This window comes from Melanaphis sacchari, unplaced genomic scaffold, assembly GCF_002803265.2.
Source record: "Melanaphis sacchari strain LSU unplaced genomic scaffold, SCAv2.0 Contig0_pilon_pilon, whole genome shotgun sequence".
Lineage (NCBI taxonomy): Eukaryota > Metazoa > Arthropoda > Insecta > Hemiptera > Aphididae > Melanaphis > Melanaphis sacchari.
In genome coordinates this window covers 20,708,550-20,852,728 of record NW_020270366.1, presented here as the reverse complement: position 1 = coordinate 20,852,728, position 144,179 = coordinate 20,708,550, and the positions used below count along the sequence as shown (strand labels likewise).

The following is a 144,179-nucleotide window of genomic DNA, read 5'->3' as shown; positions in this document are numbered from 1 at the left end:
TGGCAATGAGCGAATTAATTGGTCCATCAAGAAAGTTATGGAGTTCAATGCCGAACATTCACGTCATGCTTGATGCAATCGAAACAACCAAGTTGGAATATACTCCGTTGCAAGTTTTGGCTGAAATTGAAAACGGAACAACAGTGGATTGTGTGAACACTTGTATAGATACTGCAATAACCTGCAGCTACAGTGTTGAAATAGAGCCTGCGATAACAATGGTCAAAATTTAAAAAACGATATTCGTTGTGGAAAAAGACAAAATAATTTGTCCATTTCATGTTTTGATGCGAAAAAAAATAGTATAATTTATAATGTCCGAACTTATGATTGCGTGTAGGTACTTATTTAATATATTAAGATAGTTATTGGAAATTGTATGATTTACACAAATAAATGTTTTGTTATATTATTTGATGCAGTTGATGTACCTATTATTATTAAATAAGGCCAACACGCATTTGTGAAAATTTTGACTCTATATTATTCCATAGGTAGGTACCTACTTTCAGTATTTTTATAACTGCCGTAAAAAAACCCTGCAAGGAATCCTTTGTATTGATTATTTTTAACCTTTTTTACAAGTTACTTCTATTACATTAATATGCTTAAATTATAAACATTTATACTAAATACCTATACTTATGATTTTTGAACATTGCCAATCAAGTACTTAAAATGACGATAAAAAAATATGGTGACCCGTCATTTGATCCGGTAAATAATATCCGGTGACAAATGATCTGCGACATTTGGTCCGGTGAAAAAATATCCTGTATCAAAAATATCCGGGTCAAAAATGTCCAATAATTTTTCATTATTAACAAATTTGTTTAAAATAGTTACTTAAATAAATGTTTTGTACTATAAAAAATGAGATTGCTTAAAATAAATTAAAATAAAGTTTGTTTAAAATAAAGTTAGTATGATACCGTTAAGTCGTACGAAAATAAAATTGTATGGCGTTGCTCGGATTATAAAAAATTTGCATACAAAAGCCAATGTCACACTACTTCAGAAGATGAATCAGGTAATTTAAATTAAAAAAAAAAAAAGGTATTAAAACTGCTGCAATTTGCTTGAAAATAATTTTCTTGAAATTTTTATTGAATATAATTTTTTTTTAATGTTGGAAAAAAAGTTGAGATTTGTTTGAAATTTTTTCGATATTTTGACTATTTTCTTATATTTTCTCTAAACTATTTGTTTATTCACTTTATTCATAGGCGAGGTTCTAAAACACACGGATCATTCACATGCTTCAAATGTAGCAAAATCGGAGGCTAAGGCCAAGGGACTTATAGTTAATGAAATAAAGAAAATTGCGGAAAATGGACAATTTTTAACTAGAAATATCCATAATTTGCATAACAATAAAAAAAAGTTATCGGACATTTTTGATACAAGATATTTTTTCACCGGACCAAATGTCGCGGATCATTTATCGCTGGATATTATTTACCGGATCAAATGACGCGGAACCAAAAAATATACCAATACATATAATTATATAAACCCTATAAAATTATTATTTTGTGTTTTGATTGATTCTACAATCTATTTATAAGTAGGTATAATAATTAATAACTGGTATAAGTACAACAAAATTGAAATTATTTCAATTTTTTAAATTTTATTTATTAAATTAAAAACTTTTTGTAGTTCTTGCATAAATATGTAAATGATTATCAACAAACACAATTTTATTTTGAACTAATAAGTAGGTAATAAGTAATAACATTTACCTATAAGTTTAGTAATTAACCAAAATAATCTAACCTATACTTATTTTATAAGTAGGTACGTAGATATAGTCATTAATAATAACTAATGAAGTAGTGGAAAAAAATTAACTACGAATAAATTATAATTGTTAAGTCAAACAAATTACACTGGTTTCTGTTATATTATAATAGTTTGACGCGATTATTTTTACGTTTATATTAATCTTTACAGTTCATTTTTTTGTGTTTTTGGTTGTTTATTTATTTCATTATTAAAACAGTTAAAAATCATTATACAGTGATATAGGTAGTGTAAGTATTGTGTAAATATGATTTATATAATTCCAATATATATTATATATTATATGGTCAATGAGTCACTAAATAAATCATGCGATTTCTGCTTATGCTGTATTATGAAGAGTCATACTTCTAGAGTTCTATACATGAATCAAATTTAATTATGTAATGAGTATAATAATCAATAATTTAACAACTATAATTTTGAATTTTTAAGTACTAAATACTAATTATTATTATTTTATATTTTTTTCTAATAGGTATATTAATATTGCTGATGCTGAATCTTCTTTTTGACTTTGAAGCATATAATTTATTTTGTGCAGGATCTGCGCAATTCGTAAAAGGATTTTCTAACAAATTATACAATTTTAATTTAAAAACAAAAATTTTTTTAGCCATAGTGATTTAATAGTTAATAATATGTGTCATGCCTACTGCCCAACAATCCAATTAGGTTAAATATTATGAACTACCTAATAAAAACATCAAACAATCACTGGTCATACTATTAAAAATGTATAAATGTAATTATAATTCACCAACAAGGGACTGGTTAGTGGGCTACTATTCTAAAGTTTAGTTTAAAAGGTAACTCTACAATGTAGCTACGTCATATAGGCGCGAGTAAACTTAGTCGAAGGGTATGCGACTGGCCGTTACACATTTGGATACAAAACGATATTTTTACGATATCGAGATTCGGTATACACATTCAGGTATACTTTTTTTTCAGATCCCAAAAATCAATACAATGTTTGGGTAACAAAATATTTTTTAAATAATACTACATTTGGGTAAGTACCAACGTTTGGGTGCAAATTTTTTACTTTTATACTCTTAACTTTATTTTTAGAATCTATTAGAGTTACCTAGGAGACTTCGCGAGGACGTTGGCTCTTAATAGTCTCCCAAAAATGTTTATTTTATTTTATATATGATACATATTATGTATAAGTTCGTAGTCGCATATACTACGATAATACTCATAAAATACCTAATCAAAATAATATAAGTAATTGATATTAATTGGTTTGGAAATAAAGTACCTATATCACTATTGTAGATCATATGTTTATAAAGTGTACCCAGACGTTCTCTGTTTTAACAGATAAAATTATAAAATACCTTTTATTTTATGTATCCAAGCGCCGTGTCTATTTGTACCCAAACGTGTTAGCTTTTCGATCAATGTGTTCAAAAGTTCAGCGGCCATGCGACTGTCAAACATTTTGTGAAAAATTGAAGTATCTGCTGTAAGTTTATTTTTGAAATACAATAAAATATCAAAAATGTTAGAAGAGAAATAATTATTTTATGAGAATTTAATATCGTAAAAAAATTGAACTTCAAATGTTTATAAAAAAATTAATGATCTTATATTAAATTTTCAAGCATTTCTACCCAGTAAATAATTTTTAATTGACATTTATAGAAAAAACTAAGGAAAATTGAAAATATTAAATACCTATATTTTGAAAATGTTATCATAAATATAAATATTTGGTAAAAATTTAAAGTATCTATCTAATTGATAATTAATTTTTGAGCTCCACTAAAAATCAAAAACGATTTTCCTGAATATTGTATTTGCGTTAACATTTCCGTTTTATCTGATAATAAAAAAATATATTGGGATTATTTTTGTTTGACTCCCCTAAGTACCAATTATTAATTAAATATAATTTTCAATCAGATACCACCTCCATTAGGTACTATAAATCAAAGCATTTTATCAACTACTTATCGTGTTTAGAAATAAAAAAAAATTTTAAATTAACACTTCAAAATAAAATCAATAAATTTATCGCATCATTCAGAATTTAAAATAGGTAAGGAGAAAAAGTTGATCACTATAGTACATGTATTACAGTTGAATTTAATGATGTAATATCATATTTAAAACGAAACATATTTTGGAGCATGATCAGTGGAGGATATTATATAGATATTATTACTTATATTTATATGGTCATTATTCATTAATATATAATTTATTTTACTAGTATTATAAGTTATGAGTCTATGACATTGTAGGTTGTTTAAATTTTTACTGAAAACATTGCATTTATTCTTTATCAATATGTAATCATTATAATTAATAAGGGTATACAGAATGGCACTAAATATGCACATTCCGTTATTTTCTTTAGTAACGTATTTCTTTGATGACATTTATTTTATTATATAAAATATATATCTGTACAATTAAGTGCAATAAGTTTACGAGATAAAAACAATATTGAGGTTACGTGATGAAGAAGCCACCCATCGCTAACACAAGATCAAATTCTTGAGATTTTTTTTGTACTAGATACAAGGAATGTCCTGTGGTGATAAAATTATGTTTTTCAAAAAGAACCTGATTTTTTTACTGTTAATTATTTAGTTAAGTGGGTACCTAACAATTTTTTTGAAAATTTTTAATGTAGGTAGTAGGTATCTAATTCAAAATTCAAATGAGTGCTTCTCAGTTATTTAAATATGATTTTACTGTTTGGTAGTCCTTAAAAATGATTTTGCAAATAAATAAAATAGATGTAATATTCGATTTATGTACTTAAGACTATTTTTAGAAGTTACAAGTGCTGAAGAATTAATATATTGATTACAATAATTTTAAAATCATTGAAGTTTCAATATCATTCAAACCTATATTCCTAGACTTATTACTTGTCTTTAATACTATCCATTAAGTTCTCTTAGCAAACATTAACATTAAAAAAAACAAAATATAAAAACGGAAGTCCAAAAATTATGTTAAAAGTATATATTATAATACTACTGTTCATCTTAGTAAAAACTAAAAATATAGTTTTTAGACCAGTTATTTTTTATATACATTAATCTTAATGTATTTTTTTAACAACGAAAATGTAATACATACTCAACTTAATACTGTAATCTGATTTTGTTCAGTCAAAGATGATTTGATATTTTAATTTTCAAAGTTTATGAGTATACCTATAAATTATAATAGCCATTTAAAATTTAAAGATTTATTATTTGCATTTAAATACTATTTATTATCATACCTATAAGTGTAAATAATAAAACCAGTTTCTCTAAATGCGTAAGGTATTATGTTTACCACAATTCCATGAACACTTAGCTATAAAATAGGTACTATTTTTGTTTATAAAAATATGCCTTAACTACAATAAAATATAAATCAACAGCTATAAGTCAAAACAAAGTTCAACGTTTGGATTATGCTGCAACAAGTACACAAGTATATAATATATAATTTTGTTTTTAGAATAACAAAGCAGGGTTTAAATATTTAAATAACCAATTTTTATTACCTAAAAACACTGTAACGAGTTATCTAATAACATCTAACAAATATAATCGCAGAGCGCACTTATCATAACGTAAAGTATTTTATTATAACATAATATTATAATAATTATAGTTCATTCTTTTTTGATCAAAAAATTAAATAATAATAATAATTTAATATATGCAATTAATACAAAATTTAATAGTTATTAGTTGTAAAAGTTAACTTGTTTTTAAAAATGATCTCTTTTACATGCTCCAACCAAAGTACTAAATTAATGTAATGCATAAATATACAATATATTATTATTATTATATAATAGTTTGTCTGACAGATAAACTTTTAAAGTACTACAATGTATACATAACATGTTATCTATAAATTATAAAGAAATGTAACACTTTAATAACATATTATAATGTAATAAGATAATCAATATATAAATTATTAATGTGTTTTTGTGTGTATATGTATTTAGATTGAAAACTTTTGACTAAATATAATATTTTAATGTTTAATATTCAAGATATATATATTTTACATTTTTTATTTTCACAGAAATTTGAACAAATTTAGACTTTTAAACGATCAACAACAATTTTTAATAATATATTTAATGAACTACAGTCCTAGAGAAAATAGTCATAGAATGATTTTTTATTTTCAAATTTATTATCAATAAAATGTTTCATAACTTATAAGCAACTCACATTTCATTAATGGCTATTTACATTTATAATTTTATAATTTAAGACATACAGTTACTTTGCAAGAAAAACAAAATGTATTATATGTAAACTTCACGTCTATCAAAATTGTGAATACACAGACATATAAATGCAACTTAAATGGTAATATTACAATACAGAGAAACTATTATGAATAATAAAATTATACAATGTACAACTGAAATTTACTTGTAATACATTTTGGTAATACCTGGTGAAATAAATAACGTGTCAAAATAATGTATTACGAGTACTTTCAGATAAAAAATTTAACAATTAAAAAATTGATTCAAACTATTTAGTTTTTTTTTTTACATTTCACTAGTCTACATTACACTATTGTTAAGTTAATTTTCAACTGAGGAAAAAGCTATTCATTTAATACTATAGCCAACAAGTAGTAAAATACACACAAATCCAGTTTGCACTATTGAAAAAAATCAGTACACTCTACATTACTGCAATTTGAACTTAAATGACATGGAAATTCACTAGTCTAATGTTCAACAATTATAATTTAATACATTTTCAAATAATTAATGCATTTATGTAATGCTATTATTGTCAAATTTTAAATTGTCAACTTTACTAAACATTTTAGTGAATTAACTATTAATATTGAAAATTATTAAAATTGAAATGGGTATTACAATATTGTTTGTACACAGACATGTGTATTGCTTAAATATATTTTTTAATATGGTAACCATAAAATTAAAAATCAATTAAATTTTAAATCACCGAATTTTGCAATACTTTTTTTTTTGTTTAACAAATGTATTAGTTAAGATAATTAATAATCATTTTGACAACTAAAAATAGAATTTGACTATGTTTACTTGTATACAATCACCATGAATTAACCATGAATATTCACAATCACTGTGAATCCATAAACCAATTATTAAGTAAAAACATAAGAGGAAGAACGGATAAGAAAATAAATAGAAAGTGGAATGACTTGGCTTTCTATAAAACAATAAATTATCAAAAAGTAATAATTATTTTTAAAAATAAATGTTGGTAAGTACCTATAACCGTAATATTTTTAAAAAGAGCTAATTTCCCTAAGAAATATAGTGACAATTTGGAGTATATTTGAAGTAAGAATGTTATTTTAGAATAAAATGTATAATATAATTTATAAATTTTTAGTTAAAATTAGACTAAGAGATAAAAATTACTAGATGTGGTATCATGTTGTTTTTATTCAACTTGGTTGGTGTTAGAATAAATATGGTTTAATTTTCAAAACGATTTCAGGCATTTGGATAGGTTTGTAAAGCTTTCAAAAATGTTTTAATCAGCATCTGCTTTCATTCCTCTAACAGTTCCTTCATTTCGTTGCTGCAATTAAAATGATCAATTAATAATGTTGTCAACTATTTATTTATAAGCAAACATACTTTGTCTAATACTTCTCGAGTTTTTTCTTCAATTTCACGAATATCTTCTAACGTAAGTCCATGCCAACGATCCATCCAACAAAATACTTGTCTATAAAAATTTTTTTTTAATTAATTTACATCATTAATTAAAATTACATTATAATATATAACACTATTAATTAACTTAATACAAATAATATACCTATGGAAATTAGTGAATAGACGTCGTTCTGACTTATGAATTAAGTTTTCTACTCGATTTTGCAGCCCAAACCATTTGAAGTCTGCAGATACCAATTTATAACAAGTCATAACTGGATTTGCCTAGAACAGTAGACAACAGTAATCCTTGATGTACATGGTATTCAAGTTTGGTAATAACAAAAGTGCGTATGTGTTAAAATAATATGAAATAAACATACTGTTTCAATCCAATTTCCTTGGAGAAGACCTCTTCCAGTCTTTTGACTTTTAAATTTTTTAGGATCTTCATCTTCTTTGTAATCTGAAGATGAAATAGGATCATTACCAATATCAATTATTTGTACATCTCGCTGTTTTAGTTTTTCAGGAGGTAATTCATGAACCTATTTTCAATAATAAATATGTATTAGAAATAATAATTATAATAGCAATAGAATAAAGCAAAATATTACCTAAAAAGCTGAATGATATATACATAGCATGAACACTAAAGTTATATTATATTTAGAATGTAAATTATGCACATAATAGTGTTAATGTATTTATATTATCTAATACACCTTTAGGATTAGATAATAATGAATAACTTAATACTCGAGTAATATGCAATTTGAAAGCTTTTACTTAAACAAAAATTGCTCATAATATTTATGAGGTAAAATAATTTCAAGATTTATTAGAAGAAAATGTGTTTAGTAAAACAATAAATAAGCAAAATATTGTTTGTGTACATTACATATATATAAATATATGATATTAATGATTTTAAAATAGAAACTTAAGCCAAATTTTGTTAAATTAAGCATTATAATACAATTTAAAACATAAAAAATAAATAAATTCTATGTTAGACAAAGCTATAAATAAATTATATATAAGCGAGATGATAAATAATAATACAAAATCCAATTTCAAATTCAAATAACAAAACAGTGTTAAAGCATTTTACAACAGTGTAGATTTTTGAGGTAGTAAATACAAAAATGTTTTGAATTATATGCTAATACATTTTAAGGACCACATCACTTACGTTTTCTTGTGTACCTCTATCAGCAATATGATATGATTCAATGACTATACTGAAATTTTCTTTCATATAATTTGGATTCTGTATGTACAAGCAAAACCACCAAACAAAAAGCAATTATAAGTTTAATTTTAAAATATATATTAAGGCACATGTTATGTATATTAATTAGATTATTATAAAACAGTGGGAAATTATAATGGACTGTTTTGTTTAGTTATGTTTCCAAGCATGAATAAATGACATTAACACCCAATAGTTCACACATAAAACAAAAATCCCTTTGCATAGATTATAGCGAGCATAATAGTCATAATCTTAACAACCTCATTTCTTTCACTTACATTATTTTGGGTTCCTCGATCAGCATAGTGAAATGATTCTATAGTTATCATAAATTTTTCTTTCATATAGTTTGGGTTCTATAAAAATAATAGACTTTTAAATTAAAATCCAATGTGCAAAACATTGAATATTAAACAGATGCTAAAACTGGTGATTAAATCATAAATCTCAAAAAGATATAAAAACCCATAAATACAAAGAGAAAATCAATGATGAAATTTTTACTGTAAGTTATAATAAATTTTACAAAAACAATAATTTTAAAATTCTTATGATAAAAGACAACAGTTCTATAAAACGACTAGCCTCAATCGTCTGATCAAATAAAACTAATATAGACATAATGTAAAATACTTTAATTTATTATATCTAATATTAATATAAAATATTATTTTTCAACTGTGTAAGTCTTGAGAAATCTTGTATAAACAAGTTATATTACAAAAAAAGTATCATTAAAAATTATTTCTTGTTAATAACTTCACATAACACAATAAAAAAAGAATATATATATATATTAGTATTGAATGAATGTTGCTTCCCATATAATCATAATTTCTTTCTTGGCTATTTTTAGCGAAAAAGACATCAGTGTAATTAGACAACAATTATAAATGCAAATTTTTATTTACTACTTTTTTGAAAACAGTATTTAATTATCCAATTTATATTGTATACATTTTTAAATTTATTGATAAAATAATTAAGATGTTGTATATGTAAGTTACAGTTATAAAAATAACTTACTGTAATCACGGTTCGGCAGTAAGGGTAAGCATTCCATGCTTCTTCATGAACTTCTAATGCTCCTTTAGGTGCCAAAAGTTTTATCATTCCAGGTACTTTGCTAAAATATAATAAAATACTTAGTTAATCTAAATATTCTACATTTAACAACATTAAATAGCGAGTAAAATTAGAAATATCTTGATAATAATTTGTTTGGTTTTAAATTAAAAAATTAAATATTATTATTATGTAAAATATAATTTGAACTATATCTAATAAATCAAAATTGAATTTATTTTTAATAATTCAAAACATCAATACACTAAACTTAAATTCAAAATATTTTTTTTTAACAAAAATCTACATTAAGCTTTAGGTTGTTTTTTTTATATTTATCATCTTATTTCAAAATTTAAATACTCATTAATTTAAAAAAAAAAATGTATATTTTAGATAATCTGGTCCAAAAATAAGCTATTTTATAACAATACATTTTAAGTTATTGAACATAAAAATTATAAAAAATATAGCCTATATATATAAAAAAAAAATGACTATTTTAATGGATAGTGGTGTTATATGATATAATACTTATTAAATTATTAGTCAAGTATAATGATTATTTGTGTGAAATATTTTTTTTTTAGATTTTAAAACAAAATTATATTTTGGAACCAGGAAGAAAGTTTTCTATAACTTATAACCATCAATAATATAGTTATTTGCATAAAATGACCTTCTTTAAAACCTGTTAGACATGTTAATTGATAGTAAATAGTAACTGCTCCAAAATTGCACAAATAAATGAATTTAATATAATTTCATGACAAGACAATAATACATCAAATACATTTTTTGATTACTAATAACATGAATAAATTAAAAAAAATTAGAAATGTTTTAAAAATATAAATATTCAGTATTAATTTGTTATCACTAATTCATTGTGATAATTGTTCATTAATGATTAGAGTATTACCATGAAATTACACATAGACAAATAATAAAAAAAACTGTATGGCTAAATTATTTTTGGTAAAGATAAGGATACAATATTTTTCCTTTGAGGATTGACTTCCATACATAAAAATTATTAATTCAACTAAATAGATACATAACTTTATTTATTACTTTCTATTAAATATATAAAAATAAGTTCTAATAGAAAGAGAGATTTTTGACCGGTCGATTTGGTATAATGATATGTAATATATAATGTCCAATTTGTATTTATTTGCTGTTATGGAAAAGCTGTAAATGTTTTGTATTTAAAAAATAATAATAAACTTAGAATAAAAATACAAATATTACTTCAAACTAATAAAAAACACTGTGTCAATGTTTGATATTATCTTATGATAAGAGGCCAATATTTTTTATTCAATTTTTAATGTTTTGTTTAAACCAACAGCTTTTTTATATTAATAAAGAGAAGTTATGCTTAAATGGTTCCTCTTTATGCAACAGTTCAAAGCTGGAGGGGGGGAGTATTTATGCTCAAAAATGTAAATTAAATAATATTTTAAATCTATTCTACAAATAATATTTTTGATTCAATTCTTAAAAATTTATTATAAAAACAAAAACAAATTTAATCATGTAAAAGGGTTATTTTAGAAATTAAATTTAGAATTTTGTTTTTAAGTAATATAGCAGATAAATAGGGCAAGGTTAATTTTTTTTAAGGAGTAGTTTAAAAAAAATGTCAACAAACATGATTTTAATGGCATTAAAAATTATTTTTCAAATATTATGCTTCTCATTCATTGTTACATCCTCCTTCATACTAACTATCACAAAATATAAATGACTTAAAACCCAGTCATAAATTCTTTCTGACTTTAAAAATTAAATAGCACAATGCTTAAAAAGTTAAACCTAACTAAAGATTGCAGTGTTATGGCTAATTTTTTTTGTTTTATATCAATTAAATTTTGTATTAGGTAAATCAATTAAGACCTATAGATCTACAATAAATAAATATGCTGGATAATTGTAATTATTAATTTTATTTATTAATTCAAACAGTATTAACATGAAGCTGAAACATTGTAGACACCAAGGCTGGAATAAAATGAAATATTTTAATATATTTTCACTCGATACTAGTTTAATGGCCTTGAAAAACATGTCATTCAATGTCATATTACATCCAATGTTAAACAAAAGCTTGATATGCTAAGTTAATAAACCAGATGTACAATACTTGTTTCATTTTTGAAAACATTCAAAAACTAGATTGAGCTTATATATATATATATATATATATATATATATTAATAAGGTAATCTGTAAAATCCTGAATCACTTATACAGGTTTTTAAAGTAAATTTGTAAAACAAACTACAAATGATATTACATAAGAATACAGGAACATCTAGTTTTATCAACATTTGAACTTATCCATACTTTATGTAAATATCGGGAAAATATAAATTGACTACGCATATAAATTATGATAATTAATATAAAGCAGCGTATTAATTACCTGGCCAAGTGATAAATTTTGTAAGTATACTGCCCTTCTGAATATTTTCCACCCAAAAGGGGATAATTGGTAAATGGTTCATTTTTCAACACTTCAATACCTTCTCCACCACCAGTTTCATTTTTACTGGCTTCGGCTACAGAGTACAGTTGAGCAATTTGATACTAAAAATATATATATATGTATAATATTAAAATAAAATATAAGGTATAAAGGGAAATAACAATTTATAACTATGATAGTTCATAATTTTCTAAAATAAAAATATTTCATTGGAAAATATATAATGAATACAAACCTCTTCAACTGTTAAGGGTAGTACCACACGGCTGCAACAAATAACATTTATTTTTATTAATAGGCATAAGTAAAAGTCAATATATCAAGTACTTATTAAGTTATTTAACTAATAGACATTAAATAAGTACTTAAATTATAATTTTTTATAGGAATAGATAGTATAAAAAGTGAATTAAGTTGAATTAATATGATTTTAGGTAATACAGATGACATAAAAGTAGTTTCTTGAAAAAAATTAATTTCTAAATTAAAACAATTAAAAAAACAGAAATTACTTAACCTTTCTAAAACATTTTAATTCTTAAAAATAAATATAAGAAGTACCTATTGAAATTGATAAAGATTTTACATTAATTAATTTGAATACAATTACAAAAGAATTTTACCAAAGATAAATTAAATGATTCAAATAGCAATAAAAAAAACTATGCAATTTGTCAAGTCATGATATTCATAAAAAAGCTTTTATGAATAATCAATTTATCATGGATTAATAATAAATTAAAGATTAATTGTAATTATTGAAACAAAACATTTATATTTATGATAATATGTAAATATATTGAATAAAAACTTATGGAGCATAAACTTTTACTCATTTTCAGTTTTGTTTGTATGGTAGAACAATATACTTATGTATATTGTATAGAATAATGAAAAATAATTCATAATTCAACTTTTATGATTAATCTAGGATTATTGATAAGGGTTGACACATTAATTTCTTAAGTACCTAGACAATTCAAAACTAAGAGACACGTTATTTCTTTGTACAATCATACATGTAAATAATATTTTAAAATATTTAAATTAAAAAATAAATAAATAAATGGCATAAAAACGTTATGGGTCACGATTTTTAGAACAAAAAATAATTTAACTAAGTCAACAGTCTACATAATAATGTTGAGATATATAATATTCATTGTGAAAATGTGTTGGATATTATATTATAATAGTAGGTAGTATGTACTATAAGTAAACGAAAGTAAATATAAAGTATAGAATTTAGGTAAAACATGACAATTTAAAGAATGGTTACTTATCGCTTAATTTGCGATCAAATAATATAATAAATAGTGATAACAATTGATAATTTTTTTTTATCTACCTCTACCGTGCACACTGCACAATCGGAGTAATAATAGTGGCGTGTCTAAGTAACGGCGTGGAAGGCGGTAATGTTTGGGGCAAGTGTCCAAACGCCCTGCCCGAAAGGGTTGTTAAAATCGCGAAAACCCAGCGGGTACACGGGGTAATCTCGTTACAAAAACGATTACATTATTATCAATCCTACGACGTCTACGATACGGGTTAGCGATCGGTTAAACCGTGAACCCAAAACGCGAAAGCGTGTGCGTTTGTATAACGCTAAAATAGAGATAACGATCGATCCGTAACCGTGTGCCCTAGAAATTTTGACCATTCAAACAAAAGCGGGTCGTGGCGATAAGTTTTTTTTAATACTCACAACTCTTTGATGAGCATCTTACGTCCGGCGACGGGGTCGGCACGATCAGGCGTTTACGAGCGAATACACCGACTGCAGCGGACAGACGGTTGTCGAGCAATCGGACTGTGTGTGGTGTACTGGTGTGTCGACTGTGTCGTGTTGTACTCGTGTAGTCGTGTGTGTTCGCACTTCGTCGCGTACTGTATCGCTGTACGTGCGTGCGTAAAGCGGAGAGGTGTGGGCGGTGTGATGCGCGCGCTCGTCGTCCCTCTGTTCCGTCGGAGAGAGACGATACTCAGTGTCGAGTGTGTCGACCGTTGCCCGTCGGTGGTCGGGGTGTCAGGTGCTCAAGACTTGGCGAAATGACTGAAAACGAAAATTCGTCACGACAACGATTTATGTAATAATATAAAATGAAAAATCACTACGAAGGATGTTGCCCGATGTATGCGTGTACCTACCGCGAGCTGCGTTAAGTCTCGGAAAACGTTATTAATATTATCGATTTTGAGCAGTTCTCGGCGGGGCGACTGGACGAAATAATATTATTATCACCGCCGATGATTATGAGCTGTAGCCTATAGCAAACAAGAATCAAGAAGCAAACCAGAGAGCCGATTGTAAATAATGCAAAAAGCAATACGTTGTAAAACTGGCGCCGCTGATAACCAGATTTTCAGGAGTACGTAGAAAATAAAAAAATTCGATCAGTCGGTGCGGGACGAGGTCTTGGCAGTACGCGAATTGATTGTCAGACCTGTTTTTCTGGCCGTACGCGAATCGATTGTCAGACCTGTTTCTTCGGCAGTCCAGCAGCTAGTATGATATCGGCGAGCGCACACCGCGACATCTGCCGGTGCGCTACACATTTAACACGGTGTCATTGATAATAATATATTATTATCGTGCGTGACGTGTGTGGCGAGTGCGTGTCCTAGGAATTTTTTTCAAATAGGCACTCACTACCCAAATACCCAATGGTAATAAAAAAAGCTAGATTTAAAAAAAAAAAAAGTCGACACAATCTACACGTCAAAAGTATTTATTAGTTACGTAGGTTCAGAGTACGATACGTATCGCTGGTATAATGTATATAAACTGATATAAATTTAGTTCAAGAAGTTCCACATCATTGACTTTCTTTAATGCTCGATTTTGAACCTACTCGTATCGATCCACTTTAAACTTTTTCCTTGAAAATCTTGAATGTATATTCCTAGAAACAGTAGAAGCTCTGTAGTCTGTACACCAAGTGACTTCTTGGACTTTGGAACGATAATGATAGCTAAAAATATTAAATGCAAACTTAGTCCTTGCCTTTGATAATAAATCAGGAGCGGGCTTACCTAGTCTAGCTTCACAAGCGGGGACAGTAGAGAGTGACCTAACCTATTGACCAGCAAGTTGTATTTGAAACCAAAAAGCTACAATTTTCATTCATAAAACATGATTTTTCAAGTTTAAAATATTTGTTTAAGAAATAAAAAAAAACATTTTAAAAAGTTACTCATAATAAAAAAAATTTACAAGCCATATTGCATATTTGTTTGTTACAATCGTATTACTAAGCACTTAAAAACACTTTTAGATAATGACCTATGTATTTACTACTTGTTCACATGGTAAAATTAAATAAATAATTTTATTTTTAATATATTTTATATTACAGCCCTAAATTTTTCCTTAATTATATACATACACATTTATCACCTAATAACAGTAATAAAACAAATACCGTCCATCTTCTAAACTCCATATCCAATTTAATTCTTTGATGATCGCAGATAGAGAATTATTTTGATTTTTGTTTTTTTATGTAAAATGAGTACCTACCTACTATACATTTAGAATATTGGTTATCAGCTTAAATTTATTTATCACAGATAATAAACTTTTGGGGTATAGGTATTAATTATATATAGAGGAGGTATATTATAAGATGGTCAGAAAAAATAATTAATAAATCTCTTTTTAATGGTTTAGAATGATGTAATTTATGACTTTCTAATTTCTAGCTCTGATCCTGCAGAAATATGTAGGTATTTTGGGTTGTTTCTTGAAATTTAGTGAAACAATATTTATAATAAACAATAATTTATTATAAATAACAAATAGTTTTAACTATAGAAATTAATAAATAAAAAATGACCACATTGAATAATATTGATGATACAATTTTTTGAATTCTAAAGATGATTATATTATGATCTCTGATTATATTATATTAGAGGTTACGCAGGTTTATTAAAATATGGTCGATACCTATTACTTGAATGCGCTATTAAAAACCTGATGGAAATTAAACTGCTATCTTTGATGTTTTTTTTTTTTTTTTTTGGCTATTTTTTATGATTTAATCGAAATTTTGAAAAGGATTATACCTTTCCAGAGTAAAATCAGTAGCATAACTGGTACTTAATTTCTAATCGATATAACTCTGTATAAAAAGTATGTCAAAGTGGCGCCTAAAGGTTTTCAAATCACTGCAAGCATAAAAATATTTGTAGATTTTCTTCAACTACCCCAAAAATGTTTACCATAACAAATTGTAATATTATGAAAATGAGGATATATTTACATAACTGTATAGCACATCGTATAACCACGTAAAGTACAATTACGTTATATGTACATAAAAGTGGGAACATTATAGGTAGAAAGGTAATTTTTTTCAAACGTTTTAACTTAAATACCTAATATGAGTTAAGTTTTTATTTAGTTTAGTAACTTTGTAACCATTATATCCATTCTAATAACTTAGTTTTTTCAGTTAAATTTAAAAATGATAGATGTCACACAAATATAAAAATCATTTATTTATACTTATTATGTAAACATTATGTCTTATTATTTAGTTATTTTATTGCAGAATTTAATGATTTTCAATAAAAATAAACAGTAAAAATTATAACTATATTTAATAATTAAGTTCTTAAAACTTGGGGCATACTTGAGCAACATTTTTGCCTAGAAAATCGATATGTTGATCGGCTTTCATCATTTATCGATCCATACATCTAAACAAATATACTTGAAAGTTTCATTCTCTATCATTTTTTTTTCAAAGAACAAATTTTAAGATTTTTGTATTTTAGTCTTATTTATAAATTTATAATAATACTAAATGCATTATCTAATTTGGTACAGATAAATTGTTACACTGCTGGGCATCAATCTTTCATCATTTTTTTTTTTTTTTTAATTATGTTGTTTGGTATTATAAAATGACGGTGAAATCTGAATTTGTCACTCAAACTTAGTTTCAAAGTTATATCCATTAAAGTTTGTCATTTTTATGACATTTTTACTACCTTCGCTTTTATCGTGAACAAATTGACGTGATGCAATGGAAACGAAGCTTAATCGATAATATTTATATTGTACAAAATTCCAAAACTATACGTCTATACGTATTTACTTTAATTTCGCACCTTTTTTTTATTTTAGACACTATACCTATGTATACTTGTAATACGTGAATATGTAAGTAAAGTGTTAGGTTATGTAAAGTTATATATAGAATTAGATTAAAACATTCAATGAATATCATAAATTTTAAATAATCACTTTTAAGAATTTTTTAGGTATACTTCGGATTACGCGAATGTACTGTTATCAGCTCTCTAATATAATAAATTAATAACATTAATAACCTATTTATGACATAATATTATACTATATAACAAATTATCAACAACAAGTCTATATATTATTATACAATTAGTAATTTACTTGTGAGTAGTAGATTAGATTTGGTTCCATTATTTTTTAAGTATAGAGTATAGTTTATTAATATTTTTTTTTATTTCATGTCCATTGACCATTGGTAATATATGCCAGAATATCCAGAATAAAAGATTTAAGTATAAAATAGCAATCGTTGACGAGGCCGGGTGAAATTATTTTATTTACTATTTATCAGCGAATAGAAACCTAACATTTATTTTTAAAAACCTTATTATATTATGTAAATGATTTTCCGCATTAACGTATCATTAATGTATAATATACAAGATATTTATATACCTATTATACCTATATACCAATATGGACGTAATTTGGAAAATTTTTGTAGGGAAGAAAAATGTATTTTATGTTAGTGTAATCACAGAGTTGATTTATTAAATCTATAGTTGAAATAAGTGTATAATGTACTTGATATTTAAAATAAATATTATATTAAAGAATTTATCTTCAAAGTTGAATATCGAAGAATTTTTACTGTTCCAAAAGGTAATGACAGAAAAAAACACACATCATTGTAAAATGTATATATCCATAATTCAGCTCAAAATCTTAAATTGTAAATTATTATTAAAAAAATGTTTAAGTTACTCAATCACAATTTGTTAATTGTGAGAATCAATAAACTTACTGAACTAACTTTTAACTGAGAATAAGTTAAAATTTTTCTTTTTAAAATATTTTACTTCAAGAGTATAGGATTTATTGTACATAAACAGCAAATTTATATATACCTATACTTTAATCTATTAATGTATTTTTAATGTTTAATTAACTTCATTAACTCAATGCAGGTAATTTTTCATCGTTGTTCATTTCTGTAACACAGTAACTGGTATATAATATTTTATATCGAGTTGACTTTTATTTGAACAGAATTTTATTAAAATACAATAGGTATTCTTATAGTGATTTACATCAGTCAATCGGCAATAATTATGCACATCGGAATCACAAACATATTATAAGAACAACCGATAATTTACTATTTAAATTTTATATACGTAATTTGATTTAACGTACAATAATAGTATTATAATATCCCATAAATATATATGGTAGCGGTTTCGCACGGGTGATTCTAGCTATAATTGCTGTGATTATTAGGCAAAACAAATATTTATTTTATATGTCTAAATAATATTATATCATATTAAAATGTGAAACAATATGTTTTTAATTTCGTGTAATTCCCATAAATTAAGTATAGCTTTTAGAAATTATAACAATTACCTCTAATAATATTATAAAATATGCACTATACACCGGGTGCATTCATATACACTTATCACTCAACATTTTTTTTTATTAATAATAAAATAATTAAATTATGATTTTTGGAGTATTTTAAACATACTTTAAAATTATATTTTTAAATTTTTTAAGATTTTTTGTGCTGGTTAGTATTAACTATTAAGTTATTGAGTCTTATAGCGATAGGATATTCTGTTTTTTTAAATTAGAATTTCCTTATTTTGCAATAAATTATTTTTTAGTGGATACTTTTTTTGAACATTTTAGTGTACCTAACACAATATTCAAGAGAATATAGTTTTAATTACTAAAAAGCTTATAATATAAATAACAGTCTTTAAAAATAGTTAAAAAAATTACAAAAATGCTTGTTAGCATGCACCTATTATTCTTAGTACGTGCAGTAAAATTGGTAAGTTAAAAATACGTTTTTAAATTTTGATTTTTAAATAAAATAAACATTATTTATCAGAAAAGTTATTTGCTTAATACTTTAAAATAGAAAATGGAATCTTAATTCGAAAAAACAAAACTTTGTACCTCCACAAGACACTCTTTAAAAGTAGTAGGTATGAAAAATTTAAAAAACTTTAAAAACATAATATTTAAGTATAATAAAAATACCAAAAATATAATTTTTAACAATTGTATTATTGGAAAAGAGAAATGAGCATACTTTGGTAAATCATCATACTGTATATTTTTCATCATCGTCGAGCAACCTTGAGCGGTGGTGATTGGTCATAGGTAGATTTATATGATATAATACACGACATACGCAAGTCGGTCTTTTCAAGGCAGGCTTGTAGAAGAGACATTATTATAATAATAAAGTTACGAACTAAATAAAATTACGCCCCTAATGAGTAGGAATCGCGAAAATGTATACTAAGCTTATCACTATATAGTAGGTAATAATGTATTATTGCCATTATATTGCTTAGACTATTTAGTTGTACAACATTTCTTACAAACGGGACGTTTAATATTATAATACATTTATAGCTGTAATGCCGGGTAATCATAAAACTCGTAACGATTTTGAAAAATTTTCTATTTCCGGAGCCTACAGATCCCAATCTGGTTATATATATCCTTAAGTAGAGTGGAATAAAATAACCCAAAAAGATGTTGGTAATTAAAAAACTTAGAAAATTAAACGATAAAAAGTAGTGTTTTGTAATAACTAAAAATTATAGAAAAGAAATATTTTCAAAAACAATATTTTCTGAAATATATAGTGTCCTATGTTAAATAGATCACCCTGTATATGAATTTATTTGATAAGCATACGTCATATCAATATATAAATATATATGTATTTACAAAATATAATGAATGTATACCTATGCAATTGAAACAGATCTCATCGTATAATGCCTATGATAATAATTACGCTCATATTGATTTTGTATTGAATTTAAAGATATATGTGTCTTTATATTGCATAATAACTAACATCATGTTTAAAAATTGATTTCTGGTAGAAAATGAAAATAGTTGGTACATATGGGAAAAAAAGAAGGTCAAAAGTAAAAATAATCGAAAAAAAATTATAGAAAACCGGAATTTTAATACAAAACCAGTTTTTGATAAAATTAATTTTTTTTTTGTTGTTATTCAAAAGTGAATAAAATAAGCCTATAGAAACTTGAAAATTAAAAGAAATATTAATAATATTATTTATTAAAGATGATATGAATAAAATATAAAAATATTTTATCTCTTTTTGTTTTATTTATAGATATTTAAATTTCATATTTTTTTTGTTGATTTTTTTCGATTTTATTTTTGTTAGTGAGTAAAATCCTTAGAGATATAATAATATATTCGAGTATATTTATTAACCTTAAAAGGTTCAATGTAATTTTTTTCAATAGAAAACAAAAAATATTAAATTTTTTTTTAATAAGTATTCAAAGGATAAATTTTTACAAAAGTCATTTTGTATATTAAAACAACAAATATTTTAAAATTACTTTTTTTTGTTTAATTTTTTTTTTTTTATACCAAATCTTTGAAAGTGTAATATAAGAGTCCAAGAATATTTAAACACTCATATATTTGATACCATTTAAAGTTAGATTAGAAGGTATCTACTATTTTATCTCAACGGAATAATTAATTGTACTGTAAAAGAATAATTTTTTAAATGAAAAGCACCGTTTTATTGTAAATTACTGTTAAGCAGATAATTTTTTAAACATTTTTATACATATAAATCTAACTCAAACAAACAATTTTTTAATTATTAAATTAAATGAAGTAAAAAAGGTACACAATAATACCTATAAATTTAAAAATATACATAACGATTTGAAAATTATAGTTATTAATTTTAATATTTAAATGTTTTAGTTTTTGTGATTATTTAAAATAATTATTTTTTCAGTGTAATAACTAATAATTACTTACTTACAAGACCATGAATATATTATATATTTTGCATAAATCATTATTTTGAACTTTAATTTAGATCTATAAACATTAAAAAAAAAAATTTCTTGGAGAAAGTAGTAGTCATCATATTTAAAAAAAAAGGTTTGTAGGTACACAAGGCACCAATCAATCAATGGTATAAAATATTTATAAATAGGTTATCTGTGAATAAAGATTTTAAATATACTAAATTTATAATTTAAATAAATGTTTTATTAAACAAGACAAATCAAAATTTCGGTGAGTATACTTAGCGAATTATTCAGTAAGTAGATAAAATATTTCAGTCGTTCATTATATGTAATACATAAAATACCTTCCTACAAGTCACGTCATTTTTCCAAAATACTCATTTTAAACCTACGTCACGTTGTTAAGTATTCTAATGTCAGTTGAAGACTCACATAATAATAAAATAATAAACATTATAACATATAAGTGTGGTATAAATAGTTTCTAATCACCACTATCATACGTACCAATTATTATTTTTATCTTTAATTTTTTAAGTTTTAAAGTATCTACCACAGAATAAATTATTTTGTTATAGTACTTCATTGGTTTTTGATAGTATTATTTATTTTATTTTAGTGGAATAGGTGAAAATAATTAATCTTAACAAACAACAATTATCTATTTAATATTATCCTATTACATTATGTATAAATATATTTGTATATACATGGCACATATTGATTGATTAAATTATAATTTATATCAAAAATTTTAATTTTAATTTTAAAACCAACCATAATGGGAAAGGAAAAAGTTTTGACTAAATAATTGAGATAATATTAAAATGTGAGGAGCACTAACAATTATATCAAAGACTAATAATTTTATAGCGATTGGATTTGTTAATTAAATATAATTATGTATTATTACATAGGTAGCTAGCCTGGCTAGGTGTTCCTATTAAAAAAGTGAAATATTAGTTGGTAACAGTATTATATTCGACCTTCAAAACAAGTGAAGTCTACATCATTTTATTTTGGTGGGGATTGTGCTAATTATAATTTCCCCGAATACTGTACCTATTGATACTAGTGGAAAGAGCCATTTTATAGAAATCATAGACGCTAAGTACTTGAGGGACCCGGGGATAGCGCTCTGAAGAAAAAATTAAGTGAGGGTTTAGACCTAAAGATTAATAAGTAACAAATAACTTGTTGTAAACAAGGTTCGATAGCATAAAGTTCAGTGTCCAAAAATATTTTAAAAACCTGACATAGTGACATTTATGGTAGAAATATATTTTAAGGAAGGACATTTTAATGAGGAAGGAGGTCTATCATCTTTTATCGCTAACAATTAATAAACGTATAATATTAAAATAATGTCAAAAGTATGACATCAAAATGTATTTAAAATTATATTATTAAGGTATCTAAAGGAAAATTAAAAACTCAGTCTAAAATGTAATTATATAGGAGTACATACCCTTAATTTTCTTTTCTCATTACAAAAAGTTTCCTTCCATAAAAGTATACCTAGAAATCTTAAAAAAGAATTATCGATTTTAGTGACTCAAATATAATTATATACACATTTCTTCACTATTAATTCATTAATATTGTAAATCTAGTAAAAAAGAAAACCGAAATTTTTTTTAAATAAATAAAAATATTATTTTATCTAAAATAAACAGTTAAGTACTTTGTATAGTTGTACTTACCCGTGTTTTTTCTGCATTTTGTTTATGATCTCTTACTAGTCTTACTTTTGGGTCAATAAAAAAAATCCTAGAATGATTTTATAAATGTATTTTTGCAGTTTACCTATCATATATTTATATTTATTGTCACGAAGTGATATAATATGGGTTCTTGATATGAAGTCTTAAAAATCAAGAAAAATTGATACAGGTATGTACTTCAGTAGATTAAAATGTTTATTTACAAATATTAATAGTATAGAAAAAATATATAGAGATAAAATGTATTATTCTAGTATATTGAGGGGCTACAACCATGCGGTAAACTTTTTAATCAAATTTTTTATTTCTCTCCATCAAATAATGTGTATTATTATTTATTAGTACTTTAAGGAAGAATGTTCACTTGCAATAGTGATTATTAATTTTCCAGTTCTAAATTCTAATTGATTAATCGCTTTAACATAACCAGCTGAGTTGTTATTATTAAGTATTGCATCGACATTACCTAATAAAATTGCATTTCTATGAATTTTACGCAACAAATATGCAAATAAAATCATTGAAAAATACTGTATGATGTATTATATTTACAATTTACTTCCTAAATGGAGTAGAATACCATGAGGTACTCTGTTCATTATATATATTATTACGTAGAACGAGTAAATAATAAAAACGTTTGGTGAAAATTACGTCACACAGAGAACATATATTTAAGTATATGTAGCTGGTTATTGTAGTCTATAGCTAGCTCATTGTTAAGTACTAATACTAGTTAATAACTAATAAATACATAGCTAGTATTTGATATTTAAACACTGAAAAGAATAAATAATTTTATTACCGTGCGTTGCTTAATTTTTATTCGTATTGAAATATTAAATTATAATAATACATTCGTCGTGACTTATTTATACTGAAGCAGATCAAAATCTGTAAAAAAAAAAAAAATTAAATAGGATATCATTAGAAAATAATTACAGTTATACCTATATCCTACTTTATACTTACATTTTTAACTGTTGACTTAGCTGTACAAATTTAACGGCGCTGCACGACTGGGAATTTTCACCTGATGGTATTCAATGTTAAAACAGCGTTTGAGCACTCGATATCCCTAAAAAGCAGCAGTGGTAATTTGGATAAGACTCATAATTTTTATCATAAAATTAATAATACATTTTGACAAATTTTTACCTACGTGATTGACATTAACTTTCGACCGAAATGGTTTATAACTATTCGACATTTGCTCAAAGAGATTACATTTTAAGTCCTAAACGGTCTCACCCTTAAAAAGATATAATGTATAGGGATTAAAATTATATTTAAAAATTTTAAATTTCTTCAATATTTTTGTATTTAAATTAGTATTAATTTATAAGAAATCATAAGTGAAGATTATGAGTAATAAAGGATTTAGTAATGCGCTTTGCGACATATCACACAATATTTCTAGAGTTTCACTATAATAACTATTGAGTTTAACTCTTTAAGTTCTATCTCTTGAAAATATTTAAACTAATTATTAAGTATATTACGTACACCTGTGTATTTTAATATTGTTATCAATAATTTATGATTAACACAATCAAAGGTTTTTCGTTTGTCTAAGAAAATACCCATCACTATTTTAACACTTTAATAGTTGTCAATCATTAAATTTTTAATAATTGTGCATAATTTCCTAATAATATACTACCTACCTATATTACATTTGGTAGGTACGTATCTGGGACTTCATATTGGGAGGGAGGGTGATTAATTTTTTTATGAATAGTCCAAATCCTCCATAATACCTTTTTATTATTCGACCGGTGTACTTTTGTATATATATATATAAAACACTATTTTTGTGCCTAATAAGTAATAATACATTTATTATACAACCGCCATTTAAATAATAAATCAATGTTTAATAATTTAATAATATAATATAGATCATAAATCATAAAACATTTATAACGATTGCCATTTTCTACAAAATTAGATTTGTATGTCTTTTTTTCATTTTAGCAAACCGTTGAATGATATCTTGAATGGATATTTCTATTTCTCCATGTATATTTAATAAAGCTAATCTTCACAAATGGTTTTGTCCCATTTTCGACCGTGACCAAATTTTCATTCTACAGAATAAAAGCATGTAGCAAAAAGTTAAATCAAACAAGCGTACATCATACACAAAGCTGAGGCAATTATAATAGAAAATTTGAAAATTTAAAAAATACCTTCTTAATGTTGTAAATGATCTTTTAGCAGAAGTAAAACTAATGGGCAAACATGCAATTATTAAAAGTATAACCTTTTAATATTAAGGTAAATAAACAAATTTCAACGGATTTAATAGCATCTAAACTTTTAATAGCATATTTCCTTGAAACAAAATCTACGTATATATTATTTTTTTTGGTTATACATACATATATTGCTGAAGGAAACTATAGTTGATAAACATTTTATTCACTTTTGTTTTTTTCCTTATCCACTTTGATTTCCTGAGAAATAGTTCTTATAATATTATAAAATAGACTATAATACGTGCATTGGGGGAGGGGAAGCGATCGCCCTCTTCACCCCCCCCCCTAAAATATGTGACTGAAAATCTTATCATATTCAGTGATTTGTGTGATTATGCTTAAATTGAATATTAATATGCATAATAAAACTACAGAAGGGTAGAAAGAATTAATTATATGTAACCGCGATAATAATACAGTGAGTGAAAAATTTAATTTTTTACTATTAGGAGCTCTAAAGCTTAGTAAGCACTTGAACTATCATTGATGTATATTACGGTGTTTCAAGACACTTAGATATACTGAGTAAAATTTATCGTACCTACTTAATACCTATTGTTTATAAACTACTGAGTCGCTTTTAATAAAAATTATATCAAAAGACTTTTTGAAACAAGGAAGGTATTTATAACATATATTTTCAACCCTCATAGGTTAGTACAGCTGTATAGGGTTACTCACACAGACACACAATTACACATAGATTTAGTTTTTGTTCACAAATAAAATACAAAGATTAAAGACTGAAGTTAACATTTGATTTACATTTTGCTTATTTTTGTCAAGCAAATTTGTATTCAGCGTAAAACAAATCATGTGTTTTTAGCTATAGTAAATTGAGCTATGGTTATACTTAAAGGTAAGAACATTATCAGATCTGTATTCTCTAGTTGATTATGTAAAATATTTAATTTTTTAAGGGAATTATGAGTATTTTATATTTTGATACTTTAAATACTCATAACTTGTTTTAAAATTAAAATATAATAAAAATCTACAAGAGTACACAAATAATGTTTTTTGCTTTAAAATTGATAATATAAATTATTTAGTCTTATATTTAAGTTATTACCTAATGACACAAAATTGGTTTAGTTAAAATGGCTAAACTTAAATTAAGTATGCTTTTAAATTTGTAAGACGGAGACATTATACGTGGAAGTAGCAACATATTAAAATTAGTAGGTACTTCATATTTTCTTGAGAAGGTTTAGTCTTAGTAAAAATCAAAATTTAATTGGACGTTGCATGGGTCTGAGCTTAATATATTATAATATTGTCATTTTTCATAAATCGTGGCACAAAATATTTTACTGTTTACTCTTTAGGACTATTCCTAAATTCTAAGTAATAATTATATATTAATACTTATAAAATAATAACAACTGTCATAAAATTTTTTTATTTGGGTGTACTATTGAAATTGAATTATTAAACACTTATTTTTGCCGTCAGAAGTTTTTGTACACTCCCCTCCAATGAAATTATGACTAAAAACGTTGATAATGTGAATAAATTCCCTAATCAAATATATTTAATATTTTTTAGCTATTTATAAATTATAATACATTAATACAAGAACTATCTATAGGTGTGTTGTATAGTAATAATTTTATTTGATTTTTTTTTTCGATGCTATTTTAATAATCAAGACGGTTTTTCGTCTTTGGTTCATTGGTTTATGTCATTTTTTACCCCGATTTTTATTGAGATACATCAATATAATGTACTAAAATATTATATATTATATTTTTTTGTCAATAAATATCAAATGTTACATCTATATTAATTAAATAAAACACCAATTCATAAAATTTTGTTCAAAAATATTTTAAGTATATCAATGTAGATATAATATTTTTTTGGAGAAAAATGGTCTTATGCAAAAAAAAAAAAAATGAGAACGTTGTCAATTTGAATCATTTAGAAATTATTCTTTAACTAATACAGTATATAAAAAAGGACTTCCTATATCAGGTACTTAACATAATCGTTTATATGAAAATTCCAATAAATCATAATAAATTATACAGAGTGATTTAGCAAGCATGCTCATCCCCATTTTCTTTAATAAATCAGTTATTCAAAATTTTATTTTGGAATTTTTAATCATACTTGAAGGCCATAATTGTATACTATACAAATATTTTTGTACTTGAGATAATAAGTCCATGGACCATAATAATAAGTATGGAAGATATTATGGGTGGTTAGTGATTTAAAAATTATAATAATTAACACTTAAATTAATATATTATAATTTGTAAAAATGGTGCAAGTATAAATAAAACCACTAGATCCTATATTACGTTTATTTTTTATTTTTATAAGACTATTTTTAAAGACTATTATCCTTAATATAAATATTTAAAAATCTGGAAAAACCATATGTTCAAATTTTGATTTAGGTATATCAAAATTTGCAAAAAAAATAAATAATAACTGTTAATTATTTACATAAAAATTTTAATAATTTAATAATGGTTGTTGTTTAAAAAAAAAATTAAACCACTAAAAAACATTCTTTAAATAGAACAAAAATTTTAAAATATGATCTTTGAGTAAATTATTTAAAGATTTTAAAAATTAGAATTTAAATAACTTTATTATTGAAGAAAAAATAAAAGAGGATGTGGATGCTTGATAAAATATTTAGTAGATATATACTGAGTATATTATACTTAATACTTGGGCTTAAAAGTGATGTAAACTGACGTGTTCTTATTGTATGGTGGTTGATATAATGTAGTACTTCGAAAATACGCTTGGAATTTATTTTAACCTATCTTTAGAGTATAAGTTAGGTATATAACAGCAATGTTCAAAAATTTCATGCAAAAGCATGAATATATAGGTTATAGGTTAAACGAGATTATATGATATGGTAATGGTAAATAATATGATTGTTATATAATATATTATAGATAATATAGGATTTTTTTTTAACTTTTTATTAATTTATTTTTTAGAAGCATTTTAAAAATGTAGTGAAATTATCGGAAGAAGAGAATAGAAAATGTAACACTTTGACCGCGAACAGTGTAGTGCTATGATATAGAACTTTTTTAACATTGTTAATCTGAGCTGGTTATTTTTTGTAAGGCTTTTTCTTTATTAACACCGATAATTTAAATTTTTTATGGTTCTACCTATATTTTTAATTATAGCGTTTCATTTAAAAGTGAAATTAAAAAATCTTTTTAATCTCAGTGGGTGCATTAGTACCCAATGGTAACCTCCTTCGATATGACTTGTAAACTAAATTGTTATTTATTTAAAAAATAATTTATTATGCTTATCATTTAGGAACAGCATTTGAATGCACACAAATACAGAAAAATAGGTTAAGTGTTAGAAAATGATATATTTGGATGTATTTACCTGTTTAGGTACTTACTCTTTTTATTGCGTCCAGACAAATTATTTTACAACTTTGTAGTATAAAGAAGAATAGGTAAAGGGTAAGTGTAAGTACCGCTGTTGCAGGTTTTACCAATTATTTGTTTTATAGGAAAACTTAAAACTTTGATGAACATTCTTTTTTATAAAAAAAAATGTTTGTTATATGTGTCTAGTGCTATAAAAACTGTGTAGGTTATTTCCGTTGTTCGCTCGTAAAATCTTCAGTATTGTGTCACTGTCGTTAAAGAAAACTTATAAGAATAATTTAGGAACCATCTTGACAATAAAAATATCCAACAACCCATTATAGCGTAAGCCGTAGATGCATTTAATAGTAGGATTTAGTTTAAATGTTCCGTAGATTATTGTACTTATATAATATATTATAAATTTATAAAGTTGTAGTTGTATAATTCAAACGTCGCATAAACTGTATAAAATGAAAATATAAGTAATGGTTTTATATGCTGATTATCGAAGTTCTATACCTTACAAACTTAGTATATTATACAAAATATATTTAATTAATATTATTATTACTTTTAAATTAAAATACAAATGGTGAATACATTTTTTTGCGGATAAATATGTACTGCCTAAAAATTTAAGTTGTAGAAGGTAAACAATTATTTATGTATTAAAGCGTTATTACACCTACGATTGAATAAGGAGTGATAAATAATATACAACAATTATGTTCAGAAAGCAATTAAACGCAGAGTTTAATTCTCGTAAAACAATAAAATTGCGCATGAATAAATATTTTTCAAGTGTAGTTTAATATTAATTATTTATATATAAATAATATATTAGTATTTTAGTATTAATGATATTATTATTATAACAATTCATGTAACCTCTTAGTTGTGTTAATAATGCACTTTTATATTGCTATTTTTTCGACATTGAACGCAATTGTTATAAACTTAAAAAAAAAAAAGGTGGCTTGGTGTGGCGCGATGGTTGGCCTCGGTCACTAATGTGTTCTGAGAGGTCAAGCATCGTCCAGCGTCACTAGTTCTCGGATGGGTGACCACCCCAGTTCTTAGTGACGAATCTATGGCGTACACACATAAACACATGTGTTTCAACCCTACTAACCAAACTTTACAAACAAAACATTTCACAAAAAAAAAACCTACTATTCCTACCCACAGCTAATGGCTTCAGTTGCCAGGCTTAAATAAGATCAATAAAAAAAAAAAAAAAACTTTAAAAAATATGTACAAGCGACATAAAATAGCAAATAAAATATTTAACGTTTTAAAACGTAGATAACCTTTTATTATAATACAAGTATTTATTTTTTGATACTACGATGAGATGCAAATTTAAATAAAATTTATCATTTGTAATTTGAAAATAGATCTTATATGTGTTGTAACAAATAAAAATTATTTTAATGGCTTAAGATAGTGTAAATTCATGTTAATTTTTTTATATTATTATTTATTTCTTATAATTTTAGGCTAGTGTGCTAGGTATGTTTAGTAATTTAATATATTGTATAATTAAATCCAAACAACGAAACAGTACACTATAATATGATATAATATACCAATTGTAAATGTAATATATATTTATTGTTAGATTATGTTTACAAGTAAATGCACGAAGAAATAGGTAGGTACATAGTATGTTATGTATTAAAAAACCTTAAGCCAATTCTGTATCAACATTTTTCAGGCTTTTAATGGTGTAACATTTTTAATTTTTACTGTAAAATAATTCATGTACATATACTATGAATGATAATTTAAAAACGGTTTATTTACGAATCATTATATCTAGTTAACTGATTTTTGATGATAGTATTATCGGCAATATTATCACAGGAAAAAATATTTGTACCCAATATATTGATTTTTCTATTTAAAAAAAGATGTTAAAAATATTTTATATTTTTTAAAAATTCAATTCGGGGACTTGAACTATGAAATTTTGACCACTCCTCCCTCTGACTACGACCTTGCGTATGTTTTGTTAATACAATCGTTTACAGATAATGGCTGTTTTAAAAATCGGAATAAATTTCTCATCTTATTTAAATAATTTTTAGACGAGGGGGCAAAATTATATTGCATAGAAAATTACACATATGATAATTATAGTATTGGTATTTACGTGTATTTGAGGTATTCATTTCAAATGAGATACTCATTACAACTATAAACATTACATCTATATTCTATAGGTATATAGCTGGATATCCCTTGTTCTATTAAATCTAACTACGAATAATCCGGATTAGGTATAATAAACTAACATAACAGTTAAGTGTTGACGACATTTTTTTATCTGTCGGAGAGTAATTTAATACATATTTGTTACTTCGTGTGACGTCGCGTGCGTCGGCGATAGATTCGGTGAATATGATGAATAGGCCGCTGAACTGCAGACGACCGATATAGCTGGCGCGCATGTCTACTGACCAAGTTATTTCCTGCAGCAGGGATGATAATATGAGACTGCATAATATTATATTCGTTTCAATAAAGGTCATCATAGCTTTTAAAATGGATTTTTATTGTACATTTTGGTAAGAGACATACAGACAGCGGTATGCCCAATATTTATAGGATTACAAAATGTAAAATATTTTACAATGAATTCTTTCTCGATCAAAAAGCTTGTATAATCATTATTAATCTTGGATATTTCACTTTTTTCCATAATTTTGCATAATCAAATTTTCAGTATATTTAGTTTTTACTTATATCTAGTATCACAAGCCTATTTATGGAACACCGATAAATTGATATTAACTTGTAAGTTATATAAGTTATCTAATAACAATATAATAACCTATATGTCGATTACTGGAATACACAAAATATATCACTTCGTGTATTTCAAATTCAATAAAAAATATATGCATTTGAAAAATACTGTAAAATATAAAATAATTTTCAATTTTGAGTTTGTTGAGAAATGTATAAAAAAAAATTATAGAAGTTATAATAAATATATTAGAATATACTCTAAAAAGTAATAATAAATATATATGGACATTCTTTATATAGTATAAAAATATCTAAATATGGATTTGAAAATATGATCATCAATTTTATTATTCTCAATAATTCCATAAACCAGAGTTTAAATAAATCAATTATTTAAGGAAAATGGTGGCGAGTCATGTCTTTGGAGAATCACATATCAAATCGTATATAAAATAAGCATACCAAACTATTGTACAATATAAGACCTTGTGGTGTATAGTATTTTACGTAAATTAATAAACTATTATTTTTGAATATTTATTATATATTTTTAATGACAATGATGTTATAATCATATAACCTACCATAATTATACACGTTTTTAATAATTGATTTTCTGCATCGAATTCTTCTCACGTACATTATTTTCAAATTAGTTTAATATTTTATTAAGCGGCAATAATAGGTTTATTTTTTTGAACATTACTACGAGGTTTCGTTTTTTCCCATAAATTGCATACAATTCTGATTATAGATTTCATATGAAAAAGATTAGGTATAGGTACATAATATTATTGCACTCCCGTAATATTATACGATATAATAATAATATGTAAGTAATAAAAATATTAAAACTATACCTTTAAAAATCTGTAAACTATATTACTCGTATACGAGCGTTATCAGCACAGTATAATCATATTTATTCGTTATTCAGAACTTACGATTTATTTTTCTATACAATAGTTATGAGCGTGTACCACCGTATATAGGTACCAAGTTATTATTTTTAAGTATCGATAACAAATTTAAGTAATTTTATATAGGTACCCACATTTTAGTTCTTTAAATATTATAGATTGAAAAAACCATTATTCCATTTAACGACAACATGACGAATACTTATTCATTAATACAACGGATAAAATTAGATTAGTACCTACCCAATTAAAGGTATTATAAATTATAATAATTATTTTTATACTTATCTAAAATCAAAGTGTTTGTATATAGATTCACCAATCATTTTACTTGTACTAAAATATAAAAACATATTAAAGTTTTGATAAAAATCATAATTTTTTTATATGTCTGATTAATCGACCATGTGGCTGATAAATTATCGATCAATTGAGATGACTAAATATCAAAATATGTAAAAGAATTTAATTTGTACAAGTGTATTTAGTTAAGTAACTTAATTTAAAAAATATATTTAATGTATTATTTAGTCAATCCGTATTTATTGTAGTTATATCGAAACTAAATGCTTTTATTGATTTTTGAATATCCTAATTTAATAATGTGTCATAAATTGCTCTTTTCCCGAAACGAATCATATCTTCGAATGCCATGTGTTTGAAGGTCATGTTTTCGTATGATAAGTATTAGAAAAGTTATTTGTTCCAAGAGTAGTGTCATTGAAAAATTATTTGTTCGAATAGACATATGTTCGAAAAGTCGTATAGATGAAAATAATTTATTTAAATTAAAAAAAGCTATTTAATATTTTAAAAATTAATAAAAATAAAATTAAAAACAATTTGTGAAAAATGTCGTCAACGGCCCTCACGGTGCAATGATATTCGCCTATATCGCCTATATCAAAAGTCGAAAGATTAGCCGAAGTTCAATTAGCCTTCTTCATCTGGTATAGAATTTATGTCCACAACGGTGCGATATTTGGCTAAATCGGAGTCACCAGATAAGACGTTGAACAATTTTACCCGTGAAATCTTAACTGGTAAACCGATAATATTTTTTATTTTTTAAAATTAATCTAATACATACCTTGACGTAATAAAAAAAACAATTTTTGCGAGATTTTCTAGTCAATATCCACGTGGTGTCTCCTGTGTAACGCAAATAGGCTAGTCCCAACTCATGTGCTCTCACAAAACAACTCATGATATTAATATATTATTTCGTTCATACGACTTTTTGAACAAATAACTTTTTTAATACTTGTCATTCGTAAACATGATATTCGAAGACATGTACCCCACCCCTCTTTTCCTATACCACATTCGGCATATTCTAACTTTGGTATTTAAATGATTTTATCCATATCTCCACTCGTAATAATCACAGCAAGTCTGTCAACAATATTTTGACTTGTTAGAGCTGGAAGAAGTAGTTTACCAATTACCATCCTAAGTATAAAATGGAAACATTTAAATTTGTTTCTTTAAATTTATTTTTAACAATACCAGCTCTTTCTTAACTTTTTATAATCAACTTATTTTATCACGTCCATTAGCAGGTAATTAAGATAAAACCATTGTACACTCATAATTTGTATTAAATCATATCTAATAAAAGAGTATATTTATTGATTTCCTAAAATGAATAAGTATTACAAAATAATAATTTTCTTCAATTATATTAAAATATATCATAATAATATGATATAACAATAAAATGGCTAACTAGATGAACTTTTTATATATAACTTTTTGTAATAAGAAATTTAGTTTGACACAATTTTTTAAAAACATTTTTTTTTTTTTTTTTATTTAACTCTATCATTATTCTTTTCAATAAATATATTTAAATAACTATAAATTATTAATTCGGGTGAAAAAATTAAATATGCATTTTATTAATTTTCTTTGAAAATAACAGACTTACAAAAAATAATATACTTATAGTTTTTATTAAAAAATTACTTTCCACGATTTAAGTTCTATATATTTTTTCGATAAGTATCATATTTTTTTTTTAGATAAGTCAAAAAATAAAAAATTTACCTTTATTAGCTATTTTTAAACTCCCAAGAAGCACAGGAAAGAGTGAGCAGTCAAGATCAAAATTAAGCAAAATTATTTTCTCATAATAATAAAAAATACCAATAGGTCCTACTTTAAAAATATAAAAATATATTTTTTTATTAACAAACACCACTATTATAATATGTGTATATACATATACAAAGTGTTTCGTATAAGCAAAATCTATATCAAAATTATTTTAATAATTTCAAATTTTTTAAAAATATTATTTTTACATAATTTGATGTCATTGATAAATTAATATTAAAAAAAAAATTTATCTTTTTTATTATTTTTAAGTTTAACAACATACATTTATTATTTCATAATCCGAAACAAAATATTTTAAAATTGTTATTTTGATACATAAAAATCGAATTTTAAACAAGTTGTAGATATTTATAAAGTTTAGGTGAAGAATGAACTAGTGCAAGACTAACATTTTTCAGGGTACACCTATCGAGGTGCGGCTGTGCCACTCTAATCGACTCATCTAAACTTTAAATAGGTACTCATTTATACTTATAAAGTTATAAACAAATAATTAGATACTTATTGAAATTCGATTTTCATGTATCGAACAACTCTAGAAATTATTTTGCTTAGGAAATTGAAAATTAATATGTATAGTCATTCAAATAAATAAAAAACAAAAATATAACAATGATAAATTTGAAAAATATAAAAATTATTTTCAAAAAGTTTATAAATTTTTAAAATAATGAATTTATAAATTGAAATAGATCATCTTGCATACATATGTTTACTAAAATAATACATACAAATTGCGATATTATGATTTTTTACAATCAGGAAATACGAAGAAATATGATATGTAGTATATGTACTACATAAATCAATGGAATCCATTTGTGTGAAAAGTAATAAAAATTAAATGCTTATCTATATTAATTGAAATAAAAGTGTATATTATACTATGTTAGTTTTCTAGATATTATTTGATAAATGTTTTTACTCGTTTTTTTTTTTTTTTAAATAAATTTTATTTGACATATAATAACTGTGACGTAACACAAACGCATTAAAGTATAAAACAATGATTTACCTACCTATAGTTAATTTTTTTCATAATTTTTTATAGTATTGAAACGTGTAATTTTTTAAATATATTTATAACATATTATTGTAGTAATCTAAATTAAGCGATGTAAAAATATATTGTCTATTAATTGTTTGATATAATATTATAGTTTTTAATTTTATTATTATTAAATGTATATTTTTTAAATTAAGCTTATATCTAATTATAACCTATGTAATTATTCAAGTATTGAAAGTAAAATATGATTAAGTAAATGGACGTGTACAATTATCAACTAACCATGTATAAAACTAAAATATATACCATTAAAAAAAAAAAAAATAATAATAATAATAATATATATATATATACAGTCAACTCGCGATATAATGAATTTCAAGGGACCGAGAAAAGAATTCGTTACATCGAAATTCGTTATATCAAGATAATAATATACCAATTGAATTCGTTATAACGAGATTTAAAACAAAAATTCAAAATTTTATTATTCGTATACATATATATATACGGTAAAACAGTACCGATATGTTACATAGTATGTTACGTACATTTTGCGTAGAGCCACTAATTTACATAAGTCTTACCTTAATTGCGATGCTGTACTTGAGTGTACTATCGCATGATAATCATCAGAAAAACTTCGTGATCTATTATGTGGTAATAGCAACATACTTATTTTTATATATTTTTTATAGAGTTATACACTAGAGACATGTATCTTATCTTAATTAAAATTAAAAATTCGTAATAGAAAGCTCCAAATTTAAAAAAATTCGTTACATTGCGAGAGTTTTGATCAAAAACGCTTCGTTACATCGAGGGGACCAAAATACATTACATTTGTTCGTTATACTGCGATATTTTCAAGGGAACGGTAGTTTTATTCGTTATATCGAGATTTTTGTTATATCGAATTTCGTTATTTCGCGAGTTGACTGTATATATATATATATATATATATATATATATATATATTGAAGATAATAATGTTTTAAAGTATAATAATAAATTAAAATAATCATTTTTTTGTTTGAAATAATAATAATTATATCTATGTAGACGTTTGTACACGAATAGTAGGTACTATTACTATAGTCTATATTAATACGTACTACCATATAGCAAAAAATGCACGTGTAAGATATGCTGTAAAATTGTTATACAATACCAAAACATGCATTGTTATATTATATATTTATTAATTAGACAACAGTAAAATGAAGCGTTTTTACTGTTCATATACATAGGGTATATAGTGTAATTATTCATAAAATATAATCATCCCCGTTTTCTCATTTAATTGTAAGTATTTGTTTAAATTCTATTATTTTTGGAATTTTTAAGTATATCTTCTCTGCAAAAATTATATTTCCAAGTACAACCATTTTTTATTACATTAAAGGGGTATGAAGTGGTGAAATTTATTTTTTTTCCAATTAAAACACCCTTTTTTATTGCAAATTGTGTACGTGATTTTGTGTAAGAATATAGGATATGAATAAAACTCTAATGAGTAGTTTATGAGTTATTTAACTTTGTGTATTAGAAATACAGATAATAGGTAGATAAAATGTTTAAAACTTATAGAAGATATATGAGGACCACAGTTATTTGAATTAATGATTTATTTTGGATAATCTGTTAACATTTTAGACTTTGTAAAACTGTATTAAGTAAAAAAGATACGTATATAATACATTACATATTAAAATTTATATCCATGTACTTAATATATTTTATTTAAGACTATTAGTAATAAGAGTAAGAATATTATTATTCTTTTAGTGCTTAATGATCGAAACTAATCCTTCGAATTTAGTTTTAGATGCATTGATGTTTTCAAAAAAAAAAAAACAATCCATTCAACAATTTACATTTAAAAAAATGTGATTCTTATTTGTATAATATAAGATTTTATCACCAAAAAATGTTTTTAAACAGTATATTATGATATCTAGTACAGTCCTCTGATGGATATTTAAAAAAAACGGACATTTTTTTAAGAAAAACTATACATTTTCTAAAACCTTCACCATTTGAATAGAAAACTCAATTTCATCAGCCGAGAGTATCGTGTATTTAAAGCTTCACTATATTTAAAAAATGCAGGTATATATATGTATGTGTGTGTGTGTGTGTGTGTGTGTGTGTGTGTTTAATTTATATACATTCAAAAATTCAAAATTCAAATAACAAATTATTTAAGGATATAATTGAGTTGAGTATTCATTGTAAAACATCCTATATTGTGTAAATAGAATATGTTATTATTATGTGGTATCCTAAAAAAATATATTTTTGTGCATTATTTTACACTTGGACAAAAACAAGCTATAAAACGTATTTATTTTTTTAATTTTTTTTTTTTTTTTACTTTGAAATGCTTTATTAATTTATTACATAATTTTAATAGACAACTTTAATTTTATATAATGCTACATCATATACACCTAAACGACTGCATTTGAAGCATAAAAATAATTACGAGTCTGCTGCTCACTAAAGTAAGTAGGTACCAACTTAAAACACATTCATAATTATAATGCCTAACAATGAATCTGTATAAGTGTTTCGCATTGGCCTATATACACTTAAAAACGTTTGATATTATTATTATTATTATTTTAAGCTCAGAAAAGGATAATGTCCCGCATTTAAGTTAACACTGCAAAGGCCATAAACGTAAAGCGGATTTTAAAGCCATTTCGTTTACACATATAATATTACATAGCATCAGGTGGTCAATTACCCCCGAGTTAAAACAATTACATTATTATATTTACGTATTTACGCAACAGGCGACCTTCAAGAAACGAGCAAGTTGATCTATTTCATCCCAAGACAGTCATCTGCATAATATTATTTAACGTCAGTGTGTATGCCTACATGATTTCTTAAAACCAAATAATAGTTATTATCATATCAGTGTCGAAGCCAACATTTTTAATATATCAGGAGGCGTAGAACTCGTCTCTCTATAACTATATTCAATAATAATTTACTGTTAAAATGTAATCTAATTCCAATAATAATTAATAACAACTAATTAGGTATAAAGTTAAAACTAAATTATATACTTATAATATAGTTACGTTTTTGAAAAAAATAATTTAAAACTGAAAATCTATCGTCTTTGATTGAACAATGGTTTTTAAATAAATTCTCAAAAATTTAATTTACACAATACTATAAAGATTCTTATACCCGGCAATATTTAAAAAATAAATGTTTTATTTTATAAATATCAAAAATTAATCATGTTTGATACGAAAAGTAACTAAACTTGGGATTATTGGAAAACTTCACATTTGGATTTTTATGAAATACTCAAAAATTTATGAATTTATGTAATCTTCGCCTAAGTATTTGTCATTATTTATTGTGTAAAACGTAAGTACCTAGATTTTATTTATGTATAGTTTAAATAATTAAAAAGACATATTGAATCAAACTTGAAGAAAAATTATTAAATTTTTCTTAAGCTATATGACCAAAACAGAACCGGTGAAATATGTTGTTGTCAATAATAGGACCTGCTAGAATCAGTACTGATGAAATAAAAAAGGTTCCAAAAGGGTGTACATACGATTGCGTATAATAAAATTTAAATACGCTGCACCTGCCTAAATTTAATGTAATGTTACTGTTTTTGTAATCGTGAAAAACTTATTTAAATATGAATATTATTGATAAAGTTTGAGAAACATTATTTTAGCTATTATTTCAAGTTAAATATTTTTCGATAAGAGTAAATATCAATTATTATATCAGATTATTCAGATTTCCTGATGTGTAGTACTTCAAAATGGTTACATTCAAATTTATAGTATACGATCGATTGTCACTAAGGAAGTTACTGGTATTAATATTGTATTTAATTCATTTTTTATTTAATCATAGAGAATTCATTAAAAATTATAATATCAGAACGTAAAAACTTCACGTATCTAGGTACTACGACCGGCTACAACGTGTTTGGGCACTATTTTTTTCTGATTAAACCTGTAACACGTTTGGACACTATATTATAGTGGCTACACAATAGTACATATAAAAACATATTTTATATAGGTACCCAAAGTGTAGACTTTTTTTTGATAATTGCATAAGTTAGAAATCATAGTATGTTACGAGTATAAATTAAAACTAAAAACCTGTAATAATGAAGCCGTAAGTGCATCATATCGACGGCGCGGCGCGTACAAACTTTAACATTGTACATCGAAAAACGCTTCGACGCTGCGTGCAACCATTGCATGGATGTGAAACGGAATTTAATACGATTATTAAAGTGGACGGTGATTAAGTGTCACAGACAATATCGAAAATACATCTGCAATTTCCAGACAAATTAATTTTTATTTTAACTTTTTAATTTATCTTAAGCCCTAATCAGACGTTTGTCGAGTTTGATACAGTGCACATTATGCAAAACTTTCATTAATTAATAATAATTTGACATAATACATTTTTCACTTATTTCAATAATTATAATATTTTCTATTATTGTGTACATATGACTAGCATAATATTATACTTCACATATTCCAATAAAATCATCATAAATATTATTAGTATCTATTACAGTATAACGTATTATGTTAAGTGTCATGTATGGCTTATGGGTGATTGTAAATTCTATCGGATTTTAGGGTTCAATTTATAACATGTAGTTTCAATTGGTACTTTTTTTTTACCGAAATTTCTTAAGTAGCGCTCTCCAAAATTATTAAATGGTGATTCCTGGCTTATACACTCGACACTCATACTTCTTAAAGAAGAGAATATACTTCTTTCATCTTAATGTCCAAAGGCGGCATCACGTTAAATATATATTGAGTGATCAAACACTAAGTGGATTTTGAGGTGTATTCGAGTTGGTTTGGTTTCTAAGTTGTTGAGAATACCATATCTAAATTGGTTTCCGAGTAGTTACGAAGGATATAATATCCTAATTTATTTTCTGCTTGTTATTTTTGTACACAAATCGTATTTATTTTATAGTTTTTTCAACGTTTTATTTTATTGAAGTAAAAATGTATAATTCATATTATCTATTTATAAATTGTAATCTACATATTTATTTATTTTTTAATTTGTTCATTTTTCTTTTTTTTATATCTCTTTGATTGCTGGTTCTATAATTTTTTCGTATTTTGAAATTTCACGTATATATTAAATTAGAACTTATTTTAAATGATAGGAAATATAATAAATTAAAATCAGATAAATAAATAAATTATTAGATGGCATTTTGCCTTTTATTAAAATCTTTATAAGAAAATAATTTGGGATTGTACATTTAGAATTTTGGAAATCAATTCGAATATTAATTTTTAAATATGAGAACTAATTTAAGTGTTTCAGATTTTGAATACTGTATGTCTCAACAGATAAAAATGCCTAAAAGTGATACACCGATTACGACTTATTAATAGTATTTGTTAAATTTATAATATTTGGAATTATAAAAATAATTAGATTTCAGTTAGTTAACTAACTTTTATTCGTTTTTGCTGTTTTTGCTTAATGCATTGTGAGCTACAATTACAATGACGGCTCTAATATCTACCAAGGGCATGTAGTAAAAAAAAAAAAATAACTGAATTAATTAAAATAATAATTTTTTACTAAGTACACGAGTTATATTAAAATATAGTATTACGTTAATCATATAGCTATATTATAAGGACAGTATTACTTAAAGTTAATGAAAATAAAAATAGTATCGTAGAGCTTTCATCAAATTTACAACGTATAGTTCCAATATAGATCTTATCCAAAATGTTTATTTGATAATCTTAGTTATAAAGTAATAAACTCAACAAGAAACTTGCATCGAAATACTATTAGAATTTACACGGTGTATAACTCTATCAGATGAACAACATTTAAATAAAACTATTCTCACATTATCAAAGTGTGATAGAAAATGTTGACAAAGTATTTGTTATATCCTACAGAGCTACAGCTTGTAGGTTGCTTCTTGTCTAAGCATAAATTTATAATTAATTAATTTTAAAACTTTTAAAACTTTAATGGTATCTATAACAATAAATCTATGATATATTATTAGAATAGACGTATGATTATAATAATAAATTTATGGTCGTTTCAACAATCAATTGTTGTATGTATGTAATCGTTTTTTACCGATATTTTTAAATAGGTTTATTTAACATTTTATCTATGTTAACATTTTTATTTAATATGACGGATATTAATAAACGCAATATATTTTAATAAAAAATATTAAAACTCACATGCATATTATATGTTTTAACAGCTGCAATAAAGAATTTACGGAAAAATATAATTATTATTATTCTCTCCTAATGTAGTGTACAGGATGATCAATTTAATAAAGAATACAAGACACTCATTGTTTTAAAAACTATTAAAATGTTTGAAAATATTTTTTACTTAATTTTATGTGATTAAAAATTAAAATTTTTCTAAAATATATAATATATTTATTTTTTTATCGTTACCATTTTTGATTTTCTATATTTTTTAATGACAACGTGTGTTTAAATTCCTTAATTTAAGTGTTTTTTTAAATAATAAAGAGTATCTTATTCATTAAATGAATACATTTCGTATACTTGTACCATATTACGTGTCCATGTTACGGTGCATCATGAAGCTAATTTGCTGTTGATATTTATTATTGAGAAATTAAAACATCAACCTCTAAACATGATGTATTATAACGGCGAATGAACAGCGAGGCATGGATATGACGTACTTATTCTCTGTATAAATAATTAAAATTTCAAATTTATGGTGGCACACATGTATATATATATTTAAGCCGGATAAGATGTTTTTTGACGGTAACAGCTGTTTGTGTGCTGTTTGTTGTATATATACATTATACATATTATACAAATTGAATCACTAAACTCACGCCCACCTCCAAATTTACCTTTAGTAATACATTTATTCGAATTCTAGTTTTTGGAATTTTTAGTACGCTCAAGGATCATATTAGTTTAAATATTTTAATTTTTGTGTATATGATATTAAGAAATGTGTTGTGGCAGTACAAACTTTTTTTTTCAAACAAGAGGTATTTTTTTTGTTTTTTTTTTTTTTTTTTAATGCTGATTCATTTATAATAATACATTTTGAAGAATAGATAATATCTATTAGTAGATATTATCTACTTTCTAAATGATTAAGTTTTTTAATTTACTCTGACAATTTTAAAATTCTAGTAAATAATATTAATCTGTATCAGTAACTTATAATTTCTAAAAATTGTTCTATAGTGACAGAGTTTAATAAGTTTAGTCTGTAAGTATAATAGATTACATATTATTATATCTATTATTTGTTTGTAGGGACCATTTTTTAAAACAATTTTCCATAGTAGATATACCAGGTACCTATATGTATACATTTTAATAGCTCAGAAACAATACTAGTTCATGGTATTTCAATGTCAATACATATTATTTTTTTTTTTTTAATCATCGCCTTACAAAATAAAGCATGCATATCACTAAAGAATACTATACTACTTAAAAGGTTTAATAAAACTCGAATATTTGAAAATATAGCCCTTACATAATATATAAAAATTAAGAATTTTAATAAATTACGAGAAATATAAGTAAACATACTTGAGGGAATCGCTCAATCTCGCCCTGTTGACAGACAAAATATAATATTTATATATTATAAGACTTGAGTTTACACGGCGTCATTTTCTTCGGTAATTTAAAAACTTTTACAATTATTATTGTCTCGTGTAATTTGAGTGTAAATAATATGACACTAAATCGACAATATTTCATAGTGCGCAGTACGCCTATTATCGTACTATATATAAATACATAAACACATACATATATTCGTACAGAGTGCCATGCAGTATTTTTCCACTGAATTTTAATTATGTGTCAAGTTGGACAGGAAAACTGATAAATTGTAGTACTGTTCACGGTGGGTTTCTAAAAACAATGAGTTATCTTATCGATGTTCTACTTATAAATACTATATTTTGTCAATCAACGAACTATACAGAGAAACTTTTCCAAATATTTAATTAAAATTTAAAATTTTTGTAAATTTTTATTTATTATGTAAGGTATATATTTTTAAATATTATTAAATAATCATTTATATATTTTAAGTAGTATTGTTTACTGTACTGAAAAACATGTTTCATGTTTTTGCAAAAGAAAATCGACCTTTTTTACTATGTATTAATTATGCATATTTTTTTGAAAACGTTAATTATAACGAGTAGTGTTTCTCAGTTATTAAAATGTTTATATTATAAATGATAATTCTTAAAATTTGTTTTATAAAAATATAAAATAGATGTAATATTTATTATTCTTAGTTAGGTTGTATTTTATTATTCTAATTAAAATTTTTAATTTGTCATAGTTCCCATATATTTCAGATAATATATCATCATGAACTTATTATCCTTGATACGAACATATAAATAATTAAAAATTTACTAGTTCGAATTTTGATTTTGATACTTTAATTTATAATACAAAAGAGGGCAGTTCCCATTTGCAAAACTGTAGTTTGTACATTGCTAGGAGGATAACTTTTTTGAAATATTGATTTATCTAAATCGAAATTCAAATGAGTAGTTTCTAAGTTATTTTACTTTAAAACTTAAGTATCTATTAAGAATAATACTCTTTGATAACTGTAGGTTTAGAAGATTATACGGGGACTGTGATAGTATTCTTATTGTATAATAATTAATATTAACTTTAAACAGTTTTATAATTTGTAAACGTTTTCCATGTATAATAAGGATTTAGTTAAATATATAACGTAGTATATTTTAAAATGTATGTACAATCCTTATTATAAGGGCTATTATCCTTAATACACATAAGGTTTAATAACTCAGAATTACTTGCTTTAATTTCTAAACAGGTGCATAAATACTTTCAAAAAAATAAATATATTTGCTTTGAAATTTACAATAAAAAAAAAAAAAAGTGGTTTTTATTTGAAAATAAAATAAATATTTATATTGCTAAAAAATATTTAATAAATGGTATAGAAACAAAATTCAAGTTATTTAAGAACATGGACTTAATAACTACTGTATATAAAAAAGGTAGACAAGTGATTACCGCTCCGTTAAATATTAGGGGTTCAGTATATCACTGAACGGATGTATTAAATTATAATTCAATGATATACCATTGTATACAAAAAACGAATCTAGGAAAAGACGACCTGTTAGTCCTTATCATTTAGTAAAAATAGTAAAATTTATGTTTCTTTATACTTCTATTAAAATTATTTATTTCAGTGTAATTTAGATTTAATTTTTTCCAAAAACTTTGTATTTATTATTTTAATGAAAATAAATACAATTTATACTATATTATATTATTCTTATCAACTTTTATCAATATCACCTTACAGTAAAACAAAGTGAATAAGTTCATAGTTTAAATAGGAAATATATTAAAATTAATGAGTATATGCATTTTAAAAATATTTTTTAAAGTAATATTTATAATATTTATAAGTTTTAGTTACCAACAATAATGTATTTACATTAGTCATAAAATGTTGTTTACGCATTACATGCTTACGATAATATTGCTATAACTTACATTAGAGTGGCTGGATAAACTTTTAAGAAATTTGGGATACTAAAATTATAAATTATTACATATAATAATAAAAATGTTAATGGCAAGTTGTACATAGTAGGTTTGAGTTTTTTTTTAATAAATGGTAAATCATTTTATAACTTCTCATTAAAATGACAATCTTTAAAGCAACATAGTAATTACGTAAAAATATGAACTAAATAAAATTACGACGCTACAAAGTATAAATATTAAATACGTACAAAACTGTTAGTAGTTTTCAAATTCACGTACGACTCATACTGTCGGCAAATAAATGCGTACTGAATACTGATGTATGAAATAATAAACGGGTATGATAGTAAATGAATATTTATATTATATTTCGTAATCGTGGTTCTCAAAATTCAAAAATCATAACACGATTTTTCTTGACTGTAAATTAATATAGTCCTAAGCAATAAGTTGGCTAAATTTAGAAAGTGATTTTAAATGTCATCGTCAGACGTTCCGGCGTTCGTTATCAAATATTGTTATTATAATAATTAATATTTAGGAATAGATTTTATTCAAAATAAATTCGATAATCTAGTAAGTAAAAGCATTATGAAAACAATTTTAAATTCCAGGACATAACTATATACATACATATCTAAAACCGGCACAAATCGGTGTCCCAAGAAACTTTGTTCGGGAAATCCGGGACGAATGGCCACCTTAGTAAGTTACCCTAATGTAAATCTTACATTATATAGTTACTTAAATCTGCGTATATCGATTATTTGTTATTATTAATTAATAGTGAATACATTTTTTTTTTTTTAATGTAAATGATTTTAAAACCTAATAAGTAGTTTCTACTTTCTTAGTTATTAAAATGTTTATAATAGGGATAATAATAGTACCTAATTAAAATGGTTTTAGTAAAATATAGATTAGATTTTATATTAAATTTAATGGTTATTATTCTAGGATAATTTTAAAAATAATTTTTAATAGATATTTAAATATTTTGGGAATATTGAATGTATAATCGAGTTATAATTAAATTATAAGCAACATCGTTAAATTCATGCCTCCTACATAAAAAGATTTTTATGTTAAATGAATGTAAAAATAATATCATATTTTCCCGGCCGGGAAATACCGAATCCATTTATCGTACTTTGTGCTATATGATCAAAAATATAATTTATTTTAATAAAATATAAATACAAAAAATTATGAAATACGATATGTTTATGAAAATAAAATAAAAATATTTTTATGAAGAATAGGTATGAATTTAACGGTGTTGCTTATAATTTAATTAAAACTCAATTATATATTTAATATTTTGAGTATATACCCCACTATCTGAGTTTAAAAAATTATATTTGTGAGTATTAAGTATTATAGAGTACGATAATGGAATCTGTATTTTCCGGCCGCCGCCGACAGCCATTGAAGTAAGATAACCGAAAATTACTATTATTTATTTAATCGATAAATAACGATATGTTAATTATTTTGTTATAATTTAAAAACATAATCATTCGTACTTCGTAGGAACCTAAACTTTTATTTATTTTTTATTATTATGAATTTATTGTACTTTATGAGATCATATTTTTGACTTATTTTTAAATATTATCTTTTTATAGATATTATGAATCTATTTTAATTGTTTTACAGTATTTACAAAAATATGTTATTAAATTTTGTGTTCTAAAAATTGATAAAATATAGTATGAATACATATAATAATAATAATAATAAAATAAATGCTATATTTTCGGAAAAAAATATATCAACCTACTATAATAACTACTAAAAGTAAAATAAATAACTATATAATAACAGCTACATCAAAAAAAAAAAATAAATATACCACTTGATGATATAAGCTGATATCCTCTTTCGCTCAGAATCGTTTTTCGTATACAATGATATATGAAAGAATTCAAATTTAACAGAAATATAATAGAGACTTAATCACTACCAAATGCACAGCAAAGCGATATCCAATTACTTACATTTTTTTAGTTATAAGACGAAGTATAAAAATGTAATTACATTTTATTTACATTTTATTGTATTTGAGGATTAAAATGTAAGGAATTGTTTGTTGCACTCGACTCAGAACCGGAAAACTCTGATGTTATGAAAAATAATTAAAGATGAGTCCATTTATGGCATCCAATTATAGACATTTTTTTCTTTTTATTTCGAGTGATTATGTCAAAAAGTTGAAGTAGTCCAGCTGTGGCGGTAAACACTTGAATTTAGTTCCTTTCATTCATTTAGACAAAAACATAATAGTATTATTTATTAACTTTTATGGAAATCGCTGAAACTCTCTAAAAATTATTTATCCATGATCGTCGAGTTGATAAGAATTATTTTGAATTTTTCCAATATTACGTCTATATTTGTGATATAGTGTAGGTATACAAATATTTAGTATAGAAGGAGTATACATGGTTGAACAAAAAAAAAAAAATTAAAATTTAATAATTGTTAACTGAATTTTAATTGTATACCTAGTTGTTCATTTTGTTGTTAAAATAATAATAAAAAAAAAACAAAAACAAAAAAACCTGATAAAATATTATATTGTGTATAAAGTTTAAATTTGACACACAAATCGATAGTGATAAAAAAATATTTGGATACATTTCTAAAAAGAAATACAAGAAAAAAATACATTCTTACAGTTAGAATATAATAATTATTATAATATAATACTAGTTGTTATCAAACTATTTAAATAAATAATTTTGTCGTACAACATTTTGTTAACCACTTCAAGGTAGGTATCACGTTTCTTATGGGTTCGTGATACACGCAGTGGCGGCTATGCAATGATCAAGGCAATACGTTGGATCAAAATAATATTTAGGTAATGCAAAACTTTCAATAACGGATAAATCCAAATAACAGACACAATTTCAGCGACCAAGAGTATTCGATATTTTGAAGTTTCATTGTATCGTGCAATAATATGACGAGCAAATATGGAGTTAGATATTTTTGTTTTTCGTATCGACCTGTGGCAATGAGTATATTATTCTGTCTGTATATTATCTAAAAACAACCATGCTGGTCGGCATTCGCATAACACAGCTGCGAGCGTAATATTTTTTAATTTCCTCAATTTTGAGACGTAGCCACCATTACGACTGATTCTCATATTGTATTCAGCTGATGATCGATTGACAATCAAAAACCAAGGCTTATGCAGCGGACTTGCTTCCACGATCAGCAGCATATTGTAATATAACATACATCATATAGGGCTAGGTACAGTGCTGATCAATAATTGGACGACAGAGAAGCAATAATTGGTTCGTAAAAAAGCCGATTTTTTTCAGGAGATACATTATCATAAGTAGAGCGAAAAATAGAAATGAATATAATACTAATATGACAGTACAAGTTAAAATAGTTATCACTAGATAATAGATACACACGTACCTAATATTTCTATCACACGTTGACGACCGACTGAAGTGGAATTATACTTTAAAGTTTATATCTATTATCTTTGAAAATAATGATAGCTTATAATTATTGCGATGTAAGGTATTGTGAGTAAGGTATTTTTCTAAAAATGTTAATATTGTATATCTCAAAATCACATTTTTTACTTATCAGGTATTGCTTCATTGTCAACTATTATTATACATTAACATAAAATATAGGTACATTTTTTTTTCAATTGGACGTGCGCGTGTATTATAACATATAATAATAATATATAGATACGATATTTCGTTTATAATATAAAAATATATATGATATATTGCGCGGAATGATGTGTACAATAATAATAATAATAATAATAATAATAGTGGTGATATGTACTACTTCTACTAATGATAATAATAACGATTATAATATTATAATAATTTGACGACAATGGTAAAATAAATTATTATTGGATTATTATTAAATAATATAATAACCAAAATTTGTAAGTTCGTGCGTTCCCATATACTCTTGCTACATATAGGTAAACATGCTAAGTGAGGTACACATCCGTTTCATAACAACAGTGATAAAAATATAAATGTTAATAGGTAGGTAGTGCATATTTTTGGCATATTTGCCATATTATAATAGATTTAATTTACAAGAGTTATTGGCGCACAACGTCAGGTGTTTCATATATAATGATTTCATTTAAATATTCGTTTAGATTTATTTCTATTCGTTATATGTGTGATGGGATTTAATAGTCCCTATTGCGGTAGTGCACCGGAAATACAATGTTATGCGATTGATATCGCGAGAATGACTCTCGCGAGAGTGGGCATATTTTCTCGTTGTTTGAAAATAACGCGAAAACTACCGAACGGCCGGCGAGCGCGGATCAGACGACTTTCGTGGTGCCGGCCGCGTCCAGTTTCTTCTTCATGGCCTCCAGTTCCTTGATGTCGGACACGGTGGACTTGCACTTGTACACGACCAGGTTCCGGTAGAAGTGGAACACGAAGAACACGAATATGACCAGCACCGGTATGACGATTATGGTGGCGGCCATGGCGGCCCGGACCGAGTGGTCCCAGAACTTGACCCAGCACAGTATGGCCACCTCGACCAGGAACAGGAACAGCCCGAGCACGGTGGAGAACGCCCAGGCCAGCTCGACGAAGCCGCGCATGCGCTCGTGCGGCGACTCCTGGATCAGCTTGGTGCTCTGCAGCTTGCTGATTGCGTCCACGTTGGGCAGCAGGTACGTGCTGATCATCAGCGCGAATATGTGCACGGCCACCAGCACGGTGGTGCACACCGCGAACATGATGAACAGCCATTCGGGCACCATGGTCGGCTCGTTGATCTGCAGCTCCACCATCGCAACCTGAAGCGCGCAAAGGGGGCGTATAGTTGAGGGCATAACAGTATCATTCGTTAGACGTTATGTTATGTTTAATGCATCGAATGCGTATAAATTATAATTTTTTTGTTTCAATGCATAATTTGTTTTTTTTTTTTTTTTCAAAAACCATCCGCTCAACAGTTTGCTGTTAAGTCGTCTCAAACAACAGTGATCTGCGATGATTTGAAATTCGTACAAACTAAAACTGTTTTAATTTCAAAAATTACAAAACCTATTTTTGCTTTATATAAAAGGTTTAACAATATGTATGCGTTTGAAAAGCACACCAGCGGACGCGTAAAAGTAAACATAATATCAAAATCGAATTACATTCAAAATGAACCTCGTCGGATTGTCAGAGAAAAATTATTGTTTCACTTAATTATACAAAAAATATAAATGTCATGTAAAATGTGTTGGTTTTAAATTATTATTCAACCTACATTTTCCCGACAACACTTCGCGGCACACCTACGCACGCATCCGAATGGGTTGTTTTCAAACCGATAATTATTTTGTTTATTTGATTCGAATTTATATATTATTACAGTATATTTAGTTGCAGCAGTTTTCGAGGGTTCAAACATATTATTATGTTATGCAATGGTTCAAAGTGAAAAATAAAATAAAATTATATGATATTTCACATTTATGACCAAATGAGAATTTCTAAAAAATTAACGAATAAAGGTGTGTTCTACATTTATTCGACTATAATACTCGAGTATCATTAAAAGAGACGCAAATAAAATCGAGTAGTGTGTGTTAGTTGGCATACGTAACAGGCGATACATCTACTTGAACTTGAAAATTCTTTCAAGTTAGATGTATATAATATATACATTATACATAATGTACAAACATGTACATAAATAATTTTCTAGTTTAGAGAGTTATGATAAAAAATAAATAAAATTTAATTCAATAATAATTTAAACTAGTATTTGTTTCTGTTTTAATTTTCGTTTTTATTATTTTTTTTTTTGCAAAGAACTATTAATTAAATTGTATCACAAAGCGCTATAGTATATTAATTATATCTATACAATTGTAAATTGTAATATAGGTTGATCAATTCAATGGAAATAATTGTATCTACTCAATTTTTCAATTATGATTTTTTTTATTTAAAAAAAATAAATAAATAGTTATTGTATATTTTAAAGTATTTGTTACATAGTACACAAATAATTATTTATAACAATATCTAATTGTTTTTAAAAATATCTGATCATCTATAAATTTAAATACTTAAAAATTAGGCAGTTAAATCGATCATAGGAAATACCTATTTTGTGTGTACCTATTGTATAATTATAATATAGTTAGCTAGGCTCGGATTCTATGTAATTTGCTAATTATTATTTAATGCGCATACAAATTTCAGAGTAATCTATACATTAATATTTTTGATCCATCAAGGATTCCAAATGTAAAATTTTGTATTGCATAATTTTAGATTTTAATTGCCATTTTCCTGATGTTATTACAATTTTACAATTGTGTATTAAGCTTAACTTAATTTGTCTTTTTGCAATATCGTAAAACGAATGAAAAATAGTATTGTAGTATAAATGTTACTGTGTTTAAAATTTAAACAAGTTAAAAACGTCATTTAAATATTATAAACCATGATTACCATCGCAAATCCAGATAATAGTTCAGATGTGGTAGCTGTAGCTTTGAGTTTTGCTCTGCTCATGTGCAACCTCCTCCACGTCAAGCCGTCACTATCTTCGTATGGTTCTCCATTTGAATTTTTTGGCCCAGAATTATTGCCCTGTGAAAAAATAAGAAATACATTAAGTCATATACCATTATAATTAAATAAGTAAATTGTATGTGTATATTATATAAATGAAAATTGAAAACCGTATATTAATTTATACGAATACAGTAAGGTAGCACAAACACATTATTCGTGACTATCACATATGAATATAATAATGATTAACTTTTTAATTTTATAGATTTACGTTTATTAATTTTCTGTGTAATTTATTTCAGAACTACGGTTCTAAGTAAATGTATAATTTGATTTGGATAATAAAAATACCGTTAAAATTCGATCACTAGGTAAAGCTAAAATGCAATAGTTAATGCTAGGATTTTTGTATTTAGTACTTGGTAAAAGCTGAAAAATCATAATTTTATCCACACTTTTACTAAAAAAATTGTTTACATTTTAAAATGCAGAATTGGTAAAAACTAGTTGATGCACTTAGAGAAATTTATTTCAATATCGTGTGTTTAAAATACAACAACAAGCATACGTCAAACTATTATATTCATTTTTCATTCAGATGGACAAAGATTTTTAAAATAAATTATTTATCTTTTGTATAAATTATGATTTAAATGACTGTCAGTAATTTGTTTTAATCATAATTTAAAAAATATGTATTTTAATAAATACATTTATAATTTAACTTTAATTACGTATAACTTACTCGCAGTTTAATTATTAGTATATTGAATTTGTATTTAAAATAACAATTATTAAATTAAAAACAACTTATTAAACAAATTATATTAGTTTCCTGTTGTGAATATCTGCAGCGGTTATTAACACAATTAGTATCCTAGGATGTACTCAATATTTTTAGTAAATGCTAGAGTAAAATGACGATTTTTAGCTTAATAGTAAACCTAAGCTTTATCAACAGTGATCGGGATTTGATGGTATCATAAACCTTTGCATCGATCTCCTAAATATATAATGTTGTAACGAAAAACCGAGTGAACACCGTTTTTCCAATAGCACGCCTTCTATTAATGCAACAGTGTTGGAATTAATGTAAGAAAAAATAAAAGTACAAGCGCGTGTAGTTCATTCCATGCCCACTAATTTATTGTCCATTTTTTTTCAAACCTTAACCGACATTTCGTGAATATTTAAATACGCGTTTCTATAATATTACGTATGTTTATGTATCTACATATGTAAATACCTTATTATATAAATTCTTACCCTATTGTGTTTGAACGAATTTTGTTGCCACATATTGTTGTTGTTTTCTATCATCATTTTGCAATTGTTGACCACATGCTGACAACAGCACGTGTTTTGAGTTGCCAAAGAAAATTGTGAACCACCTAATGGGCTGCAAGTGCCTGTCGGTTAAAAAAACGCAATCAATCGATTTTTAAATGGATGAGCGCGTTCGACTGTTGGGTTATTGTTTCAAATTTATTTCATTCTCATCGAGTATTTATTAAATGATCTTTTTTTTTTTTTTTATCCCAAAATGTTTATTATTTATTTAATCCTAAAAAATTAATTTGTTTCATATAGCTCCTCGTTAAAAATGGTGTTGAAGTGAAAGTGAACGAGTTTTTAATTTACACTCAATGAAAACCGCACGCAACAGTCTGTATAACAAGTGACAACAATCAACAATAATGATTAATAGTGCTTAAAATAAATGACAATAAAATATTATTTGATATTTGATTGATTTATTTTTAACCTATAATAAGAATTTCATAGAAATGTGCATGAGATAAAATATAGTAAAAAGAGAAAAAGAAATACATATAATTGTAAATATGAGTATAACATAATAGAAACTGTTATAGGTGATATTATTGTTAATATTTAAATTAATTACATTATATTATTGTATGTGTAATTAATTTGTATTAATAAAGATACAATACCTAGTTTGCAATAATTGATTAAATTTATTATTGTGAAAAAAATAATTATTATCGAAATTTAATTTACGAAGTACATTACATTTTTGTAACTAACATAATGTTTTACTCGATTCTTTGCATATAATTGCATACCAATTCATAGTTAATATTTTTAATTTTAATTTTAATATATTTATATTTTTCATAAATAGAATAGCCAATTTAATAATAAAAATAATAATGATAATAATATTCTTATCTTATATATTTTATATTTGTTGTAATTTAAGAGAACTTATTAAAGTGAGTTGTTTCACAAATGCATGAATCATATGACAGAAAATTTGTGTTCAGCAAATCCAATTTTGTGCAATAACTTTTAATAAAAGCAATTGATCTACGTATTATCAAACTTGAAAATAAAAACATCATCCTATATTTTATATGGGTTTTTACGATATTTTAGTTTTTAATCAAGTTATGATTATGTAACGTATTACAATAAAAAAAAAAAAATTGTCATAATTCACACACAAATTAGAATATCGTAAAAAACCCATGTTAAACATAGATAATATTTATGTCTTTAAGTTAAAATAGTTAAATAATAGGTTAATTTCCTTTATTACTAAATGTTACCATACTAAATTGGAACTGATGAACATAGATTTGCTATGTTGTATGTTTATAAAACAGATACAGCATTATGATGCCGTTGCGGCGTTTTCTTAAGATTAAGCTTAATTGTGGTAAAAACATGAATATTTATTTATAATCCTAAAAATTGATTTACATTGATTATAATCAATATATTTTTATTTATTACTTTTTTGGTATTTTTAATTTTATTTCTTTGTTTAGTACCTGTATGTAATTGCCATTTATTATTTAAAAAAAATTCTAATAACTTATATTTTTAATGGCAAAAAATATAAAAAAATAAACTGTAAAAAAACATTTTTAACCATACCTTTGGTCTAAATAAATCATAGACAGCCCTAAGTCTATTAAAATGGAAAGGAAAATGATATTATGTAGTACTCACCAAAAAAAAAAAAAAAAAAAATTAAGGACCCAACTAGTATAGTACCTATAAAAATCACGGACCTAACTAGTATAGCAATTTTTAATTCGGGACCCAACTCGGATGCAGCCAAAAATTTTATTTTTTATTTTTAAAAATTTTTGGGTGGCCAGACCCTCGAGATTTTTCCTCGGATACGTATATGTAAACAATGATTTTACATATTTAAATCTACACCACATATTGCAGTTATTATAATATTAAAAACTTAATACTGTGTTAAACAGAAAACAAACAAACTTGGGTACAAATTTTTAAAAACATTTTAAACGTCACTCACCTGTCCATAGTGAAGGAGATCCTTTTGGGTAGCTGCTAATGGTCGGCGACCTCTCTCTTCCGAGACTATGGTCGCTTCCCGACGATGAATACAATACCACGCCCTGTTGATTTTGTGGTCGATGTTTAGACGCCTGACCGGTGACCTCCTGTGTATGAAAAAAAGAACATAACTAAACGGCATACATTTTTATTTCAGTCATAGTATAACAACGACATGACATTTACCAAAGACAACGACCCGGGCATGTTGTTGGCTTATTCGTTAATTTGTATATTTTATAATTGTTATCTTTTTACATATCGTTGTCAAGCCGATATACGGGATCGCGAATAACGCTCAATGGCGGTAAGACGAGTGCAACACGGTGTGACGGGTATATTATATTACTTTAGTTTCCAACGTAAAGTTCACAAAGAAAATGAACTCTCGCGATCAGACTCGTAAAGTAACTCATGTACCATGGACAGTTCCATGCGGGTCTAAAGATGAATAAGTACTGTCCACTCTGGTCACACGTTTCGTTATAATAACATAGGACCACGTCGTAACCAAGACTTCCTGGATCGTAAAACGATCGGAAACATTTCTTACAGACGTAAGTTGAACTATACGTAGGTAGTACAAATGCGACCGTGAGTTGTGCGACAAAATCACATTTCGACGGAAATTCGCGACTAGTTCTCCTCGACTCGTCGTTCATCGCCGACGATTATTGGATTACGTCCATAGAATAATGTAATAACTGTTGTGTTATTTTTTTGCCATCTGTATAAAGGTAGGTGGTACTCGAAAATAATATATAATAAACATATTAACGATATTATTATAAAATAAAAGTTACCCATAAGCAGCTATTTTTATCATGTAAACGACGATTTAATATTGAAACAGTGATGTTATTAACAATATTAATATACACTCACTGATAGTGATAATAATATTAAATACTACATACTGCAGCGGGATGAGGAGGAGGATGAGAAGGACGACCTGCTATTGAACTGTCAAACCAAAATTGAATATGTCGGATATTTTATTGCATGTTTATTATCACGGTACCTGTGCCGGGATCAAAGACACGTATTTTTTACGACGTCGTCTTTAAACATAACACTCGTATTTTTGTTCGACTCTGTGTGCCAATAGCTGGGTACACCGACGTGCATATCATTTCTTACCACAAAGACGTTATGACACTCATAAAGTAAACGTTTTAATCGGTTTTTATAACATTTCATATAATACAACTACTAAATTAAATTATAAACGATGGACTACGGTGTAAATATAAATATTATTTTCAATAAAATTTCCGGTATATTATAATAGGATATTAAAACATTAATGTATATTATGCAACTTATTATAATTGTACTCGTAGTACCTAGTCTGCAATTCAATAAAACGTAAGGCTGCAATGACCAATGACAAACGAGAAGTACTTTGTTTAAAATAATATTATTGTTATTTATCACAAACGGCATGCAAACTCCAATTAACAACAACAACAACAAAAAGATTAAATAAAAAATATATCCTGTGTCAATACTACAGTGATGCGTGTTAATGTCTAATAGGTATGAACATGTTTTATTGTATTGTGAATATCGTTTGAATATAAATTGTATTTATTTCTCAGCAAGTGTCAAAAAACGCAGTATTAATATATTTTAATTTAAAAAACTGTATTATTCGAACAATTTTGTTTTGTTTTACGAATTTCTATAAAACCGTGTAAGTTATTATCATACATAGAAATATAGATAATATGTATGTATAATTTATATATATGTTCTAGACTATGAAGAGTTTTTACCTTTTTATTAACGAAATACATATTGACACTCTAATCGTAATTAACACGTAGTAAATAAGGATAAAAAAAAAAAACAATTATTATTATTTTTTTGTAATTGTCTGAAATAAATAATAATTCATAGTATATTTTTTTATTTTGTTATATAATAATTATATAGTTTGTTTGTTCTTTTGCGAAAAAATAATAAAAAATAATTATTTTCTATTTATGAAAAGCAATGGGTTGCTGTTGTTGTTTCCTGGTAAAACGTGGGAAATTCACGATAATTGTTTAAGTTAAAGAAAATTATGTGTTTTTATGCTTATCGAGACGGAAAGTTATAATATTCAATAAAAAAATTCATTATTATTATCAATTAAAATTTTATAAAAAGAGGTGTTTCACAACGTTCCTATATGTCATATTATAACATAATAATATTATCATTATACAAACAAGATTAGAAAATCGTGACACCTAAAAACAATAAAACTAAAAATCACAAACTTAAGTAATAACTTGTTTTAATTGTAAAATTGTAATTTCTGAGCGATTAAAATTATTATACCTACTAAGGATAATAGTTTTTAAATATTATTTTATGCAAGAATATAAAAAATATGAAATAATTGTAAGAAGTAATCTAGTACTTATTGTATTCGGATAATATTTAGAAATTAAAAAACGTTAATATATTGGTAGGTACCTATTGATTTGACCACCATATCTTTATCATTATCATAGACTACAGGTTATCCGCAGCACATAACATTTATAAGAACTCGGAAACTACTCGTTCAAATTTAAATTTAGATACATATAAAAATATGCAAATTTATCTTAAAATTATAAATATCATAAGAATTGAATCGCTGGCGCAAATCGCTCGTGTAGTTTTAAAATCGAGTGTTTTATTTCCTCACTGAAATTCTAAGCATGTATACAAAATACTGCTAAGTCGTAAAATTTTTTTGTACAAACGGCCAGCATACTAAATTAATCAAGAAAACGAGTCGTTGACGTATACCGAGTTGGCGTATTGATTTTAGGATGTATCAGAGCTGAAAATGCCAAACCACGATTAAATTATCATCATACGTGTTTGTGGGCGTTAAACCAATATATATATTTCCTTGTCGAGTTATACCTACGGTTAGATTACGTCGATTTTAAAACGAAATACACCTCGAAAAATGTAATTTAATTTCTCACATATTATTTTACAACATCTAACACCGTTTTACAACCTATTGCAGTGATGGAACGTATTAATTGCAACCCGGAATTCCCGAAAAACATTCGTCCATTGTACTTGCTATATATTATATACCAGGGGTGGCCAAACATTTTTCTATTAAATTCTACTGAGAATATATTTTTCTCTTGAGAATCGACTTGCATAAAAAGACTTATTTTTTTTCATTTTAAGAATTTATTAATTATTATAACTAATATTTATATTATATATACATAGATGTATACAAATAATAAAATTAAAATGTAAGGTTGTAAAAAAATTATTGTTTTACATTAACTTTAGAATATTGATACTTCAGTTTTTCTAAAAACTCGAGGAATGAAAATGTTTTATTTCTATGATATATTATGTTATATAAATAACCTTAAAATTTGAACACTATTAATTCCAAAAAACTATTTTTGATAATAGTATTACGATTAATTATATAATAATTGTGAAAAAGTTTTAAAAAAATTAAATATAACACATAATTGAGAAAATTGTTTAAGATTAAAAATAACTACTAAATGTTTTTAAATAGATTAGTTTATGGTGTATACTTGTTCAAAAAATATTTACGAAAAACCGAAGAAAAAAATAATATCAATTAATGTGAATCGTTTTATCAGTGTCAAAATTAAAAAAAAAAAACTTTTTAGCTCTTATATCCCAAAAAGGCATTTGATACTTTCTGTTGATCACTAGTCCTAAAGAGTAAAATATAAATATTGGATTATTTATATTACTTCAAGGAACACTAGCACTTGTACGTTTGAAAGCTTAAATTTAGTAGTTAAACTAAAAATGACTTTACAATTTAATTTCTACTCTCTCTCTCTTTATTTTTTGGCAGCTAATTTTGCAAGTTACGTGACGTTTCCAAAAATGAAAACGGCCAAGGAACTACTATGTATATATGTATATATATATACGCGTATTGTACCCGTGGCTAAACGAACACGACTGCTATTGGGTCTTAAAGCAGGAAGTTGCCACTACGGTAATCGTTTAAGCGACTTTCAAACGATCATAAGTTGGTCTTTTAGGTCTTAAACTCACTTTCACTAACCGGACAAATGGATAGTACTTCCGGAACCCGTATTCCTTCAATACACTGCAGTAATATGAAGATCGACTCGAAATCGTGTTTATATATACGTGCATATAAACGCGGGTTTAGGGATAATAAAAATTAAGAATGTAAGAGGATAAGGTTTTAAAAACGCTCATTGTTTTGAAAAGTGATTAACCATAATATATTCGTTTATAAAATATTGTATAAGTTCCTGATTAATATACCGTTAAAGACTAATACGTTACATTTTTTTATAAACTAACAGAAATAATAATAAGTGTAATGGAAAATTGTAAAATATATAATAATATTATATTAATTTATACTCCCATTCCAAAAATAATAATCCACGCTCATCTAACATCTTTTCTTCCTTGTTCAATTAAACGATATTGAAAAAAGCTTTGTAATAATAATAGATCGAGAAGTTCATTGAATATATTATTTTTAATGCACTCGCGTGAGTAGTATAGAACTACAATTGCATTAGTTACAGTAAATTTAATTTGTATGATAGTGTACATTTATACAATATGTCAATATGTCACATCCATTTAATGTCATCGAACTTTTCAAGAAACGAATATCCATTTCATGAATTTTGATCATAATGGTTAAGTCATTTTTAGGTTCAAGTAACGGATACGAATTATTTTTATTTCATGAAATGATAGCTATTATCTTACATTTGGAAAAAAAAAATGTTTAAGTTAAATTTTAGTAAAATAGTTATTAACAAATAAAAAAAACATTTTGTAATTGTTATAACAAAATAATAAATTAATATTAAGAAGTAAATATTATTTAATGTATAAAATAATATTACATACACGACATACTTAATTATTAAGTCGATTGTTATTTTATTTGTAATATTAATAAAATGCACATGTTGTTTTAATTTCATTGCGTAGGTATTTATAGTATATATTTGTTATTTATTTTATAAACTATAATTAATAAATATATATATATATATATTATTTTTAGTAAAAATTTTGACACATACCATGTGTTATAAATTTAAATTAAATTACACTAAATGTTAAATATGTTTTGTATTTCATGAATTCGATACAATTTGTGCGTCCATCACAATAAAATAAAAACGTTTTACACGTTATGATCGGAGTTTTTAAAATGGATATCTATTTCATGAAAAGTTCAATTACACTGTTTGTGAATTTAGAAATATATACAGTAAAACTATTACTAATCGATATCTCTTAAAAGTAGACGCAGAAGTTTTTAAATTCATTGGTAAAAATACACTTCAAATATTATAGAAATCGTAACTTCTTATAATAATGGACACTTTATTATAATAGTTGGACGTATATATTAAAAAGTGGTCCCAAATGTACAATAATTTAGGTTCCATTAAGGTCCATCAAACTATCAAAACTATCTAGGAACTTAATACAAAGTAACCATTAACTTAGACGGCTGCAGGATGGCTTCAATCAATTGATTCTCATAAAAATATTTGGTATTAGTTTTAAAAACTTTACATTATCATTAAAACATGTAAATAAAAAATAATTAATCTATTAATCACTTCAATAGTTTAATATCTATCTAACTGGGGTAACATTTTGAGCATTAATTAATTAATTTCTATATCGATTGTTCAAAAAACTTAATTTCTTAAGCTCACCAGTTTCTTTCATACCTCTTACATTACATGGTAGTAACTCGAATATGTCGATAAAAATTGCGTATACCTATGCGGATGATCAACATTTCCAGGCCCCAAACGTAATTTTATCGTACTTACCCGACCAGCAGCCCGTTGCGCCTGTATTGTCCTGGAACTGTCCTGGAGGTTGTGCAATCCAAGCATTTGGCTATTTTTTGCTAACGCGTCGATAGCCGATTGCTGTTGCCGGATCCTCTTGGCGGTTGACCTGAACGAGTTGCGCAATTTGCTCTTGAATCCCGCTCCGACACCACCATTACCACCACCGCCACTGACACGATGCACACCCCTTTCGGCCGTCGTCGCCACTGCCGTACTATTCGACCTGCCGTACTGCAGACGCTGCTGGTGCGCTGTTTGCTCCTTGCCAGACTTCGTGACAGCCGTCGTCGTTTCCTGCAAACGATGAGGTCGAGAATCTATGTGCGGCATGCTCACATGCCTTGTATTCCTGGAGACTTTTTCCGGTGGCGATCGACGATCGTTCGCTGGATCTACCAGAGCCGCGACGACCGCGACGGCCGGTACGGTATTCGCCGTTGTAGTGGCGACATCCACCGGAGTGGTGACCGCCGGTGTGGACATATCCGACCAAAACTGCAGCTTCTGCAGCCGAGATAAGTCGTTGTCGTTTCCAGACACGACCTCTGAACACGAATTTGTATGTATACACTATATGCAGCTATACACCGCCGACAATTGTATGTAAATAATATTATCCGCGATCAACAATGTAGGCGATCATCTGATAACAAACATATAAATATTATCATTAATATATTTTTATTTAAGTTTTGGCAACTGGAATTCATATCATTACATAATATATTATATGGGTGTAGAACCAAATCGTAGAGATCAAAAACTCTAAACTGTCATTTTAAATTTTGAGCACTAAGCTAAATGTTGAAAATTGAATTTACAATGATGTGTGTTTTTAATTTTTATACTTGTATACCACACAGTCCTCACATTGTTGGATTTATAAATAGTTCACAAACTGGATAGTGGATTTAGTTGGTAGTTTTGAAAGGTCAAAAATAATAATTATCAGTTCTTTAAAATTAGTGTAAAGGGAAAAATTTTACTAACCAGTATTCGACAAAATCAATTTTTTTTCATAGTAATTCAAAAATAAATTACTATATTAAAAAAACTTAAAAGTTTAACCAAATATTCTCATTAGTATTTACTAAATGACATAATTTTCAGTTTTTTTTTTTAAAATTAAATGTGATAAAATGTTTATTTTTCAATAAAAATTTGAAAATTTAATGCAAGGTTCTTCATAAGGTTGTTCTTGCCGTATTAAAAAATATATATATCGAAATTCTATAAGCACGATTTTTTTATAAAAACTTTTAAGTTCAAATTTTGAAAAAACTAAGTAGTACGTTTGACAATTACTGTACAGCTTAACAGTTATTTACTTGCCCGCTTTTTACGAGTTCAAATTTTTAGGTTAAGATTGTTAAAAAACATACGTAAAAATAGCCGTTAACGTCAAGTTTACTGCACAATGTCTTGGCGTGGATATTTAAGAGCAAGGCGCAATAGAGAGAAAGAGATAGAAGGATAAAGCAAATAAAAACGGAGGGAAAATAAACGTTACCAGACGGAGATCGATATTTGCAATTGGGTTAAGACCAAAAACGACTATAATGCATATTTATTATATTTGTATAATATTATAAAATAATAATCGTGTACCATCAGACAATCGCGTTGTGTGGCGCCGTTATAATATATCGACTTTACATTATGTAATATGAATATAATATACACATTTTACATTCCATGCTGTCGAGTAGTACATCTCAGCTAGCCAATTGCATAGCTGTAAACATGAAATGAGCACAACGATCACCGCTCATCGTCGTATTGTTTTCAAAATATTTTGAAGTTTTTACCCAAATCGAAATCCAAATTAATGTAGTTTTTACAGATTTAATCAACTTGTATATTAAGCCGAATGGTGAATAAATAGTCCATAATGTAGCATTTCTATAGTATAACATGGACATATACTTGTCAAAAATATTTCAAATTTAAGTATTTAAAAATATATTTAAAAAGTTTTTAGTTTTTTTTTTTTTACTTGCATACGTTAGTGGAAAACAATTACGGAGTTCTAATATATATATTATATTGCTTTTTACCTAACAGTAGATTCTTAATCGTTTGCCTTCGATTTATATTTTTCATTTTTTTTTTACCATGTATACCTATTAAACATACGATAACTAATACCTGTATAGTGATTATACAATAAATACAAGTATATAGTCAAATACTAATATTACTCGAACTTTTGTAAGATAATTTTTATTAACAAATTTAAAAACTTTAAATAATAAATATTGTTTTCTTTAATTTTTAAATTATCATAGCTCTTAAAACATTTAAATAAATTATTATGAACCACATTATACAATTTTACCTTTATAGATAAAGTTTGTATAAACTATAATATACATATTATATTCAGTTGAATATTGATTTAGACGTATTAATATTAAAAAAAAAAAAATTACTTGTTCAATATTTCACGGTAAGTAATAGAAATTTCCATTTAAAAAAGAGAAAAATTTTTAGCGACAAAACATTCTTTAAATTCCGTAAAAACCTCTGTGTTACTTTAAAATATGGTCTTTAATTAGAGGACGCCACACCAGCGTTTGTCGTATCCATATTATTAGTACACCTGATGATATGTCAAATTTTCGTTCAAAAAAATTTAGCTTGTGTTGTTAGCTTTAATATTAGACTGGATTGATCTATTATTAAATTTAAAGACACAAATATTATCTGTGTTGACATAATCTATATTTTGTTTTTTTTTCTTTTATCACAATATTCAACAGTTCTCAAATTAGTTATAAATAATCTATGTTTAAACATCGATGAAAACTTATACAAAAATAAGGATAATGTTCTCACATTTAATTACTTGTTAATAATTAAATTCACGCTTATGTTAATACTTACAAAGTTAAATGTGAACTGTCGAACGTACAATTGCTATATGTATTACGCACTTATAAGACAGTAGGTGTACCTACCTAAAAGTTCAAAATCGTTTATTTTTTTCTATGATTCAACAGTGTAAAATTTATTTACGCTTATATACCTTAGGAGTGGTATAAAATTACGAATATAAACTGCATTACCTGATACATATTGTGCCAGTTGCACTTTGTAAGTTAGAGTTTAAAATTTGACGCCCGTTACATATTTTAGTTCTCAAATATAATATAGATATTTTTTATTTCATAAACAATAGTGAACGAATTCATTTTAAATTTAGTTTTATTGAATCGTATTTTATCGTAATCAATTATGATAATTGTTAATAGTTAATACCTAATCATTTAAAATAACTTAACAACACAAACTTATACATATGTATAATGGACATTTTTATAACTATACAGAAATACCATTTTTTTTTTTTTTTTTGAAAATGTCAACAAATATCCGCCACATATCTGGACTGAGCCAGAGATATGGTCTAGTATTGTATTACTGTTACTTGAATATCAATTTTAAAATCTATACTCATCACACATTAATGTACAATTTTTTTTAAGTACTTAAAGAGTATCAAGCAAAAGTTAACGTAAAACTACAACCAAATGAACAATAAACCGCAAATTGCAAATCACAACTCTAAAATAAAATCCAATATTATAAAATGCATGGAACATATAAATAGACAAAAAAAAAATGTTTTAATTGGTCTACTAAAATCTGTAGACTTCAAATTTTAAATTTAATTTTAAAATACTCATTATAATATTACTGTAAAACTTCAAACAATAGTAACGATGATTTTTAATAAAGTAGTATGGTTTGTTAAATCACACTGTACATAATATACTAATATGTTTCCAGGTTTTCAAGTCCACAACGACGCGTACGATAAACGTATACTCGAAAAACGAAACGCTTGCGCGTTAGATGTTAGATCCCGCTAAATTATTAATAGCTCAGCTGTATAGATAAGTACCTACACATAATTGCACCCGGTTACCGGTTGATATACTATTATTATTACTATGCTGTAGTACGAAAACATAACAGTTTAAAATAATATATAATAATTAGGGCTGGGTATTAATGACCTAAAAAAAACGTGTTAAAAATCTTAAAATATTAACTTTAAAAATGTATTTCTAATTGTTTTTAAACAATATAACAAAAACGTGTCATGTAACAGTAAAATTTTTTTCAGATGACTCTTTAAAATCAGTAAAATATAAATATAGATATCACCTTTTCAATTATTTGTTTGTTTATGAAAACAGTGATGACGAGAGCTGCATATCTACTACTATACTTTTGATACTATATCTGACCACTATTATGTAACTCTGTAAATATGAAAGATTTATTATAAAAATGTATGTTCACTTAAAAATAATTTGTGAAAAATACTCTACAAATTGTAAATAACACTAAAAAATTGAATTTGTCAAAAAATGCAAGCACGTTTTTTCTGCAAAAAGAACTATACGCTATAACCCAGCAGAAAAAATTGACATTTCATAAAAATCTCAGCGTTAATAACAAAGCATAAATAGCTTTTGTATACTCACACAGCTGCTTAATCAGGAATTTTTAACAGATGGAAGGGACAACTTTTTATGTACACTTTTAAAAGAGAATGTGGAGGGGTAAAAATGATTAAAAGAAAATTGATAAATAACAAAAACTGAAAAAATATACGAATATTTTTTTTTAATTTAGAATATTATAATACATAAATATATAATATTATATTTAAGATTTAAAGTCATGTTACCGAAGATTTATATTATATATATTATATATATAGATCAATTGAGGGCGTTCAAACAAAGCTTAACGATTTACGACTGATGCGTGTTACCAGTGAATTATAATAAGTATTAAAATAATAATAATAATAATCATACACGTGTGTTTTATTAAACAAACGATTTGTACACGAGATAAAATTTAATTAAAGCAATTATAAACAGACATTTATGCGCCATATAATCATTTTTAATACAGAGTAATACCCTGTTCGCAGCATGATTGTATAAACTTACCCACACTACAAATAAATACAGTGAGGATTACGACTTACCGAGAATGCTTGTCCCTATTTTTTTCATTAAATGGTGATTTTATTCAAATCATGACGTTTTAAATTTTTTAAATTAGTTAAAATCCATATTTTCTAGTAAATTATTTATGAAATTTAAGAAATTTGTTGTGGCAATCTTCTTTTTTTCAATAAAAAACTAATCGTTGTTTTTAATTATAAATTGTTTAAGATAAGTTTTTTCAAAAAAATATTATGAATGTAAATCGAATTCGAACTTTATTATTTTCTGAATTACTAAATTTATAGTATTATTAATAAAAATATAATGTGATAACAGATTTAGCAAAAATGAGAGCTTATAAGATTTTAAAATTATAACGAAAATTAATATTTATTCACAACAATAACTAAATAATTTATCAAAATTGTCTTAATATAATAGATTGAATATATTGCTTACAAACATATGTAGATATTATATTTCATAAAAATTATTGGATGGAAGGATTATCATCCTTAATACATGATTTAGTTTAATAACAAAGAAGCTATTCGTTCGAATTTCGAATTTAATACATTTAATTTGTATTAACAAATTACAAAAAAATCATTAGACTACAAAGTAAATTTATAGTAGTTTTCCTTAAAAAAAAAAAAAGTAATGTGCATCACCAAGAAATGCTACTAATAAATTGTTAAAAAACCTAAATAGTTTAAAGCAATTTTTTATACTTAAACATTTTTAAAAATTAAAATTATATTATATATTATAAAGGATAAAGATTATATAGAATGCTTGGTGAATCATTATTCAGTATAAATATTGTCCTATACCCACCACCTGAAGTTTATAAACTTAAAAATCACTTTTAAAAAATACTAAAAGTCACTTGGTAAAAAATTATATTATTATTGACTAGCACAATCACCTAAGACAGATATCGCATATATATGTGTGTATATATTAAGATATTATATTATGACCACTTTTATAATAACATAGTTTTTTATAATATATAATATTTTGCGTAAATACTATGATCATATTTTATAGATTACAGAAAACTTAAAAAAATAACGAAAATTTTGTACGGCTAAAATTAACACACGATGGAACTGTAGATGTGTGATGACTGATGAAAAACAATATAGAACAATGTGTTATGTCATGCTTAAAACTTAAATTCGTCGGATTTACGGATTCGCATTTTTGGCACTGAATCATTAGTTTGTTTTTTCGAATCACACATATACAAAGTGCCTATGCAAAGTACTTATATACATAAATACAAGGTGATACATTTAAGTTTCTACACTCATTGATTCAAAATGTTTTAACTTATTTAAATTTTTTTTTTTCGTGATTTGATTTGATTTTAAAACTATACTTATACAATTTTTTTATCATAATAATTTTTTTTTAATTTTTACTTTTTAAAATGAAAACATGTATTTTTAATTTTATATTCTAAAGCAAAGTATTTCAGACGATAAAAACTATAATTTTTTTTTCAAAAATATTGTTTACAATGACATCAAATTATGTAAAAAATATTATTATCAAAAAAAGCATAACTTTTTGAAGTAATAAGTTGAATGGATTACCTTGTACTAGGCTTTTGGTATACACATCTATTTAGTGATAATTTTTCCAGAAGTACTTTTTTTAGATTTTAAAAGTGAATACAACGGGGCTACGTTGTTACAATATTTCTATAAAATGGAATTATAATATACCTATAACTATAGTGTACATTATCAAAACGTTTAAAAAATAATTAATTAATTGGTTGAACAGAAAGTATTTGAAATGAAAATAGAAAAACAAATAATATCATAACTTGGAAAAATTCTATATCATAAAATAATTTTATACAAACATCTGTAAATAATTTATACTATAATCTTACTATTAATAATGCAATTCTCCTATTTCATATTTTTATTATCGTACGAAGAGTGCGGCGCGTTATCACGTATGAACACACAACACTGTTATTAAGTGTAGTAATTTACTTATTTATACAACCTCAAAATTTTAACTATCTAAAACCAACAATAGAGTGAGTAATTATTTACTAATTAAAATAAATACTTAACTCATCAACTAATGGTAGATAATATATTGTATTATATTTTTAAAACATCAAACAGATGAAAAGTAAGCAAAAGAACATAAAAATTATTGTATAAAATATTAGTCTAAAAAAATTGTGAAATAAATTTGTACAATCAGTAATTTTATTAATTATTGAAAATTTTACTTTGCCATGCATATCCATAATACTAATTATCGATAAATGACAATTGTCTGCAATATATTTAAAATATGTCAGTGTATCAGTGCAACACAGTTCGAAATAACTGTTAAATTTAAAAATATATTTTTAGAAAATTATAATAATTTTAAACTTAATTCCGTTCACATTTAATTGTAAATTTTGTATTAAATAAAAATTTAAATTGATAGGCAATGTATTATACTTACACATTGAACATGTTCTACATAAAATACGTCTTACGTTAATATATTTACATCAAAACATTCATTGAACCATCTATTATTTTACAAGGAAAGGTGATGGGTATGATCTATATACTGTAATGTTAATCTTTTTGCAATATTATTTTATCTTAATGATATTTTGTATTTTGTCTTCTGTAACTTAAAACTCTTAAGATAAATCATACTAACCGTAAATATTTGCGTTTAATTTCGTGACAAAAATACCACAAAGACGTCTACAGGGAGTCTTACAACATGACTGAAAATCAATATTTTTTTTCGCGTCTGAGGTGACTTCTAAAGTTTTATCTTTAAGCTGAGCATTGCAAAATCACAGACGATGTCAAGATGACAAATCTCGTTTTAACGACAATAAAACATACGTAAAAGTGAAGATAAGTTATCCTTCTTTCAAAATTTAATTCCTCGGATACTATTATCAGATATGTTATAAAAGACGTAAGCAAAGCAAATAGCTACAATTATAATTACAAATTCAACTTTTATTTTTAACAAAATATGCTTGTAGATTAAAAATAGTTATATTTGTTTCAATAATAATATTCAAGGCAAACGTGTAGTTCTAAATTAAAATTTGCAAAACATAAAGCATGTTTAAAATTACATTTGTTAATTTTTTATTAATTAGGTACGAATATTTTTAATAGTATAGTTATGTTTTCTAAAATATTAGAAAGTGTAATTACAACAGTTATGCGATTGTTATTTTTTACAATCACTTTAAATATTCATGATTAGATGTAAATTAATAAAGTACTTAACCCGTTACAGATCATTATGTAAAATAAAATATGTCATGTATGATTTATAGTTGTTTAATTATAAAGATAAGAAATATTCCAAAATATAATGTATTTAAAAAAAAAAAAAAAAGTTTTTTATTTTAACTGAAAATTATTTAAAAAACGCAGTTGTGACACATTGAAATACTTCCATATCAATGATTACCAGCCAACAAGTTAAAATAGGTTATAACTTATAAAATAAATATACAAACTTAAAATAATAGGGTATTTAGGATAAGTATATTTTAATGTAAACATGGCGGTGTATTTTCTATACTAAATTGAAACGAATTAATTTATTATCATAAAAATAAACAGTGTTTATTATATATTTTTATATATTTTAATATAAAATTAATTTTTTTGTTATGATAATACATATATGTATAATTAAAATTTACTCAGAATTTTAATGCCATGTGCCCGTGAGCTCTTACTATGACAATGATAAGATTCTTCTTCAAATATTAAACTGTGTACAAAATCATAAGATTTTGCAAATAGAAATTCATTTTTATTTAACAAAATATGTATGTAGGTATTTTTAAATAAAATTAAAGTAACTTTTGAATTTAAGTATTACAATTATTTATGTCTAGGTTTTGACTAAGTTTAAGTAGTAAATTTTAAAAGAACATTTTTATTTGAAATTAAAAATGTATGTTGGGATTTAAAAAAGTAAAAAGCTTTATCAGGGGTGGGGCGTGAGTGGTTGCGTGGTGGCTGGGGAGACATTGAAAAAAAATGAAACTAATACGTCTGAACTTAATAATAGGCAATAATAACAATATAAATTACTTCTAACTTGACTACCAATAAACCTTTTATATCTTGAATACCATATGAATGGAAATTTTCGAATTGATTTTTCCTCAACTCACAGCTGCCGTTAAATTTATCAAGGAACATGGTATTTTATAGTTTTAATTCAAATTTTTTTTTCGTATGAGTAATTATAACTCCATTGTTCAAAGTGGCATTAATTAAATCATAGGCCATGAGGAAAAATTACAATATAAAAACAACAAAATTAGAAAACACGTATCTATCGGTTATGACGATATGCGGGGTATAATGACGATGTCGATAATTGAGGAAATACGAACGACGAGACAAGTCTCATAGCGTTTATAGTAAATCCCACTCACATTAAAATCCCTCCTGTACCCACGCACCCATAACTGAGAAACGTTGCAGTGCAACGTATCATTGGTAGAAAACCTTCCATAATATTTGAAATGGCCTATATGAACAGCCGTATTGCGCACAACTAATTTATTTTAAAAATTCTATAAAACTATAACCTCTAAAACATATACAAAGAAAAACCGATTTTAACAAATAATAAAACATACATCATATTTATAATATAAATGAAGTTCAAATTAGTAAATATTTTATAAAACAAAATTATTTTTCCTGTGTCATAATTTCTAAGTGGCGAGACAATGTTTCATTGTCTCCTATGACGCTTCGCCATTACATGTAAATATATATTACATAAAATAACAAAATATAACAATTATATTATATAGCAATATATTTGGTATAAAATTTAATTTTATATTGAGTTATCGAGTATCAAACACATTTACAAAATTTGTATTTGTATTTACAAAGTACACACGATATTTCGGCATAATCGAAAACTTCAAAACGATATAACAAACAGGTTTCGCAAAAATTAACCATGACATTGCTGAGCACCCCTTATAGGAAAACATATTTTATTTGCAAGTAAAGACTTATGTTTACAAATTCTAATTTTGCGACTACAAATTATTACAAATTGGTTAATTTTCATAATTATTTTGTTTGTGTAAGTATTTAATTAATTCACATGAAAAATAAGATACATTAAACTGATTAAACACATTGTTATAATAAAATTTGCATAATCATTCAGTAGCTACTAAAATGCATGTACCTATGTTATATAAATTGATGTATTTTTCAAGTCATTAAAAAACCTTAACCTTCATTATTTTACGCTAAAATAAGAAATCACATTAACATAGTACATAAAAATATCTATTTAAATCTTTAAAAATTCTACTAAAAAATAATATCATTGGTTTATTGTCTTTGGTAATAATTTTATATTATGATTCCAAAATAAATTAATAGCATCAAATATGGTGAAAATTTTATTATATTTGAATTTTTTTGGTGAATTAATTAGTTAATTAACTTTTCTAATAGGACTGATAGCGGAATTTTCTATAATTTTTCAACTAAAATAATATCTATAATTTATTAATGAATTAAACCACTAAAACTAAAAAATTTAAAAAAATGTTTAATAGTAATTTTATGGAATTGAATCAACTGATAAAAAACCAAGTTATTCTAATAATTAACTAAAGTATTTAAGTTTTTAATTTAATTAGAAAATTAACTATTTCACTTAACACAAACTTTTTAATTAGTTAATACCTAATGGTCATATTTGGAAATAATTATATACATGTATAAATAATAAATATAATATAACCTTTAATTTACTATTTTATAAAATAAATAAAAATAGGTTTATTAAAATATTTTAGTTTTCGGTTGAAAATCATAAGATCAATAATAGACAGGATTATAGATATATTATTATTTATATTTAAATAAGTATTGATGTTTATTTATTTATTATGTTTCTCATACCATTTAAAAAATGTATATCTACATCATAATTGCCTACACAGAGCGCCGTGTTACTTCCAAACTAATACTCATATAGATATTTTAGTATTATATTATTACATGACATTTACTAGAATACTAGATGAATATAATATTGCGCATACGTTATTTTGTATACATTAATTGTTGTTGTTATTATCATTATTTAATAACGACTGGACATCTATATAATTTTGTTTTAAACAAGAAGACCGTTGTATTTGTTACTTTGTTTTAATACGACTACACTCAGAGATTAAAATCGACTTTAAATATGGATATAAAATCGTTAAAAAACCAAATGTAATATATGTAATATAAATATTTTTAATATATTTGATGATACTCATTACTTATATTGAAATTGAAAAATAAGAGAACCCATAATTCAAATCAAAATAATAATTGTTTAATAATTTTTATACACAAAACATTTAAAATTATATAGAGAGGAATAGAATATGAAGTAATCCAAACACGTGTTAATTAAATTAACAAAAAAATTAATATATATAAATATATTGTAAAATAATAATATAACACACTAATAAACGTACGACGGCAACGGGTCGCGTAACTCGACTGCCTCTAATAAAAAATACATCATCAGTATAACACGAAAATGCCACACACAAATAAGAATGTGTCGTTTCAGCAATCCTACCTCCCTTAAAAATATATAACTATATAGCTAATCTACAGTATGAAAATACTACTTATTATTTACCGACTACGGGATAATAACTAAATTATAATTTAATATTTCAAAAAATTATAAATAAGTTTAATTAAAAATTAAAATTCAATAATATTCAATAGGTCTTCAATATTGTGCATCGACAGATACTAATTTATTAGTTTATTAGCCTTTTTTTCATATGCTGCAGCAACTACGTCGTAGGCCCAGCCTAAATTATAAGGCTTAGAATCGATTTAAAATATTGATAAAAATAGGATTTTTTTTTTTTTTTAATGATATTCAAAATTTAAAATTTGATTAAAAAAAATTAAAATTAATAATTTATACCAAAATAATAATAATTTTTAAAATTAATTATAAAAATCAATTTAATTTTTTTTTTTTTTTAATGTACTTCATTAAAATTTTAAATTAAACAATATAGCCATAATTTTTGTAATGACCGTATTTAAGGTTTTCGACTAAAAACTCATATTATAACAAAGCACTAGTGCTTTTTCAATCGATCAATTTTACAACAATAAATAGCTAAAACAAATTAAAATAATTCTCCTAACTCACACAAATCTTATAACTAAAGTATTTGCATCAATGAATATTATCAAGTGGTAATCCTTGATAAAAAAAAAAAAAATCTAAGTCTACTTACTTAATAGTACATTAATACCTATTATTGAATTATGATAAACAGTTACATAAGCTCAGTTGGTATACATATCAGCTCTTAATATTATTACTGTTATTATTGTAATTATGCTGAATAATTAATAAATACAAATTATATAAATATTTACTCAAATATTTATCTTATATTTCTAGTTTTTAATAATTATATTAAATTATATTGTCAAGTGCATGTCAAGAGTTAACCTGTAGATAAATTATTCATTCAGAGAAACACGTAGCTTCTATAGCTTCTATATGATACAGATATATCACATTCACTTATTGTCTGATATGATATATCATGCAACAGATTGTACAATAAGAAAAATAAAAAAAAATTCGAAAATATCAAATTATTAAAGGTAGTTATCAGTTCAGTTTGGCGTTGACACGCAACATGGACACACGTCTGTCCAATACCTCGCTCCGTTATCGCGGTTTTTCGATAACGAAATTCATTTTACGTAATATCACTGTAAATTAATTGCGTTCACTGTGCCTATCCAATATAAACACTAAAATTTATTATTGATGTAATAATAACAAATGCGCAGTGCGCCACTATTCGATACGATTACCCCGCGCACGTGGCACGTCGCATACAAGTACAAACTTTAAAACGTCGGTACGCTGCCGTCTTCTCCGAAGTCACAGTAATGGAAAGAAACCAAATAATTTTGTTCAGCTAATCGATTCATCGCGTTGGCGATTGATACATGAAGTAGTCGACACGTCGAGTCCCTAATGTGCATCCGTCAATCTTGAGCAATAACCTGTACTTAATGTAGGTAAGCCAATTGTCAACTCCCGGATCTGTTAAAATCGTATGTATTAGAAATACTAAAACTACATTGCATTCGAAAACACCCATTAGTGCAATTCACACAAACCTTGAGGGCATTCGTGGATTCGTGTAATCAAAGTCGTCGTCTTGGTCTTTGATTATGATTAATCCCCTCTCCTCGGCAACTACGTTTGTATTAGTGGCGCCATTTGATTTATTTTTTTAAATCATTAAGGTGCAAAAATTTAAGGAGAAATTTTTTTTTTTTTATCGTCAAACCACTTTTTATTTTTTATACATATGATAGTATCCTAATATTTACGTACTTGTAGCTTATTTGGGTAATAAAAATAGTGAATAATGTTATTTATTTTGCTTCATTTTATTTTTATTATTTAATTCGTTCTTACCTGTGTACAGTACTAGACAAAAGCAGCGGAGGTAGCACAACGGTCTGAAAAACCAAATGTTTGTCTCACACAAATAAATATAATACATTTTCCGGATGAATTTAGATGGATAATTTTATTTACGACTTGTGTCAATCGCGATAACGTTATACTGTGTAAATATAAATAAACATTTGTTTAATCGCGGTGTTCATTTAACAATATGTTAAAAACAATATTTAAGAGCATTTTTTTTAAGTTTAATATTATTATTACTGCGTGTATTATTATATCGTATTTTTTTTAAAGTATATTTCTTGTTTTTTAGCTTTTTAGGACATTCAAATTCGTACACTAATCATAATAATATATTTTTTATTAATTTATTGATAATAATATACGATGCGATAATAATGAAATAGGAACAGATATTCTCAATATCATTAACTTATATTTAATAATAAGCACTTTTAGACATTATTAATAAATTGTTATGGTTTGGGTTGTTCAGTCATTAGAATAATATAAACTATAGACACTATGTACTGTATAATATACAGTAGATTTCTACTATGCGAAATGTCAATATATCGAATTCAATTGAAATCATTTTGAAATAACTACTAAAAAACCATTACAATAAGACTAAATTTCTTGAATTTTTTTCTTTTTTCTTAACTTTTAACCTAATGAGAATTTACTGTATTTTAAATTTTTAACATAATATGTATACTATAAACTTATACTACAAAACTAAAGATTTTGTATGTTTGAATGTGTTGATCTCGGAAACTACAAATTAATTGATTACAATAAAAATATATCAACATATTCACTGAGATTTGTGGAAATTTTTGCAATTATAGATTGATATAGTATGACTCATACACAGCAATAATTTTATTTCAATTCTTAGAAATCGAATAATTTTCTTTGCTAAATACGGTTTCCATTGGTTACAAAAAAAAATTATACACATTAGCCATACGTTACTATTGGATTTTTTTTTTTTTTTTAATAATATTAAATCAATCGTTTGTAATTCAAATGTACAACAAAAAGCAATTTCCGTATATTTGAAGTTCATACACTCAAAAACTAATGAATCGATCTTAGTAAAATTTTCCAATATCATTCTTATACTAGAGATATCGTAGGAAAGTTTAGAGAATAATTAGAACTACGTCTGAAAATATACTAAGGGCTAATTCAAATCCACCACGATCTGACTACTCATCTCTATCGAATTAGTTTACAAAGCAAGGTACATAGGTACTGATTTATTCGTGAACTTAAAAACCGTGTAATTACATTAAAATCTAGGCACAACAATATAGCGAAATACTTCATATTGGCTAATTTTTATTTCGATCAAAATCTGTTGCTTATGTAATTATATATAGACCTAATAAAAAGCAAATAATTTTATTTGTATTGTACCTAACCATAATTTCAACCAAAGTTTTTGTACTATAATGTAGTTTAATTGCGCTTAAATACCAAACACAACAATACACACTAATATATAATAGGTGCAAGACGGCGAGGCAGAGATAATGTCACGGGAGCACCGCACGCACGCACACACAAGTGTAATATTTTATTAAAGTGAACAGGGTCAATCGACAAACCGTAAATATACGTGCAAAATATCCCGTCGCCATAGGTACCATCATGGTGTTATACAAGGTGATTCATCAAGCCACATTCGGATAAAATTGTTTTGCTGTTAATGGAAAACCCGTATTATTTGAAGCCTGTATATAAAATTCTTTCATATTAAGTAATGGACATAGAATCTTTTAAATTAATTAAATTGACTACCTTCATATTTTTTTTTGAAACAATTTGTTCATAAGACAATCATAAGCTACCTAAAATTTATGACATAACCTGCTATAATCTATTATATTATTTATATAGAAATCAATGATATTGTGAAATTAACTATAAGTTGCACAATGTATATTTATACTTTTTTTTTTAAATTAAATAACCAAATTATTTAATATAATTGACACAAAAATACAGTACCATTTTAATGAAATATTAGTCTTTTAATTGATGAAATCGTTTGATTAATCAAAAATGTAGTTTATACTCAATACTAATATTATTATGATGGACTACTAACATCATTTAAATAAAAAATTTTATTTATTAAAATTTTCATAATTTAATTAAATTGAAAATAATTTGATACACTTAATTCAAAATTATATAATTATATTAACAAGATTTATGGAAGGGAGAAATTAAATTGAAATTATAAATATACAGAAAAACAATAAGTATGAAAAAAAATTAGGTTTTTTTAAATCATAAAATAAAGTCAAATTAATATTTACATTGAAATAAAATAAAAATTACAACTAAAAGTCTATTAAATTAAAACAGTTTTTAATAATACGATGATTTAATCATTATCATACTTGAAGCATGCTTGCTCTAAATGCCCATAACTACGTTTTGGGGATACCGATACGAACAGTTATTAAGGTATGAAGAGTATAAGCTTTACTTAGCAAAAAAAAAAAAAAAATCATTTTCGTTTGAAAAAAAGTTTATATCTATCTATACGTATAAAAAAAAAAAATCAAACTATTCTAAAATATATTTTTCAAGTATATTTAAATATTCTTAAAATCAAAATTTCAATAAATTCATTTACAGGAGAAATTAAATTAATGAAGAAGAGGATGTCTGGCGAAATAACTTTTAAGTATAAATATATTGTTGTTGTTTGATATCTATTAAAGTGCCAAGATGCTGAGAATTTCACTTGTCCGTCAATTTTATGTATTTGAATATTACGCAGAGAAAGGTAATTAACGCTTACAATTACCTGCCTACACATTATATAAGCGATTTTTTGCGACCAGTATGTTCACTTATCATTTATCAACAGTCTTCTAGAGCAGTAGAGTATTTAAAATTTTAAATATACATACTTAAATGTGTTTATAACACTTAAAATACTTTTTAAATTAAGTAGGTACATATACACATTAAAAGTATTTTAAATACTATCTTGGACGTATTTTTATTTGAAGATATTTAAATATTTCAGAATTAAAATATATCACATTTGTATTTATTTATTTTTTCAGTACCATAATTAAGTAAATAATATAAAGTTTTAATGATACTTAAATACAAAATTTTGATAATGAATTAGTAAATTCTATATAATTTTATTTATTATTATATAATTAGAATAATTACTTATTTTAAATTAATTATTTTACCTACTTATACAATTAAATAAGTAAAATCAAAAAAGTATTTAAATACACTTAAATTAATTCTATATTATGTTCTTAAACATTTTTTCTCGAAACTATTTGAAATCCTATTTAATATTTTTCGAGCAAATATGTTTGTAGCTATGTTTAAAATGTTTAAATATTATTTTAAAAGACTATTGATCAATGTATCCCTATATACATAGGAACATTGGTATAAACGCGCGGCAGAATAATTTATATGACTAAAACATATTGAAACAAAATATTTAATTTCAATACTAAATTATATTATTATAATATATGTTTACAGTAAAGTTAGTTATTATCATGTTTATATTATTACGAATATCAACGTATCGAAGAAAATAAAAATCTTAAAATATCGATTTGGGAACTATAATATAGTATATTGTAATCGTGATGGTAATAAGTACATTCATTTAGAAAGTTTAAAAATAAAATTTATCTAATGACTAATGTAGGTACGCCGACTGTGCATATATATTATAATTTATATATTCATTTAGATAGGTATATCATAAATCGTACATATTTAGTCGCTTTACATATATATTAAATAAATGCATAAAATTTAATAATTTGTTATCAAAGACGTCGTATTTTTAAATGGTTAATTTTTCAAACAAATTCTTCATCATCTCTGTATCAAGGTAAGAAATTGCCATAAATAGGTAATTTTTCGTTAAAATTTTCTATCTTAAGAATAAACAAATATAATAGTGTAGTATGTTTAGTTGTCAGTGTTATTACCAAAACTATAGGAGACTTAATACTTTCAATAATTTGCAAGTCTGTAAAATCTGTTAAAATTTATGATATGCAATAATAAAAATTTGGGGTATTTAAATTACCGCAACTATATATAACATCAAAAAAATGTTAATAATTGTTGAATACTTGCTACCATATTCACGGGGAAATTATTACTAGAAAATTCTGAAGTAAATATAGGAGTGGAATGCGCTCTCTTTGATGAATCATCGACTCAAACAAATTTTACTTGGTACTCATCTATAATTATAATAAAATTCGATTCCCGACATGAAAAACTACAAAGTTTATTGAAGTAAATTATAATTTACAATATTATATCGTTGATAAATTAAAACAAATTCTTTGTAATTATTAAATATCATAAATATCGAAACATAAAGTAAGAGAATTATTGAATATTTACAAAAAAATATTCAATTAAATACACTAGAATTGAATATGGTATGATAGTAACCTCCAAGGCTCCAACTTTGAATTAAAATGTCAAGTGTAAATACTAAAAAATACAAATTATAAACATCAAAATAATAAATAACCCAACCATAAATAAATTATAAAATTAAATATCAAAACCATATGTCAACATAAATATACAGTGAATGAAAATAACTTTAACGTTAAAAAATATATGTAATCGAGATATTTAGAAAAACATATTTATTGGTATAGGTTATGTTGATATTTATAAATTTCAATATTAATATCGTGTAATTTTGAATTCGAAACTTGAATTATTGTTCATAAATCTTTAAATTTAAAATTAATATACTTCAATTTTATGTTATAGATTAAGGCACTATAATTATTTAAAATATAACTATAAAAATTAAACGATCCGATTAGAAATTTCAATACATTTCATACAATTTTTTAATTAGTGCATATCTATAATAATATGTTTATTATGTTTTTAAATATTATTAATCGTTATTTTTTTTTTTTTTACATTTTTTCAGCAAATTCTAAAGTTTTCTCTTTACAGAATTTCTGTGATAAATTTCCAGTCAATACAATAAATAGGTAACGACGTACTGTCATGGTCAAACACTCCTTCTATTCGAAAAATTGATAACAGACCAAACAAAAAGAACACTTATCCTTGTAAAACCAAATATAAATTCCTCGTGCCACCAATAGAATCTAAAATGAGTTAAATAAGCATAGTACGTATTTATTACACTTTAATTACCTGCTATACATACATCTATCTAACAACGTAGACGCTGTGAAAATTTCAATTTATGAACGACGAAAAAAAATCGCTATATTATACTATCTAAGTATAGAAAATGACGTAATTTTTCCATTAAATTGTTCTTGGTTAAAAAATTCAAATCAGCTCTTACTCTATTAATTATATATATACCGGGTGATCCGTTCAACGTAAGACACTCGTAATTTCAAAAATTATTAATGTTTTTAAAATCATATTTCATTTTATTTAAAGTTGTTACAAACATACTTTTCCAAAAAAATTATTATTTTTTAAATTTTTATAACTATTTGACACATAAAATAGAATTTTGGACGAATGGCTTATGAGTATTTATGTGTGTTTATAGTTTATATGAAAAAAGTGAAGTAGTACAAAGGTATCCCGAAAAATATTGTGCCACTGCTTTAAATATTTAGAACTTGAAAGCCAAAACTAATTAATGAATTATCTAAAATCTGCATCAAACACTCTGCTTCGGAATAATAAATTCAAAATTATATGTTACCATTCAAAATAGTAAAAATCTTGAAAAAAATACAATTTAAATAATAATGTATAATTTTTTTTTATAATTCACAAAATAAAGTTTTGTAACAACATAAATTATATTAAAGAATTTTTTTTCAAAAACATGAAAAATTTAGCATTTTCTAAGACAATAAATGTTGCATTAAATGGGTTACTCTGTACATTAAATATATGTGTATAAACACTACAACACTGAACTATAACAGACACTGATAATATTTTCCACGTTCTGTTACATTTAAAGAATAAAAAACAAAATTTGAATTATTAGGTTTTAATTATATACCGGGTAGTATTTAATGGTGAATGTTAGAATAAAATCGGCAATTATTTTAATTGATAAAATATACATCATGGCGAAAAAAGGCAATAATATATAAAATATATAGATTATGAAAATAACTCAAAGTTAAATTTATTTTATTTTTTTATAAAGTTAATATGTATTTTGAATACATGAATAAAGTTTAAAATTAATTTTATAAATATAATTTGCCTAGCTTAATTTTAATTAAGTTCATTTTCAAATTTCAAACAACAAAAAATGTTCATAAATAGTAAATTAAAATAAGCAGTGGTGGATTTAACGGCCATTAGTTAACAAATTCCGACGTGGCCATTGTTTTATTCTGAAGTCCATTTAAATTATAGCGAAAAAGTTTTTTAAACTTGTAAAATTTGTCACGACTCACGGATAAATCTAACACATGGCCCTTTTTATAGTTATACTGATTATCGTTTTAATCTTAAATCAACTACTTAAAATTTTAATAAATAATAACCATATAGAGAATAGTTCAATATAATGAAATTGGATAGAAACAATGATGAAAAATTAAATACTTTTCTAAAAACCACGAAAATTCAAAATTAAGTAAACTTATATATACGCAGCTATGTAATTTTTCTAATTAAGAACAATTATCTCAGGCCTTCATCTAACAAAAAATCACCATAAATTATAATTGGATTACATTTATAAAAGTTATAAATCCTTATGTGAATTTTAAAAAATAATATTGTACAGTTATAATAATAGGTACGCTATATCATTAGTAGTATGATATATTTGTCTTTATTGTTCTGTAACATTACTTACATAAAATATTAAAACCCATGATAAAAGTAAGTATAAATGCAATTTGGATCTCAAATAACTATACTAAGCTATTTATAAATACATTTAAGTTTTTTATCAGTTATCCTTATCTCACATTACCTATTACGTCAAACATTTCGTAGTTTTTCAATTGTTAATTAGAATAAGATATCTGAGTTATCTCAGTTTGGAAACACTTAAAAAGACATGTAATTTCATACCAAAAATTAATATGGTGATTATAGTTATCATTTCCACAGGTACTGTACTTAATAATTATATGATATTAAATATTTTTAGGTACTACTTACACCATTAAAACTTAGCCACCAAAATTGAATACCGTCGATAATAATTTTTTGTCATTTACGATGAGTGAAGAGGTACTTACATTCGTAATTACTTTTGTAATTCGTCGACTGAAAATAATGTGTTCTATACAATGATTATTCAATCAACTAATTGACGGTACTTAATATAAACAACATTTTAAATCTAAATGTAATTATCTAAATTAACTTAAATTTGTACATATTAAACAATATCCGTACAATAATGTATTGTATTATTTATTAATTGCATATTGGTGTGCGTATAATTGTATGCCACGCGGTCATAAAAGCTCACAAACTATCGTTGAGTAATATCATGGTTAAATCGGCCAAATCTTCAAATTAAATGATTATATTATAATATTATAATATTTATAAATGAATAATACTTATTTTATACAATATTAGTATATTACTATACTATATATTTTATGAAACACATATTTTATAAATTAAAATATAAATATAAATATAATGATAGTTGATTTTACCATGTTTCGACAAATATTATCTATTGCATGACGTACTATGCTTGCGTACTAAAATCATGTAATAAAGAAATTATTTCCGCGTGTGCGCGCACGAGTAACATTAATATTCCATAATTATCTACCAACAACTCAAATAGTGTGTAGATACCTTTATGCGCTATATGTTTTTCGGTTTACATTTTTCGTGATTTTTTTTCTACGTAATTTTAAGTCTTATTACTACAATACATCTGCAGTTTTGTAAAAAATGAAATCATATTCTCTCGTATACAATTTTTCTATTTTTTAAAATAACAATACATACATTTTTTATTTTTTATTCCTAAGAAAACATATTTATTTATTTTTTTTTTTTTTGAAAATTTTGACACAGAGAAATCAAATATCAAATAAGTAAATCATTATTTAAATTCAATAAAAATTTAATTGAGTAGAACAGTAAACCGTGCACAACTTTGGCGTACTACTCCTCACACTCACCTGTAAATTTAAATTTTTTATAACTCACAAATTACTTGCTGCTGGTTTGAAATTCAAATTTTTTACATTTAAATCTTCATAAAAATACTCTATTCCGAAATATATGAAATTTAAAATAATAGGTATAAGTTCTCATTTAAATAAATAAAGAACATAAAAGACGATCACCATAAAAAATGTTGTAATGACTTAAAATTATGTAAGAAAAAAATGGTTTTCAAAAACTTATAAATTAACCGAGAAAATTACTATTAAGTGTTAAAATATAATCTAACCTTGTGTTATTATTTTAAGCAACGGCTAATACGACTCTGACGCAGCCGCAGAAGATGTGTATAGATATACACTTTATGAGAACAATACGGTTAGAACAAAAAAAATTCTGCGTGCAAGTCATCCCAGTACAATATAAATACGTATCCGCCACTCTCGTGCGTGTTATCCTTTCTTGTATTATATCCTCATAAAATAATATAATTACATTGTTTCCCTCTTACTTTAACCTTCAGGTCGTTATCGTTCATTTATTAGAAAATTAATATTTTCGATATTATGCAACGGCAGCCTACTTATGTATGTAACATACAGGGTGATTCACCAAGCACATTAGCCCCTATTTTTTCATTTAATAATTAGATTATTTAAATTTTTAAATGTATTTAAAGACCATATCTTTAAGTTTTTGAAATTATTCGTAATATTTAAAAAGTTTCTTGTGATAACACGAATTTCAAACTTCAAAATGTAGAATTTTTTTTTTTCTATAAATTATTTAGGAGATACTTGTTTTTAAAATGTTAATGTCTGGTATACCTTATTCAAAAGTTTAACAAGTAATTATTAAAATGTTTTAGAATAATAGCTTTAAAAATGGTTTTTACAAAAATATAAAATAGATGTATTATTGAATCAAGTATTTATTATACTTGGATAATTTTTACAAATTTTAAATGTTCATAGATAAAAAAAATAAAAGATGTTAACATTTAAGTTTTTTTTAATAGTTTTATTTTTGCAAATAAAAATGAGACATAAGAGAGTTTAAGATCTTTTCCTGAAAAAAAGCTATACCAAGTTCCTTTATATTATCAAGTCTTTATGTGCTAATTTGAAAACTGGGAGGTCAACGCATACCCAAGCGCTCCATTCCTCTCAAATACTCCTATGCTTATTTTATTAGTTGAAAAAAACCTAAAATCTTAAACAAATTATTAAATGCAAAATTACTGCTATGTTGTTTTTAAAAAAAAATTACTGTTTCAGATTAGCTATAACTAGCATTATCCCAAATCATTTTTACCACAATTTAATTAACAACAGCTAAAACCAAAACTAAAAACAAATTTTTTGGAAAGACTAATTTTTTTTTTTAATATAGTTACTGGACACTCAAAATTTGATAGTTAATCATCAATATTAATTAACCTTAGCTACAATGTTATGAGCCACTTTCTCCAAATTTAAATATAATAGAGTAAATACTCGTACATTTTTACAAACCTACCGTAAATATTTCTTATTTAAATCCATTGTATCTTTTATAATTATCGCTCAAACGCATTGACATTTTTACACGAGTGAAATAACAATTCGTCTAAACAAACATATATGACATAATTTTAGAGTGAATTTTAATTTTCTATTTTATGTATGCATATATAGTTTGCGTAATTATTAACTTTGAAAATAAATTTAAGTCAAAAATAAAGATCAATATATTCGTATATCTATCTTTATATGTGTGTTATAAAAATTGCCTAAATCTATTAAATTATTTAAAATACTTATTATTTAAAAGCGTGTAAAAATAAGATATTTAACTATTGATTCTAAAAACAATATTTATTTTACACAGTTATCTAGTTTTAATAGTTAATAATATTCTTATTAATTATTAAAATTAGATTATAAATAATAATGAATTTATCTGTTTTATAGTTATTTTTATAATTACGTGATTTCATAATAACAACTTCTTTTGAATATTGCATTTTACTATAATTAAACCAATCTTCAGTTATCAAAGTCGGTTAACGTATTTTTCTTAAGTACTTGTATATTAAGTATACTCAATACACATAATAAAAATAATACAATCGAGAAATTAATAAACGTAAAGTTTCAAATTGTAGATATTGATAATATGAGTGTTTATTTAATAATAATTTTTACTTAGATTATTATACTATAAACTTACAGACACAGTTTAAAGAAAAAAGTTTAGCGTAGATACTTAAAAATGAATCAAAATATAAACAGCTGATATAACTTTCACAAGCAAAAATTAATCATTTATTATTTTGTAAACAAGAAATTGTGTAATGCAATATTAAAAAAAAATAATAATAATTGTATAGTGTATAAGTATTTACTCCGAAAATTTTGGTTTTTGATAATTGTGATATTTCAACCAAGGACATAAAATAAGTTTATCATTGTTCAAACAATAATAATAATAACGCTCAAAACCTTAAAAAAAATTATATGAAATAGTAAACACTTTGGAACACTTTTATTATAGTAGTATGTAAATAAAAAATTAAAATGACAAAAATTAAATTAAAATGTTCGTTATCATAATTACACATTATATCCTTATTTGCAGCTGGTATATAAGTATTTCTAGCTGTATACATAGAGTAAAACATTCAAAGCATAATATGATATTTTATAAATTACATATTGGCTATGTGTGTATTTTTAGACCTAGAAAATGATTATAAAATATAAACGATATTTAGATAAAAATAACATTTTCACCGGAAAGAAATCCATTATTTAATATTATATTTTTATTTATCTGCCCTGCAGGTTATTTGTAGCAACGACGATCAATACAATAATGTATATAAAATAATATAATATAATGTATATTAAATAGACATTTACATGAATGCTCCTAAATTACTTAATGGTTTTTTACACTGTTATTATTGATTATTGCATATGTATAACAACTGATAATAATATGTGATAATAAAATAATTTCCTTATGTAACGATGTAGGTCGTTTAGATGATTTTTTGTTTAAAGCAGATAGGAAGGTAAATAGGAGAACAATATAAACCACAGTGCCAAAACATAGAGGAAATGGATTGCTAAAGTTTAAGTGGTTACAATAGGTTAAAGTTCTTCTTTGCCATACATCGAAACGTAACATTTTATTTCGAACTTCACGTACAGACATACTCGGAAAATATTAGACAAAATAAACAATAAATACTGCGAATACATTCGGGATAGAAATAACTCCGGTAAACACGTAAATTTATTTAAAACTTATTATGAAATAACAATTACGCAAATGAGCGAATTACAGTCATGACCATTTAATAGTAATCAGATATAATTTTGATGGTATAATATTATAAATTGTATAGTTTATAACGAAAAGCTTCGATTTATAATAATTTATAAGGCATCGAATGCAGTTACAATGATAATTATCACTGTAATACAAATCATGTAACAATAATAATATTATATTTTTATTAATTATACTATAATGTCCTCCGAACGAATATGAATGTGATGAGTAAACGCTTCGTGTTCTTGGACTGAATTACTGTAAGACCTATCGCGCCGTGAACACAATATTATTATACAATGAGTTCCGAAAAAAAAACCTATCCTTGAAAAGGGTTTGATAAAAACCTACAAATCTCGATATTTACACATTACACCCAATGGCCAATTCACAGTATGATAATATTAAACAATACGCGTGGACAGAACAATTGCATTTTTGTCATTGATTAAAATACACGAGAACGGCAAGGATTGAAACCGCAATTTCGTTGTCAACGAAATAATGATAATATACCTATACATGTACTTTCTAAATATTTTTGAAAGCGGGAAAATTTATTTTTATTTTATCATATTTATAAAATTATATCTACTTAAATTAATGACTAATCTAATAATAAAAATACATTTATACAAAACTAAAATATTTAAATATCCATAAAAATATACGAAACCCTAAATATAATATGCGAAATACAATTTTTATGTGTCAAGTTATTGAAGGCAATGAGATTTATTTTTAGTATAAATAAGCTATTTTTTTTTTTTTTTATCAAACAAGAAAAGATGCATAAGCATATAAACATATAAACTATTAATTTAATCAGTAATGTTTATCTCGTACGTATATTATGCCATACAATTCTAACTTCAAAGATATTAAAAGCAAAATGGAATCCAATCACAGTTTAAGTAATGGAATAGGTAAAATGCAGTCTTTAATATTCAGTTATTTTTAAATAATTAGTATTTATTATTTATTTAAAATAATATACAATTTTTTTTTTTTTTTTGAGAAAATAAATAAATTTCTACATTTTTTGATAAACTGTGATTATTATTATCATTACATCGTTTTGCTTACAAAAAAAAAATGTAAAACTAGATAATTCTTCAACCGATCCACTTAATATAAATAGCACACGTAATCATTGATAAATTTAAACCTTAATTCCTGATCAAAGACGCATATGCTTTTAAAATCGATTTGCCTAATTTATTTAATTTTGAAGAAATAAATTTTAAAATTTGGAAAATTTGGGAAATTTATATTAATTGTTAACCCATTTGACCAAACTGACTTTTAAAATAAATTTACTGTCTTCTATTATATGGTTAGGGGCACACCTTAATCTAGCTCCACCAGTGGTATATACCTACATAATGCATATGTTACAATAACCACAATTTAGTATAATTTAGTCTCAAATCTCAAACCTTTGTTATGCAACCCAAGCTCACATTTTCCATTTAAACATCTATACATTATATTATACATCATATACTGCTATCATATAATGCTGTTATTGAATAGGTGTAATTTAAAGTATGCAAAAAGGCATGTGAATTAATATAATATTACTCTCCGGCTAATGATGGTCGGTCGCGCCTTCGTCGTCATCATACACCAGATAATGTTTAATATAGGGTGATTTGTCATGTATGCTCACGATCTTTTTATTTTTCAATAATATAGTTATTTGTTCAAAATCTAATTTTAAGAATTTTTTTTTTTTTTTTAATTATAAATGTAAATTATTATAATACATTAAAATTTAAAAAAAAAATTATCCGTTTAATAATTCACAATAAATAAAAAAGGTTTGTTATTTGAAAATAAGAAGTTTGTATTACTATAGAAAATTCTTTAAATAATATTAAAAATTTATTTTTAACTTTTAAGTATACCTATATGAAAATTCCAGAAATCATAATTGAAATAAATTCATATTAAACTAAAAAATGAGGGTGCAGCATACTTGGTGATCCACCCTGTATATATACGTACATAGACACGTTATATACACTCATGTATATACCATAATATAATAATATGTGCGATTGAACATATTAAGTATCGCATAATGGAACTTATGAAAGAATCCGGTTTTTGGCATGCACGCCAAGTATAGAGTGGCTCGCGCAAGCAGTCTTGAACGACTTATGGGTGGCAAAACGGCCTTCGATAATTCGACTATACACACTCAAACACGCGCGCGCGCATAATATATATTTAATACATACATATATAAATAGAGAGAGTGCGTGCATCCGTGTAAGCTTGTGTGTAAGTGCGTCAAGAGGACATAGAATAAGAGACAGACAGACGGACAGACAGACAAGCAGAGAGAGAGAGAGAGAGAGAGAGAGCGAGAGAGAGCAATGTTTATAAATAAAGAAAACAGAGTTCTTGATATGTTATTTGTCGACGGATCCTGGCGAACATTGAACCTGTCATAGATACCATAATATGCAGGTAATATAATACTATATACATAATATAGCGCTTATATTATGTTAAGGCACATGACTATAATACATCAGATGCATATAGAGACAATACAACCATGAATATGTTATTATTAATTATTGTTATTTTTTAACTGTATAGGTAATTGCTGTATGTTTATGAAATTCGTACGTTATTAATCTATCGTATGGATTTTTCCCGCATCAAACCTTTTGAACTCCAACTAACCGATAGAGAATGATTTTTTGTGCAATGTTGTCATTACGTTTGTTTGCTCTTATTACAATAAATTATAATATCATAACATTTGTATGTATTAAATTAATTTAAAAGTAAAGAGCACTAAAAGTCATGAGATCTAGTGTCGCATTTATTCATTATAATATTAAATATATAATTAAATAATAATTTGAAAAGAAGAAGTGTATTTCAAGTTATTAATTTTACTGAGACATTTGGTATTTTTCTATTTTTTAATTATTATTATTATGAAATAATAGGAAATTACTAAAAAATATTTTATTTATTTAATTTTTTTTTTTTTTTTACTAATAGAATACCTATAGTGTATAAAATCAAATTTATAAGATTTTGACTATAATAATAATAATAGTTAACAATGCTACTGTCATATAAAAAAACACAGTATTTTGATATGTATCAAATTAAAACATATAAAATTTCCTACAAAATATACTATAATTATAATAAATATACCTCTAATTATAAGGAAATAAACCATAAGTTCGAGTCAGAATATCAAATATAATAAGCCCAAACGAAAACGTTACATTTAAAACCTAGCGAAATCATATATAAAAAATTAAATTTTCCTAAGTCGTGAATGTATCTATATATATAAATGGTTGTTAAAATCTACATCTAACAAAGCTAACAATGAACTCATTTTCTGCGCTAATTATCGCGTCTTAATATTAATGTATATTGTGTAAATTATGAGTAGATAGTAGATACTATTACTACTATTATAGGTATAGGTTGGTGATTAACAAATTCTAGGTTCAGGAGTAACAACACTAATAAAACGTTAAAATATGCGCTTACATAGGCTATACTTTAAAAATGCATTGTATTATTTACAGTACATATTATATATTGTGCATTAAAAATAAAGAAATAAAAACAATAATTGTTTAAGACGCTCTTATTGTCAAAAATTTAGAAAATATTTGTAAAAATACAATTTAAACATCATACTAAGAAATCTGTATTATTTGGGTACCAAAATCTTTTATTTTCCCTAGAAACTAGTTGTAATAAGACGTTATAAAATAATAGTTTATTATAACTGAATTGAATAAAGTTTAAAAAAAATTCTTTTACAACATAAACTTAATTTGGCTAATTAGTATTTATAATATACTTACAAAAATTTAAGTAAGTCAATTTTTTAATTCCTCTTTTTTTAATATAACATTTTCAAGATTTTTCAGCATAAAATCAAAAATGTGGCAAAGTTCATCTCAAGTAAATTTGATACCAAATTTTTTTCGCTTGGTAATATAAATCGATACGTTAAAAATAGAACACATCTATAATAGTTCTATGTTGCGCGTGTATTAGACAAAAACAAAAAAATCATCGCTTCCAATTCGCTTAACGTAACAAATTCTTCAAGATATGCTAAAAAATTCAAAGTGCTGAATAAACTGTGTTCTTTAAACGTATTTATATAATCCGGTTTCACACAGATATGTTGTTGCATAAAGAAGAAGTGCTAAGATAGCTTTTTTGGCCAGAAATTGATATTTGTTAGTAATACTGCTACTGCATCAAAAATCTGTTAATGATGCTTTATCAAATAAAGTTTTTAAATATGAATCGGTGGTCATTTCAATAAATTCTTCATTCTCCATTATAGATAAATCTTCGGGCTTATCGTTGATTAAAAACGGATTTTTAACCCAATTATATCATTGGATAAATTCTATATCTTTACTTTCTGGAAAATATTTTTCTAATGACGATAGTATTTTATTTAAATGTTGATCAATTTCGCCATATATTTCATAAAATTCTTCAATATTACCATCAATTGATTCTGAATATTCCTTTAATAAAGGAAAACTATCAATTTTATGTTGAGAAAAACACAGCGCCAAAATTTAATTTTTTTTTTTAAAAGCTCGGATGTTGTCATTTTCCGTGAAAAATGTGGTCATTTTACCTTTTATTGATAAATTCACTTCATTTAATTTTGTGAAAATATCAGCCAAGTAACTAAGAAATATAATAATTTGAATTTAATTAATACAGATGCCCAGGGTGCCACGAAGCCCCTAGGACCTAGACTACTCTCGCGGAGTACAATTTGAGAACCGCTGGTGTTTACAATATAAGTTCAATAATAATTATTGCATAACACATTTAATTCTATATATCTTGGGATAATTAAAACTTACTAAAAGATCGGTAAACAAGTGAATCGTGTAATAAAATGGATGCAATTAAATTAAAAGTCAATAATAATCCGAACAAAGTATTAAATTAAGCTGCCATTCACAATAAAATTGAAATTGAAATACTTAGTGCCATCAAAAAGTATAAGTTTTATAAATGTATAAAAGAAAAAAGAATATGTATTATGTATTTATGTAATACAATTAATATTATAATATATACATTATATGAATAATGAATGGAATCTATTACAGCTAAATTTTTATTAATTATTATTGTCACGAAAAATACAATTTTTTACAATAGTTAATTAATTTAATTCTTATACCTTGCTTAGTTGTTTAATATTATAATCATAAAGCACAAGAATAAGTAGGTAAATAATGTAATAAATGTTATATTGCCCTTGCATTAAAACCACAAATATAACTACAACGCAAATTGAATTACCAATAATAAACTAAACCATCATTTTCATGTATGTACTTATACAAGATTTCTCATAAGTTTACCTACGCACAAAATAACTATAGTATTGAATAATATTATCATAATCAAACAATGGATTTTAATAACTAATAAAAAAAGTTACAACGGTAAACGTTTATTAAAAATAAAACATTAAATTAAAGTTATTTATTTATTTGATTAATGACTACATCGTGAAAACAACTTCAACATAATTAATATTAGTATAGTTATACGCATTCACTTGGATAAATTATGTAATAATTAATTAAAGAAGAATTAAAGGACTTAGATTTCTAAAAATATAATAAAGTTTAAAAAAATACCCATATAATCAAAATTGGTAAAAAAAAAGTATAATTTTACTTCTAAGAGAATAATACTATCTAGTTATTACGCGTAAACTTATACTTATTATTTATTGAACATATTATTTCAATTAGGAATAAAGTCTGGCATATTGTAACATGGTTTTATAATTCATTGTCAAATTAAATAATTAATTATGAAAATATAACTTTAACTGTATACACTGCTTTATTAGATTTAATTATGAAACCAAATTACAGTTTGTTAGTGTTTAAATAATACAATAATAAATTAATGTAAATTAATCACCTATATTAATGACTTACTATTGATCGTTGTTAAACACTTTACTTAGGGTTATATACGATAAAATACTCTTTAGCTTTTAATGATATTGCATATAACGTCTAACTAATAGGTACACATAACACATATACATAATACTAAAGTAGAAATTGATTTTACACTTATTGTGCATTTGTGTAAGAAAATATATAACTTTCCCCTAAATATAGCACAAACTATTAGATATAATATGGTTATTAAGAAAACAAATATTTATATAAGTAGTTTAGCAATATAAAGTATCACACACTCTTCGGTATAAAATTTAATGAGATTAAAAATGATATCGTCTGCAGGATGTTCTTGGTATATCGTGCTCATACAATTTGAATAAATCCAGAATAATCCATTTAACGCAAGACAATCATTATTTCAAAAAACACAAACGTTTTTTGAAAATATTTCTTTTTCATACTTTTAAGCCCGTTACAAAATAAGAATTCTTATCTCTATCATTTTTTTTAAATCTTTTGCTCATTTAATGATAACTATACATTTTAAATTTCATAACCCGAAACGTAATATTATTCAAACAACGATAAAAAATAAACTTTTTTTAGAAAAATGTAATTTTTTAATAACTTAAAATTGTATTCAAAATTTTAATAGTTCTAAAAATAAAGAGAATTACTTAAAATAAATTACTCGGTATAATGAAACGTAAAAATACAGTGTATAGTATTAATATTTTATAAATTATAATATAGTATTTAATATTGTATTGTAGATTATACATGTAGTTCAAGATATGCTCATAAATGGTTTAAATATATGATATACGTATTGTAGTCATATGCCGGTTTATGTCCAAACTATAAATGGAGATACACATGTATTATATTATATTATATTATATCTTTATGTTTATTTAAATACTACACGACACATAATGGTGTTCACTAAAAAATTGTTTATAATATTATTAAATTAACACATAATATTATTATATATGTACGGTAATTTTGGGTTAAGATTTCGTTGCACTCTTCATTGTTTTTCTACGCAGTTATCGTTTCGTTACAATATAACGTTTATGTTTCATTCATTTTGAAATGAAATAATACATTTTTATTTTGTATTTTTTAAATCTAAGGTCATTTTTTCATTTTTAAAACATTTTAAGATTTTTTAGACTTTAATATAATAAAAATGTTGTATTTAATATTATTTATTATTGAACGATCGTGTTTATTCGAACGCATCCCATACGACATCAAAACCAATATAACGAGTGGCGATAGTAATGCACATTTAGATTCGCTATAATTCTCCGTTCATCAATACGTAATCTGTCTAGAAACTGTAAAAACTGAAATCGATTTCAATGCATGTTCACTATATTTTTTCAGATTAAAAGTACACATTGAAGATTTGAGATTGTGCATTTCTGGCATTTTCTGCAGAACTTTTTTTAAATTTAAAGTTAAAAATATTTTTTGTCTACAACATTGTGTTTTAAATAAAAAATATATTAAGTGCATTACTTCAAATTTTAAAAGCGTAAAACCACTTTGAGAATTATTTTCTCAGCTCTAGATATAAATTATGCTATTATATTTGCAGCTGTTACTGTTATTAAAACTGCACGTGTGGTTTAAAAATTGTTAGTATACCATACTAATTCGACTACATACTCATATATTGTATCAGCTACTAGAGACTATTTATTATTATTAAAATCTATAGGTTCTATAATACGTATATAAGTTAGTTTAGTTATGTGGTTATTATACTATAGGTATGCATAAAACAAATTACTAGTCATTTTAGAATATTACTTTAAACGGTGGCGGCAATATATAATGCGCAAGTATTATAAGTAAAAATTTATCATGCACAGTTTTTAAGCTGCACAGAGCGAATGGTTTTACTAGTTGAATTTGTCGTGGAAATCAATGAGTGGAGCTTTTTCGTGGAAACAGGATGTAGTCCCATACATAATATGTAACAACATAACAATCTCGAAACAGTTTTACCACTCAAAATTAACTCATTTTGTTATACCTGTGCTAATGAACAATTAGTACAATTAATGAAGTATCTCTCATCTCCTCTCAAAATACAATTATGACATTTTATTCTATTCATTTCAATCGTAATTGCATGATGTTTACAGAGTATTTGGGTTTTAAAATGACCTGTGGATATGAGATTAAAAGGGTCATATAGTTTATCGTCTCATCAAAAGTCAATATAGATTTTTTACCCTAATTATTTTTACCCATCTACTGAATACAATTTTTAATTTAATAATTTCATCTAAGAACAAAATTATATAGTTAAATTTTGTAATAAAGTATAAATAATTAAATTAATTGAGACGCTAAAAAATATTTTTAAGTTGAAGCATCTTTATTATTGCTGAATCGGCATGGATGGAAATATAAATGCGGATAATATTTATATATCTCTTTACTAAAAAAATAATTTTAGTTTTTTTTTTCCTGTGTTTTATAATAAATTGCTATTAATAATATAAAATTAATAAATGATAATTTAAAAAGAATATATGACTATTTTCTAAGTGCTTTTGGTAGCAATACTACATTTCGCCACTTGTCTCTATCGACTCTATCCTAAACTACACTCTCCAGTTTTCAACTCCTATAATTTTTGGATCTTCAACCACACGTCAAGCTGATTAACCACCATCCCTGGATCTTAAGTTAGGGTTAGATCTTGGTCTACCTACTGATTCCCATTCCAATACTATTTTAACTGTTTCATTCTCTTTTTTTCTAATTATGTATCCTAATCATTATATCCTTTGGCTCCTTAAAAAATGTGTTACTAGTTCCATCATATATCATACAGCTCTTTGTATATCTTCTATACCAGTTCTCCGTTATTTCATTGATCATAACCACACATTTTTTTTTATCCACACTTTGTTCCCAAACGTTATCTATTTGATCATAGTTCAGACTTCTTAACGTGAGAAGAGAGAGTCGATTTTATAATAGCCACATACAATCTTATTTTTGTTTTTCTATAAATAATTTTAAATCGTAATAACTTTATAAGTGGATAAAACGCTTTTAGGCTTTATTATCAGTGCCTATTACCAGTTACCAGTTATCTTAAATCTCTCGATGAGTTCCGCTATCTCTGTTTTCTTAGTACTGATTACTAAACCTATTTTCTTCACTACTTCTTCAAACACTTTGACCCCGTTATTTGTATCTTTTAAGCAATTCGTATTATGAATAGCTGTTTAATAGTTGAGCGACCTCTCCGTAAACCACATTGGTAGTAACTCTACTATACCCTAGCAATTCTTAACGTATGGGACAATGCAATATAATAATACTTAAGAGGACCCCTGAGGTCCTAGTACGCATCGTTCAAAAGCGATAAAAAGATGTATTATATGCAGTTCTAAAATAGTAGGAAATTATACCTACTTATATTTAGTTATTTAACTACCATGGACGCATAATAAAACAATATGAATAAGAAAATTAAAGTAAAAATAATTTTATACTTACAAATATTTTTATATTTATATGAACCACCCCTTACGCACATACACACACAAACAATTGCATAAAGCACTGACCCTAGGTTTATATTATAAATATCTATGCCAAACAAAAACTCATTAACTAATATTAAGTGTAAAAATATTTTTTATTTTTTTATTTTTTTACCTTTATTGTATAACTAAGTAAAATGTAGTTAATACCTATTAACCTATTACCTACCTACTTAAAATTTGAAATGCCACTGAATTGCTTTAGTGATACAAAATTTGGTTGATTATTGATTAACAATTTAATATTATATACTGTATACATACAAATAATGAGTAAATTTATCATATAATTCAGAAAGTACCTTCTCCTATGCATTTTACTCCGTTTTCATGATTAATAATCGATCCACCGGCGACCGCATCGTATATACTCCGAAATATATTCTCTACGCGATTTGACCATGTATAATATACATAATATATATTAAGTATACAGGTATAACATATTCGATGTTGAAAGGTATATGTAATTGGTAGTTATATTTAATAATATGCAGACTAGTGTAAGTTATAGGTACATATTAATTATACGTATATGTGTGTGTGTGGGAGTGGGAGCATTACTGAAGAGCAGGTATTAAAATCAAATAGCTGAAATTATGATAGGTTTTAAATGTATATTATATAACATTATATAATACTAGATACACGTTTGTTCATTACAAAGAGTTTAAAATAATAATATACTTGAATCATTTTATTTAGACATTGCCATTGGTCTGGTGATTTTTTTTAGTACAAAAGGGAAGTCATTAAAATTTCTTAGATTATAATTTTAAATAAATAGCAACTTTACGGCTATATATTATAATACGCACGTCTCATCAGCCGTCGTCACTCACCACTATAGAAATTTTAACATACATCAATATATATAAAGAGTTGCTAAAAAATAAAACTCACTTATTATTAACCGTCTGCTGCTGGCTGTGTACCGCGAAGTTCGATGGTAGAAGCTTTCATGTATGTATTGTGATATTGTCAAGCCGAATCAAAGTTGTGAAACGGATCATATTATGAAACATTACTGCGTATAATAATTGATCCGCCGTGTTTCCGTCACGACGAAATCAATACAAGTTCGCACACGACCACACGGCAATAAAAGATAATAGTATTATCGTCCGGAAAAGCACGTCGGAACTCGTATGCTGTGCACAATATATTATTATCTGTTTCGCGAACGAGTGTTACAGCACAGCAGCTGCCGGACGTCAATTATAATACAGATCTACGCGGCGTACGTCTGAGATTTCCGATATTCAATCGATATAATATATTTTGTTGTAAACGTGGGCTGCAGGTGATGGTTACGACAAGACGGCAAGATTCAGGCGCGACACTTGAGTGGGAAATTTTCGTTAAATGAAAACCAATTGGCGAATAATTATAATAAGGAATAATTTAAACAGTCTTCGTCTAAGTATTTATGTATAGATAGGTAGCAATAAATAATAATGATATTATATTGTATAGGCGTCGAAGCGGTCAACACCTGCAACAGAACCATGACCTTTTGTCGTCACCAATTGACTCTAATTCATAGGTCCGTCCGTCGTTAATTGTTCACTAAATTTTATAACCTGAATAGAGATGCATTATACATAGACGCACGAAACGTCTGCAGCGTCAGTTAAAATGATTGGCATTCATTATATTATACGTTTATTTAATTTTTTTTAATATTTTAACGCGAGCGTGCATTGTAGAGAAATTATCTTTTTGCGTGTGCGCTCAAAATTATATTTTGTCTGTGGCCTAAGAAAAACAAAATTTATAACGTGCATATCGAAGATTAAATGACGACAATTTTATTATTCTTGCAATGAACAAGATTATAACACAGATAAATTTACCCTCTTTATTTTTTGCAATAATGTGCAGTTTTTCAAAAGCTGATTTTTAATATGTTTAAATATACTTAAAAACCATATTTCAAGTTTTTTAGATTTGTATTACTAAAAGAGTTTCTTGTAGAAATGAAAAGTTTCATTTTTTTACAGTAAAGTATTTAGTGAACATTTTTTTTTTTTAATTTGATCATCAATATTAAAATTCGATTGAGCAGTTTCTGTGATATTTTACTTAGAACACTATGAATAATAGCCAATAAGTGCTTAATAATGGACTTATAAAAAATGGGAACTATAGGAATTTTAATGTTTTAGTAATTTGTATAAATCTATCGATGTTTATAATTTTTTTTAAGTGACCCAAATATAATAAACACTAAATCAAATGTTATATTTATATATATATATATATTGTACTTTTATTAAATTATTTTTAAAGACTGTTATTTTAAATAAAATAATATTACATTTTATTTTATGTTTTTTTAAGCCACTTTTGAGGACTAATATTCTTAAAATAAATATCTTAATAACTAAAAATTATTCATTCGAGTTTTTAATTTTAATAGATCAAATTAAAAAAAGAAATGTTCACTAAACACTTAACTGTAAAAAAGTGACACAAAACTATTCAAAACAATTTTCAAAAACTATCTACGGTAAATAATTTGCTGTAAAAAAAAGGTTTTAATTTTAGAAAACAGAATATAACCATGAAATAGGTATATTTAAAAATTTCAAAACTCAAAATTCGAATTATCATTATTAATGGAAAAAATGGAGGTGAACTTGCTTAGTAAACACTATGTATACATCGATATACATTATTGTTTGTTATTATCGTAAATAATATTAAGCTAATGTTGTGATAACTAATCGATTCAATTTAACTGAATAAATCTTTTTTTTTTTAATTCCTTACCTATTATTAAACTTTTTTTTTAATATAAACGATTTTTAAATTAATTTTCAAACAAACTTGTATATAATATAGTTATTTACATAATAGTTTTTGAACATTAATTTATTTTTTAACTTTGTAAATGTTTATACTATAATATGACGGAATCATTTTTTTTATGAACCTTGAACGGCGTAGAACGTAGAAAAAACAGCTATCCTCCGGCAATACTTGATCCGAGTAGTTATTCAGTTCAAATCTAATGATTAGGTATATTTCACAATCATCAATATAATTTAATCCTATAAATTTCAAATAGACAACTTAAATTTTAATATTTATAAAAATATCTAAATTGTATTTTATAAGTCTTATTTTACAGATTTTAAATTTAAATATAACCTATTATTTTTCACATCTTCAAATTAAGAACCTCTTAAAAAATATATTAGAATATACCTATATATATTACCCTACATCAATTAAAAATAATGTGTCTCAAATTTCATCAATGTTTAATGCATTTTAAAGCTTTTATTTACTATGCAACTTAAAAAGTAATAGAAAAATTAAAAACGTTAATATTAATGTCACTACCCAAAATACGAGTAGTATTTTTCAAAAAATAAAATGTACTAAGGCATAATTGCTTCAAATTTGAAAGCACATTCACTCCTACGCGTCCGCTCTGAATCAAAAACTTAGTAGTTTAACTTAAAATATTGTATGAATCACAGTATGTGCCTACAAACAATATTATATAGGTATACATACAATAAACATGTAATATAAAAACCTTGAAAATAAAACGTAAAATATTTTTACAAATATTCTATTATATCGTTAAAATATTAAGTATAATTTATATAATATGCCTATAATAATGGAGATACATTTTTAACAACCAAATTTAATTTATTTTTATCAAAATTATTCATAATACACTAATTGTTAAGTCTTTAATAAGAAGACTGTTTAATATATATAATATTATATGAATGAGAATTAAGATATTTTCACAAATATTTAATCACATTTTCTAACCAAAATAATATTTTTAGCATTAAATATTTGTATCTACTATCTATATATGCATTTTAAAACAAATTAAAATGGGTATATACCTATTTTAATAAATTTTAACTTTAACCTAAACATTATTTTTATCTTTTCATTTAAAAATTAACTTAACATAATATGAATTAATTAAAATATCACGTATGATACAGAACGCCAAAACTGCAGATATTTTTTTTTATATCTTTATTATATTATGGGTAACTTATTCCATATTGGCCTGATCTAAATCTACTAAATTTTTATACTAATTATTTATTTTTAGTATTTTTAAATTACTATGTAATAAATACATTACTTAAAATAATATTTTCTGGATTATAATGTTGAAAGTAAATAACAGAATTATATTCCATTCTTAGTACAAACGATATAATTGTTAACAAAATACATTGGTGCCAAAAAATATTTTTCAATATTTTTCAGTAAAATAGTGGATAACGTAAAATTTATTAATTTTTTAAAATTATTTAGATAAGTTTATTTACATTTATTATAGAGCCAGACGTAACTAAGTTGATAGCAATGAAATGACGTTTAAATAATATATTAAACCGCGATAGATGTTTGATTATTATTATTTTTATACATTAATAATATAAATAAAATTACAAAACATTACTATCGTCAATATATTTTTATTTGAAAAAATTATCTATACATTAAATGCATAATAAGCATATGAACTAAGATTAAATTTAGTCGTAAGGATATAAAAGGAGTTGGTAGAATCGCCTATAACAACACTTTATACATAATATACAAGGTGAGAATTTTAACAGTTTTAACATTAATTTTCTTGAAATAAATAATGAGACTTTTGGAAATATATTTTTTCATAATTTTAAATTTCACTTTTTAGAACTACAATATATAGACAAATTTTAGGTATTGTAGAAAAAAACGATAAATATATTGATCTTAAAATAATGTAGTGTCCAAAAACATTATAAATAGAAAAAAATGATTAAATATTAAGTGTGGTTTATAGTAGAAAATTTGATCTAAATTAAACTTTGGGGGAGTAATTTCAATAAAAAAAGTGGGAAAATAAGAACTTCTCTGAAACTCTGCTTTACGGTAGGTGTGAGCAGATCACTGATGACTATAAAAATACAGTAGGTTTAATAAATTGTTGTCAAAAATATTGCATTTAAAAATAGCATTGTGTGTAGGTACCTATAAAATTTAATAATATACATAAAAGTTAGTTTTGTATTCTCACGAATAATGTTTTTGAACCATAACAAAATAATTAATTCCATTATTCATATAATTATTCATAGTTTATTTAAATATTTAATTTAGTCCAATTTCAACTTAAAATGTATGCTTTTATTTTGTTTTTAATCATTTGAAGGGAAAAATAGTACTATCTTACAATAATAATAATAATATGCAATGTCATAAAATTTTACACTTTCATGTTGAAAGTTTCAACACTCTTAAAAAATATTAATTTGAATTTACAATAAATTATTTATTAAAATAGTCTTAAAATCTTATATAGAACCTTGTATTCGATTTTAAAATCTAAGATATAAAAAGAAAATGTTTATGAATTTCTAACTGCAAAATAATTTTAAAATTTGAGAGATTTTATTAATTTTGTTGAAATTCTTAATTTAAACGTTTATGATAAAATATTATGAGCATAAATTGTTAATATTTTTTAATTTATAAATGAATAATTTATTAGATATCTCTCATTAAATTTTCAAACATTTATACTCAATAAATAATTATTTTATTAATATTTATGGAAAAAAATTCAAAAAGTTAAATTCTATAAACACCTCCAATAAAGTCAAAATACTTATACAAATATATTATGTATAGCAAATAACCATATAAACATTTAATACAAATTCCAAGTATCTAGAATTATTCATTTCCGAGTTACACAAAAAAACAAATCAGTTTTGTAGAACTAGGTTTACATAAAAATTCCCGTTAAAAGCATATATTATATTTATATATATATAAAATCAATAAATTCATTGCTCCACCAAGAACCTAAAATTCGAAGTAATTAATAAAACAATCCATTTTGTTTTTTGTTGTGGGTATTATATTGAATTAAAAATGAATTACCATTTTACCTGCTTAAAATTTTACCAAGTATTAATATAAACATTTTCTAACTGATAATATCTTGTTCTTCTAAACACTTATTTATAGACATATTAAAGTTTTGACTTTATTTAATTATTTTTAGATTTATGTTTAAAACAATTTTTTCCGTGTCAAAAAGCTAAATAATTTAATACAAGGTTACTTATACATTTGTTTAATGGCAATTCAAAAAATATCGAAAATAGTGTCAAAATATATTGCAGTCTAAAATTCGTATAATTTTTAACAACAATATTTCAGGCTTAAAAATTAATCACAAAATTCCTCAAAACTTGTTCTTACTAAAATTAAAAAGAAAGTTGTGTATAAATCTACGTTTATATGTCACATGAGCGCTTAAATTGTATATGTTGTCAAAATTATAAATAATTGTATACGTATAAGCTAACATACCGTCTCCGCTTAGAATCGTTTTTCATCGAATTTTTACAATGAATTTATACATTGAATTCAAAATGAACAAATTCACAATAGTTACCATCTCTGTAACAAAATACACTCGAAACCAATTATACAACAAATTGCTTTCCTGTTTTTTTTTTTTTTAATATAACAAGTACTCAAAAACGGAATATTTTTCTGATAACTTTAATGTATAAAAATTTAATTTCAAACAAATTTTTAATTAATTGTAACTAACGATAGAATTCATATACATATTATAATCTTCTTTTCTTCTTTTTTTTTTTTTATTGCTTTCTTTTACAAATTTAATGATAAGTAATGTTTACAAATGTTTATACAAATGATTTATTTTTTATTTTGTTTATTTTAAGGATACCTCACGTTGTATTATTACATAGTTTAGCTATAACACGATAAATATATATTTTTTGGTTTATCAATAGAAATGTAAACAAACAGCTAGATGCCATGTTGTATTTATCTATATAAGTAATTTCGTTTTTATAGGTGATTTCATCTTTGGCGAAAAAAATTTAAAAATATAACAAATAATCATTTAAGTATTTAAAATTTAGATTAGCTAGATGAGTAGTGTACCAATGTTTTGAGGGTTCTTCTGAGTGTGACTTTACTCCGCTCATATAAATATTAAATATATACTATTACTTATAAATTGTAATTAATTAACTATTTTATAATCAAAAATTTGATATTTATATTAAAAAAAAAATCACATAAATATATTTTGCTTTGTTACATGAAATAAACAATATATAAATCCATTTAAAAAAAAAAATAATTACCATTTTTTTTTTTTTTTTTTTAAGACGTTATTATAGTTATGATTTCGAATGATGTATAAAGATATTTTCAAAAATTCAAATAGTTTTTGAGATAATGGAGATTTAAAGAATCACACAGTATGCGAAAATTAAAATAAATGAAGAGAGTTTTTAAAGTTTCAATACAAGCATAAACGTATAACTATAATACTATTTATATATATATATATATATAAAATCTTTCGATTTAAAACACCGAAAATAATTCACTAAGTATATTATGTTTTAAAGATTTTCAAACAGCAATATAATATAGGTAGGTAATATTTCATATCGAGTCACTCTTTAAAATTTTTTAACAGCAATATTACGATATAATGTGTTTGAAAGTGATGCGTTATTATTTATTATTGTCGAACAACAACTGAGGTTTTTACGCTTTATCCATTCTCTGCAGTGGAGAGTAGACCAACCCAGTCAGATTCGCGATGTTTCGAGACGGCTACCATTACGATGGCCGCGGGGTTCCTATGACTTGTGGCGAGGAGTGCATGAATGAGCGTTAAATATTTTAATCAATATAAAAGCTCTTACAGGAATGCGCGTAAAAGCTCCGTGTATATATAACAATAATTCTTTTATCGTGAATATAAATCGAACACACACGTTAACATATAGGTACATGGGGGGGGGGGGGGTATAAAAGTACTTCAAAAATATTTTGCTTTTGAATAATACATTAAAAATACATGTCTTCATTTATAAAATTATAACTAATAATTTATATAACTTATAAACATAAATTATTAGAAAACATTATTTTCAATGACTTAATCATGTAAAAAAAAAAAACATTTTAAAAAAGATGAAGTTTTTAAATTGACAAGTGTTTTACGTTAAATGAATCACTCGGAGTTAGTTTTAAAAGTAATAAGTTGGTACGAAACTATGAAAGTCAAAAGTCGAAACATACGAGTGTTCGGAACTTTAAGTATAAACGAGGACCGAAATAAAAATAGAGATGTTTAATAAATAAGTGTAATCAATGAAAAATACTCCATACATTAAAAATTACTTCAAAATATTCTGTTTAAAAATATTAACAACTTTTATTATCAAAAATAGAGAAGTATAAAGTTTATACACAATTTTTATCTTCATTATTTTTAATTGTTATATTATTGACATGTTTAGCCGGCCCACACGATCAGTATTTTACTCGGCGAAAATTCATCAATAATTGTGCTTTTTGAGTTTTCGACACATGCACGTCGAACGAAAATTTAATATAGGTTTAATGGAAATATGTACGTACTCATATATATATCGACGTATATACGTAAAATAAATTAATAACCCCGACTGGCCCGACTATTATACTATATGATTATCATTAAATATTAATAACACATCTCAATAATTTTGGTTGAAATAATTTGATACCTGTGTATGTTATTTATTAATTAATGAATCATTGTTTATTGTTATTATTAAGCCATAAAATATGGACTGTACAGTGTACACTACAGCCCGTATCGTCTATTCAAAATATAAAAAATACCGGTATATGTGTATATAAACAAATGCAAGTCTCAAAAAAAAAAACCACGAATTGTTTTATTTTAACGTATCAATCGAGTGTCTAAATACTTAAAACGTATGAGTATTTAGTATATTCTACATAGTATCGCGACACTGATTTTCAAATATCCTGCACGTCCCCGCGTGGAAGGAAAAACGTTGTTGGGATAAAGTTTGCGCGTGTAAACAATACAATATATAAACCATACATTCACGTAGGTACGTAAGTAAATAAATATGCGAGTATGATACAGTAATACACTCCGCGTGCAATGTCCGCGCACGACATATACCTAGTATTCCTAGTACCTACACGCCCTCCCCTTAAATATTCCACCCGATAAAATGCACATATCGATATATTCGTACAAAATTTATTGTTATAACACATCTCAGGTTTGTACTCACGTTTTTACTCAGTAGACGTGTTTTATTTTTATTTTTTTCGCTTTCCTTTTCTTTTTATTTTTTTTCGTTCGTCGTGGGAACGACACGTGCGCAAGTCTCTATATCGGAATGCCGGACACCAGCTACCTAGTACCTCTACGACATAACAGCGGGCGTGACAAAAATATTTCTGAAAAATTTAAACGCTCGATCGCTGCACTCGCACCACGCGCACACAAATGCAACATTATATAGGTATACCGCGCGTATACAATAATATTATCGACATGCGTTTTGTCGGTCGTGCGAAATCGCGAGATTCGCAGCGCTGTTCACTGACTGGCGCCGTGGCCAACACTGGACCGGTTGTCGTTGTGGGAGCGCACCTGGCTAAAAACGTAGGTACCCATATTATATTATTGCTCTGCGTCCGCGTTATTTATGTTAGGTATATTTTCATGCCGTGTGTCTGTGTATATCACACGCCGCGCCGAAGACACGATCATCGCCGAATATTCACGCTTTGCAGGTGGGCAATACGTACGCCTATACGCGTGCAGTACAATAGTAATAAAATAATTGTAACGTAACGATAAAAAAAAAAAAAATTCTGATGACGTATACCTACCATTGTTGTAGGCGTCTTCGAGCACCGCGAAACGCGTCACGGTGGTAAGTCGAAACAACCGTTTTTAATTCTTCGCGTGCGAGCAAATTATATATTATTATACACTCGAATCTATGGGTGATAGCTTCTTTAGCCACCCCCTCCCCCCTTCAAAGATTCGTCGGTAGTACATCGGATATCGATCATTTACACTTATCCTTAAAATCGATCGTAATGTCGTACAATATCTTGTTTCGTAAGACCGTCATCCATTGGCGTTTGCTTTTTTTTTTTAATTCATGTTCGTGCTCTGCTGCAATGCGGAAGGATATATCTGATAGTATTTGTATGATATGTAATTTAAATACATTTCCAAGAAGAATCCAGTAGGTTCTCTTTAAAAAAACAAAAATTTATTAACTTTGTCGTTTTATTTGTTTTGTTTTAGTTGATTGTGTAGTATTACAACCCCTTTACCTTTCATCTGAACCAGACTTGAGTAATAATCATAATATTACAATAAAATACGATATAATGTCTAGTAAGATTTCAAAAAAATTGATAAAGATAAACCGAGAAGAGGACACAGTCCCCGTGATCCTGTTTGGCATATATTTGTTCGGCCAACCCTGAGTAAAAAATTAAAATTTTACCCTTTGCATACGAATCGTATGATACGACAACTTCAACCCAACTATCGACTATCGATTATTGTTGTTATAATTGGTATTCTTCCTTATGTGTTTACAAAATATATCTAGAATTAATGAAGCAAATTATAAAAGTATCATTGTAATAATAATGTTCATAAGTATTTTGATTTTATAAAATTTGTTTTTATTTTTAAATATATTTAAAAAATGAACATACTATATTTCTATTATATAGTTGTAATATAATCTGTAACCAATGACAAACATTTAAATAAACAAAAACATATTAGATTTTCAACACAAAACTAAATTCATTCGTCAACTTATTGTAAACACCCTTTGAGTCTCGAGAAATCTATTAATAAAATACTGTTATTAAAAACAATCCATTTTTTGAATTTATAGAGGACAAACAAATAAATATTAATTTCTATATTTATAAATTGATATGTATATGTACGATTTGAATACATTAGAAGTGGCCTACTACATAATCCAAAGTGTTAAAAATGTTAAAATTCGTTGTAATGATGGTTATAGGTTGAAAGAAAAAAATTACAATAGTGCCTACTTAATGTGCAAATTTGAGAAGTAAAATCGGTATGCCTATTCTTGTTCTTGTAATACCAATTGTTGTAAATTTATATCACAAACATCATCTAAATAGTAATATTAATATACTCACGTATGATAATCAAAAATTTAAGTTTTATAGCGGCTGTCGCGTTGTAAATTGACATGCCCGGTGAATCAGCCTGTATAGTATTACATATCATGTACACAAACATTAATTTCAAAATCGCTTATTTATCACTACCTATACTTATACCTTGTATACTTGCAGACTACAATACGTATAAATTAAATGTCTTTGACGCATAAAGTTAGTTAATCATCAGACGAACGTTTAAAGCCTACACGATTAAATAATAAACAATGAGTAGTATTAAACGTACAAAATACATATTATTTTTGCTCATTTTTGGATAGATCAAATAAAAAGAAATACATTTTATATTTATTGACTTTTTATAAATGTCATACACACTGTTGTGTCAACTTCACAAAATAATCAGTAAAATACTAAGATATTGTTTACACTTAACACAGTATACTACTAAACCTAATATACATATATGTATATTAGTTATTTTACACGTGGTCGTAGGTAAAACGTATTTTTTTATTTTACGATAAAAAATTTAAAAAAAAAAATTGGTAACTGGTATAAATCAATCATATTTTTGTAGTTATTACCCGACTTATTTCATATTCAACTAATCCTTTCATATAATATTAAATCCTATTTAAAATACGAATTTTCTTTTACGCACTTACAGTGCTTACAAAATTAATATTTTTAATTTCCAAATTATTGTTGCATGGATTGGCAGATACAACGCTGTAAAATAATATATGTTAGTACCTAATAATTATTATCACAAAGTTATGTACGTTACTAAAGACTACTATGCTTAATAATTTTAAGTAGGTGATAATAATATGTTATAATATGTGGATTACATTATGAAGTATAATATTTATGGAAATATAATTGGAATTCTCTTTTTTCAATATTGTTACCTACGGACTACGGTACATATTTCACATTTTGTTTATTTTTTGTAATTTAATACACATCACTAAACTTTTACAACGCGTTTAAATAGTTAAAATATGAATGTATAATTGATTAATAATATAATAAACTATAAATTAAAAATACTAATACAGTACCAAGGTACCTATTAATAAAAATTCTTATGGTTATTATATGATTAAATTTTAAATTGTAAAATTTAAACAATACAGTACCTACATCAATTTATGTTTATGTAGTAATTAATTATGTAATAACAATGAAAACAAAATTTAAAGTGGCTATAGGCTATGTTTAGGTACATGTTATAACCTAAGATTTATTACACAAATCACAGAGTATACATTATAAATCTTTAGGTACGTTACGTTTCATCTTGTAAGATTATTACAACATGTATAACATGTATCTTTTATCGTTATTAAAGATAAAAATGATTTTAATTATATGTAAAAATTAAAATATTGTTATTTTGAAACATAACAGATTAAAATGTTGTTTCCAATTAATATTAATGTCTTAATTGTTAAACGAACGCTGTTAATTTTTTTGAACGAACATTTTAAGTAAAGGAATAATAATAATGTGTTAAAATACCGTAACCATGATTCCTCCTCCCTACGAAATTTGTTTTTAGTTACAGCCTTATTTTATATGGCCTTGATGAAACACAACATTCAACATTACAATATATTATTATGTAGATATATTAGGCACAAAAAAAAAAAAAAAAAAAAAATAGTGAATGTAAGAAAATAGACCAGGAAATAAATCATAATAAATTATCTAAATCATTAATTATATAATATACCTAAATAATATATTATCACGTCATAGCCATTCGGCGCATTTTATAGTAAACCAATATCAACATTATTTTTCTTACTATTTATTTGCCATATTACAGAAAATCAGAAGAGCACTTGGACGTCGGTAAATAGTATATATATATATATTATTATTGTCTGTCGCCAAAAAAATAAAAATGTTTCCCAATTGCCTTCAAAAAACGAATAAGATATGACTTCATGAAGTTCACAGACTCACAATTATTTGTGCGTCACAATAATTCCATGAAATATGTAGGTTTGTATCTACAATGTACTTATATAACTACTATACGAACAACTATAAGCACATAAACATATAATTATTATCTAATACTGAACAACCCGACATAAAAGATATATAAATTATCACATCATGGAGTTTAAAGCAACGCACATTTATGATGTATACATATACTACATATATGCATATACTAAGCCTGTTTGCCTTCCATTTTTTCATAAATAATAAATTTACTAAGATTCTAATTTTTAACATTTTTAAATATACTAGATAGTAGATAATATATTTACAAATTCTTTGGATTGTTTGAACTGCTCAAAAGATGGCCCGTGCTCTTATTGAATACTAATTTCTGTTTTTCAAATTATCCCCCCCTCTTATTAGTGTTAATTACTTTGTAGATGATCTTTTAGAAAATATTATTTTATCTAATTCAAAATTCCAAGGAGTACTTCATCAGTTAACAAAATTTTAATGTCGTAAGTCATATGGAAAACATGGACTAAATTTTCATAAGGCCAACGACATTTGTACTAAGAATAATAAAGCTTAAAAATATAAAATAAATTTAATAGATAAAATTGATTAATTATTTTTTTAGATTTAAATAACATGATTTCCATTTTTGTTAGCCAATAGTTTTCAATAATTAATATACTCGTATATATATATTATATATATATATATATATATATTTGCTTTAATTTTATAAAATAAAAACAAATAGTAAGTTTTGGTTATTTTAACTCAAAAATACTATTCGTGATCACTTGAAACTTTTATGCATAATATTTTTCTACCTATATAAAGTCACAATGGAATTTTCAATATATTTAATTTTATGCTTTTGCCTATTTATAACACAAACATTATATTGTAATAATTAAAATTAATCATTTAATGATTGCAATGTATTTGGCAAAAATTAATTCGACCTACCGCATAATAACAATATAAAATAGGTATATATCAATTTTTCTACTTACGCCTACCAACTTAATATTATAATAGACTGAAAGACCGTCTTCGCTTAGAATCTTGTTTTACATATGCAATGATTTGATAATTGTCGAATTCAAATTTACGCAAACGTTACGGTGACGTACTCAATAACAAGGTACATTTAAAAACACTATTAATGTACAGCCGAGTGATTACCTAAGCAATTTCTCTTTTTCATTTTAGAACTTTAAAGTCTACATTATAGTCTGTATATAATAATAAAAATATTACTATTAGGTATATTATTAGAGACTCTACGACTAATGCACATAACTTTTTGAAAATGAACTTTAGCTATTTGATAAAAAAAAAAAAATGATTTATGATGTTCGAGCATTTAATCCATTAAAGTACTTAAAGATAGTGTCTAGAGTGTGTACATAGAAAAATCGTAATTAATGATTATTAATATTATAGTTAATCAACTGACCCGATAAGTGTACCTTACTGTATTGTCAGTAAATAATTATTATTATGCTTCCATGTGTTTAACTAAAATAAATTATTGTTTATTTTAAATATTTGAAGTATTATATATTATTATTCATGATTTTTCTTTTTTTTTTTTTTTACGGCATCTGATAAAAATAAAAACCAATAAGGATTATCAACCAAACTCAATATTATGATATGAATCTTCGATAGCTTTTGTGGTTTCCGAGATTAACATGTTTACAGACAAACGCACAACCATTTACACACATATGGTGAAATATAGTTATAAGGTACATCATCTTACCATGTGGATGGTTGGATTGTACATAGACAGAGTGATTCTTTTATTGTTGAACACTTATTATTTCAAAATCTATTAATGTTTTTGAAAATATTTTTCTAACATAATCACAGACGAAATAAAACAATGTTTTTAATTATTTAAGTTTTTTATTTTTATTTTTTTTTTTTGAAGGACAGCACACATTTTTAATTTTATATTCTAAAGTAAAATATTTTTTAGAGTACTTCAATTACATAAAATCGAAATTCGAAAGAATTATTTTTGAGTTATAAGTATTTAAAGTTTTGATGAGCGGAGTAGTAGACTAACATTTTGCGGAGTATCCTCGTACCACTCCACTTCGCTCATCTACCAAAATTCCTACTTATAGGTAAATCAAAAATTACTTGTCCTAATTTCGACTTTTGTTTAAAGAAATATTCCAATAAATATTCTACTTCACAATATGAAATTAAAAATACCTACATATTTTCCTTCGAAAAATCAATTATAACGATAAAAAATATTTAAAAATATATAGTTTGTCTTATTTTATCTGTAAACTATGTAAAAACATATTTTGAAAAACAATAACAGATTTTAAAATAATGAATGTTCAACAATAAAAGAATCACTTTGTATACGTAATAAAAAAAGTGGATCGTATAGGTAACCAGTGCTGTACAATAGATGTCTAGGTATACATCATTATCATCATCATCATCATCATCATCATGGTGTAACTGTAATATATTAGTTAAATTTAAATTAAACAATAAACCATTATATATGAAAAATTATTCTGAGCAAAGGCAGTCTACCTATTTTTATACAGTATATTTATACATAGATATTAAACTAATTTATTTTGATATTATTACTGAGGTAGGTCGATTTAATGTTTGCAAAATCATTGCATTTATTATATTATTATTATAATAGTAATTAAGTATATATTTAAATAATATAGTCATATAAAATGTATGTTATAAGCTATTAAATATAAAACATTCATAATTATAGAGAAAAAGTTTTAACACAGTTTTTTTTTATTTAGAAATAACTGAATTAGTATTTTTTATATCCTCTTACATTATTTTAGCGAGATTTTTAGGGGGCAACTTGAAATTCAAACAGAAACCTTTCCTTATTTTATGCAATCCTATTTAAGTGAGCGGGGCCGTATTACTCCACTACGCTCATGTAAATTTTAAATACTTATGACTTATAAACTACTCGTCCAAATTTTGATTTTTATTTACCAAAATACTTCCAAAAAAAAAAATTATTCATAAAATTGCAAAAAAAGTATAGCTTCCCATTTAAATTTCTAAAGCTGACCTCTAAAATCCACTCTAAAATATTGTAAAAAACTAAAAAGTCACAAATCGTGTTAGATAAAAATAGATTATTCTAAATAAAAAAAAATGTATTGAATATTTTTATCCATTATGAATATTTATATGATAAAAATTTAAATTAAATATATTTTTAATCACCTTGTATACATTATCATTATTTATTATTGTATCATTATCCACTTAGTCCGGGCACTTTCAGTTAAAATCTTAAATCATATATTATAGAATAATCTGTATTTTATTATCGATTTTTTACGATAATTCCATTTTCAAGCTAGTCACGTGTATATAAAATATTAACTTAAAAATGCTCAACACTCACTAAAATATTTAAAAATTAAAACACTAAAAAAAACTTTTAACAAATCATAAAATATATAATTAGATACCTTTAAGTTTGATTAATAGGTAAACTCATTCTATCATTGATAACTAATATAAACTTAATACCTTTCAATGAAAATTAATACATTATTTAACTATACAAAATTCATTGAGCAGTGAGCATAATGATATAATGCATATTTTACTAAAATATTTTAATGATGGTTGCCATCCATGACACATAGTAATAAACCTGCCTAATCAATCATTCATAATTTTTCTTATATTTTTCAATAATTTTTTTTGAAACAAAAAAAAAGTCAAATGTTCAAAAACATTTAAAATTAGAATAAACAATTGATTATTAGTTTATTACACAAACATAATATTCTAGATTATATTCAAATTTAAATCTAAAAAGCTATTACAGCCACACAAACAATATTTAAAAAAACATTAAAAAGTCTTAAATTATACAAGCAACAATAAAATTATTATTCCTATACAACATCAATATGCCAAATAAACAAAAAAAAAAAAATAAATAAAAATAAAAATCAATAATAAAAATGATTACTAAATAAAAAATGTATATAAAAATTTTCATTGTTATTAGATAATATTGAAATTTTTATTGAATAATAAATAGTAATATTAAATGGATGTTATCTCTAAAACTGAAGGTTTAAGCATTAATTTTATTTTCTATAAAATTTATTATACTAATATGTTTTTCATTTTTACACAAAAAGTAACAACGAAATAAAATACACACACCCTAAATAATAAAATGATTGGTCTTCATCGTTACAATATAAGCTGACCTGTATATTATTGAAGTAAACATGTAGTATCAATAAAAAAAAAAATTTAAAAAAAGATTGCTTATAACAGTAGATAGCAAACTAGAAAATGTATCAATAATAATGACTTGTAATGATTTACACATAATGGTAAATGGTCACATATAACTCAATGGTAAAATAATTAAATTAAATCACTGGTTTTGAATAAAATTTAAAAAGTACAAAAAAAATAAAAAATGATTAAAATGTATTAACATATTATCAGTCTTATTTTGTTTTAATGTTGCCTGGAAGTCAAACACTCAATTTGGTAAAATGGTCAATTATAAAGATGTAAAATATATTATATTGCTTAGGATATGTTATACATATTAAATAGTATAAATGAATAGAAACAAACAAAAAAAAAAGGTATGTTACAATTTTACACAAGGATCTCACTGAAAACATAATTTCAATAAATTAATTGAATAACACAACAATAAAACAAAAACAAGAAAATATAATGTTTACAAATGGAAAAGTGTAAAATCAATAATAAAGAGTTAAAAAAATAGTGTTAATTAAATATATTAAAATATATTTAATTAATGATTAAAATTTAAAAAAAATATAATTCATTTTCTCATGTAGTTTTATGATTTCAGCCACAAATGTACTCAATTATTAATGTTATTAATATTTGTTAATAATAAGTAGGAATAATTGGATAATCTCAATAGTTTTTTTTATGAATATATGAATTATTTTAATCATTATTATAAAAGTAACAAAATAAAATACTGAAAAAATTATTCTTACCAACTTTAATATGGACCATGTATATTTTAACATGTGTTACTATGTTAATATATTAAATTCGACTGTATACAACATATAATATGTAGAATTATTTTTGTTAAAACTGTTACTTTACGAAATCTTTAATTTCACCATAAGATAAAAGATAAATAATAAATCATACATCAGTATGTATGAATAAAAGTAAAAGTATAAATTAATTTAAACATAAACCATACATACACAAAACAAACAAATTTGATTACGACAAATCAACTAAAAACAATCACAAAAAGATTACAAATAACAAAATAAAAAAAAACAGCTAATAAAAGTACGATTAAGCTGATATACGACGATAAAAATTATCCTAATATGATAAACGCTATCATGTGAGTATGTACAAAAAAAAAAAAAATATATAATTCATAAAATCTACCTCTTTAAACCAGTCAGAGTTCAGAATTATTCGATCACATTATTGAATAAATAAGTATAACAAATAACATGTTTGTCTTCTATTATAGCAGTACAATAATAATTTTTGTTAATAAAATAACAATAATAATGAATAGTATGTATAAAACAACATATCTCAAATTTAAAGCTCGATAATATACTTTAAAATTAAAATATACAATTAGACAATTACTTATCAACTATTATTACAAATAAAAATAAAATATGATTAACAGTAGAAATCATAAAATTATTGATTATTATAAAAATTGAAATTGCTCAATACACAATAACATAAAATAAAAACAGGAAGTGAAGTCGAACCCAACACCAAAATGCAATTTTAGTCCCAATAACAATTTATAAAAGAAGTAATACATCATCAATGTTAAGATTAAATATCTGATTAACAAATTAATAAAATTATGGAATTCATTTAAAAATATTATTGTTTTTATACCCAAAAACAATTGTATTTTATAAAAGACAAAAAAATAACAAATACTCATCACAATGGCCAAAACTTGTCAAACTAATAAAAAACACCATACTGTCACCTGTGCACATTTGACAAATTATACCAGGATGTTGTTTCCGAGTTCAGATCAATGTCATGGAGTTCTATAATAATGCCACCCAAAAATTCATTTTCTTGTAATGAGTCGTGACTCCATACAGTGGCTTGCAAAATTTTGTACTTAACCACATCTAATGGCATTCTGTATTCCAACTGGAAAAAATACAAAACTTACTTTTTAGTTTTAAATAATTAATAAAATAAAAAAAAAAATAATATTTATAAAAAATTTAGTAGACTACATTTAGCCTCCAATGTGAGATCTAGAAAAACATACTCCATAATATATAATCATTAAATAATATGAGAATTTACTTATAATTGTAAACCAATTTTTGTTAAGAGGATGCTATACCCACAAATTCACATTCAATAAAACCTATTTTGTAAATTAATATTACAGTAAGTTGTGTTATTATCAAAGTTGCATTTGATTAAATGTTAGATTTTTTGGCATTTTAATTTTTACGCTAGATATGAGAATTTTCAAATTATAATATTTACAATACTTATACAGTTATACCTTATTTAAGAATGAAAACATCAAAAAAAGCCAATGTCTAAGCACAAATAATATTCTTAAATTTAACTTTGATAATAAGACAATTCACTATAAAATTAAAATTAAGTTCAAAAATTAATTCTGCTGAATGCAAATTTGCAATTTTGTATATTTATTAAACAGAGACAACACATGTGATAATATAGGTTTAACGTCCTCTTAATTAATTTTTCTAATTATCTAATTTTGAAAAAGATTAAAATAATGTTATAATGCATAATGTTATTAAAGAAAAGACTACATTTCAACTTAATGATAACTGAATTTACTTTAATTTTTGTCTAAATCCAAATTTAAAGAATATACAGTGATTATTGTTCTATATTACCCTTTGGAGACTGTGAACACTAAAAAATCTTACCATTTCCATAAACGATGGATAACAATTTTTTTTAACAACTTTAGTTTTGCGTTTAGTAGCTTTGTTATGATCAGGTAACAAATAAACTTTTACATATGTCGATGGTTCCTGATTTCCCGCAATGCGCGGCAAGTCTTTGGCATGATGGACCATGATCTAAAGTAAAAACAATTCATTATTTTTTGGTTAAATATGGATATAAAGATTATTGTCCTAATATAAAAGTCAATAAACTTTAAGAACATAAATTTAAATTAAAAAACTTTGATAAAAATTATCAAATTTACAAAATAATAATTTATTCTTAATTAATGTGGAATTTCTAATACATGTAAAATTGTAGTTTTTTTAAAGGAAACAATTTACTGTTTTGAAAAGTCTGTTTACATAATAAGACTATTATAAAAAAGAACTTTCATCTTTAAGATATTAGTCCCTGATAGAAAATTAGACTTTGCTGGTCTTTAAGGTGGTAAAAGTAAAAATGTGTAGTGCTTTTCAAAATAATCAGTAAAAACAAAATTAAGATTAAATAAAACTGGGAATTTTTATGCAAAACAAATTTTTGACTAAACTGATTTTATTTTTTTATTTTAACTTAAAATGAAAAACTGTAGAAATTTAAATTTTTCACAGATTACTCATAAAATCAATTACTAGACACAAAATATTTTTGAGCAAATTGTTCAAAATAATTTATAAATAATTAAAATACATAGGCATTATTTTTTTATAAGCAATTGAAACTTGAATTCTTTAAAATGTTTTTCAAAAAAATAAAGTAAGAAAAAAATAGATAGTATTTAACTGCATGTCTAACCTAATCTGACCTAGAAATTAAGATCTAAATTGTTTTTCTTAAGCTATGCTTTTAATTTAAGTGTAAGATTAACAAAATATTAGTTCCGACATTGACAACATTTATATATTATAATATATTACTTACCATAAATGCACCACGCTGATAATGTAACGTCAATTTTAATTGACCTAATATACGATTTTCTCTGGCATAACCTTGTTTTTTTGGTTCTATAAATAAAATTTAAATTATAGTCATATAACTTACTGCCAACAATCCAATTCAATAAAACAAATTTTATTTAAAACTTTAATTTCTAACATTTTATAAGATTATAAGAAAATCAGGAAAATTTAAGTATTTACCCTTTAGTTTAGTATCTTCAATACTGGCCTCTTGCTGGTCTCTTAAGAGTGGATGGAAAAAAGTATATACCAAATCTGAATGGCTTACTTCAGGAGCCATTTGAAATAATGTGTTCAAAAAATTTTGTATTTCCACACGTCTTTTCTCTGCTACTTGCTTAATATGTGATCGTCCCATATGAATACTAGTATTCAATAAACTGTAAAAGATTATTAATTTACCAAATGTTGCATTGAACATTTTATATTAAATTTTATAATGAATAAATTCACCTTAAGAATTTTGCTAATGGAAATAATAGTAACAGTTTTTGTTGGAATTCTGATAATTCTTTGTAGGACCTAAACAGATATGAAGGATCCCTTTGATTTTCTCGAAAAACTTTTAAAATGTACACATAATATTTTTCTGGATCATATCGCTTTTGACATCCATACACTTCAACACAAACAATCTTTCCTTCTTGTGCCATCCTGTGACAAATAATCATACCATAATATAAATAATCATAAAAGTTAATAAAATAAACTTGATATTTTAAATACTAACTAATAAGATAACTTACGTGTATACTTTTGGAACAAAACTTAGAAGTTCAGTACCATTTTGCTCATTATTGAATCGCATTTGTGCCAAGTTATGTAAAAAAAAATTAAATTGGGTAAAACGAGATTTTATTGAATTTTCAATCATGCGAGCAAAAGAAGCAGCTGCCTCTGGATTGGACAATTCTGGTAGAAGAGCTTTTTGTACATAATTTACAGCATCCATTGTTACACCAGGTATTCCAGATGATGCCATCTATAAAATATATAACATTTTTTTATTACTTTACTTTATATTAATAAGTTATTGTTAAAACTCAATAGAATATTAAAATATATATTACCAGTCCAAATAGATTCAATAACAAATTTCCATGTTTGCGAACAATATTAAATGCCTGAACACAAGTATCAACAAAATGCTGAAATTTTGTAGATGGTTTATCACCACCATTTATCACATATACCATGTCAGAAGTCAAAACAAATGGAGTACGATCTCTGTGAAAAATACAATTTAGAAAAAAAATACAAATATATATATATAAATACCTTTTAAAGTTTCCAAATGTTTGTGCATCTCCTAAAAATTTTCCAAAATCAATGTGAAACAGATGTCCAGTAGTCTTCATCATTATGTTATCATTGTGACGATCACATATTCCAAGAATATATGTAGCAACACTGTATCCAGCACATGACGCTAAGATATATTATGATATTAATACATTTCAAATAATAACCCAACAATGTGATGATTTTTACCAGTAAAATTTGCAACTGCTCTTTCATATTCCAAAGCAGACGGATTATGTTTTGCTAGCCATTCGGCTATAGGCCTATCTTTAAATGAACCAGTTAATCCTAATTCAATTTGAATTTTTCTTAAAGTTTCTGCATTTGTAACCATTTCAATTATACCTTTAATTATAAAAGGATTTTTATAATAATAAGACAATACAAAAATTATTTTTTCAATATGATAAGCATTATGATTGTAATACCTCTTTTTTCACCGGTCGGAACACAAGCAAATGTTACCATTTTTAGGTCTAGTCCTTCTTTTAACCATAGTTTATCCATTAATCTTATGATCTGAATAGTTAACATATCTTGCTGTAGATCATCACCTACCTGTAAAAAGAAAAAAAACATTAGTAATTAATATTAAGTAACACAATTTATCAGATAAAATAATAACTCTATTGCAATGATATAATTAAATATAATAGAGTGAGAAGATAAATAAGAAAAAAAGAATTGATAAATAGTAAATGGAGTTAAGTGAAAAAAAAATGTGATTTAAATTTAATTATACATTAAATGTTATTAAATTATTTTTATTTTTATTTATTAATAAAATAATATTAAACTGGTAATCTGCAAAAATCTTATCAAAAAAAGGTATTAAAAACAAATAATTCAATTCACAAAATAAAAATTTTAAAAAATTGATAACTATTTTATATATCAATCATATTAAAGCATTAATTTTCATACTTAAAATAAAAATATATTTTAATTATTTCTTTTTTTAATTTAAAAGTTTTGAATTGAATAATTTATATTTTTGAACTTATTGTCAGACTTAATAATTGTACTTTTTAGACACTTTAATACTTTATACTCATACTTTTTACAAATTAGAATTTTATTTTGGAATTCTATTGAGCCTTATAATATAAATACTATCATTTGATAATTTACAAAATATTTAAAATTGCTATATTATAATCTTAATTATATTCTATATCTGTATTAAATACAGTCTATATAAGATATTGGTACATTATTTGATTACAATTTAAATAATATTACCTTAAAAATAGCCGGAATTGAGACATTTGGTTCCAAGCACTTAAAATTGATTTTCAATGGTAAAGTATTGGAAGGGAAATAATAACATGATTTAATTTGTATACCACAAATTTGCATACTTGGACTAAGTGGTAGACAAGTAGGAATATCTTTTAAACTCTGATCAATATTGGTTAAATCTTGGATCAGCACTTTAAGTCTGTGAGATTCTTTGCTGACTTTAACATTTTCCGCAGTATCATATAATTCCTACAAATAAAAAATATATTTAAAATATTTATATTACAAATTACTTTTTATTTCCTTTATAAGTACCTTCATTAAAAGCTGTTGAGACAAAAAACACTTTCTAAGTGCTTCACCACAAGTTGCAATCAATGCCCTCAACAATAACTGCAATCTTCTATAATACCGAGATTCACTTACTGTCTTATCATCAGGACTATGAATGTCGTAAGAATTCTAAGTTATCAAAATAATAATATATATTATTTTTATTTCCAAATACATTTTAATTAAAACTTAAATTAGTCACACACTTTAAAATAATTTTATGTAAGATTTACATAAAACAAAAATAAAATTTTCATTTCAAACATACCTGAGGCGATTGACCAGGAAGTGGCTGAATAAGAAACCAATAAAGATTGTGAGCAATAGTAGGTGATGACAGAGCTTTCTCTAATAAAAACTCAGCCAAAGGAGAATTATCATAGGTTTCATGTTTTATAGCCTGTACCAATTCCGGAAGAAAGTCAATCAGCTGATCATTACTAAGTAATCTTATTCGCTTGACAGCCAAACGACGTACTTCATTATCAGGGAAGCTGAACAAAATAATAGTAAAAAAAAAAATGATTAATAAGTAATATCTTGTTTTTATTCTTTGTTAATACTAACCATGGTAAGAATAACTGTAATGCATCTAAAGGTTCAATGGGTGACCAAGAGTTGAGCATTGAATGCAGATCAGCCAAACATGCATAGTCCCAACTATGAGCAGCCAATAATACTTTAGGTAAAGCAATAGGCTTTGATAAAAGATAGTATCTCTTTTCCCACAAAACTTCCCTATCCTCTGACAATGGTCTGTATATAATCATATTACATAAATTATTATCTTTTAAACCATATCAATCTTAAAAAATTACCTAGTAAAAGTATCTTGATAAATAATATTTAATAACTGTTCTTGAGTATTTAAGTCTAAACTTGTAAAATCAAAACTTTCACTTTTAATTATATGATTATCTTGAAACTCAGGAGGAAAAAATATTTTAAAGTCAAACTCTTGGATTTCAATACCTAAAATAAACACTCAAGTCATTGAAATCTAATAGGTAATAATATAGTTTTAGAAAATTGGTATACATACTAAGAACAGGATGTGAATGACTATACGGGTGCGTACCAGGTGCTGGTGCTGGACCAAGGCGTTTATCAGCACATGGTGGCCAAAGTGACAATAAATGTTTGCCTTGAGAAAATTCTCTAAAATATATTGATAAATTATATATTTGATTACTTTTTAAATAATTAAATAACAAACCCTTCAACATTGAAAAATTGTATAGCACCCCATCCAAGTTCTGTTTGAGAAACAGTGGCTGATGTATCTTGGCCTTCTGTGTTAAATGTTCTACCATACACAACTAAAACTAATCGGCTCTCTCTTGGTAGCAAACATAAACTCATATTTTCGAATTCCAACCTAAAACATGATTATACTAACAATTTCTAAAAACAAAACAGCTTTTGTCATTTACTAGTAAAATTTACCAAGACTCAAAAACAACACGCTTGTAAATTGAATATTCAGCTATAACAGCTTTAGAAAGAACTGTATTACCAATTGGTCTTGTACCATGGTAAATTTGAGCAGCGATTAAATATTCATCATGACTCCATGAAGAAAATAACCGATGCAAACAACTTACATATATCACAATATTATCTGGTATTTTTGAAGACAATTTAGTCCCTATAAGATAAAAATTTAATAAGTAATAGTTATTATCTCAGAATGACTTTCAAACTATCAAGTTAAATTTATTTTATACCTGTTAATTGTGAAGAATTAAAATTTAATTGGAAATCAACTTTGAAAGCTTTACAATAATTTTCAATTAATGTTTGTACATTTTCTTTTATTTTTAAACACACATCAGTAATATGATCTACTTTTTCAGTCTCATTAAATTTCAATCTAACAACAGAATAATCTGAACCATCGTCAGAAATCACTTCAGTTCGTGAACCGTACACATCCTATAAAAAAATAAAAAGGACATAATGTAAAAAAAAAAAACCAATCATGGATTTTTATTTGATATCAAATACCTGTATGACATTTGAAATTTCATTACACGACAAAACAAAATTATTTAATGTCAAAGTAATGTCCAATGGTTCAATATTGCCTAAGAAAGCAATTAATGCTTTCACTGCTTGTTGAACACCAGTAGGTTGTAATGGTGTTTTAGTTCGCTTTTTAAAAAGAGATACAGCATGATCTTGGATTTTAAGGATTTCACCATCAAGTGTATCTAAAATTGAATGTATAATTAAATTGAATGTAAATTCAAAGTATTTTATTTCAGTTTAAAAGTAATTACCAAGAAGTATTTTCAAAGTATCATGTGTGATAGGTTGAGATGGTTCATTAGGACACAAATCACTCAACTCCAATTCATTATCATGAACATCATCTTGAGCCTAAACGTAATGAAATATGATATAATTTATAGAATGTACTTAATATAAACAATCTTGACAGTTTTACCTTTCTAGCATAAATATGAACAACATCGTTCTTATGAAAAAGTGCGAGTTCAACATCTTTATCAAGTTTAATACATTCATGAACACATTCAAAATTAATGACTGGAGTATTCATCGGCAGCATATACTCCGAAAATTGTTTTACTTTAAGAAAATAATCACTAGGATGTGCATCTTCCAAATCTAATTCACAAATTACATGTGATATGACGTGTTCAACACTACTTCCGACTAATTAAAAACAAATAAAAAGTTATCCATAGCATAGGTAAAATACGCATTTATAAAAACTAAAATCATAAGCAGCATACCATCACAAGTAAATATAATTGGTGTTTTCCTAATTGGTTCACAGTGAACTATAAATTTAGTACTGGTATTCTGATGCAGATTATTTTCAAACTTTGAGCACACTACTATACCTTCATTAGTGCTTGAATCAGTATAAACAAATTTTCCTTAAATTGAAAATTTTAAATTATTAACAAATTATACTTAATCAAAAATAAGTGGTAAAAACTAAAAAGTACATACTTCTAACTTCCTTGACCATTTTATAAAATGCTTCCATGTCAGGATCATAAAATACTGAAGGTCGTTTTACTAGACCAACATTTTCATATGTTAAACTTTTACATGCCTGAAATATATTTTAGGTAAATAAAATTATTTTAATAAAATTAATATTAATAATTATTTACTTTTGATTCTTTTGGAGTCAAAGAGCTTCTAGGCGGTAACGGTGGAGGTGAATTGATAGGTGTTTTTATAACAGCAGCATAAATTGGATCTGATGATTGAGAAGAGACTGATGGAGAATACATATAATCAAACGGGTCATATGTAGCATATAAAGACTCATTTTTATCTACTATAAAATATAAATATAAACATAAATAATGATATCACATGTTTGAAATATTTAGATAAATATACCTTGGTCTTCTTCAGTAAAACTGATGTGTGATTTTCCATGGAGAAGTGGATCAAAATCTTCAAGAACACTAGTTCTAACATTTGAACATTTTTCCTTAGGATTTTCTATACTATCAAAAAAGTTTAAATCAATGAGATTATTGTTGTTTTGTTTTTTTATGAGATTTGGAGCAAAAATTTCTTGTTTCATCCCAACTAGTGAAGTCTGTGTTTGTGTAAGTGTATTTGAACTGCTTGTTAATTGTTGAGTATGAGCGACATTATTTGCAGACCAGCTACTGATGGTTTGCCCTTGCCAGAAGGTTTGAGGAGGAACTGTCATTTGGTAACCAGTAGGATATCCAGTAAAATTGTTTGGAGAGAAATAACCTTGATACAATACATCTAAGTTTTGTTTAAGATCATGTGACCCACTAAATTGATTTTGGTTTGAATTAACATTTGACGTGTTTGTACCAACACTTAAGTTCTGGAATGTTGAATTACTATTACTGGTATGAGGCTTTTTATTCCTATAACACAAAAGAGTTAGTTGTCAATAAACAGATTTCTTTTATACATACTATAATTTATAATTACATTATTATATACTAAATCAGAACGTATTTATTGCATAGTAGTGGTGAGATTCATACCACTTTATCACACCTCAAGCTATTCTCAAATATCTGTCCAGTAATTCATCATTTTTTTGTATTGTTTGAACACAAAGGATTAAATAGAAAAGAAAAAATGAAAAATCAATTAACATTAGGATATACAAAAAAGTATTTTGTCTAGAAAGATTACTTGGAAAAATTAAAATCATAACAGGATGTTTTATGATGTTCAAAACCAAACATAAGTAATCAGAAATTAATTAATTTTATTAGCATAGAATAACGAGGTGTAGATAATTTGTGATTTCTCAAACCAAACTAAAATATTTTTAATATTATACTCATCATATTCAGATTAAAATATGTACATATACAGCTATAAAAAATATTTAGTAACTTTTTACCCATCTAAAAAATTAAATGGTTCCAAATTGTTCATGAGATCATTGATTGGTGGTGAGTCAAGGCTAAATAAATCTTTGATTGAATCATCAGTACCACTTTTTGGAATGACTGTAGTATTACGGCGCGGTGGTGGTTTTATACGTGGTAATAATGGTTCACCTAGAAAATTAAAAATTAAAAATTAATTATACTTAAATAACTTGCAAAAATATAAAATCATTAGACTAAAACAAATTATAGTACCTGTGTTAAATGATCCTGGTCTAGGACGTGATCTAGATAAGTCATTACAGTTAACTGTTTTTTCTAAAAAAAAATTAATTAAAACACAAAATTAAATTTCTAAGCAACTTTAAAATAAGTATGTATTACTTAAACAATAAATTAATGAGAACAGTGTCATATAATATTGTAATTATTTCTTTTCTAAACTCATAATTATTTTTAACTGTTAAAATGTTTTAACAGTTAACATTATAAAATTAATAGCTTATTAAAAAAAATAATAACTCTAATCTGTGTAAAAATAACAAATAGAATGTCATTATCAAAAGTAATAATAATTACTCTGATAACTCGATACTTATCAAATTAGAATGGATTTATTTCATAATAACTGGTAGTTATTTTTTTACTTAAATTTTTTAACATCTACAATAAAAAATTATGTTTAAATATTTTTTAATAAATATATGAAATATAATTTAACAAATTTTTAAAAAAAAACCTAAAAATACAATCATTAATATTGATATAGATATAGATTTGTTCGTAATAATTTGATTGTAAATTCTACATCAAACTATAAGAAAAACTTTTTTTTTTCAAATATTTATACATTTATTGCCTGAGTATTACTAATTGATATATGATCAACAAATTCATGCTGTCTAATGTATTAAATTTTAATAGAAATTTAATAGGAATGGCGCTTATAATTATATAGAAACTATTTAACTAATATTTTCTGTTTTGAATATTTATTATTTATATACAAACCTGTAATAGACATTGAACGTGTCTGAAAAGTAGATGTAGATACTACAGTTTTTTCACAACATGTTGAAGATGCAGATTTCAACTTTTGATTTCGAAACTCTTCAAGAGCTAAGGTTTCCAAACTTAAAGCTTGGGCTTTTTCAAGATCTTCTTGGAATCTTCTATCATAATCTGGTTTAGCTGTAGACTTCATGTTGAGGAGTTTAAAACACTAAAATACATAATATAAAATTAACAAAATAACAATTAATAACTTATTTAATAAAATACTATATAGAATTAACATTTAAATTGCAATTATAGAGTACTAATCATACACAAATGATTTAAACAGACTATTTTCTTAAAATACTTAACAGTAATGATAAATACTAACTGAAACAGATTGGATAATAATTTTAATCCCAACTTTATGAATGAATGAATTTCAAAACAAAATATACAAAATTAAGTAACATAAAGTTATTAACACAAGTAATACAGACAAATAAAATTTTTTTTATATTTGTCAGTATACAACATAGAATTTTTTTAATACATATAAAATATGTTATTAAAAATTAGGTCCCAGTGGAAAAATGTATAGTATTTATTATCACAGCTGTGAATACAGACATCTTGTATGTAATTTATGAAATATGGTACAAATAACTTTAAGGAATAACTTTAACATATTTAAATAGATAATGGAAAAATTATATAAATTATGCACTAAGAAAATTTTTTTTTAATTCATAACTTTTACTTATATAATTTTTAAGTCATATTTTAAAATTATGAAAAATTATCTTATTAGACAGTGAAATACAATTTTACTAAAATCTATCAAACCTAAAATATACAGATAATTCAATGTATATTTAGTTATTCAAATAGTTTCTCCCTAATAATTTATAATCACCATACTCATAAAAGTATGATAGAAGGGTACTCTGTTATTTAAAGCAAAATTTAAATTATTGAATGTATAAATTGAGTGTGCACTTTTTATCATGTAAATTTTATGCCAATGCCAAAATAATTAACTGCATCCTACTAAAGCACCAAATATGAATAAGTAAATAACTAAATTATAAACAAATAATTAAATACATACAGAATAATAGTTTAATTATCAACCCAAAAATAAATTTATAAGTTTTAAATTAAATTTTAATATTTTAAACTTTGAAACATTTTCTTTGACTTAAAATTATTTTAAATTACTTTTATAAGGTATTGTGAGTTTTAAGAATCAACATAATAAAAATGACAACTTATCGTATATTTTAAAATTACAAAACGGAATATATTTTTGAAAATATTTATAAATATTTATATAATGTGTAAAATGCAAACATACAATATTGAATTAATAGTTATTTTTTAAAGTTATTCATATACAATTTAAGTTCAGATAAATTAAGTAGTATACAAAATTAATTTATAATTTCAATAGGAAAAAATATTAAGAAAAATAACAATATTACAACATGCAATTCTTTCAAAAGTATTACAAATTCTTAGAATTTCTAATTAATAACAACTACCTATCTCAGTTAAATGAAATATTCTTCTAGAGACTTTAATATAAGAATATTTATCATTAACTTCTTGTAATAATGTAGTTCCAAACACTTTATCAGATTACGATGTTCAGCTGATTAACATAGTTATTTTTATTAATTTATCTCTAAAGTAAACCAATAAATTAAGTGCCTTACAAAATTACAAAATAAATATTAAATTCAATACTTGGCAACATATTATGTCAGAGTTATTCAAAATTGAAATTGACAAAATATTCTAATTATACGTCTAATACACATGATAAAATTCAAAATAAAATAATGATTTATTTTTTAATTACCTAATTACTATAATTTAACTACATAATAACAAAGTTAATATTAGTAGAGACAAAAAAGATAGCATATAGGTACCTAACCATTAAAATTGTTAGTTAAATATTTGAACAATTTAAAACATTGATAATTATTTAATAATTAATTGGATAAATGTAATATGTATAGTTAATATAAAATAAAGCAACACTTATAAAATACTAATCATTAATAGTAAAAAGTTTGAAAAATAATTAAATAATGTTTAGGTATCTATATATCTGTAAATTTAAAATTCAGTTTTGTTAAATTAACAATATTACAAAAGAAAATTTTGATAAAAAAAAACCAACATTTTTACACTTCTAAGATTTTTATTAGTTCTTATCAAATAAAATGCATGTAAAAAAAAGTACAAATATAAATATATGCAATAACATTTAGGTATATCATTTTTAATTTACAATGGCTACAAATGAATAGTATCAACTCAAAGACTTTAAATTACAATATAAATAAATTAAATAAAAAATATAAAAGCAATTAAATTAAATAACATACCATAGTATAATTGAATACACTATTCTAAATAGTGTTTAAAATATAATATACATAAATGTGCACAAAAAAATATATAAGTACGTCAATAACAACGATTTTGTAATGTATGATATTAATGATGGGCATTAAAAAAAGTCGTTAGCACATTAAGATCTTTACTTACTTTTTCTGTACACAAAATATGCGTTAACAGTGAATGAATGTATATGTTTGGTCAACTGACCAATAAGACAATGAAAATCATCATTACTCGACGTTCAATAAGCAATTCGATGCAAATTAATTATAAGCGTTTCGAAGCAAATTTTGTAATAACTAATGACAGTAATAACAATAAAAAAAAAAAAGGGAAAAAATATCACAACATTAAAAATATTAAACACAAAAATACCTACACTATCAATTTTATTAAATTTATTATTGTGTTCTTGAATAATTGTTATCATTGTAACAAGTATGAAGTAAGTAACGGTTGTCAATGTTGTTACTGGTTAGTGGTTAAGATTTAAGAACCTTGATACCGTATTCCATTATATTAACATTGATTCTTAATAGGTACTTTAATAATAATTAGTATTTAGTATTTAAAATCATTGATACTTAGATCGTTAAACTCAAAAGAGATTAAATAAATAAAATAGATCACTTAAAATGTATTCTATCATTATATTATAATATTATAAAACGTTTGTGTACTGTGAGGGGAGCAAATATATATATATATATATATATTTAAAAAACATAGAAGTAAATTCATGAATTTGAGAAATAAATATATTTTTGTCTTGGGTGGGGACGGCATATTTTAAAGGGCCTAGGGCGGCATCTGTTCTAAATCTGACACTGGTTTTGATAAAAAATTTCGGGGACTTAAAACATCCTTGTTTATTTTAACTTTTAAGTCATAGCATAGAATAGTATTATGACAATAATTATACAATATAAATGACGTTATACTAATATTAATATTAATATATTAAGTATATTAATATTATTAGGATTATAAATTGATACAATTCATTAATTAACTGAACTTTATAAAAATAATTTGTTTTGATCTGTTGGACATATTGGCTAAGTTAAAAATGTTAATTTCAATCTAGTAAAAAACGTTAAAATAAGTACGTGTTTTATTTAAAAATCACAAATATTTTTTTTAAATCTGTTAAAATATCAAAAATTTAAAAATCACCATCACAGATGTAAGAGAATTGATTTTCAAGAATTATTTTATGTATTAATATTTAATTAATTCCCAAAGTTCAGACTAGATAATTAGCATTACCTAGAAGCAGTGGCGTAACTAGGAAAAAATCTAGGTGGGGTAAAATAATTTATCATTATCAAAACCTTGTACATTTGTATTGTTGGATTATCTGGAAGAGGGGTAAATGATACCTTTTAGGTACTCTAATTAGGGGAAAGTAAAAATTTGAAACATTTCACTTTCAAACATTGATATTTCCCAATTCCCATTGTAATTTTTGTTAAATTTGTGCATTATTTCGCTCATAAAGACTTCTTTTTACTCATTTTAATTCTATATATAATATATATCCATATATATATTATATGGATTAGTGGTTTAAAATAAGCTATAGACACTCTTAAGTCTCAAAAAATATAATAATATAAATTTTATTTTAAACGATCCAATAATCATTAATTTTTGAGTGCATTATAAATGTCAAACAAAGAAACATTTATTTTAATAATATATATGGGTGGATTAGATAAAAGATATCGAATATAGCCATATTATACGACGACAGTTATTTTGTTGAGGTCGATAAGACATTCGTTTAGAAATTTTTGTGGTTACCTTTAGTAGCAACTTCTGTTACAAATAATTATTACAATCGCGTTTTGACCCATGATGATCGCAATCTTCATAATTATTTGACAATAATATGCCTGAAATTTACTGCTATGTTGAAGCCTGAAAATAATAACAATGTTTACCTGATTTTATAAATAGTATAATATGAAAATTTTTAAAACCATAAAACCGAAATTTATTTATATAATGATCAGTTTAATTAAAACTATCGTCCTTGTTAATCTTATTCAAAACAATAATTTAATTTAATTTTTTTTTTTACTGCCGATTACCTACGAAATACAACTATATAAAAATGGAGGGTTGCTATAATATTTTTCAACGGTTTTATAGATTACGAGTATATGTTTTATAAGTTATCAACGATTTTTATATGTAAGAACTATTTTTTTAAGGTTTAGATAAGTATTTTACGTATAAATTTTAATTAGATAAAATTATGATAATTTTTAAGAAGCAGACTTACTGTTAAATTTATAGAACGTGTTAGACATTTCGACTATTTTTATCTTCGTTAAATCATTTCAGTGGTATAGTTTAACCTTTATTAATGTACATAGAGACCTTAAACTTTAAACACTAATTCAGCTGGATGGAAAAAGTTACTTCTCTAACTTATTGCTTTACATCCAATACCTCTCACATCGTCAGAGTTCAATATCTATTAAATGTAAGTAATCTTCGTTCTTCTTACGTTATCCCTACTTAATAGAAAGCAAAAAAAATGCTGTTCTAATTCCCGGACCAATAATGCAAATTATTTTTTCTCGCTAAATCTAAGTGAATTCCCAACGTAAGACAAATATTATAAATATGTATGTTTCAGAATTTTCAGACGGCATTTACAATTTACATTTTGCTACCATATAAATACGAACATTAAGAATGAACATTAAACACTTTTTAATGTTTTTTTTTTTATTATTATTCGTTTATCAATAATATCTAATATTAGAATTGGAATCACTGGATATTTATAGAATTGAGTTTAAGTAATTTTTTTCGTAATAGCTGATAAGGTATTCCCTGCTTCAATAAATAAAAATAGATTTTAACAAACGTATACAATAATAATAATAATAATAATAAAAACAACACTTATATTAATGATTGATTATTATTTATTACTATTTAGTATTTACTATTTAATACCTTTGACTATTTGGATTACAATTTCAGTTTCGATTTCATAGTTATAATTTATAATGACATATAAAATGGTTTTATAAAAATAATACTTTGTAATTCTAATTTTGATTTTGATTATAAAAATATTAAATAAAAATCAACATTTCCAAGTTCGTACAATGTATTAGTAATTAGTATAATATGCGTTAAAAATAAAATAATAATAATAATAATATAAAATGTAAAATAAAAGTTTCACCTTCGAACTTTTAAAGATCTGTTATTCTGTTACATGAAACAAATTATTTTATAACTGAAAAAAATTTTATTAATTTATTTAATTTTTTAGTAGGAGGTACTTAAATAAGGCTTTAGGTTTCTTTAGAGGTCAATGTTAGGTAATAAAAAATTAATGATTCAGTTTCAATTCCTAAACGATGGTGTATGCATTTTCGTATAATAGGTAACCGGTACCAATATCAATCCATATTACATATTTTAAAATAAAAATGAATATTAAAAAATAAAAAAAAATAAATATTATTTTTTGCATTTTTCTAATCTTTAGTGTTTTGCATATCTTGAATTTTAGTATGAGTGTTCATTTAAGCACTAAAAATCAACTTTTTTTAGTGTTACAAAAGAAATTTATTTGTCTAAACTGGTGTAAAATCACCTCGCACAGAAATATTAAATCATATCAATAGTATGATGTAAAAACCCCAACACATTTTCTTTACATAGGTTTAGGCGAACAAATTTCGAATAACTATCGAAGTATCGAACCCTTTAATAGTAATAATACTAATAATAATATAAATTATAAATACGTCACAACATTATATTTATTATATTGTTATACATACATCAGAAAAAAGAAGTTATAGAATCCCTTAATAAGTAATTCATAGGCAACTAAATGTGTATAGTATTGGGGTTATCATGTTATCAGAAATTGATAAATGATAAAGCTAAACGTACTTGATCGTCGGAACTCGAGAGATATCTCACAGTAGTCGGTAATACTGTATTACATTCTAGTCAGTAGTCAGTTACTCAGTGTCTCAGTCTATGCTTCACAGTTACACTGTACACAACTACTGTCAGGAATGACGAACATAATTAGCAAAAGCCAGTAAACCATTTAAACTCATGATTCGGTGAAATAATTCAAACTATCATGGACTTTTACTTAAGGGTACAATAGACTTTGAAAATAAATCCGGATGTTTATTGGTAGGTAATCTTACTTGCTATCTGTTTTTTAATGTTTTTTATTGAATTTTGTCATATATAATCAAATTGTATAGGTTTTGTTTAAAATGAGCAGTACTTTACAAACAAATGACGACAAGTCTGTAACAAATTATAATCAAAATTTAGAAAAACTGAATGACTTAAATTTGCAAGAAGAAAATGAGGTTTCTGAACAGGGCAATTGTACGCCCACACTTGATTATCTTCAGGTACCTACCATAAATGGAAATATACTTTAGCTTGATATCAATTTTTTTTTTCATATTTCATTGTTTTTAGTCTATTGTTGAGGAATTGTATACATTTAATAAAAATTCATTAGAAAATAATACTGAAAAAGTATCATATAACAAAGAAATTCTCAGTGAAAAGGTTAAACAAGTATTAACGTTGATGAAAACAAATGAAGGTAATAACATTGGCACTTTTTGTAATGCAAGCTATATATAGACCTTTCTTAAACTTTCAGAAGCTGCAGTTGCTGAAAATAAAGCACAATATTTTTTTTTACTGGGTAAAACTTGGAGTGTAACACAACCAGTAAATGAAGAATGTATTAGTATATTGTCTAAAGCAGTAAAACTCAATCCAACACACTTAGAAGCCTGGAATTCACTTGGTGAATGTTTAGTACATTTAAAAAGGTTTTCTGAAGCCAAATATTGTTTCCTTGCCTCATTAAAACACGTAATTAATATATTATTACTAAAGCGTGGATTTAAATGTCCATAAAAAAACAAAACAAAAATGCCTTTAAAAATTTTAAGTTTATTAGTTTTATTGTGATTAATGCAAACCTTAAATAAAACTTACCATAGTCAGGCTCGTGAGAAAAGTAAATCTAAAACACATCTAAGTTAATGAATTTTTCACTCACTTGAAATGCTATTAACATTTGCGTCAGTTGCTGCCGTCACTATACTTATAAAAAATGGTTTACCTCACTTATTAGCCAGAATATATACATATATATATATATATCTACTTGCGTATAACAAAAATGTTGTTCATCAGAACTTTGTTTAGTCATTGTTACTTTTATCTTTTACATAGGTAAAAACATCATAGCAATAAAATAAAATAAATGAAACAATATTAATAATACCTGATATACTTATTTTGTTTGTAGCAAGATATTTTTAATTAAATTTTATCCATTTTTATAAAATAAACAAACAGTTCATTCAATAAATAAAAAATTCTAAAAAATGCTAAATAAGTTTTATAATGTATGAAACAAATTTTGTGCTCAAAAAGCGAAAACTAAGTATTAAAAAAAAATATGCAATTTGTATTTAAATCCATGATATAGTTGTAGTAAATTACATTGTTTTAAATGAACTTTTATGTTTATTTTTATATTTCAGGGTAAATGTAAAGTCATTTTGAGAAATCTATCGATTATTATGCGGGAGGCTCAGTTGTTAACTAGTGAAAATGTTAAGGAAAACCTGAATGCAGGCATTGAGTATGCTAAAGAAGCTGTTGAATTAGACACTAATGATGGTGAATCTTGGGCAATACTTGGAAATGCTTATCTTTCCTTATTTTTTAGAAGACAAGAAGATAAGCTTCTTAGACAATCCATCAACTCTTTTGAAAAAGCTGTGAGTCTACATTAATTGTGTATACTTAAATTAATTATTTAAAATTTTGAAAATTATATTTAGCTTAAAGACCCTATAGCTGTCAAGAATGCTGATCTTCATTTTAATAGAGGCGTTGTAAGTGAGGCTTGTTGTTAAAGTGTAATTAATTTATTAATAATCAGATGTAATTTATCATTTAGGCTTTAAAATATGGAGAAATTTATACTGATGCTTTATTGAGTTTTGAACAAGCTTCAATATTGGATCCAATGTGGACTACAGCTAAAGAAACTTTGGAAGATCTTGTTAAATATTTGACCTCGACACAAACATTATATCAACGTAAGGGTCAGGTAAAAAATAAACGACTGCAACAAATGACAGAGGTACTATTATACAATATATTTAATGTGTATTATTTTAGTTATTATTTTATTTAATCTCATAATCATTTATAAATCAATTTTAATTATACTCCATTTCAAAAGAGAACATACTGTGCGGCAGACCAGTTAATGTTAGATAATGCACATCTCCCACCAAGTACCGCCAGTCAAACAAGCGTGCTACCAGTGAGTGTTTGTTATGAACTGATAAACATCTGGTATCAAATATCACAGCCACCAGTTGACTTTTGCGCTAACCGTTGTAATATTTACTTTGACATCCATCATTGCTGGTGAAATATTACAAATAATTAAAATCAATGTATTGGATAATTTTGGACTATAACTTTTGTGCACATCCATTGCAACATTTTAGTAAAAATGGGAGAAATTGTATTATTGGGCTGCCACTGGGCATTAGTTACTATGCTCGAAATTGATATGTTCTCTTCTGAAATGGAGATGGACTATAGTATTAAAACTAATCTAGTTACTAGACCTAAAACTCGACCATAATTTAAACAATAATAATAAATAATATTTATTTTTTTTATTATTATTTTCAATATTAGTCTTTAAACTCCAGCTGTTTGGGATTGTACAACAATAAAATTAAAACAATTAAAGGCCATGTAATGTTGGAACACATTCCATTATCTAAACTTCAAACGGGTTTTAATGCTAATAAAGTAGTATGTGGTCGAGTAGTATGTGTTGTATACAACCAGGAGCCCGTTCCTTAGTAAGTACAATTAATAATATTAAAATTTATGTATTTTTATTAAAACAAAATTAAAATGTTTTTATTAGTACGTTCTGCTTGGTGGATAAAGATTTATCATGTGTTGTTGTATCTGTGTACAACCTGGCTCAAGGTAGAGGACCAATCATAGGAGACTCTGTGGCTATTCCTGAACCTTATTTAACTAATATTGATGCAAAATATTTAAAACAGGTTTATATTTTTTATCAAATCTAATATATTGAATTGTCTTTTATTCATTTCTTTTACTATTTTCAGACGTTCCAGTACCCTAGCATAAGAGTGAACCTTCCTTTAACCATGGTTGTGAATAAAAAAAATATAAGTGCAGAATGTGTGTCTCAACCACAGTTTTTATCTAAACAATTTTAACAATTGTTTTTATTTTCTTACACCATATATTTTGTATAGTTCATCATTATATTCATTATTATGAAATTGAATTTTATAAGCTTAATTTAACATTGTCAACAATAATTGTAAATACTTAAATTATTAGTGAACTACTTTAATTACATAGAAGACCTTCCATCACTAATTTTTTACTATTCATTTTATTTATTTCTTTTTTATATTTTATTTATACTTTTTTTACGCTAAAAAAAATTTGTTATTAATACAAAAAAATAAAATAAATCTATATTATACCTATTAACAATGATATAAAATCTTTTTTAACTTGTCAACTAAAATGCTAACTTAACATTTTAGTAATATCTAGATTTTCATTTGAACATTAAATTGTAAATTCATTATGTTATTTTGATTTTAAAATATACAGAGTTTACTTTAAATTTTATTTCAGATTAATATTTGTTATAATAAAAATAAAAAATTTTATTAAATCAAACATTTCACTTACTTTTTGATTCTTAAATAATAAAAAAAAAATCTAATAAATTACTTAGAAATTGGTCATTTTTATAGCAAATTTATAAAGCTATATTAACCAACTGAATAACACACCCACCATAATATTATTATTCAAACTTATTGGTGGATTTAATTTTAATTTTAGATTTGATATTTTAAATAATATTTAACTATTACCACTTGATGTAATTGTCATTGTTATAATTTAAAGTACAGTGTATAACATATACATTTTATATTAATTGAAAATAGGCTCAGACTCCAAATAAAGTAAAATATGTAATTACTTATAATTGGTTATTAGTTGTAAAAATATGATAATAAATAATTTTTTATAATTCTTTTTTATTGTTTATTTAATGTACAAACACATTTATAATAAAAGTTTAACTAAATATAAGATGATTAATGGGAACCATATATTTTTAAATTGAACAGTATTTGGTTATTTTTTACTGAAAATGAAATTTAATTTTCAAAGTAGTTTGTAATTGCATGGCATTTGAAACATTAAATTTATTAATTGTGAAACAATATGTTAGAAAATTGGTGTCTATTCTCTTGAATATAGTAAAAACTCTAAAAAATGTCAGTTTCTTATCAGTCGCTCTGTATATAGTATATTAGTAGATTGGTCTCATTGATACTGTACAATTTTTTTTTTATTCCATACCACTAATAATAATTAGCAAAGTTTTAAGTTACACCAAAATGTATTTAAATACTACTATATTTATGTGATAATATTCAAGACTAATATAGATAAGTTTATGTATTTTTACCAATACAATTTATAAAAATAAACGTTATTATAGCGTAACATATTTATACACATGTTTATATCTGTTAATTTTAAATAAAATACGCTTTATATTTCTTGGGAATTTAAAAAAACATTAACTGGTTACTTACTAACCTAGAAATATTAGAATTAAAACGAGTAGATACCTCTAATTTTTTCCCTAATCAATTATCAATAAAGCCGTTAGTATAAATACCAGTTAAGGATAGGAATGATAATTGCACCTAAAATCGCATATAAGAAAAAATAACTGGATTTCAAAAAAAATTATACAACAATTGTACCAGAAAATATACAATCTATTTATAATTACTTTTTTTTTTCACAATTTGCATAGAATTGTGACAATTGAGAAAATGTTATTATTAACTTTGATAGATATCTTTTGTAGTAGATTGGATCTAATTGAAACTTTGAAGAGGTCAAAATTAAAAATTTAAACATGCCTATTAAAATTTTAAAATTATAATTGTTTGATAACCTTAATTATCAAAAAGTCAGCTATCTTGGCTCCGAATAGTTTTTTATTGAAGTCAAATTTAACAAATCAATTACAATACTCAATCAATAAAAAAGTTTACAGCAGAGTTGTTATCTAGTTTCATACTTATTTAAAAAATATATTATTGAAAACAAGATTACACACTTTGTAGTAGAAATCGATTAGGTTCACGCGTCAGATCGAAGAATAAAACACTACTTTGATACGATTTAAATGAAAAAAATAAATAGTAATTAAGCTTAAAAAAATGTTTGTCCCTCAAAAAGTTTCATACCTCTCAATCATGTCAAATGTTTAATTCGACGGATTGTTCTTTCGCAAAAAACCAAGAGAACAAATCAAAATAAACTATTAATATACTACTATTTTACGTCGTTGTTTACACGTTGACGACGGACCATAATAATTATCTTTAATTGATATAAGCTGTAATGACTAACGGCGGGCACCACTAATTGAAATATATTCCAATGATTTGTTAACAATTAACATAATATTATGTTGGTTAAACCGGTAGTTTTGAATTCCAATAACATTGGTTGAAAAATTATTGCCCTAGCAAAGAAAACAGAAATCAATAGGTACCTAGGTAGTAAACAGTAATGATTAAAATGTAAATGTTTAACTACTCTGAGTATATTTGTTTGTGATATTATGAAATACGTTTTTTCAATAGTTCTATTGCCATGCCTGGTTCATACGACGATCACTGGCTAATATATCTACGGTTTACGGACTAAACGTGGCCGTACAAGATATAACTATGTATACACTTTCCAACAAACGGTTATATTATTATTATCGGTCAATGTCGTCAAAGTTTCATTGCTGTAGCCTGTAACCAATGATTCATCGTTTCCGTTCGATATTAATGGTTGTTAAAATGTGATGTTACAACAACGTTATTTGTCCAACTTTCTATAAATAAGTACTTATTATATTCGTAATAATTTTTCAAACCCCGGGCTTCGAATTAGGTCCGGTAATTTAATAAATTATTTGTTCGCTATTATTAAACTCGTAAACATTTTTATTTGCAATCATTTCCCAGAATGTGTTAAATAATTTCATAAATTAACCGCGGTTTATATGTAAACGGTGAGTATCTACGACTTCATACTAATCTATAATAATTTATTATATTAGTATTTAATGGCTAAATATTTATGAATAATAACAGAAGTCGACAACTACCTAATACCTATATAGGTACTAGGATATTGTAATTTTGATACAAGTGTGAAGTGACCTATGCCACGAAAAATAGACTATTTTATAACCGATTATATTTTTGGGGCTGTTACATGATAGGCTCGTCTTACATTTTTACATGGAAAAAAACGCAACGAGACTGCGCTAATAAAATGCAAGTGTTGTCTTTTTAAAAATGTCCAATACATTATTTAAAAATATAAATACATGTCAAAATAAACATTTGTGTTTTCCCATTAGATATCCCATAAGATAAGGACATCATTTTTCAAAACCGATATAAATGTCTCATAAAAACTTTCAAAAAATTCTCTAAAAAATAGTCGATAAAAGTGAAGTTAAATATAATACATGCATTAAAAAATAATAAAATTACTTAAAATACTAAACAAATGGAAAAAATTTCAAAATATATTTCACCTTTAAAATATCTGATACATGAAATGAATAATGTACCTACTTGGAATTCATAATCCTAGAATACTCAAAAAAATACACTTAGAATAATTGAAATCCAGACCCTAGTCGGCCTAATCGTGACTCGACTCGTATAATTTGTAGATACCTATAAATAAATATATTATTATTATAGATACCAAATAATGTTTAAATCACATCGGACTTACGACATTTTAAATATAAATTATCATGGTCTGAAACTTACATTATGTTTATAGTTTATATACTATTTAGTATTTACTATGTAGATTTATACTTATATGTACCTAAATTGTATATAATGATATAAATCAAAACTTAATAAATAATGATCAATAATAATTAATTGCTGCAGACTGGTTTCAGTAATAAACATATCAAATTTTACATGATTCGGCTACCTGCGCACACTTAATAATTTTGTTTTACACAATTTTAGTCGTTGGGGAGGCATGTGTGTGTGCAAAAAAAATCGGATGTCACGCGTAAAATTTCGGCACGAACAATATTGAAGGTACTTCCCTATAACAGTATTAAATATTTTCTACTCCCACCGAAAAAGAACACAAGAAAAGGTTACAAAAACTAAACTCATCGAATCGTGACGTGTTTTTCGGAAACCCATAATTTAAATTAATTTTAAGAGGGCTCCGCGATACACGTATGTTTCTATATATAATTTAGTAGAAATACCTACATACGCGTATAATACCTAATGTGGTTATTAATTCGTTGTCACGTCGATTTTCACACGAGTAAAACTCCACTATTACGCACCATAATGTATAAATATAATATACATCACAGTTACGCGGGCTATCGCAATGTACCCATGTGTAATATAATATGATATTATGTGTTTCTATTATATCCAATACCTATATTTATTATTTAAATATATATACACACTAAAACATATACGTTATCCGATAATCTAACGATAATGACATAAAATTTGTATTTTTCGGGGGGACAATATTTTTTTCGATCACCGCCGAATATTGTCATAACCTATCATTACTGTGCCCACACACTCTTTCGAGTATGTATATTGTACACGACGACAAAAGGCATTTTATTGTTATACAGTTAATAATATAAGTATATATTTATAGATATATCGGAACTACTCAGCCCTCGGGTACCGGAATGTATATACAATACACATACACAATATTTTAAATATACTTGGTTTAACGTAGTAGCAGGTACCTATTCACAACCACATAACATGCATCCGGTTCACATGGTCCTATACGCACTACGCAGTAACCTCTGCATAGAAGTATATGGTATTAGTATATTATAAAATAATACTATAATAGTTCCTCCGGTCTTCCGCGCGACACACCACCCAGTACAAATAAATATCTACGTCATAATTAACCCCCATAATACAGTAATTATTTACACGGCAGTGACAGGTATCTATACCTAATGTAGATACTTATAGTATTTTCCGTAAGGCAGTCATGGAGTTTCTATACAGCACGTTAGAAGCAAATAGTAATACGAAATCACGGTTTACGGCAGCCGAGTCCTCGAAAACCACGAAAAGTCATATCATGTATATTTTAAATTTTAAGTAGTGTAATGAATGCATTTATAATTCAGCTTATGTTAACACGATAGTAGACCATAGAAGATGTATACGTATATACAGATAATTGAAGGGCTTGATGAGGTGCTAAAATCCACCAAATATTGATGAGAATATGATAAAAAAATACATGATCGACATTTTGATTGGAAAATAGATTGGCAGAAAAAAATTTGGTAAATCGGAAACCGCAAACGGAAAATGAAAATAAACGGGAATATTGTCAAAATGGTTTTTTTTTAACAATAATTTGTTGAATATCACTTTTATTTTTAAATTTTAACTATGAAGTAATTTCGAGTTACGAGTATTTTAAAATGTAATACAATATGTATAACTACTTATATATGTCATTCTATAGATTTGCATTTAGGACAAAAATTTAAGAAAATTAAATTTGATTAAAATGAACCTACATTTTTTTAATATATAGCTGTTTAATATGATTTTGCCTCGAAAATAATTAACAAAAAAAATACAATGCTATCGATGTATTTCAGTTTTGAATGTTTTGATACCTTACTTCGTCGACCACTCGACATTGGCTGCGTACTTCAATTTATGAACTAATCTGCACCAGAAATTGGCGATATATTACCGTTGAATTTGATTTATAACTTTTGAATATTTTTAAATGAGGTTCAAACTACTCTCTAAACTTTCATGATAACTTTAAAAATGGTCACTAGAACTTTAGTCAAAATGTGTTGAGTACTTTTAGATTTTGAGGTTATATAAGTTAAAAATCTAAGGACATTGCTATTTGTTATACACTTGAAAAATAAAAATATTAAATATTATTTTATTTTATTCATAAAAAAATTCCGCATAGTGGTTTAGATAGTCTTATCATTAACCAATGGGAACTCATATTTAAACATACAAACAAAAAAATTCAATTTTCCATATCCAAAATGAAGAGCCACCTTAAAGCAACCTATTGGGGTTGAAAAAAGAAGCTAAAATTAAAAATACACCGCCTACGTCTGAAATTATTGATATATATATCAGAGGTGACCAAACAGTCGATCGCAAACGATTTCAAAGTCCATCGTGTTAGAATTTATTTTTAAGCTACGCACACGAAAATTAATTTTGGTGATATAGTATCTTAATAATAAAAAAACTTTTTTTCGAAGTTGACCCACAAATGTGAAGTATATTTTAGTAGATCGCGACCAAAAAAGTTTAGCCATCCCTGATATATAATATTATGATTATTATGTAAAAGGTAAATTGTATTTTAACCGATTAATTAGTTTTCGAGATAAACGTGTTCAAACATACAAACATTTTAGCTATAAGAGTAACTTACAAATATATAAATTTATACATAGGATTATGGAAGAAATTTTCTAACATAGATAAGTAAAGAAAACAATGTAAATAATAGCTACAACCTCCTCCCCACCACAAATAATTTGATCTAAGTTGCGTATTTTACTTATAACGACAAAAATCGTTTCTATACATACAGATATTTGAGACGGTGGATTAAAATGTAATAAATAATAATAGAACAATATATATTTACATTTTGATGCATTATAATATTATTACGTGTATGTGTGCGTATGGGACTATTTCCAAAGTATGCTCCAAATGTAGCAGTTGCTGCACAGATTATTAAGTGTGGATGGTTCGAAGTAAACCGGATGTGAGAATTATATAGCTAAAGTGATGACGGGTCATACAATGAAAGATATATTTAATGTTTACAAGAAAGAGTAATGTTTATAATATAGTATCTCCCATCTCCTGTGATTTCCGCAGGGGGTAGTTGTTGAATGGCGGTATAGACATACAACGATTTTAAGTTTTGCTGCATGAAAAACATACTATAGATTCGGCTTCGTATTAATCTGCAGGTAGGTGGTCAAATGCAGGTAAATATATAACTGCTAGTTAACTGCCAATACTGCCATGTATAGGCGTAGGTATACCTAACCGATTCGATGTATGTTTAAATCACGGCAAGTATTACCTGTGGCGTCGTATGGCTATTGAATGCAGAGATCTTCTTTCTTTTAGGGGAAGCGAGGGGTTGCGATCTCAAGGTTCAAATACATAAAAACGTACTCAAATATATTGTATACCTACCTATTGCAAGACTGGAAAAACATTTTGATTTTTTTTATCTACCCCGTATGACATGACGCTTTATATCCGTCACGGTGTATACAATATATATTATCATTAAAAACGATGATTGTTACAAAATCTTCAATGTGAATAACTGTACCTATCCAGAAAAATGTTCAAGTTATTTAAAAATTAAATGCCCAACACATCGATTTATGGGCAATGTGATTATTCTAACAATAGGTACCTATTTTACTCGGAATTCATAAACCTTTGTATTATGTGTACATATGTATTATGTTATTATTCACACAAGTATACAATAAAGTCTAAAATATAATGGTCATCTAACGGGCATACAATAAAAATGTCGATTCCTGTACAAAAGGATTCAGTAAATAGCCTATATAGGTCCCATAAATATTGATGGGCCAGCTAAATGGAATCTCTTATGCTTGAATAAAATTTTTACCTGAAAATAAAAGAAAGAGTTACCTACGACACTGACCTTTATACTTGACTACATAATAATATAGAATACATATGTATATTATAGTAAAAAAAATATGACTCTTATTAGATACCATAACTTCACTTTTTCAAGCATTTATCAATTTTTCAATAACATTTGGTATAAACTTAATAATCTGAGTCGTCGTTTTTTATAAATGATTCAAAGATGAAAATAGGTATCAGTGAAGACTTTTATCAAACATTTTTAAGTATAATAGCATTGATTATAGAAACAATGGTAATAGTATTTTCTAGACATATTATAATTCTAAAAATATTTTGGAATTTTGATGTACAACTTACACAAAGACATTTTAAATTTAAAGCTATTATTTTATTGATGTTGTTTTTTTAGCAAGAAAATAAATTCAAATAAGTTTCCACACAACTTGCTCTTAAAAAGCAATTAAAAAATATCAAAAATCCGTTTTTACAATTTGTTTACAATGATTTTTTTTATATGATTATTATATTTAATATATATTATAAAAATAAATAGTTTTTGAAAAGTATGCAATATTATATCATATAATTACTTGACAGGTATTTGTAATAAAGATTACGCGTTTCTCTTTTTTATATATTTTTTTCAAAGTTTCTTTTAGTTTGAAGTCTGTGTATAGGGGTTAGCATTATGTTTATGTGGGAAATTATACCTACACTTACTTTTGTATAAGCTACTATTCCTTTACACGTCACCCTAGTGTAGTAGTGCGTAATCCTCATTGGTTAACTGAGGACACGTTTTGCAGTTCTGCCGGACCGGAAGTGACGAGGCTCTAAATAATACGAATATAATAGATTCGTTTCATTAGAATTTCATCACATTGAACATTGAACACCATTATTTGCAAAAACACTTTGATCGGTAGCGGACACAGAAAAAATGACTGTAATCAGTAAGACTATAGAAATAACAAAAATATAGATAATTTAATATAGATTTTTAACTTTCATATGATGAAAATGTTGACTTCTTTATCAGATTTATCGGTGATGGAGATCCTCTTCAAATACAGAAATAAAATTTTAAATTATAATAAATAGTATGTAAATTAATTATTATAATAATACTTATATGGTGGTGGTCTAAAAGACATGAGGTTCTTCAACTTGGAAATAAGTACTTTAAAGGCACTGATGGCTAAGGCTTAAATTCGTCACTAATAATAAATGATAGTATGAGAAGTCAATATGTGTGTTTTTATTGAGAATTTTATTGGTTTTATTAAAATAGGTACATTCTAGCCACTCTGCGTTATTATATTAAAAAAATAAATAAATATTTTTACACACATTTGTGATTGATAAAACTGAAATTCCCATAAAGATGGTGGCAATGGCAAATAACGGCTTCTTTAAATTCTATATAATATAATAATAATTAATAAGCATAAATAGCTGTACCTAGTTAGCAACCAATAGTTTATTTCATTTACATCGCTATTACAACCACTCGCACCCAAATATTGCTCTAGAAAAAATCCTAAACTAAAAAAACAGTAAATAATTAATAATTATTATAGTATTTTATTAATAGTTAATAGTTATAAATGTTACAATAGACCATTGTGAAATAATAGAATACAGTAAATCAGTGCATGTATGTAAATAAAAACATCCTAACTGATTCGTAACAAATTTCCAATTAAAACTATGGTTTGATTTAAAATTTGTCAAAAAAATGTTATGCTCTAGTGCATTAAAAAGGGATTTTACAAAATTTGGATTTTAGAAAAAGGTTCATGATCAGCTGGTAGCTTATAAATTTAGATACATTCATAATTTGTTAAAAAGTGTAATAGTATAATATAACATATAAGTATACAACCAATAGATTAAAAAATGAAAATGAAAAATCTAATAAACTGATTTTGAACTATTGTATTTTTAAATATTTATTTTGTAAACGTACAAAATTAATACTATTAATATTATTAAGTACGTTATTAATTTGTCCTAGCTTTCTTCTGATACTATAGTAGAATCAGATTGTAAAATTTAACATTTTTTAAGCATATTTGTTAATACCTACTAATTTTCTTCTTGATTAAATTAATTGATATATTTTATTATTTTAAATGTATCGATTCAGTTTACAATTA

General features: G+C 25.0%; 4 protein-coding genes and 1 long non-coding RNA gene across 11 annotated transcripts; 2 read left to right on the top strand and 3 right to left on the bottom strand.

The window, feature by feature from the left end:
• Positions 1-7,128: 7,128 nt before the first annotated feature.
• On the bottom strand, positions 7,129-14,738 carry LOC112597754 (phosphatidylinositol transfer protein alpha isoform). 3 transcript variants are annotated; one of them, XM_025343947.1, is made up of 11 exons: positions 14,431-14,738; positions 13,988-14,335; positions 12,515-12,545; positions 12,217-12,380; positions 9,747-9,846; positions 8,999-9,076; positions 8,658-8,735; positions 7,846-8,010; positions 7,626-7,747; positions 7,442-7,532; positions 7,129-7,382 (listed from the first exon to the last, which is right to left on the bottom strand). In XM_025343947.1, the coding sequence occupies exons 2-11, from the start codon at positions 14,002-14,004 to the stop codon at positions 7,335-7,337; spliced, it is 894 nt and encodes a 297-aa protein (XP_025199732.1). In that variant the 5' UTR covers positions 14,005-14,335; positions 14,431-14,738; the 3' UTR covers positions 7,129-7,334. The 3 variants fall into 3 exon arrangements, with proteins under 3 accessions (XP_025199732.1, XP_025199749.1, XP_025199740.1); XM_025343964.1 differs by lacking the exon at positions 8,999-9,076 and having other exon boundaries at positions 14,431-14,737; XM_025343955.1 differs by lacking the exon at positions 8,658-8,735 and having other exon boundaries at positions 14,431-14,734.
• Positions 14,739-42,572: 27,834 nt separating this feature from the next.
• Positions 42,573-48,781, top strand: LOC112603812. The gene is made up of 3 exons (XR_003115185.1): positions 42,573-42,613; positions 45,758-45,848; positions 47,920-48,781. It is a non-coding gene; the product is annotated as an uncharacterized LOC112603812 (long non-coding RNA).
• A 225-nt stretch (positions 48,782-49,006) lies between these two features.
• Positions 49,007-96,681, bottom strand: LOC112603797 (calcium release-activated calcium channel protein 1-like). Of its 3 annotated transcripts, XM_025352559.1 has the most exons (7): positions 96,355-96,681; positions 96,294-96,295; positions 60,886-61,552; positions 54,993-55,140; positions 52,961-53,103; positions 51,629-51,769; positions 49,007-49,971 (listed from the first exon to the last, which is right to left on the bottom strand). In XM_025352559.1, the coding sequence occupies exons 3-7, from the start codon at positions 61,390-61,392 to the stop codon at positions 49,483-49,485; spliced, it is 1,428 nt and encodes a 475-aa protein (XP_025208344.1). In that variant the 5' UTR covers positions 61,393-61,552; positions 96,294-96,295; positions 96,355-96,681; the 3' UTR covers positions 49,007-49,482. The 3 variants fall into 3 exon arrangements, with proteins under 3 accessions (XP_025208344.1, XP_025208334.1, XP_025208352.1); XM_025352549.1 differs by lacking the exon at positions 96,294-96,295; XM_025352567.1 differs by lacking the exons at positions 60,886-61,552; positions 96,294-96,295; positions 96,355-96,681 and adding an exon at positions 55,220-55,532.
• A 17,568-nt stretch (positions 96,682-114,249) lies between these two features.
• Positions 114,250-127,434, bottom strand: LOC112591453 (phosphatidylinositol 4-phosphate 3-kinase C2 domain-containing subunit alpha). Of its 2 annotated transcripts, none has more exons than XM_025335281.1 (30): positions 127,253-127,434; positions 124,706-124,916; positions 123,950-124,012; positions 123,706-123,865; positions 122,703-123,214; positions 122,468-122,637; positions 122,301-122,406; positions 122,078-122,224; positions 121,768-121,997; positions 121,601-121,700; positions 121,326-121,531; positions 121,046-121,253; positions 120,765-120,966; positions 120,535-120,696; positions 120,361-120,476; positions 120,137-120,290; positions 119,886-120,074; positions 119,587-119,812; positions 119,301-119,447; positions 118,986-119,234; positions 118,172-118,301; positions 117,933-118,088; positions 117,720-117,870; positions 117,512-117,668; positions 117,188-117,423; positions 116,895-117,095; positions 116,622-116,821; positions 116,401-116,486; positions 115,455-115,610; positions 114,250-114,684 (listed from the first exon to the last, which is right to left on the bottom strand). In XM_025335281.1, exons 2-30 carry the CDS (start codon positions 124,896-124,898, stop codon positions 114,508-114,510), a joined length of 5,190 nt encoding a protein of 1,729 aa, XP_025191066.1. In that variant the 5' UTR covers positions 124,899-124,916; positions 127,253-127,434; the 3' UTR covers positions 114,250-114,507. The 2 variants fall into 2 exon arrangements, with proteins under 2 accessions (XP_025191066.1, XP_025191076.1); XM_025335291.1 differs by having other exon boundaries at positions 122,468-122,634.
• Positions 127,435-131,059: 3,625 nt separating this feature from the next.
• Positions 131,060-134,599, top strand: LOC112591011 (tetratricopeptide repeat protein 5-like). Of its 2 annotated transcripts, none has more exons than XM_025334637.1 (10): positions 131,060-131,297; positions 131,368-131,523; positions 131,594-131,723; positions 131,784-132,001; positions 132,682-132,921; positions 132,985-133,038; positions 133,104-133,289; positions 133,862-134,031; positions 134,100-134,244; positions 134,311-134,599. In XM_025334637.1, exons 2-10 carry the CDS (start codon positions 131,380-131,382, stop codon positions 134,422-134,424), a joined length of 1,401 nt encoding a protein of 466 aa, XP_025190422.1. In that variant the 5' UTR covers positions 131,060-131,297; positions 131,368-131,379; the 3' UTR covers positions 134,425-134,599. The 2 variants fall into 2 exon arrangements, with proteins under 2 accessions (XP_025190422.1, XP_025190418.1); XM_025334633.1 differs by having other exon boundaries at positions 131,060-131,293; positions 134,311-134,598.
• Positions 134,600-144,179: the final 9,580 nt, after the last annotated feature.

Bases quoted from the DNA above. Each gene is read 5' to 3' on its own strand.
- LOC112597754 (XM_025343947.1), bottom strand. The intron at 7,748-7,845 runs GTATGTTTATTT...CTACTGTTCTAG, and splicing joins AAGGAAATTGGATTGAAACA to GCAAATCCAGTTATGACTTG. The intron at 7,533-7,625 runs GTATATTATTTG...AAATTTTTATAG, and splicing joins CTATTCACTAATTTCCATAG to ACAAGTATTTTGTTGGATGG.
- LOC112591453 (XM_025335281.1), bottom strand. From the start codon at position 124,898: ATGAAGTCTACAGCTAAACCAGATTATGATAGAAGATTCCAAGAAGAT. The intron at 123,215-123,705 runs GTAAAAAGTTAC...TTTGTGTTATAG, and splicing joins CCATTTAATTTTTTAGATGG to GAATAAAAAGCCTCATACCA. The intron at 118,089-118,171 runs GTATTACAATCA...TTATAATTAAAG, and splicing joins TCCGACCGGTGAAAAAAGAG to GTATAATTGAAATGGTTACA.
- LOC112603797 (XM_025352559.1), bottom strand. From the start codon at position 61,392: ATGTCCACACCGGCGGTCACCACTCCGGTGGATGTCGCCACTACAACG. The intron at 55,141-60,885 runs GTAAGTACGATA...TTTCATACACAG, and splicing joins CGCAACGGGCTGCTGGTCGG to GAGGTCACCGGTCAGGCGTC. The intron at 53,104-54,992 runs GTGAGTGACGTT...TTTAACCGACAG, and splicing joins ATCTCCTTCACTATGGACAG to GCACTTGCAGCCCATTAGGT.
- LOC112591011 (XM_025334637.1), top strand. From the start codon at position 131,380: ATGAGCAGTACTTTACAAACAAATGACGACAAGTCTGTAACAAATTAT. The intron at 132,002-132,681 runs GTAATTAATATA...TTTATATTTCAG, and splicing joins TCCTTGCCTCATTAAAACAC to GGTAAATGTAAAGTCATTTT. The intron at 132,922-132,984 runs GTGAGTCTACAT...AATTATATTTAG, and splicing joins TCAACTCTTTTGAAAAAGCT to CTTAAAGACCCTATAGCTGT.